A 121,363-nucleotide genomic window follows, 5' to 3' on the forward strand; every position below is an offset into this window, starting at 1 on the left:
AGCCCTAGCATCGGGCACAACATCTTGATCAGGTCCAATGGGGGAGTTTTCAGCAGAAAGCTCCTCTTCATCTGTGACATCCTAAAAAACAGGGACATTTGAGGGAGCCTCATCACGAGCCTGAGACTGATACATCTTTCTTGCAAGGGTCTTGGTCTTCTTCTTCACAAAACTCTTCTTTGAATCTGATGAACCACTCTTTCAACCTTGGCCTTGACAGAATCTTTCTTCCCTGATGCTTCAGACATGATGATTTGAGAGAAACAGCAATTTGAGCACAGAAAATTGAAGAATAATTGAGAATGAAAGAAGTTGGAAATTGCAGAGATAAGAAATACAAGAGGTTGAGTATAGACAATTTGCCCGTTGGAGGTGGTTATATAGCAGTTGGGCAAAGAAAAAACCTTCTCTCTGCTGATGTCACAACGATAGTTAATGATGAGTAAAATAAAACTAGCCGTTAACACCTTTAGGAGCGTTGATTGCTATGCTCCTTCAAAGAGGCAAATCCCAAGATTTCCTCTTAGTTTGTCAAAAGTACTCGCATCAAGGGGCTTTGTAAATATGTCAGCCAATTGCTTCTCAGTTGTAACATGCTCCAAAGTGACAGTTTTATCCTCCGCTAATTCCCTAATAAAATGATGTCTTATGTCAATGTGCTTGGTCCTGCTATGCTGGATTGGATTCTTGGAAATATTGATTGCACTGAGATTGTCACAATACAATGTCATGACATCCTGTTCAACATCATACTCTTTGAGCATTTGCTTCATCCACATGAGTTGTGTGCAACTACTTCTAGCAGCAATGTACTCTGCTTCTGTAGTTGATAAAGATACACAGTTCTGCTTCTTACTAAACGAAGAAATTAAGTTATTTCCTAAGAAGAAACAACCTCCTGATGTGCTTTTTCTATCATCTGCACTACCTGCCCAATCTACATCACAATATCCAACTAAAGAAGAGTTTGTATCATGAGTATAGAGAATACCATAGTCACTTGTAGCATTGATGTATTTGATGATTCTATTTACTTGCAGTAGATGACTTGTTTTAGGAGCAGCTTGGTATCTAGCACAAACACCAACAACAAAGGTGATATCAGGTCTACTAGCAGTGAGATACAATAAGCTTCCTATCATGCTTCTGTAGAGACTTTGATCAATATCTTCTCTCTGCTCATCCTTGGTTAATTTAACATGAGTTGCAGCTGGAGTTCTTTTGTGACCTGACTTCTCTAAACCAAACTTCTTGACTAAGCCCTTGGCATACTTGCTTTGTGAGATAAACATGGAATCCTCCATTTGCTTGACTTGCAAACCTAGGAAATAACTCAACTCACCAACTAAGCTCATCTCAAACTCAGATTTCATTTGTTGAACGAAATGTTCCACCATCGTGTTCGACATTCCTCCGAAGACTATATCATCCACATAGATTTGTGCTATCATGAGCTTCCCTTTATCATTCTTAACAAATAAGGTCTTTTCAATTCCTCCCTTGCAGTAGTCATTGCTAACAAGAAACTCAGTAAGCCTCTCATACCAAGCTCTGGAAGCTTGCTTCAAGCCATACAGTGCTTTCCTTAGTCTGTACACATGATCTGGATGATGAGGATCTATGAACCCTGTAAGTTGCTCTACATAAACTTCTTCATTCAAGTAGCAATTCAGAAATGCACTCTTAACATCCATCTGGTAGAGTCTGAACCTCAAAAGACATGCAACTCCCAACAACAATCTTATAGATTCCAGTCTAGCTACTGGTGAAAAAGTTTCATCAAAGTCAATTCCCTCTATCTGTTTATACCCTTGAGCAACCAGTCTTGCTTTGTTTCTGGTGACAATTCCATTTTCATCAGACTTGTTTCTGAAGATCCCTTTGTGCCAATGATGTTTACTCCTTCAGGTCTTGGTACCAGATCCCAAACCTCATTCCTTGTGAACTGATCAAGTTCTTCTTACATTGCATTTATGCAGTATTCATCAGTGAGAACTTCCTTGACATTGCTAGGTTCTATCTTTAAGATGTAGCATTCATGAAACCTTCTGGACCTGGTTGTTACTCCCTCCTGAAGCTCACCAATAATGTTTTCTTGAGGATGGATCTTTTGAATCCTGATGGATGGGGCTTTATTCTGCGTAGGCTGCTTGTCTTCTTGTTCATCTGCACTTGTATCAGACTCATTGTCGAGGTTGATTGCTGAAGCATCGGCTAGAACATCTGCACTATCTTCATCTTCACTGAGATTGGATTCCTTTCTTGCACTAGGCTCATCTTCAACACTCACATTTACTGACTCCATCATGGTTTTTGTGCGAGAGTTAAATACTCTGTAGGCTTTGCTATTAGTTGAGTATCCGATGAATATCCCTTCATCACTCTTTGGATCCAACTTCTTCCTTGGTTCACGATCAGTAAGAATATAGCATTTGCTTCCAAATATGTGAAAGTTCTTTACTGTGGATTTTTTCCTTTCCATATTTCATACTGAGTAGAGGAAGTTCCCACTCTAATGGTGACTCTGTTGTGAATGTAACATGCAGTATTCATAGCCTCAGCCCAGAACTTAAGTGGAATCTTCTTGACATGCAACATGACCCTGGCTGACTCCTGAAGCGTTCTATTCTTTCTCTCAACAACTCCATTTTGTTGTGGTGTGATGGGTGCTGAAAATTCATGATTGATTCCTTCTGATTCACAAAACTCAGAGAATTTTGAATTCTCAAACTCTCTTCCATGGTCACTTCTGATCCTTACAATCACAGAACTCTTCTCATTCTGAAGCCTCAGACAAAGGTTCATGAAGATATCAAAGGTTTCTGATTTTTCTCTCAAGAATTCTATCCAAGTGTACCTAGAAAAATCATCAACACAAACAAACACATACCTTTTACCTCCCAAGCTTTCAACCTGCATTGGTCCCATGAGGTTCATGTGTAACAGTTCCAGTACCTTTGTTGTGGTCTGATGCTGGAGCTTTGCGTGGGACATCTTGGTTTATTTTCCAATCTTGCATTCTCCACACAGCTTTCCTTCTCTTATCTTTAGCCTAGGCAGATCTCTTATGGCTTCTTCAGTAACTATCTTTTGCATACTCTTCAAATTGAGATGTCCTAGCTTTTGGTGCCATACATTTAACTCATATTCCTTTGTCAGCAAGCATCTGGAGACTTGAGCTTTCTCTTGAGGTGTCCACATATAGCAGTTATCTTTTGATCTGACTCCTCTCATAAAGACTTTGTCATCTTCTGTAGTTACAATACAACCTGCTTTGTTGAACTTTACTTCAAGCCCTTGATCACATAGTTGGCTTATGCTAATTAGATTAGCAGTTAAGCCATTAACCAGAAGCACATTACTCAAATCTGGGGATCCAGTACTAACCAGTTTTCCTACTCCCTTGATTTTTCCTTTTGCTCCATCTCCAAATGTGACATAGTTGCTAGAGTGACTTCTGAGATCTTTCAAATATCCTTTATTTCCTATCATATGCTTTGAGCAACCACTATCAAAGTACTAGTCTTCTCTTGCAGAGGCTCTGAATGATGTGTAGGCAGCCAGACAAGTAACTTCACCCTTGGGCTTCCATTCCTTCTTCATCTGTGTGACCTTCGAGTTGTTTGACCTATCATAAGTCTGAGGGTAGCCATACAGCTTGAAACAGTAGGGTTTTATATGTCCATTCCTTCCACAGTAGTTTCTTGAATACTCTTTAACTTGAGAAACCACATGTCGAAGCACATGTCGAGGCGTCGGTCTTGACATCTGATAATTAGCAGGTTTCTTGGATTCAAATTGTTTTGCTGCAGCAACAAAATTCTTTGACCCCTTCTGATCTTTCTTGTTTGTAGTTCCATAGTCAAAACCAATTCCCTTCAAGCTCCTTCCTTGCTTACTTGTTTCTTTCCGAATCTCATCTAGCATGCCAGAACGACTATTCAACATTCGGAGTGATTTGTGAGTAGCTTCAAGCTTACTTTTCAGAGTAACTACTTCCTCTTGTAGTTCTGTATTGACCAACATCAATTTTGCCTTTTCCACAGTGTCAACATTTTCCAGCTTAGATTTCCACTTATCACAATATTCTTTTAGCTTAGCACTGAGCTCTTTCAATCTTTCATTCTGAGAGGAGAGTTGTTCTATCTCACTTTCCTGTTCTCTCACAAGTTTACAGGCTTCCTCCCATTTGATATGCAGCAGCTTATAAGTCTCAGCAAGTTCCTCATCTGAAATATCTTTATCACTTGTATATGTATATCATAAACAGTTCCAGAGAAGGCATTGAATTTGTTGGCAGAAATCTCCTCCTCATCTTCAGTGTCTTCATCTGACCAAGTTACCACCATCCCTTTCTTCTGCTTCTTCAGATAGGTAGCACATTTAGATCTAATGTGACCATAACCTTCACACTCATGACACTGCACTCATTTACTTTGGCTAGATTTTTCTTCTTCTTTATTCCTTCTCTGAGAATTAGAAAATTTGGGTTTGTCGAACTTCATGTCCTGGACATTAGACTTGGTTCTTCTATCAATCTTCCTTAAGGCTCTATTAAATTTTCTAGCAAGCATGGCCAATGCCTCAGAAAGATTTTCACCTTCAGAGTCTTCATCATCACCCTCATCTGTGTTAGATACAAAAGCAATACTCTTGTTTTTCTTTTCAGACTTGTCACCAAGTTTCAACTCAAAAGTCTGCAAAGATCCAATTAGCTCATCAACCTTCATGCTTTCAATGTCTTGAGCCTCCTCAATTGCAGTGACTTTCATAGCAAATTTCTTTGGTAGAGACCTCAAGATTTTCCTCACAAGCTTTTCATCTGACATAGGTTCTCCCAGAGCAAAAGAAGCATTGGACAAGTCACGAACACGCATGTGGAATTCAGAGATAGTCTCTCTCTGTAAGATCAAGTTTTGATCGAGTAGTACAACTCTATGTTTTGATGATTACAAGTTAACATTTTAGTATGAACAATTATGGTACTCTAGCGTGTTTTTCTGAGTGTGCTATTTACAGGCTCTGACCTTAATATTATCTCACACAAATCAGAAGCAGAGGAATCCAGTGTATACTCTATGTTGCCGAGCTTGATGCTCAGCTCATTCTTCTCCAGACTATCCTCTATCGTCTTGAGTCTCTTTTCCACTGTTTCTTTCTCCTTCAGCAGATTCAGCTCAAGCTGGCACAGCTCCTGAATCTCCTCCACGAAGCAGAGGAATTCCTTCAGATCTTTCTCCAACTCTGGACCAAGATCCTCTTCTAGCAGTGTCTTCGTCAGCTCATATATGGTTCTTGTACCATCAGGGTGCCTAATATTGAGGAACATATCTTCCTCGAAAGCTTTCCTTCTAAGCTCTTCTAATGCAATCATGTATGATGCCATTTTCTTATACTTGGAATTGATCGAGTTGTGAAGCCTACTTTGTTCTTAATCGCTTTATATAAGCTTCATTCTCTCTCTGGAAGTTATTGCTCCTACAGTTTCTCGAGGTTAAGTCCTTGGTAACTGAAGCTTCTCTTTACTCCCGTGGCCGGTGGTAAACGTTCTACATTCGCATTAATTCCTTTCTTTAATTCGCTTAATTTCTCTTTCATGCATCTTTTATTTCTCCATCTTTTTGAAACTTAGACCTTCTCTAAGGGGGAGTACCTTGTTTTTCTTTTCAGACTTGTCACCAAGTTTCAACTCAAAAGTCTGCAAAGATCCAATTAGCTCATCAACCTTCATGCTTTCAATGTCTTGAGCCTCCTCAATTGCAGTGACTTTCATAGAAAATTTCTTTGGTAGAGACCTCAAGATTTTCCTCACAAGCTTTTCATCTGACATAGGTTCTCCCAGAGCAAAAGAAGCATTGGACAAGTCACGAACACGCATGTGGAATTCAGAGATAGTCTCTCTCTGTAAGATCAAGTTTTGATCGAGTAGTACAACTCTATGTTTTGATGATTACAAGTTAACATTTTAGTATGAACAATTATGGTACTCTAACGTGTTTTTCTGAGTGTGCTATTTACAGGCTCTGACCTTAATATTATCTCACACAAATCAGAAGCACTGTGCTTAAAGAGTGACCCAAGCAACGCTTTCGCAAACTCTATGTTCAATCTGAACAGTAGAAAAGCTTCAGAAGATCTGAAGTCAAACAAGCTCTGACGTGGACTTAACTCACTTGAAGTTCTGAAGATCCAGACGTTCTGACAACCCAGACACTCTGAAGGTTCAGATGTTCTGATGGTGTAGAAGACTCTGAAGATCCAGAAGCTGAAAAGTGGAGACTCTGAAGTCCAGAAGCAAAATGGCTCTGAAGACCAAGTACTTCCCTCTGAGTTCAGAATCAGAAGGTACAACACTCAGAGGATCCATGCTTCCCTCTGACTCTGATCAACGAGCTTCACAAGTTCCAACACGAAGCATTCCTCTGATCAGAAGTCTACTAGGTTAAAGGTCAAGTCACTATCCAAAGTACAAAAGCAAATGTACTATCCTGATGACCTACCTAACATTCTCAGCCACAGCAGAAGCTGGAAATTCCAGACCTGCCCTCCAATGGTAGCATTCCCATGCAGCGTTCAAACCCTAATCCTTGGAGTATAAATAGAGGCTGAAGATTGAAAGATGCGGTTGGAAGAATCTCACACGCGCAAGCTATATTCAAACTTTCTAAGCATTCTTTCATCTTGAATTCATTGTGTTTACTACAAGCTTTTTAGAAGCAATCTCTTTGTAAACAATCTTTCTTAAACAGTTGTTTAGTTTACCTTTAGGAGATCAAGGTTGATCGGATCCTAGAGAAGACTAAGAGAGTGAATCTTAGTGTGAGCTAAGTCAGTGTATTGTTAGTCACTTGTAGGTTTCAAGTGCAGTTGTAACAGTTACCTGATTAGTGGATTGCCTTCATTCTAAGAAGGAAGAAATCACCTTAACGGGTGGACTGGACTAGCTTCAGTAATTCATCAAGTGAACCAGGATAAAATCCTTGTGTGCTTTTCTATCTCTTATCTTAACCACTTTATTTGTTCTCGAAAGATTTGCTAAAATCTTTAAGGTGGAAGTTTTATTCTGAAAACGTTATTCAAACCCCCCCTTTCTACCGTTTTTCATACCTTCAATTGGTATCAGAGCGCAAGTTCTGATTACCACACCTAACAGTGTTCAGTGATCCGGGCCGGTGTGAAAAACAAATGGCTACCACCAGTGAGATGCAAAAAGATGGTTACAATGCAAAGCCTCCCATGTTCGATGGTCAAAGATTCGAATATTGGAAAGACAGAATAGAAAGTTTCTTTCTGGGCTTCGATGCAGATCTCTGGGATATCATTGTGGATGGCTATGAGCGTCCTGTTGATGCAGATGGCAAGAAGATCTCCAGATCAGAGATGACTGCTGAGCAAAAGAAGCTCTACTCACAGCACCACAAAGCTAGAGCTATTCTTCTTAGTGCTATTTCCTATGAAGAGTACCAGAAGATTACAGATCGTGAGTTTGCCAAGGGCATCTTTGAATCTTTGAAGATGTCTCATGAAGGAAACAAGAAAGTGAAAGAATCAAAGGCGCTGTCTTTGATCCAGAAGTATGAATCCTTCATTATGGAGCCAAATGAGTCCATTGAGGATATGTTTTCCAGATTTCAGTTGTTGGTAGCTGGAATAAGACCTCTCAACAAAAGCTACACTACAAAAGATAATGTCATAAGGGTCATCAGAAGTCTTCCTGAAAGCTGGATGCCTTTAGTGACCTCAATAGAGCTTACAAGAGATGTTGAGCGTATGAGTTTAGAAGAACTCATCAGCATACTGAAATGTCATGAGCTGAAGCGCTCAGAGATGCAGGATCTGAGGAAGAAATCTATAGCCTTGAAATCCAAATCTGAGAAGGCTAAATCTGAGAAGTCAAAAGCTCTCCAAGCTGAAGTAGAAGAATCTGACGAAGCATCAGAAGATTCTGATGAAGATGAGCTGACTCTGATCTCCAAAAGACTCAACCGCATCTGGAAGCACAGGCAGAGCAAGTACAAAGGCTCTGGAAAGGCCAAAGGAAAGTCTGAATCCTCATCAGGCCAGAAGAAGTCCTCAATCAAGGAAGTCACATGTTTCGAGTGCAAAGAATCAGGGCACTACAAGAGTGACTGTCCAAAGCTGAAAAAGGACAAGAAGCTAAAGAAGCACTTCAAGACAAAGAAAAGTCTGATGGTGACTTTTGACGAATCAGAGTCAGAGGATGTTGACTCTGATGGTGAAGTTCAAGGACTCATGGCTATTGTCAAAGACAAAGGAGCAGAGTCAAAGGATGCAACGGACTCTGACTCAGCATCAGAAGAAGATCCTAACTCAGACGATGAAAATGAGGTATTCGCTTCTGTGGTCTCTCTATTAGCTTCAGTGGTCTTCAAGCTTTAGGTCTTCATCCTTTTTATACACTTCAGCAACGGTAGCATAGGAACTAGGGTTTACTTGGGCTGAAGTAACAGATTGCAACAACAGATCAAAACAGAATCTTCAAGATATTGTTGCGTTTTTCAAAAGCAAAGATAGAAACCAATCTTTTAACAAAGATTGTTTCAACAAATAACAACCCACAAATCAAACCCTTATAGTACAGCTACTTGACCTTCAAGTAACTACAAAAACTTATCTTTATAAAATCTTTAAGGGCCCACAATCACGTTTCAAGCAGAGGACGGATGTCCTAGCAACACAGAATCAGATGCCACGGCATCGGCTTCGACATCCGGTTGTTTTTTACAAAATGCAAGATAACAAAGTAACAACAAGTATGACTTTTCGTAAACCGTTTAGTGCAGCGGAAATATAAGCTAGTAAAGCAGAACGATCAGCACACAGATATTTATACTTGTTCACCCTAAACGATTGGGCTACGTCCAGTACTTTGCCACCACCAAGATTTTCACTAGCAAGTATCAAGGACTTCTCCAGTACAAGTATTCACCAGGACTTCTCCCACAAGTATTAGCACGGACTTCTCCAAGTATTCTACAGGACTCCTCCTACAAGTATTGTTCAGGACTTCTCCAACAATCTTAAAAGATTATATCACTCTAGAGGGTTTCTCTTCATTCAAGAGTAATGGAAGAGAATTTATGGCACTAGAACTCTAAGTGTTTGGGTTCAGATCTGACTTATGAGAACTTAAGAGTTCTGAATCTAAGTGAGAAGAGAATAAAGAGATTTGACTCTTTTAAGGTACGAGGTTCTCTCTTTCACTTGCAGAAGTAAAGGCTTGTGTTTGACTCTTAGAAACTTTCTGCTTGAGCTTTGAATGCTTTTGAGAAGATAGAAATGAATGCTTGAGTTCTTGTTCTTTCAGAATTAATTCTCTTAGTCTTCAATCTTCAAGAGTGCCTTATATACTCGCTTGCTAGTGTTGTAGCCGTTGTGAGCTTTAATATGATCGTTGCTCTTAGCCATTGTGAAATGAGATCAAACTGTTGATTCAAAAGGCTTTGGTTGGCAGGCTTCATTAAATGTGAGCTCAGAAGCAAGTCTATCCTTTAGCCGGAAAGGTGATGTTTGTCAGCTAGTAGGTGGCGATAGACTTAGGCTACTTTTCAGATATGAGACAATTGGGAAATATGATGTTGATGGCTTGTACTTTTCCCTTGTTGGTCAGCGTGCCTTTAGCTGAAGTAAACTAGTCTTCACGTGGTCTGATTTGAATATAAGTCAATTGGTTGCCTTTTGATTTGAATGTAGGGAAACTAGTTGCAATCTAACTTTAACTTTGGCGCTCAAAATTTGTCTTCAATAAATCTGACTGATGATGTGGCATTGGACGGTCATAGACTTGAGTCTTGACTGGGAATCAGTTTCCTTGCCAAACATTCTTGTAACTTCTGAAGCTTTTCTTTTTGTGATGATTGAACGTTGAAGCATATAACATAGATTCAGTTTCTCCTGAAATTCAAATGTTATAATAAGTTTAATTTTCAATGAAACTTCTTCTATAAAATTGTTATGATCAAAACAAGATTTTAAAAACGTTATGATGTGTTTGAACTTAACAACACATAGCTCTCATGCTTCGAGCTCGGTGTCTTGTGGACTTGTGGACTGGGCGAGGGGCCTCGCCAAGGGCTGCCCGCCTCGTGGCGGTCACGTAAGTTCAGAGTAGGGCCTCCCCCGCTAGGCCCAACTGGCCCAATAGGAGTAGTTAAACTCACAAGGCCCAGCCCCTAGCCTATAAATAGGGAGTGGTTACCACATGTAAGGGACTTTTGGCTCATTTGATCAATAACAAACTTCAATTCAGTTATTTTCTCTCTCTAAGCGGTTACATTCTCTCTCTAGGCAGTTATGCATCCTTCTCTCTAGATTCTCTCTCTTGTGCAATCCCTTCACTCTAGGTACTATACCCTATCTCTATGTTCTTGGCTGGAACAGATATGATAATTACATGCTATGATAAGACCTATTGAACCTAAGTATCTATTCTTATATACTTTATCTGTTGTCTGTATTATCTACATTATTTTGTCAGTTGACCCTCGCGTCTTGCCTTGTTTGTATTGTTTGTGTTTGGGCGGTCGGCAAATTGCCAGACGATCAACAACTGGTTCGAGATGATTCATCGCTTGGGGAGATCCAGAGCGGGAAGACTACTACTAAGCCTTACGATGAGGACCCGGACTACACATGTGATTAGATGAGGGGCGATGATAGTGGTGTAGGGTAAGGGCGTTTAGAGTCTGCTGATTTTGGGTGTCGTTGTCATAGCTCTGACTAGTCGTGTCTGTACTTTTGGGGTAGGGTAGGTTCCCGACATTTTGCTTTTTGTGTGGTTCGTTGTATGGGAATCACAGGGAGTAGTCGGACGTTAGGAGGTTTGGAGGAGGCCATTTTGGGCTGACTCTCTCACACATACCTTGTATTTATAACTGCACTTGTTTCACTTCACCTTGGTTATTGAACTTGTACCTTTTGCCTTCTGATGACCGGGATTTTGTCTTGTTTTTAAGGTCTTTTCGTTGTAAGTTTTGAGTCTTTTTCTTGTGTCTCATGTAGTGTTCCATGCATTCTCATGCATTTTTACCTTTAATTGTATTTTCATTGTATTTTTACTTTGTTTTGGTAATTTTGTAGTTTTATAGGGACCTTTCTTGCATTTTAAGTAGGTTTAGGAGTTGCATGACTTTTCTACTTGAATTGAGGGTCCATTGTGCTAATAGACTCTTGAGTTCCTTGATATTTTCCCAAGCTTTGTTCCCAAGCAACCAGGTCTGAAATTGATGAAATAAGAAGGTCAAAAGGCTTGGAGAATTGAAGGGAGGCTTAAAGAGGAGTTAAGAAGAAGATCAAGAGGCTTTCCAGTGTGTGTTGGGCGCCTGAGCATGCTTGATGGGCGCCTGAGCATCAATTGAAGCTGAAGTTTCTGTTTTCTTAATTGAATTGGCGCCTGAGCATGCTCAGGGAGCGCCTGAGCATGCTTAAAGGGTGCCTGAGTGCCCGACACAGCAGAAACTTGCCCAATTTTCCTATAAATAGGTTTTTAGTTGTTTTGTTTCATATCTTTTGTAATCATTCCATACTTTACATAAGTTTAGAGGGAGAGGAGCTTCTAGGAGAGTGAGAGAGGGCTTCCAATCTTGTAATCCAGGTTCTTAGCCAAGCAAGCCCAAGCATGGCTTGCTTGGCTAATCTCTCTTCTATTCCTTTGGTGTTCTTTGTAAAACTTTTCATATTTGAGTTATAATCTTAAGTTCTTTCCCACATGCTCTTATTCTTTCCTTGAGTCCCATTTTCTGAATTTCAATCTAAGCTTGAATGCATGCTTGCTTTATGCTTTTCTATAATCAGAATGGAAGTTTGTTTTAGATTAGGGAACTGATTTGGGATTACCCCTTCTATGCTTGCTACTAGGAATTGAAGAAGGGTTAGGGTTTGTTGGCCTGAACATTGAATGCTTTATGCTTCAAACAAATGTTTAAGTATACAAGGAATTGGGCTTATCTTTTGGTTTGAAAGAATTATCTATGCGAGACATCGATAGGTAGTTGCCTAGGCTATAACATCAAAGAGGAATTCATAAGTCCATGTGCATAGGATGATGTGCTTAAAATTGATTAGTTGAGCAAGAACCCAGAGTAATTCAATCTTTGTTTCCTTTCTGAATTTATGTTTACGTTTTCCTTATTACTACTTCGATGTATCATTTTCTCAATAAAACAAATCTTTCAAACTCAAGGCTTAAACTGAGCTTTCACTCACAATCCCTGTGGTTCGATATATAAAACCGAGTGAATTCCGTACACTTGCAGATTTCCCAACACCTTCGGGCTTACTTTAGCACTGTGAGGGTTGGTTATATATTATGTTATGTCATGCAGGTATTGCGTGCTTTGTTTTAAAAAGGAAAAGAAAAAGAAAAAATTACTTGCACTTTTCGCATATAGTTTGTGGACAGGTTACTATTGTGGCACCCGAAAGTCGGGATGTTACAGAAAAGGAGAAATTCAAAAGGAACAATACCAGTTTGCCAGGAGAAACCCAAACGAAACCCACACTCCCTCATCTCCTTTCTCTTCTTTTCAACAGATCTGCCATGCAATTCTCACAGCCAAAAGACCACCGCTCAACAACTCCATCACCCTCCCCATGAACCTTTCTGCAATGAGTGTGTTAGCAATTGGGGCACTCGAACCCAAGTACCCTAAAGCCTCAAGAACAACCTCGAGACTGTGAATTAGTGGACCTGATTCATGGTGGAGGAGCAGAGGTCAATGGGTATCGATTTCGGTTTGTGAAGATCCAGCAGTGGTAAAGTTTGGGGTTTAGCTTGAAGAGGGAACCTTCTACTTTTTCTCTCTGACCCATAAATCCCAATTATCTCCCTCTTTTCCTCTCTAATTATAGGTTCTTTACTATGGATGCTAGGGGCGGATCTGATGGTCTGGGTGAGGATAGGGCTAGGTGGTGGTTGAAAGTTGGGATTTTAAGATATGGGTTGAATCTCTTGGTTGTAAGAAGAAGAAAGTGTAACAGAGGAGGAAGAGCTGAAGATGAACGATGGGGAGAGGAGATAAGATGGAGATGAACGACGAAGGATGAGGAGAGGAGTTGAGATGAACCCAGATTTAATTAGGGATTAATCATTTAGTTTCTTATACTATTTGTTTTATTTATTTAATATTTTGTTTTATTCTGTCAGAACCACGTTATTAGTAGACAACACATCAGCGAATTCCGTATGAAATTGGACCGTAAATTGACGGAGTGATTCAATTTTCACAAATTAAAACTTGAGGGACCAAAATCGCTTGTTTTAAACATGAGGGAGACAAATTGCACAATGGTGAAAAATGAGGGAGTAAATGTGCAATTAAGCATTTTCCAAAATCTAAGATTTTCAAAAGATTCCCTTCCCCCTAAGGTAATCTTTCTCAGAAAGTCTCGATCCTCAATAGCAACAGTAGCTCAGACCTCATGTCAGATCCTACTTGCTAACACTCCTAAACACTTTCGATAGAATAATCAATTCTCATCATAATTGAACAAATATGACAAGCAATATACATGCATATTATTCAACTAATCAATCATCAATATCAATAAACATCTTAATAGCATTCTTCAACAACATCAACAATTCAATCAAGCATGTGTCATTATCATTTCATATCATCATCACAAGCAATCATCGACACTTCAGTATTTAGCATATAGCTAGTAATGGTAAAGTTGCCCTTACCTTAGGCGTTTTCCTTCCTAAGCTGCTACTCCGACCCGATCACATATTTGTTTTCTGTGTCGGCTTGCTACCTTCCATTATGTAGCTCCGATGAAAAGTGCTTCATTTCTTCGTATGCTTCACAAGTACATTTAACGCAATCACTAACTGAGTTAACCCACTAACTCAAAGTATGCAACTATGACTTCAGGAAATTGACTCGATTAACCATGCAAACACAAGTTAAAACAATTCCAATTCTAATTCTACAATCTTTCATCTCATAGATCAATTCACTAATCGTCATCAACCAAGAACTATCCAAAGTCATAGTTTGATCATCGCCTATCCATCTAGGGTCTAACTAGTAATAGCTCATCAAGTCTAGATCCAATGTTCAAATAGCAAGCAACACATCAATCCTATGGTTCCACACCGTTGAAAAGGATTATTAAGATTCTCTAACATTGAATCTATTGACTTAGTCTATCTTTACTTTGAGTAATCATGTGGATCAACTAATTAATGGCCTCACAAATATAGGTACCATTCCATAATCGTCGACTTCCATACTCATGTACTATTATCATGGACGGTCAAAGTCAACACCTGAAACAATAAATGGTAACTTCTAGATTCTCTTAAGTCACACGCCGAAGATTCTACACCAAGACTTCAACACAAACAAAAGATATTCAAATATTCACTTTCCATATTCAATCTTCAAGAAATTAAGTTCTCATCCCCGATTAATCACTTAACCACAACAAGGTCATCGAACTTCAAAGGATTCAAATCTTAATTCTCTACAATCGTGTAACAAAACTTTAGACTTCTCCAAACTCAAGGTTTTCCCATCTCTTTCCAAAAACAACCTTTGCACTCAAAGGACAGATTTTGTTAAAACGATCATCAAGTGCACAACAACTTTGGTGAATTTTTAAATACATCAAATACACTCAGAAAATCTAATATTTTTAAAATCTAATATTTTTATCATGTGATCATCTACATGTTTTGTAAATCCCTGTAAATATTCACTTAGAAATTCAAAGTAAAAAATTCATGAAAAATCCAGGAATAGCAGCAGATCGGGCTTACTGGCAGCCGGACCGTCGCTTGCCAAAAGTCCATATCTCGAGCTACAGGACTCGGAATGACCTGAAACCGGAGGGAAACTTCCGATAATTGAAAGAGCTACAATATAGCTCAGGCCAAACAAACCCAAAATCACTTTTCTTCACGGTAACTACAACAACAAATCTCGGCCAAATGGTCATTATTTGCAAAGTTTATTTTTTCTTCCAAAACACTTATCAAAGAGCTAGATCTAGCAAAACTACTTAGAAAGGCAACACTTGGTTCCACCCAAAATCACTCCTAGAAAAGTTGTTTTCCAAAACTTCAACTTTTCAAAAAACAAACTGGATGGTCAGAAAGAGTAAAATGCCAAGAAGAACTTCAACAAAAGCAACCATGGCAAAAGCTCATTTCAAAATCACTTTTCAAACCAAATCTTCAACCAAATCAAAAATATATTATATCACAAGATGGATCTAAGCAAGGTTTACTCTCACTCAAAACCTCTTTTCATGCACAAACCAACAAAACAATATAGATCTAAGCTTTCAAAGGTAAATAAACCATCAAAATATACTTTCAAGCCCATCAACTCAAAGCTTGGGGCCAAAACTCACCTTAGATCTCAAAAACTTCAACAGAAAAGGAATGAAGATGAAGAGAGAGTGAAGTCTTCAACCGTCTCCAAAACCTTTAACAGAAAATGGTTGAATAGTAAAGAAGCATGGAGCCTTCTTACCCACATGTCTTGGACATGTGTCCCTCCACAAGAGGTTGACATATCTCCATGTGGGTCCCTCTTCCGATGGAAATAACTTTAGAGCCCACAAATATCTTGGAGCAACCTGCTCCAAGACCGATCAATACGTTTTTTACCCGAAATTTTTCCCTAGCGGAGGAATTTTTTATTTTATAAATGCATTTGTTTTCTTAATTGGAATCGTTTGGTGATTCCCGGATTCTCAAACCGGGGTCCTGAACTTTCCGGATCGTGCCCGGAAGTCATCTTTGGGCATTTTTAGTTGACGAGAAAAACCTTCATCGTGTTTCTAAAGCTAAACCCTATCAATATTTGTCAAAAGTTCCAGAATCGAGCATACATTCACAATCAAAACCCCACTGAGTCTTATTCCCGCTCCGATTAAGAATCAGAGCCTAATTAGTATTTTTACGGCGAGAAATCGCCTTTTGAATAATCCAAATTGTGATCAGGTTGTGAATATGATTCAGACTTGGCATTTGAAGTGGCTAAAAACTTTGTATGTATAGATATATAAGGTTCTTACATCGTCTTGCTTGCAAGCTATAACACAATTCTTACAAACACCCTTACGCCAACATTGAAACTCAGGAATAAGTCTGAAATTTATAATTATATGATTTTTGAATATCCAGGTCTTACAGTATCACTTCCTAAATCACATAGTCATCAACTGATACGGTCATCCCCACCTGAGTTAGAAGCAAAGTCATAAAACACGATTAGGAAAGTCAAACATAAAACAGAAGTCATAAGCCCCGTCACTACATTCAAGTTGTCGTCAATACTCTCTCTCTATCTCAATAAAGCCTATTCCTCCTCTATCTCACTAGGCGTGCGCTCCCAGGTCACAAGGACCTCTCGCGCGAAAGTCTCATATGGGTTAAACTTTGCCTAATAAACTCGAGCATCACCACCGGTCCTACGTGGTTTGGGAACTTCCTTCCGAACTGGCATTCTAAGATGAGGACCTCTAATCATTGGGACATCCATTGAAATCTTTGGCTCTATGGTGAGGTCAGCTACAAATACATCAATAGGAGGTGTAGGGGAGTTGTGAGTTCCGCATTAGCATAGTAGTGGTGTACTAGATAACGGGGTGTCATGTAGAAAGTAAAGCTCTAGGAAATGATACAGGGTAACCAAGGTCTGAAGAATCTGGACGACGATACCAAAAAGAGAACAAACCGGCTTATGTGCATATGCAAGTGGTTGGGTCAATCATCAAGCCCTCATGAGTGATAAAGTCAGCAAGTATACTCTCCATGGGATAATTCGCCATCGCTCTTCTACCTGTCAATGTCTAAAAACAAGGGTGCAAGGATGAGCCAAAGAATAAGTAGAGCCTACACAACCATATAAATCATCAAGACATAAATCATGCGAACTCCTTACATTCAATCAATACTCATGTCTCATACCTCAAATCCTGCAAAACATCAGACACATCAAGTAAACATATAAGAATATGTAAGATGCAATGCATGCCCCACTTTCACAATGTTGTTATTCTTCTGCTCAAAAGATGTAAACGACACCCATTCATACATGTGAATGTTGGGCCTATTGGCTATAATTAGCCACTTTTCTTCATAACGCTGCTCGGGAATTTAGGTACCAACTTTGGCCACTTTCTTTACCGAGCAATGATTACCCTATTGGTTTTTAGTCAAGACGACGCAACCGCTCATGACCTTCCAACTATGGTTAACCCTCTCCGGGCGGCATCATTATAAAATCATTGTCACTTAAAATTTATGTTTTTTATATGTAAAATTAATTTTATTCTCTTCATATACGTAAAAAATTATATAGATTTAAAAAAAAATCATGTGTGCAATAAACAAATATGAACGGATCCCTCATGCATCGCACGGGTAAAAATACTAGTTGGATAATAAAATAACATTCAAATTCTTATTCAGAATAACGATAGCGTATGGAGTATCAAAATTTTATAAGAACTTCATTTGTGAAGTTTTAAACTAAACCAACCCGATTTTAATCGAATCAGTTGGTTCAAATTTGCCGAATTTTTTAAAATAACTGAATCAAATCAAACCGGTTAAGATTCTATTTTACCCAGAGCCAGTATCAACTCAATCATGAACACTCATAGCGTTAGTATCCAAAGTAAAGTTGATCCCTTTTCCAGGGTAAAACAACAAAGTAAAATGTTCTCGTAAGATTCAACACTATACTGTACATAAACTTCAAAAGTCGGACATCGCAATACCAATTATTCAGTTCATCCAATACAAATGCAAAGTACTGAACTCCTGTGATCAACTGAAAATGAAATAAAATAAAATAAACCTCACATTTCAGAAATATGGCTGTATTACCAACTATCGTGGAATGTACATCTGAAAATCCTGGAAAACTGCTCTATTTCCCCCAAAAGAAATATAAGACAAGACATCCTAAACAATAATCACAAAAATTTAATGACACATTCTAATTTTACAGAATTCCTAGGGCTGGCTCTCAAAATGGAAAACCAAATCACTAATGTCATGTACAAACATCCTACTCCAAATTACTTATGTTGCCCAATCTTGGGCCGAGATTTCATGCTAGCTCTTCTTGCAACGTCCCAAGCCTTTGGTGGTGCATATACTCCAAGCTGTGCAGCGAAAAATGACTCGTACCCAGGTGAATCAAAAGCAAACCCGGTGTGCTTTGATATCTCACGAGGGAGTTGAGATATAGCATAGCTCCTTGCCTCAGCTGGCGTAAGCTGACTCTCCAGCAGTTGTGCCCGGCCAGTGTTATCAAGCTCATGCCTATGAATTTCTTGAATAATCTGATAATCATAGGGGAAAAACCATCTTTGAACCCTGTAAACAGATGCAATAAATACAGAGATCACCAATCTATGATATAATGTAGTTGAGAAATATTAGCTACTTTAGAAACTACAAAGCTGCTATCTGTTGCAGCCACACAAGCAAATAACGCAAGATTCTAGCTTAAATTCAGGATGTTCACCAGTTGATTTATAAAAATGTTACATGACCAATACATGCTGAGGCCCATGAGAGACCATGTATTACGCTCCAGAATATGACTCAACTTTAATATTTCAATAAAATCAGTTTCAGGTGAATGTGAGCATAAAATTTCCAAGACAATTTTGTTATTTGTGTATCTTCATCTTTAGGTTCTATAATCAACTAATGCAGCACATCAGCATATACTATTTTCTCCATCAATATCACAGATAGTTTAAAATAATACAAGAGTTATATTATTAATCTGAACCTTACCCTTGGTAAACAAAGTCACAGAAAAGTGCAGAAACAGGAACTAGTAGCAGTGTGAGGTAGAAATAGAGGGTACTCATCAAGACATATATGACAAAATAAATATTCTCCTGCAGACAAATGAAAAAGAAATTAACAGTATTCTAGGAGTCATAAGGGAAGTGTCAGTTTATTTTTCAGCACACAACACCCACACAGAGAATGACGGAATTCACCTGTCGATCATAAGGAGTGGAAATCCCTGAATATATAAAAATAAAAAGAAACCAAGCTAATATACTTCCACCAACACTAATATAGTGCCATCTTGTGATTGAATTACAAATCAAAAGTAGACGCAAGTTGACGGTTACTACGACGCATGTGAAGGCCATTGTACTGACATCCCAGAGTCCAAATATCTTTCCTGCTGAGTTTTTCGCACTTAAATTTGACGTACTCACATAATAGTAGAATATGAGAGACTGGTACACAGAAAAAAAGGCCCATATAGCCACAACTTTCCATTTGAAGAAAACATTTTTTATTCCCTCCATGTATAGCTCAGGATACTTCTTGGATAGAGATGCACTGACATCCTGGCAAAGGCACAACTAACAAATCAAAGGATGCCATCCATAAAGGAAAAATGTATTATAACTGTGTAGCATAAGTCAAGGATACAAGCAAATAGAACGTATTCCCATAGATAAAATAGTCCCTTCAAAAAGAAAATGCAATCTCAAGTTGTTGGAGAGGATACGGTACCTTGTCAAATAGTCCAACAATGATCACAGGAAGTGCCGTGAAAATAACATTATATAATGACTGAAACCAATCATCATAAAATCTTTGACCAGAGAACCCAGTTTGAAAAGTAAACCAAAACTGAGTAAGAGTAAATGTGAGATTCTTGTAAAAGAAGTATATCACCACCTGCCATAACCAATTTTCAAGTGTCAACAAATAAAAAGCTACTCAAGTGAAAATACTGAATAGTTTGCATAATCATGAAACCTTGCATATTCGCAGATATGACCACCGGCCATGAACAAGAAGCAAATCTGCAAGGTAACGGAACTGTGCAATGGCAAAATCACTAGCCATCACAGCTTGCATTCCCTCCATTCCACTTATGCCAACACCAACATGAGCTGCTTGAATCATGCTTACATCATTGGCTCCATCACCAATACTAAGAGTTATTTTTTTTGCACCTTTCTTAACCATACTTGTGACCTGTAAGTAAGCACAGTGATAAGTGAATGGATATAGGAAAAATTTCATAAGCCAAATAGCACCAAATTCCACTACGCACCCAAACTAATCAGACCATAAATTGAATCAAGAGATTTCTTGAAACATAAACTCTAAAGATATACATGAAGAATGCAAAACAACCAATTATCCGAAAAGTATAAGTTGTTAGGTAAAGGCCACATGTATGGTTTTATATTATATTTCCAACATGTCCCCCCCTCACACAAGAGTCCACTTGGGCTAAAAGTGTGGACAATGCACAGCCCAATCTACAATGTGCTGAAATTAAACTTCTTTTTATTAGAAGAATTGGGGGCAGCAAGGATCGAACTCTAGACCGCTTGGTCATAGAGGCTCTGATACCATGTCAAACAACCAATTATCCCAAAAGCTTAAGCTGTTAATTAAAGGCCACATGAATGGTTTTAAATTATATTTCCAACAAAGAACAAGTCTACACAAAAATAAGTCAATAGCATGTCACTGAAACTGAGTTTTACCTGCGCTTTCTGTAAAGGAGAAACTCGGCAGCAAACAACAGCATGACAATTCAAACTAAAATTCAGCAGCATCACTCTTAAACTTGGATCCAATGCATACATTAGACACTTTCCATCAATTACAAGTGCCAGTTTTGGTCCAGATAAGGAGTGAAAATAGCTCTGTGCTTCCTCAAGGCACCTTTTCAGTTCTTTTTTCACTTCTTCCTTAATAAATCGTGCAATCTCCACTTGGTCACCCTAAAGAAATTTCAAAATGATGTAACTATTATCGCTCGAAACATAAGAGTAAAACATGGAAGGAAAAAGGTGAAGCTTACCCTGTCTTCAACTTCTCTAATTGCATCAGTTTCTGAACTGATAACAAATTGCTTCATCTCATTGTTTATTAAATTGCATGCTGTAGTACGAGGGTGGAAACAAGATATAAATAGTAATTAAACTATTAGGTTAAAAAAGATCAGAATATAAAAAAAACAGCTATAATTCAAAACAAACTCACCATAGGCTATGTTAATTGCTGTTTCAACCTTGTCCCCTGTTAGAACCCAAATTTTAATACCAGCTCTTTGAAGAGTTTCAATGCAAGCAGGCACTCCTTCTTGAAGCTTGTCTTCTATTGCAGTGCTACCAATTAAAACGAGATCTTTTTCTATGAGTTCTGCCACCTGTATTGTATCTAAAGGCATCAATAAGAATCAAATTATTCATATTAGTATCTTTGCAGTAAATCTGGACCTAACCTTGACTTGATCAGGGACAAGATTGCATCACAACTATTTCCTAAAAGAACTGCTTGTCATCATTTTTTTCTACAAATAACTACCATCCAGCAGTTACTCTTGATGTTTCCTATGCTTGCTAGTGCACACCTTCAGAAAAGGGTGCCATAACTGGCTTACGGGGCAAAAGATCTTACCAGTTCCGAGGTTCTCCTCATGTAATCTCTCTGGAGGATTTTCCTCTCACCAGTCACCATCCATAGATGGTTATCCTATCCTTGCTAAGCTACAACAACTAGTGAGATTGTTTGATATACATCATGTGTCCTGCCCATTGGAGAAATATATTGATATTTCTCCCAATAAAGTCAACCATTTACCTACATCTTTGTTTGCTTTAATTTATATCATCACCAAAACAATAGTTACTCGTAAAACCTAGCTACTTATTGACACAAGCTATTCCAAAAAGATAAATCATTTAATGCTAAATTTGTATAGAGAGCTACCACGGCCCACGCTATGATAAATTGTACCTCATCTAATTTCTTTTCACGATCATGTAGAGAAGACTTGGCCTGGATAAACTTCTCATTCCAGCTTTCATAAACATCAGGATGCAATTCTCTGTAGGCCAGGCATAATGTACGTAGTCCAGAGGATCCAAATTGTTCTAGATGCTCCCTAGTGATTTTCTTGATATCATTACTACCATCAGCTAGTCTCTCGTAGATTACATTATCAGCACCCTGTGAAAAGCAAGAACCTTTGAAGCTGTCATCTTAGCCAAATATGTCAAGTAACCAATTATCCCAAAAGCTTAAGCTGTTGGGTAAAGGCACATGAATGGTTTTATATTATTATTTCCAACACGCTCCCACACACGAGCCGTTTGGGCTTGAAGCGTGGAGAAAGCACGGACCCACCTACCATGTGCTTTAATTCATTTTTTATTAGAAGAATTGGGGGCGGCAAGGATCAAACTCTAGACCACTTGGTCATAGAGGCTATGATATTATGTCAAGTAATCAATTATACCAAAAGCTTAAAGGCCACGTGAGTGGTTTTATATTATTATTTCTAACAAAACCCATGCAACTTGTTTAATTGTAGGGAGAACCCACAAGAAATTATTACCTTACAGTATAGTACAAGCCTTCCATCTGGATAACGACAAACAACAGACTGACGCTTCCTTGTACTATTAGGGGAACAAAGATTATAAGTATGGTTACTTAAGAAAATATTAAAACCTCAAAACCACGCACATAGGAGGATGGTTACCTATTAAACTCGAGCACATTTAAAATCTCATAAGATACATCTTGAACTTTACCCATCTTCTCTACATGAGATTCACGAACATATATCATGGTTGGTGTGCGCCTAGCAAAGAATCAAACAGATTAGCATCAACTCAAACTGAAATAACCCCAATATCAAGCAGTTCCATTGAAAACCCGGCAGCCTACATTAACCAGATTTGGGTAATGTACCAGATAAGGATATGAGTATGAGATATGGGATTTTGGAATAAATAAATAAATAAAACAAAGGTACAAATAAGTCATTATGAACTAGTCACGCGCACGAAGAGAGAGAGAGAGAGAGAGAGAGAGAGAGAGAGAGAGAGAGAGAGAGAGAGAGAGAGAGAGTTGTATGATCAAGTGAGCAGTAATACAAATATAGTTATGAAGAGATTTTTAATTCAAATTACACAGTTGTAGGCAGTAATATGTAAGGAATCACTTGCATACAGAACACTTGCACCGCTAGCTTCCTGCCATTATGTCACTTAGAAGTAGTGTGATTGCGAATACTAATTTTTAGACGGAATATTTGTATTCATTTTTTCGTTTTTTTCTTCATGTGGTAAACCATGTTGATATTGTAAGATTATTAGGATGAATGTATTTCCTATTTTAAATTCTTGTTGCTCTATAAATTAGTGCTTGTAACTGAATACAGCAATATACATTTGATAGACTATTTTTGGTTCTTCCAAGTTGGTAACAGAGCTCCCAATCGTGGGGTCTCTGCTTCCTTTCATTGCAGACCTTTTCTCCTTCATTATGGATGACCATGGGTAGCCTTCATTGCACCTTTTCTCCAAGATTCAGCATTTTTATAAACACACACACAAACACATATACATGGGTTTCTTATAATACTTCCACTACATTTTGTGAGGGAGTACAATAGCAATTAACACCTTTTCTTTTGGACGAAAAGTATTTGTTTTGTTCTTAAAAATAATATCTCCTACTGGTTAATAAGTAATTAAACTCCCTCCCTCCCTCCTTCCCCCCCCCCCCTCTCTCTCTCTCCCCTATCTCGGAACCGTGTCTACAATTGCAGCTCCAATATATCTACCTCCAATCCAGTCTAACACCCATCAACTGATGTTGATTTCATTTGTTCGGTCACATGTATATTTAGTGTTTTTATTTTTTATAGATTGGTTTCTAACATATCTAACTCCAACAGTACCCACCAACTGTAATTCTTGTACCAATCAACCTGGAGATTTGAAAAAAGCTTCAGAGTGGAGATTTCAGAAAAGTTTACGAATTTACTAATTTAGTTACTACATGATAAACTGAAAGCAATGTATGTCTAAGGTGATTAACAGGGGGACGATCTTGAAGAGGGAAATCCTCCTGATATTGTGTTTTTATTTCACAGGGCTATGATCTTGAAAGGGGAAAGTTTCTATTCCTCCTACACAGGCTTCGAATTTGGCAAAGAAAATCAAGTACGAGCTTTGAAACTGGTTTGATGTGGATGATGGATTCAGTTTGTGTATACAGATGAAAGACATGAGACAGACAAATTTTAGCGTGAAAAGTGAGACAGACAAATTTTATATCTCACTAACTAATTTATTTGTGATGGATTCATTTTATTATAACAAATTTAGATGAAAGACATGAGACAGACAAATTTTAGCGTGAAAATCTAGATGACAGACATTTCTTCAAAAATGAATCCATCACAAATTTGTAGATTTCAAATATCTATCATAAATGATTCTCCATGTGTATAGATGAAATACATGAGACAGAGACATAATATAAATGAATCCATCACAACATGCCTTATAACAAATTTAGATGAAAGACATGAGACAGGCAAATTTTACTGTGAAAATATATTATGCATAGATCAGGCTGAACTGAAATTTTGGACAGGATCTCCATTCTCATTAAAAGAAAAAATGAGTTTGTACTCTGTAACACAACTGGCCCCAGCCCAAGTCATTCACAGTTCAATTCTTAACCATGCTAAAGTTATAACATAAGTTTGAATTTTGAACCTGTAGAAGAAGAAACCAAAGTGCTTCGCAGCAATAACCAAAGCAGACTCATCAGGTGATGCAGCTTGATACCTGATCTTCTCAGGGGACTCATCGCCCTCAGGAAGTACAGTATGACATATAGCAAGGCATCTGAAGAATTCCTAAAAATAACAAGAAAAAACGAATATTAATTTGTCTTATATAACATACTAAACAAAGGTAAAAATGCACCATCTGCATTCATGGGATGACAAAACAGCAACTTTACGCTTATTGACAACCTTGACCAAAAGAGACACATGATTGAACAATGTGATTCAACGTCTTCTCAAAAATGGAGGATCTAGATTGTTCCAAATGTATTTTAAAATTAGGCACATAAATCCTGTTTATTACATAATATATAGGAAGTGTACGTACAGCTAGGAACAGTGAACATGCATATGATGTAAAAAAGGCACAAGGATACAAGGTTTTAATGTTATAGGGTATGACCCGCTATAGTATAACAAATAAAATTAGAATGAACACATATATTTCTAACTTCTAAGAAAGTAAAAAACTTCTAAGTACCCAACTCATTCATACAAGGTGCTTTTTGGAACTCATAAGTTCATAACAGATGGTTATAGTTGAGAATCTTGTAGTTTCTAGGATACATATGAACCATGTTAAGAGTTAGGGTTGTGAGTTAGACGTACTGAGAGTGTATTGGTCTAGCCTATTATTAGAAATTGGGAGGCCTATACTCAACCACAAAAGCTAGCTCAAGAGTTGAGGTTTGCACTACCTTTATAAAGACTATCTATGCTCTATCTCTAACCAATCTGGGACTTCTAACACACCCCCTCACGTCCAGGACTGAACAACCTGGAACGTGGGATCAACAACAACGGGTGCCCCGAATATGGGAAGTCTCCACAACAAACAACAAATGTATCTAGGATAGGCTCTGATACCATATTAGAACTTGAATTTGATAAAATAATACTTGTATTTCATTGATCATATGTGACTGAAAACTACAATATATATAGACTAACAAATAGATAAAAAGAAACTAAATCTATCTAAACCTATCTCTCTTTAAATAGATATTATCTCTATTTAAATAGATACTGAACTAGAATAGATAAACAAATCTTAACTATATCTCTATGAGATAAGACTAATAATAAACCAATCTTAACAGATATTCAACACTCCCCCTCAAGCTAAAGTTTACTTAAGCTTGTAACAAATCTAACCCAAGAAGAAAATTATCTTAATAGATATCCCTTAATCATGACGGTCTTGACGAATCTCTGAATTGAATAACCTTTCAAACTTCTAGTAAATCCATGGCGGCAAAAGACAACTTCTCATACTTCAAATTGAATAATCTTTCGAACTTCTGCTAAATTCATGGGCAGGCAAGAGACAACTTCACATACTTGATCTGGCTGAAATTGATGCAAGACAAAAACCAACTCTTCTGAAGTGTCGTAGGGTAGCTGAGCCAGCAAACAAGGGCGAAAAACCAGCAACAATACGCCCGAAAACAAAACAAGGCTGAAGCAACAACTCACCAACAACAACCACACAGAAATAAAACATACTTGAGGTCGATCGATTGATGGCTTCTAAGACAAACAATGGTGTCAACTTTGACACAGACAACTCTCAAACATTAGAGAGTGGGCCAGCGCAACTCGCAACTGAAGCCCTAAAACCAAAACCAAACCAAACAGGGCCATTGCAACTCGCAGCTGAAGCCCTGAATCCAGAAAACCAAACAATCGAGACAAAACAAACGAAGGTGACACTGTCACCTTCAAAACCAAATTGCATAAAGCCAGCCAAGATCAATATAATAAGAGCATCTCGAACCATGAGACGCAAACTAAGAACTCAAACAGCAAGAAACATCGCAGATGAGAAAACACAGCAGACCCACGAACCAAACTGGAAGAGGAAGACCAGACGACCATTAACGGTGGCGCCACAACACGCGTCAAATAGAGGACCTTAAAAACCAAACCTGGCTGATACACAAAGAGGACCAGCGAGAACAATGCAGCGCAATACAATTAGATCCAACCAAACACTTCTTGAATACAACCTCCACCAAACCAGCAACAAGGATAACGATTGTCGGCGGTGGTTGACTGTGGTCTCTATTAGGATATTTAGCAATATCCAACACTTCCCCTCAAGCTATAGCATATAGTCATATGCATAGCTTGTAACAAATATAATTTCACACAAACGGAGAACACAATGTAAGGTCAATTCTCCACTTCAAGATAGAAAATATTTTCCTTTATCCTCACTTTGCAAATGAGATTCTGTTGAGGACTTCACGGTTTGCAATCTTGGAGTAACTTGGATACATGAACATTAACGGCATTCATCTACCGCAAAACATTGATAAAATCTCAGCCAACAACAATCACTCACTCCTATAAGTTCAATACTGTACTAGGATTTTGAAAATTCTCAAACAAATATTACTCCCAATGTCCTAGACTTGATGTCACAGAAACAACAAACTGACTAGAACCATCGAAAGGCATACTGTATAATCATGCAGGGATATGGACCAATAAAATCTATCTGATTCCAGAACCCAAAACGAAAGGAGAATTGTAGAACTCACAGGAGACACGTGGACAAGGTGCTACAGTCATGTGAATTCCACACAACTTGTCTCGTGATGAATCAATAATGCATGAAACCCACAGCATATATGAATTGATGAATCATGCAAGGCACCATTGGCATCCTACAATTATTTAATTAATGCTCACGCTTGCAGTGAAGAATTATTAAATCACTCCAATCAACAAGTCTTGAATCAATTCTCAAGATTCATTCCAATCACAAGACCACATTACTGAATCAGTACAATCACGAATTATTGACCACGCCGCAGGCCACACTAACAATTTGTATTCCAATCCTTATGCCGCAACAGATAAGTATGAACAGGAGGTACCGTGGCGTGGGAGAGAGAAAGATATTCATACCACAGATTCTCACCGAAACTCACCCACTCAAGGACCAACCTTGCTCAAGATACAGCGGCGGTGCTTCAGGGAAAAAGTGTAATTATAGATTACAGTGATAACCTCATCAATGTCAAATTTCCTCATCACAATCGAGAAACTGACATTTGAACAGAACCAGGAGAGCAGAATGAACCTTTTTGTGGAAGCGGCATCAGGAACGACGGCTGGGAAGGCGGCGTGTGGAAGGACGTTGACAGTGGCTGAACATTACTAGGGTTACTAGGGTTCCAAGACAAAGGGGACCATAATCAGAAAGAAACGAGGCCGTAAGAAACGGCTAAAACTAACAAGCGGAAGCAAAGTACAAAAAATAAATCCAAAGAGATTTGGAAAGTCACCATGAGGGGGCTCACAGGGGAGGAGCCCCCTCACAGCGGAGGGATCAAAACTAGCTCTGATACCAACTTGAATTTGATAAAATAATACTTGTATTTCATTGATCATATGTGACTGAAAACTACAATATATATAGACTAACAAATAGATAAAAAGAAACTAAATCTATCTAAACCTATCTCTCTTTAAATAGATATTATCTCTATTTAAATAGATACTGAACTAGAATAGATAAACAAATCTTAACTATATCTCTATGAGATAAGACTAATAATAAACCAATCTTAACAGATATTCAACACCTATATATACTTGTATCCCTTACTTTGTACTCGAAATTGTACTTCACTCTTAACATGGTATTACATATATCAGGGAGACTGCAATACCTATTAGAGCTTCCCAATCTCTCTCTCTCTCTCTCTCTCTCTCTCTCTCTCTCTCTCTCTCTCACTCTCACCTTTTAATTCTTTTCCAACTTTACGAACCAATAACTTTCATTTAGCACGCGGCAAGAAAGGATTTAAACAAACTGATTTGCCATTATAACGAACCTTTTTATGCAGCAAGGATCAAACTTATTAACCAAGTAACTCAAGACTTAGTTGGAAGAACAAACAGACTGCTATGGTTGACCCAAAGTAGAGAAAAATTATTTACCCTGCAGACATCAGGATTAGGCTCATTCCTCCAAGCTCCTCTCATAAGCCTAGCATCATCAAAATTAAAACCCCTCTCATGCGCAGCAGTGGGAGAGCTATTTTCCTGTTAAGAAATAATAAGACATCATAACTGATCTTTTGTTAGAGGATAAATCCTTTCTTACGATGCAAAAGTGTATTACCTCAATTTTCATGCCATTGCGCTCTGCTATTCCCCTCTCAATTTCAGTCACACCATTCCCATAGATTTCGCCTCCAATTGAACACTTGAAGAACTCCATTAAGTTTCTTGTTAGAGTCCCAGTTTTGTCAGAGAAAATGTACTCCACCTAACAAAATTAGCAAGTAATACTGTACACGTCAGAAATTTGAAAAGAAATATACAGAAATTCTTGACAAGTTATCGATATTTTAATCACAAATCTAAAAGAAGTACAAGACTCTATAAGTAACACCTTTATAAGAGACACTGCTTCTTATTCTTTTACAAACCTGTCTTTATATTAATTTCTTTTTCTTTTCACCCCCCCTCCCCCCTCAATCATTTGGAGCATAGCTTGTACCCAATTAGAAATTAAACAAGAAATATACAGAAATTCTTAAACATCACACATATGTTACTCACAAATCTATAAGAAGTATAAGTTACACCTTTAATAAGACAATGCTTCAAATATTTACATATTTCACAGTACAAAGCCGGCTTTTTTAGAAGGTCATTCTTATTATTTTACAAGCCTTTTTTTATATTGATTTCTTTTTCTTTTCAACCCCCCCCCCCCCCCACACACACACACATCATTTGAAGCATAGCTTGTACCCTGTCAATCAAATATGTGACAACAACTTACCTGCCCAAGTTCTTCATTCAGATTTGAAGTTCGAGCTAATGCAGGGGTATTGGTTTCACTATGGTACATGCACAAATCCTTGTTGATAAATTGAGTTGACTGAATAAATTTGATCATCTGATACAAAATACAAAATAAGTAACATTTCCTCTATACAGAGTTAAAAACATCAGATCATTTGTAGAGCAAACAAATGACTGTGACACAAACCTCTATGGAAACATAAAGTGAAATGGGGATGATTGTTGAGTATAGGGTGATAAGGGTAAACATAGTCAGAAGAAAAACCTGACAAAAGAAGACAGAATTAACAAATACTAAGAGGAAAACAAAGAATGGATGCGCTATTCATCTTTATGGAGTTTGTACACGGTACCAAAAATCTGTTTCTTGGATTGAATTGTGCTGAGCCTTCCTCTGATGAATCAAGATGTAAGTAAAAATATTTTTTGTTTACGAAGATAGCACTGCAATTTACACAAGTCCAATAATATCATTCAGAAATTATCTGGTCAGAATTTCATTTCTTTCCAATGCGGTACATAACTATATAAATAAAAACTAAATGAAAAATACGCCAACTTCCCACCATAACTATTACAATTATTACTTTCCACTCTATTATTACAATTATTACTTTATATTTACCATGGATTAATCATTACTAATTAAATTCTTAATAAAAAAATTGTAGATTCAGAAGCAAATACAAACATTAATAACAGTAATAATTAATCTTTTAATTATAATTAAAAATAAAAATTGTAGATTCAGGAGTAAACATTCACATTAATAATAACAGTAACAAAAATAATAAGGGTGTTTTGGGTAAACAACTTAAGCACTCATGGCAATATGCGCTTATCCCATAAGCGCTTATTCATAACCTAATTTGAGAATCTTATTGAAGTACACTGAAAATAGGTTATAGATAAGCATAAGCTCTTATTCATAAGCTCATAAGCTAATATGAAGAACTTATGAAAATAAGCTCAAAATAGCTTATAAGTAGGCCTTAAGCTATTTACATAAGCTCTCTCAAACACTTGAATAAGCGCTTATGCTATAAGATAAGAGGCCTAAATCTAATGCAGCCTTTAAACATAAACAACCCCAGCCCTCTCTTAACAGTGTGCTAAAACATAAACCCAGAAACATTTGCAACAGAATAGAAGCCGAACAGGATAACTTATTTTAATTAACACACCTGCCTATAGCTCCAATAAAACACATCATAAAGAGAGTAGCAAATAGAGCTAGTATGAGCTTATCAAGCTTCCTCTCCAATGTACTTCTTTTGGAAGGAACATTCATTGAATTCATCATCACCTGCAACGTTGTTCCAAATATCTGTTAAACACATGAACAATTACAAATGGAAAACATGCCAAAACAAGAAAGTGAAACAACAACAACAAAGTATCTTCAAAAAGAAAATGCAGACCAAGTTATTTTGAAACCTAAGTTAATCTACATTTAGAAAACAACTCAAACATCATGCCAGCAAGCATCACATTTAACATCAACAGATTAGTAACAAACTGAAGTGAAATAAATGGTAGTGACATATATAAAGTATGCTTCGCTTGTTCTCAGTTTTAATGTTCAGTGCTATGTTTTCAATAATAAATAACACTTGCTTTTATTCAGTTTCCTGTTCTCAACTTTGTCTAGTTCATTATGAAAGGTCCATGAAAAATCACAGAAGAAATACCTGTTCCAACCGAGGGTGAAAAAACTAAATACCCAGAAAAAGCAAATACAGACTGATCCTAAGCTAAATTTAACATCAAAAGATTAATAAGGAACTGAAGTGAAATAAAACCTGAGTCATAGTGACAATTTTAGAGGAGGGTGTTCAGTTAGTTTAGTATTTCATTTGCAATTGATAAGTTTTCATTTATTATTACAAAACAGTGACATTTTTTTTCTTTTATCAATATTTTGTGAGGGAAAGCAAGAAAAAAAAAGGGAACTCAGATTTATATTCAATTTTGAAAACAGGAAATTGAATGAAACTACGTGGTTTTTCATATTTACTAGTGAGAGCATATGCACTGAATATGAGAACAGAAAGCAAACCAAACACCCCCTGATTGGCCTGCAGGATCTAGCAGGGATCAATTACTTGATCCATGCCAAACTAGACCGCTGAGTGGAAAGCCTGCCCTAGAAGGAAGGAAGAGACTCTTTATGCCAGCATGGCAGTCAAGTAATTAGTAAAATAGAATAATTCTTTTAGGAGTAAACCAGGTTTACACGGAGAGGAAGGGAGGGCAGAGAGGAAGCCATGTTAGTCATGAAATTTGGACAGTGGACAGTGTTTTCTTCTCGATATAACTACTGTAATAGGAGGCTCTGGTGAGGTAAATTCAGCAGACTACTGACTGCAACTCTCTAATCTTAGTAAGAAAAATATTTGTTTTAATATATAGTGTTCTGTCACCTAACAAAATCAAATACTTAATCCATGATTCTAACCTAAGAAGGGTACTCCTACTTATAATTAAATAACCCGAATAAGATAACTTAACCTCTAAGAAATAAAGAAGATATCCTAACCAAAATAAAAGATAACATCCTAAAATACAATATTAGTTCCTAAAACAAAACATAGAATCCTAAATTAAAATAAACTAAATCCTAATATAATTAATCGTAACACCATCTGTGCTATACTATAATAACATTTCAAACAAGAGCAAAATAATAACAGTATGTCACTAGTACATTTGAAAAACCAATGCATTATTATACCACTACATGTTTATAGCTATTTTTTGATCAAATGTAGACAAAAGAAAACAAAATTAATAGAAGTATCAACATTAGTCATCAATTTATAACAGCAAACCTTTGTTTCAGGTCCTGTAAAAATAACAACCCCAACAATATACTCTGTATTCCTGAGACTGCACCCCTGAAAGGACAGGAGATTCAATAAGGCACTGCTAATCCACTTTCATAAACTGAGCAAACAAATTTCAGCATCAATAGATGGCGAAAAGCAATTTTATGTTTAAGCAAATCCAACTAAGTCAAAGAACTTAATCACCCACTCAAAATGCAACAATCATAGAAACTTTATGAATAAAGCCACAGTTTACAACGACAAAATATTCCAAATAGCATTAGGAGAAAAAAGCATAACATACTCGCAACAAAATTTGGTTTGGACTGAGGGGAAGCGTTTGCTTTTGAATTAAAAGGTTTCCAGTAAAGGTATACAATGAATTGTTTGGTTGCTCACATTGAATTTCACCTGCAAATAGTTACAAAACAACTTGTCAGAACTCAAAATAATTACATTTATCATTGAAATTGACAAGTCAATACCTAAGAATAAATGAGCGTTCCAGACTCGGAATAAATCCTTGAAAATTTTAAAATGAAAGACAATTATCTTTAAGAGTCATACATAAGTTCCAACAAGGACAATTTTAAGTAAGAAATTTCTATCAAAAAATAAGGAAAAGTTAACAGGACACATCAATATGTTATGACTTATGAGCATAAATTTACTACTGTCCTCGTAGATTCGCCTGCTTAAATCTAGTGGAGAACCATAAATTGAACATTTCCATCCACCATGATCCATAACACTTCTCGGCAGCCTAAATACACAACTGACCTGATGCTGGAGAATGATGGACATGAACATTTGAAACACAAATTGGAAAATTGTTAGTAAAAAGAAAATTGGAGAATATTGACTCTTTGGGTTAGGCCTAATTCTACCCCAAAAGCTAGCTTAGGAGTGTGGGTTTCTCTACCCTTTATAAGGACTATTTTAGCCAGATCTCTAATCAATATGAGACTTCAAAAGAGGAAGAAGCCTAGAGTGTGGAAATTGCAGGAATGAACGTGTGGTCCATATGGGTAGTCCCCATTAAACAGATCAAGGATAGGGTTTGATACCATCTTAGAATCTGGGTAGTCCCCATGAATGAGGAAGAAGCCTTCAAATACAACAGATCTTCGGAGAGGGGCAAGCGACATCTGAAGCCGCCATTTTCCGGAGCGGGTTCCATGGCTGTAATCGTGCGACTATTGGAAAAAAGAATGGCGGAAGAAACAGAGAGTCAGAGACGAGTCTTCTTCATAGTTGTAATGGGTGGCGAGCCCACTTCCACCGCCGGAACCTTCAGACCAAGGCATGTCCGCCAAGGCCAGACCAACTGGGGCCAAGTTTACGCTGACTGCACTGCATCGACCAAGATCTTCCGAGTTGAACCACTGGAATTGGGGGTGTGCATGGTCCCCAACACATCTAAAATGGCGAGGTTTAGAGAGTAGTGGTATCGAAATTCCACCACAGCAACGTTTATGAAATGGGAAAAAGGTATGCACATATTTTTTTTTGGTAGATTGGGCCAAGTGCAACATAGGACAAAAAAATGGGGTGTAGTTTTTATTGCTAAACTGCTTACTATCCAACTTAGTACAGCAATGAGGGATATTGCTGAAGACAAATTTCTGGGAGTATTGGGCCTCCAATTAAATTGGGACATCAAGAACCAGGAATTGTTTTCGCTAATAGCTTGGAGGTTTACCAAGTTTCAAATCTTACATTGTCCCAGGCTGCTGTTCCTAGTGGATTGGAATTCAGATTCTGGGACTTCAAAAGTACTGAGATCAACTGGCTGAGGTGGTGACTTGAACAGATTTGGAGGCTTTGCCTTGATAGGTTCACATGCTGGGAGATTTTTCAGTTACAACCTTATGAACCAATGTTATTTGAAAAGACATCCAATCAGTAGATTACTCCTCATTTGCATTGTCCTTTTAAGGTGATAAAAAGCTTGGGTTGGAAGGAGTGTGAAAAGGGTACTGGGTATGAAACTCGTTCTGCATATAAAAATGGTTTTGGGAATATTAGATTGGGGAGGCTTGTTTGTGAAGATTCTTCATTTTAATGAGTCATCTCCCATAATTAATGAACACCCATTACCTCCGAACTACCCAGTCATAAATTGATGGCTTTCCCCATAAACGATTCAACCCTGCAAGAAGAGTGTGTTTCATGTCCTTCATTCCCAATTCCAAACGAACAAATTCAGCCTCCATATCTATTTGGCCCATAGCTCCTATCCGGCATGTCGACCAAATGATAGGTCACTGAAGGTAACATAATATACAGAAAAGTATTACTGCATTCAAGGTGACCAGAGCAAAGCTCCTTCTGAGAGACTTCTCTCAGAAAGGGAGTTATAATCAGAAAAAAGCTACCCACAGTTATATGTAAACCAATGGACCAGCCTCTGGGTTAGATGTATCAAGGGATGTAAGCAGACCATAGTAACATAAAGAGTGCAGTGATTAAATGTGAATCTCTGAACTCACTACTCAGATCGATGACCTAAAATTGACATAACACTACTGAAAAGAAAAGAAAAACATTTACTATAAATGATTTGGAGAAAAAAAAGAGTGCTGAAAGGTTGGCACCATGTATCTGAGAACATAAACAATAAATGCACGAATGCAAGATCATTATAGAAAATTTAAGATAGGTTAGTTATTGTAGATTGTATAAATATGGGTTAGTTATAAACCTTTAAACTCAGACGCCTTCTCTGGAGTCAGGTAATCCCAAGTCTTTTCCAGTGCTTTCCTAATCTTCAAATTGGTTTCTCCGTCCAAATTAGCAGTCTGTCACCCAAACCCAAGACTATTAAACTAAAGACACTGCTAAAGAACATCAAGAAAGCATTCATACCATATTGAAAAATATAAAAAAACCTCAATGTAGCAGACACCATCTGCATTTGTACTGGCCAAGAAAAGCAGATCTGCAGGAAAGAATCCATCCTGCTTCACCTGCGACATAGAAAAGATTTAACTTAAGTAAATATTCTAAGTAAATAGCAACAACACCTGCAGGGTCACCATCAGATACAGCTCAGCAGCGCAAATCCAAAGGGTCTGTAGTTATTGGAGTAACCTAATTGGTCACTTGAATTCACATTTGTAACATCGCAATATAGCTGATCTGTTCGTTTGTAAATTCAGTATCAATTTTCCAGAACTAGTTATAGAACTCCGTTAACTGATAAGTGATAACCCACTCTATAACTAGATCAATGTAACTGAGAATTAGTGAAATGAAAACAGAAGCAACATTTTCAGATAGACCACTCTCAGTTCTCTTCTGTTACTTTTGATACTTATGATTCTGATAGTATATTAGAGTATTACACACATGCAAACCAAATAGCATTAACAATTAAAACCTTGGTTGTCAAAGGAAAACAGAACCATGAACAAAATTGGTGATTTGTCAACTCACACTTCCTAAAAAGGCCATTAAAAAAGAAATCAAAAAAATATTAATCAGCTCAGAATCCCAAAAAAAACATATAACATACTGCATATCAACAAGATTGACAACCATGTTGCTCTATGAACTCGTCCACGCTGCAGCCCCTGCACACAGTTAACTAGTAACCAAAGAATAGGTGGGGACTAAAGATGACAACTATATTCAAACCCAATGGGTACCCATAAAAATTACCCACAGAGGGTAGGTACTAGCCTACTAGGTATATACTCATCAAATGGGTTTGAGCCGGGTATGGGTAATTTACCCACAAAGTTTTGCGGAACCTGCATTATATTTATTTACTATATAATTAGGATTAACAATATATGATATACTTCTAATCAATACTTGTACTTTTATTGATTTTTTAATATTAATGTTAAAATTTTAAATAACATTAGTGCTTTTCTAGTCTGTCGAACAAACACATCCCATGAGACCACACTAGTTAATTAATTGCGGAAAAAAGGTTCAGATCCAGGTATATAGTTACCCTGCAGGTAAGGGTATGGGCACTAAAATTGCTACGCAGGTGGGTGTGGGGGCTTATGGGTATTTTGTCAGAATGCAGAGGGTATGGGTACCATAGTACCCCTACCCATTGCCATACATAGGTGGGAACTATCTCTGTTTGGGTAGAAAATGGGAGAAGGAAGATGGATTTAGAGAGAATGAGAATAATATTGCATTTTTTTTTGTTTTGTATAGAAAACAAGAAGGAAGAAAAGGATAATGATTTAGGACCAACATCAAAGGTGTCTTTTCTCAAGTGAAGAGGAAACACAAATTTCAAAGAAACAATTTCACCCTAATTTTAGCCATCTATTAGTCTGTCATCTGATGTGGTCTACTTGATACTTCTCACTTAATATTATAAATGGTGAAAAAAAACTCAATCAAGTTGTCAATTACGAGCGATCACGAGGTTGTCCTCACGACTGAAGCAATGCCCATTTCGCAGAGGGAAGTGTGTGATCGCGGCACGATAGAGATGCAAGGTTAGGGATGACACGGGAAATCTCAGAAAGGTGACTCATGAAACGTTTTAAAAAGATGACTCATGAAATCTCAAAAATATCCTCATTTATTAAATGTTTTAAGGGTGTATTGGGGATTTCAAAATAAAAAAATAGGTCAAGAAATTTTGACACCCATCCCACATAACGAAAACACCTCCCTGTTTAGTCTCCAAAGTCCACCCCTACGCCATCTCTGCCGAACATCCTTATTGCCAGATTGTTTTGCTCTTTTACCCCTCTTTCTCTTTGTTTTTTCATCTTCACATTCCTAAGTTATTCAAAATGAAATTTGAGTTCTATGTTGATGTCAGGAATATGTCTTGTTGTTGATGTTATAAGAATGGAACCAATTACCAATATATACATTATTCCATGCAATTACTAGTTCAAAGCATACACATGCCAAAATTAAATAGCACACAAACTCACTCTGCATTCATACCTTGATAATGTCTCCAACCTGTAACTTTTTCCATGGTATAGACTCCCACTTCTGATCTTGCAAAACATCTACCACATTATTGTTTATGGTCATGTCATTTTGAAAACGCTTCTGTTATACACAATTTAAGGAGGGAACATAAATTAATAAGAATACAGATATGAACCTTCTTGCCATAAACCAATTTATGAGAAAGTGGAGACAAATTCAAATCAGGATGCCATAGGAAAAATTAAATAAATGAGGTCATAACCGCAAAATTGGAAACAAAACAAGCAAAATCTTTTACAAACTTTTTAGCACATCTAGGATTAATCATAAAATATTTCTACACACGTATCTATTCATCATTGCCCTATAGCATCCATAGTCGATATTCCCTCTAAAAGTTCTTTCTGAAAATTTCATCGGAATCCCACCCACATAACTTACGAAAAACATATCACAAAAGAAAAGAATGTGCAAGGAGAATAAATAATATTCTTACCCAGTCCTCAAAAGCTTCCTTGATAAGAGAAACGAGAAGCACAAGAGATAGTGGAAGCACATTAGTTATCGGAGACACAGGACTACAACATCAGAAAATATGTAATTAGACTCATTATAACTTTTTTGTGAAATTAGTTAGAAAGTATGTTGGAAATTGGAAAAGCATTCAACATATGAAGTGTATATAATTGATATTGTCCTTTGCAATAATGAAAGCATGGCAAAAAACATAATGTAAGATCCAAGAAAAACAGGATATATGAAACCATAGCAGTGTGATTAGAAGTTCATTGCAATGATAACAACAATTAGGTAGCAACCTAACTTAGGAAGTAGTTAGAATACTGTTAGAGTAGGACTCTATTAATAGAAGGCAAGACCATAAAGTCAATTAATAGGAATTTAGTTAGTTAATTCCGTTTGAAGGTTTGCTTCTCCTTGAAAGAAGAATTCTGAAACTAAGAGATGTACATGTTGATCTCCGAATGTTTCCAACATTTCATTAAATTCCAGATTTTCTTTCCACCCAAATACCATTCTTTCCCTTCCTTTTTCTGGTTTGATTCTGTTTAAGGTTTATCAATAAAGTAACAAATAGAAATAAGAAAACCATAATATAAGGTGCCATGTAAAGAAAGTGAGCTTCATATCGAAAGAATTTTAGTGAATACAACTTCAACTGACGTACTGCTTTGTTTTTCATCAACCAATATACTCGAGAATACATGCCATGAAATTTTGACCAATAAAAAAAGAGACCAAATCACAACCACGACCTCCATTCCTATTGTTTCTGCCTTTACTAGAATCACCATTATTGTCCTGTCTATAACCACCAGAATACTGTAATTCTCTGAAGAATACTCTGGTTTTGCAGACTCTGTTGACTGCTGAGTCTGTGCTGGTGCAGTATGTGAGATTTACTGAGAAATCAGAAGAAAACTTTTTAGTCTTCTCAACCCTAGCTTCATGTGCCAGTAATAAGGTTCAATTTCATCAAGATCCATGAGTTGAAACCTACTGTTCATGTTAACCAAAGTAACAAAGACTCATACTCTGAAGGAAGTCCTTCCAGAATCACATCCAATTGTTCTTTTGCACTGACTGGATCACCAACAGAACAGAGAGAGTCTGAAATTTACTTGATTTGAGCGAGAAACTCAGCTACTGTGTGGAGTGAAGTTTCGCAATTGTCGCGATTTTGCTTGAACCTGAGAATGATTGTTGGAGTGAAGTTCGCAATTGTCGCGATTTTGCTTGAACCTGAGAATGATTGTTGGAGTGAAGTTTCTCCCAAAGCTGATACAAATGATGACAACCAATCTTCATGAGAGTCGGTGCTGACAACGTGGATTGAAGCCACGAACGAAGAAAGGCATCATGTTGCTCACACTTGCGATAGGTTTCGCTCACAGTAGCAGAGATTCGATCTTCCTCAAGAACGCATGCAATCGATGCGCAACAAGCACTGGATCGACTTGCTGCTTCCATAACAAAAAATTCTTGTCGGTCAGCTTTTCAGGGATTGAATGCGATAGAGAACTGTGCGGATTCGAAAACGGAAGCGAAAAACGATGACGCAATGTTGAGCGGTTGAGCGTGCACTGGTTGCGGTGGTGAGGGCGGCGGAGTCGGAGGACGCGGTGGAGTCGACGGTGTGGCATCAGCCATGGCACCGACAGAAGATCAAGCTCTGATACCATCGAAGAAAGAGAGAGGAGAGAGAGAGAAAGAAACTGAATAACTGTTTCTCTTATTGAATGGAAAGTTAGTTACAGATCACACATCATGTGTGTATTTATAGTACTCAATGTACTTGAACATACAAGTGTATATATGTACTGACTATATACTATCTCTATGACTATATACTCTATTAGTTGGCCACTCCGTGTTAGGCACATGCAGTATCTTAAACAATAAAATAAGAATTTTATTAATTGCTTGAATGAGTACGGTAATGTCTTCGGTAATGTTTTATCGATCAGACTCCTCGTATATACATACAATAACAGATAACTTCATCATATGTGAGGATGGGTTACATTTGGTTAGATTTTGACGTAAGCTCATAAAAAACTTCACATAATAATCTTAAAAACATTCATCTATTTTAAGGAAAAAAAAATTCCTAAATATTTAAATGCAAATTAATTCAAATTGTTTACTTAAAATTACATAATAAATATTTAAATAAACTTTTTTAGACTCTAAATATATAAACAAGAAAAGGAAATGTGACCCAATACTTTGATAGTGGAAGACATAGATTAAAGAGTTTGTTCGGGAGAGATAACGATATAAGAAATTTACATATTTAAATAAGTTTGTATGCTAAAAGTTATGTGATTGTAATGATATTGTTACATGACATTTTCATATTATAAAATTATAAATGAAATTAGTGTAGCATCATTAATAATATTTTTTAAAACTTTCTGAATTTGGGTTAGGCCTGACTCAATCTCAAAACGCTTGTGAGGCAAGGAATGTTATAAACCACTACTTTAGTCATAACTCATCAACCTCTACTTTAGTCATATCTCTACTCAATGTGAGATTTCAACATACCCCTTCACGCCAGGACTGGGCATCAAAAGTAAAGGTATTAGAAGACTGATTTTTTTAGTGCAGTAAAATTAACCTGGCCAGGTAAATTGCACTGAAAAAGTCGCAGGGCCAGGTTATCTTTTTGGACAACAGTGGGTGATGCCAATTGATAAGAACCTTAGGAGAACCATAGCAACAAAGTTAACCGTTGTAGTTGTAGAGCCCAAGGCCTTATAACCCCACATTAGAGTCACACACTTCAAATGTGGAACTTACTCACATAGCTTGCAGTTGGATCCTAACAAATACTCAATATAATAAAAATTAAGAAATGTTTGATTACTTGACATCTACTATCACCCACACCTGGAAGATAGCAGTCAATTGAAGACCCAAAAAGTGGTGAAGAATATAGATGATGTGCCCCTCTAGTTACTACTCTCTTTGCTCATAAATCACAGTTAAGCTTGAAAGTTACGAGATAATCTTCTACTAACTGAATTTGACAAGCATTTACATACCTAATTGGGGTGGTTGACAAAATTGAGATTGTAAGAAAGTAGAGATTAGCCACCCGCCTGAACTGCAGGACAAAAGGAATTTCTATCTTCTGAGAAACATTAAAAACACTGAAAATATGGCAAATGAAAGACCCCATCTTTAACAAACATTTACCATCAACCAATAATAAATAATAAAAAATTTGTCAAAAATAAATCTCAAATTCATTTGAATACATATTGTTTTAACTTCATAGTTCATATGTTGTATAGCAAGACATGAGACATTTGCTTTGTACAAAAAAACTGAACCAATTGACTTCCAGACCATAATTTTGTATCAGTACAGATGATGGGAATAATGCTAGTTTAAAAGGAAAATGAATGGTATAAAGATATGGAAAACACCGTAATGTACAGAATGCCTCAAATAATCACATAACAAGAAAGAATACATTACTCCTTGACTAGGTTGAGACCCTCAAGACACATCAATCGGAAAAACCAACCAGGGGTGTTTAATACTTATTTTAAAGAACGAAAAAACAAATTGAAGGTTAAGAAAAATCAAATTTAAAAAGAGCTTGAAACTAAAAAATCATAGACCACTACAACACTTTCAAAAATTGCTGAAGTAGCAAAGCTCCCATTTTTGAAAACTGAATAACAAATGCAGAACGAGCTCTCCAAAATCAAAAGCTTAGAGTAACTTACCTGTTCAAATAATCCTTTTGGCAGAAAGGTGAGAAAGTTGTATTTTGTAGTTGATATTGAATTTCCCTGACATACATAACAGATGTTAACTAATCAAAATCAAATCTCCAGGTATGCGAAATACACTATAATATCTCACATGAAAGTAAAATTACAATCTCTTGAAGCTAGCAAGGAAAAAATTAATAAATTCATCTCAATTGTACAGATAACAGCCGGAATATTAGAAAGATGATACGGTTGCTGATTTTAGGGCAGATTTGATAAGTTAGGTTAATTTAGGATATATCTATAATAGTAAACTCTAACTGTATAACAGAATTGTAATATTGAATTATGAAAAGGTTGATATTACAGAAAGAGATCCAAGCTATATATAGAGAGAGAAGAGGCTTGCGCAGCAAGCTATCATAAGGAAAAGCTTAGCTAACTAACTACTCTAACTGATTCTGTTATAGCTTGCCATGTCAGCAAGGCCACTAACTGATTCTGTTATGGCTTGCCATGTCAGCAAGGCCATGTTGATACATATACTCTAATATCCTCCCTCAAACTCAAGGTAGGTGAGAAACAAGTTTCTCACGCACATTGAGTTTGCTTCTAAGGTCTTCAAAACGAGTAGGAGAGAGAGCCTTTGTAAAGATGTCAGCAATCTGATCAACAGAAGGGACATGATGAACAAAAAGAGACTGATTTTGACGAACAAAAAAGATATCAAGTTCCATATGCTTTGTCCTAGTACGGAGAACAGGATTGTGAGTCAAAGCAACAGCCCCCATATTATCACAGAAAACCTTAGGTACTGTAAATGGAACTTGCAATTCCTGTAATAAGGATTGTATCCATAATAACTCAGCAGAAGTATTAGCCAAACTTCTATACTCTGCCTCAGTACTGGATCTGGCTACCAAGGTCTGCTTCTTAGAAGTCCATGTGACCAAGTTTGGACCAAAAAAGACACAAGAGCCAGAGGTTGACCGTCTATCATCAGGGTCTGACCCCCAATCAGCATCACAGTAAGCCACCAAAGAGACTGGAGAGTGCAGAGAACAAGGCCTGATGTGTAAACCATGATGAATAGTACCTTTGAGATACCTAAGTATGCGCTTGACAGCCTTCCAATGCTCCTCCAAAGGTTGGCTGAGAAATTGACACACTTTGTTCACTGAAAAACTAATCTCAGGCCTGGTCAATGTTGCATATTGCAAGGCACCAACAATGGATCTATAGAGTGTAGGATCTGAAAAATAATCTGCCCCATGTTTACTAAGTCTAGCACCACTAACCATAGGTGTAGAGATGCCTTTAGCTTCAGCCATGTCAGCCCTTTCAAGGAGATCACCTATGTATTTAGTTTGAGTTAGGAGAAGAGATCTATCTTGCAAGTGATGAACTTGAACACCAAGAAAATAATCCAGCTGGCCTAATTGCTTCAAAGCAAATTCTGAATTCAGTTTTTGAACCACTTCTTGAATAAAGGGCAAGAAATTGCCAGTGATGATAATATCATCCACATAGACTAGTATGTAGATGACATTAGACTTGTTGTGAAAAGTAAAGAGAGAGGGATCACAACAACTTGCTTTGAACCCATACTTGACTAGAGCTGCCTTCAACCTGTCAAACCAAGCCCTAGGAGCTTGTTTAAGCCCATATAAGGCTTTATTGAGCTTGCACACAAGAGTTTTGTCAGAATTCTGAAATCCAGATGGTTGTTGCATGTAAACCTCTTCTTGGAGAGCCCCATGAAAAAAGGCATTATTCACATCCAGTTGGTGAATATGCCACCTTTTGGAAACAGCCAAAGTGAGAATTAAACGAATGGTGATTGGCTTGACTACTGGAGAAAAGGTTTCTGCATAGTCAAAACCTTTCACTTGATGATATCCCTTGGCAACTAGCCTGGCTTTATATCTATTTACTGACCCATCTGCATTCTCTTTGATTCTAAAAACCCATTTACACCCTATTGGATGCCTGCCCTGGGGAAGAGTGACCAAAGTCCATGTATTGTTGGACATGAGTGCACCATACTCTGACTTCATTGCAGCCATCCACTTTGGATCCTTAAGAGCATGTTTTGTTGTAACTGGTTCTGCTTGGGCCAGAAGCAAAGTGGGAAGGAGTCTAGGCTTAACAATACCAGACTTTGCTCTAGTTTGCATAGGATGCACATTGGTCACTTGTTGAGGCTGAGAAGAGCTTGTTGTAGTATCTGGGATGGAAGAAGCAGAAGCAAAATGATCTGAAGAAGATGTGCTGGAAACTGCATTGGGAGAGACAGTTCCAGAGGCTGCAGGAGGGTCTGAGACAGGGGCAGCACTATGAACTGGTGAATTTGGCAGTGACTGCAGGGAATCAACTGAATTAGGAGATGAGATGCCAGTGGGATGAGAATGATGAGGTGAGGGGATTGGTTGCTGCAAAGAAGGCACATAAGAAATAACAGGAATAACAGAAGACACAGAAGAAGGATTGGAAGCTAGAAATTCTGAGGAAAATAAAGTAGAATAAGGAAACTTGAATTCATTGAATTGTACATCTTTAGAGATGTAAATTCGACCATCACTAGCAAGACACTTGTACCCTTTGTGTGAAGAAGAATATCCAAGGAACACACATTCCTGAGATCTAAAAGAGAGCTTGGAAGAATTGTAAGGTCTGAGATGAGGATAGCATGCACTTCCAAACACTGGCTTGGATCAGACCAGCTCTGATACCATGTTAGAAATCCTTAGTTAGAACCACACAACACCACAAAACCTTAGGCTTAAGGCAATGGGTGTGTGTGTTCTTTATTATGTATGCACTTGTGCACTTGCTAATCTTGGCAATGTGGGACTTCTTTGAGTTACCACTTCATTATCTCTATTACTCCCCCTCAATTGGGACTCCATTTTTTTTTTTTTTTGCCTGTGCCTTGCACTCCAGCGGGAACATCAGTGGTCGTCGGACTTGTGCTCCTTCGTCTGAGTCTGCCTTTCGACTTTCTTTGTCTGGGCTAGTACTCTAGCGGGAGCATCGGAGTTCCTTGGACTTGTGCTCCTTCGTCTGAGTCTGAGGCCTTGGCTTGCGCAAATGGGACTGCCATTTTTGCTTTTTTTTTCAGATTTTTTTTTTACTTTTCTTTTTCGGTTTTTTTTTTTTTTTGGAAGCGGAAGTCATGGCTTGGATCAGACCAGCTCTGATACCATGTTAGAAATCCTTAGTTAGAACCACACAACACCACAAAACCTTAGGCTTAAGGCAATGGGTGTGTGTGTTCTTTATTATATATGCACTTGTGCACTTGCTAATCTTGGCAATGTGGGACTTCTTTGAGTTACCACTTCATTATCTCTATTAATCTACTTTATAATATATCTTTACTAGTTAGGAATTATTATATCTTAATTAGTTATGATTATATTGTTTTCCTTTATTAGATAAGATTTGGTTGTTTCTTATTTTATTAGAAATAGGTTAATTTAGATTACTTCTCTTGTACTCAACCCTTATTATAAAAGGGGATTTCAGTATTGAATAAAATCAAGCAAGTATTTTCTTAAGAAACCTAAAGTTTGAAGATGCTCTGTCAAAGACGAGCCGCTTCTTCTTTATTCAGTCTGGGTTGCAAGAAGAATACTCTTGCATCTAGACCCATGAACAGATCCTACGCGAAGGTTCATAACAAAAACATAAAAAAGAATCAATTCAATTACATATTGATCAATTAAAATTAAGGAAAATTAAATGTTGACTCCCTTGACTGCAGCAAACTACACTTTAGGGAGTGGGCCAGCGCTCAACGGCGGCTGGAACTTTAAACAAAACAGGCGCCAAACTTTATAGATGCGTATGTCGCAAGTGGAAGCTCTGGTGGCCGTGAAAACGGGTCAGTGCTCGATGAAAGTTGGAACCCTAAACAAAACAGCTGCAAAATTTTATGGAGGTGTGCCGTGTGTGGCGACGAATGGAAGCTTTGGTGGACATGAAAACGAGTCAGCACTCAACAGTAGTTGGAAACCAAAACAAAACAAAATAGATCAGCGCTCTACGGCAGCTGGAACCCTAAACAAGTGTGAGGAACTCATAATAGTGTGTATGAAGCAGTGATGAACAATGTCAACGAACAAGATGAACAGTGTTTGGACATGAACAGTGGAAGCAATTAACAATACCGTAAAAGGGATGAATTGCACGCTACAGAACAATATCATGGTGAACAGCACCACAAATGCGGTAAACAATACCACAGTGAAAAGTCTAGTGATGAATAGTGAGGTGGTGAACATCATTGCCCATGAACAAACAGCTATAGGTTCAATGAAGCAGATGTGGTTTGTTACAGCTACAGCTCTGATACCATAATAGAAATTGGGAGGCCTATACTCAACCACAAAAGCTAGATCAAGAGTTGAGGTTTGCACTACCCTTATAAAGGCTATCTATGCTCTATCTCTAGCCAATGTGGGACTTATAACACACCCCCACACGTCCAGGACTGAACAACCTGGAACATGGGATCAACAACAACGGGTGCCCCATATATGGGAGGTCTCCACAACAAACAACAAATGGATCTAGGATAGGCTCTGATACCATGTTGAAAACTCTATTCTATGAATCTCATTCTCATTGATTTGAAAAGTTACTGAATACAAGAGTGAATACAGTTTATATAGTGAACACTCTAGCTTGTCAATCAAGCTAACCAACATTAACAAACTCTAACAAATTCAGTTATAACAACTCAGCATGACAGCTATGCAAAACTAAATTTAACAGCTAGCATAACTAACTCTAAAGCTGACTGTATACACAGTCAGCAGCTACTTAATAGTAGCTTCTACTACACGGTATGTGATGTACTCTAATATGGTTAAGAAGCAGAAGCAGGACACCTAAGATCGTTAGCTATTACAATAGTGTTCCAAATATTGAGGAACTCAACTGCGGAATAGTGATGGAAAGGGTCACAGAGCATGATAGCGCTCTGATACCATCTTGAATTTGGAAGAATATTGAACAATTGATTTATGCATCATTAATTATTGATTCAAAAATACAATATGTATAGACTAGATTTCTGGAGGTTTCCTAATCAACTGCAAAGTCTAAGCAATAAAATCTAAACAATTAAATCTTATCTTATCCTTATATATCATAACAGAATCTTAACAAAATAAAATCTAACCCTAACAAACCATATCCTAACAAGTCGTCTCAACACTAATAGATATCTCAACAATATACAACTCTTCTCTCCTTCTATGATGAAAATATTCACTTCTTATACAGATCAAATGATGTAAAAAGACTCTAAATGCTGCCATTTTTGCAATTCTAACCCTTGTTCAATCTTATAAAAGCAGATGAGCATATCCATTTGGTGTCCCCTTCTTCTATCATGAAAACAAACACATTGTATTGATAAAAGTATGCAACAAATAGCTCCAAAATGTTGTCAAATGTTATTCCTACCTTTCGAAATTATAGGAATTTAGGTACAATGGAGGAAAGGTGAGTAGAAAATCTGAGAGAATATAATACTGAAATGGCATGTGTTAAGGGCCCAATTGGCTAGAGATATTGCTAAATAAGTCCTTCTACAAGGTAGAGAAATCCACACCATCAAGCTAGCTTTTAGGGTAGAGTTAGACTTAAACCAATTATTTTATGGTAGCATAGTCTATCCTAGATCCGTTTATGGGAGACCCCATATATGGGCCACCCGCATATGTCAATTCCTGCAATTTTCACGCTCCAAATATCCAATCTTGGTCGTGAGGAGTGTGCGCTACAGTCTCACATTGACTAGAAATATCCCTATATAGGCTAGAGAAATCCTCACTCCCAAGCTAGCTTTTGGGGTAGAATTAAGCCTAACCCCGAATCCCAATAGTGTTTGATAGTGTGCTGCAAAGTACAAAGCACCAACTCCTATTTATTCTAAAACTGAACTTCTAATCCTAATTAAATACGGAAAAAAAAATCAAGAAATATAATAAAATATGAAAATGACTAAGGGATCATCAAGATAATTTAAAATATTCTTTATACAATAATATTATGAGATAATTTCTAGATATTCCAACAGTACCCTACAAGCTAATTTAAAGCTTGATATATTTATAAACACGAGTGGCAAACAATGGGGCAGTATCTAGGACTAGAATACGGTCAAAAGGCATTTGAAATTGAAGATGAAAGTGAAACTCAACCAGTGTTGTTAATTGCGGATCGCAGAAAGCCAAAAATCCACTATTTCAAGGCCTCATAGAAGAAAATAGCGGGCAATAGCAGCAAATAGCGGAATAGCAGTGAGCCCTCAGAGCACTACACTATAGCGCCACTTTAACCGCTAATTGACAACACTGAACTCAACTAGGACAAAAATGAGGCCAAATCGCATTTGGAACAAAGATAGAGCCAAACTACACCGTGGACATAGAAAGTGGTCAGATAACATCTGGTGGAGAGAAGTGGAAATGAAACAACGAAAAATCATAGCGCAAGGGAGCCAAACAGCAACTAAAGGTGGCGTATAAGATCAAAGTGGCCAGATCTGAGAAAAAACAACTAGAGAAGACCATCAGTGACAGCAGTAACAAAAATGTGGAAGCATGAAATCCCATGCCATAAGAAAGGCTAAATATGCACAGAACCCAGAAATCAGTGTATGAATACATATCCATCCATCGACAATGACAGGGGCAGCGAGACTCCAACCATTGACTAAGTTAAAACCTACATGGTGGGTTTGGTTGAATAGAGGATGGACCACAGAAGCAAATATCTAAGATGGCAGCAATAGAAGGAGGTAGAAAGGACAGTGGAAGAAAATCTAGGGTTTCACGACGGCTAACGGGAAATATCATGAACATTATAGATTGTAACAGCAAAGTTCCAAACAGCTATCGATCACTACGCACTTGGCTTAATTCACATACATATCTAGAACTAACAATCGATCTTATTGCTTTCCCATTAGATCAAACCATAGTTTATATGAAAAATTAGGGCAATAACATCAATCAATGAAGCGCAAAACACAGATTGAAGAAAAACTGTTTAAGGTGAAGTTGAAGAAAATCAAGGAAGGAATAGAACCTTGAAGCGGACGGGGAGATTGGCTTCGCGATCGTTGCAGAAGATGGTGCGGTGAGTTGGGGCTTGGGGTTGAACTCGGCCGAGTCGAACCGTTTGAGACGTTGCTCGATGGCTCATGGTGGTGGTGGAACTCGATCTAGAAGTAGAAGAGAAAGAAGATTGAATCCCATCCCATGCTTTCATCCTTCCTCCTCCTATTTCATGCAATCGCCGGAGCTTCAAAAAACCAATCAAATTCAAAATCGTTTTTCGAATATTATGATTATGATATGAACGAAACGCAGACTCGCGAGTTGGGGTTGGTCTTCGTTCGTTCCTACGCTAAAACCAAGAGATTCAACCACCCCATTTCCTGTTTGCCAATTTTGCCCTCGTCTTTCTATTTTCCGAATTTTTTTTGTTTTTATTCCCTTTACAAAACAAAAACCCGCGTTCGCGTTTCTAGTACTGCTATATTCCCTCTCTGCTGCACCAAATTCCCTCGTTAGCGTGTCGCGTGCATCGTATTCGGCAGACTTTTCTTTTTGGTAAATGAAGGTAAGATTGGGGGAAAAAACAGAAAAGATTTTTATCTGAATTTAATTGGGATGTGATCATAAAGGGTGAACTAAAAAAAATTAAGGAAGAAATAAAATTCAATGTGAATAAAAAAATTTGAGATTGTTACAACTGCACTAGCACACCTTGCTCAGTGACTAGGTGACCTCTTGGCTATTGTCTCATTTGAGACACTTTCAAAACAGTCTCAAATGCAACCAATAAAGGCATGACATGTGTTAATTATATTTTTTATTTTTTATTTTTTATTTTTAGTAGTAACTAGATATTCAATCTTTTAACACCAATATTTTACTAAACTAAATTTTAGTCCCAACTAATCTACATTATTATACTTTCTTCTCAAGATATCATAAATTATGATTTAACCCATAACATTTATCAAATTATATTTTAAATCTTCAATAATCAATATTTTATGTTGTATTTCAAAAATTATCACAAATCTTGACTTTGTAACCGTTAGTTCAAAAAAAAACTTAATAACCGTAAAAATCAATTCAACCACGTTAAAAAAAAAAAGAAACTTCATCCTTAAAATCTTTTACCGCCACCTCTCGCCATCGCCGCTTGCCGCAGATGCCGCCGGTGACGTTAGTCTTTCGCCTACAAATCCTCTCGCCATACGCGCCGCTCGACTTGTTGCCGCCGTCATTATTAGGTCTTGGATGCGGTGAGCGGTGATCTTCGGCGAATGACGAGCGTCAGCCGTCTGCGGCGAGCGGCACTCTACGGGGCGTACAGCGGCGGACTGAGGAAGAAGATGATGTTCACGATGAAAATACGTTTTTTTCACGGTCGAGATTATAATTTATTACATCTTGAGAAAAAAGTATAATAATGTAAATTAGTTGGGACTAAAATTTAATTTAGTAAAATGTTGGGGTTCAAAGATTGAATATCTTGTGACTATTAAAAATAAATAAATAGAAATAACACGTGTCATGCCTTTATTTGTTGATTTGGGACTGTTTTGAAACTGTCTCATGTGAGACAATACCAAAAAATTACCCCAGTGACTAATAATACTAAGAACTAGCAGCACTAAGACAACCTTGTCTTAGTCTTCTTCAGAATACTGACCTCACCGGTCTCTCAAGGAACTACAAACAAAGTTTGTGAAAGAGTTTAGTTTACAATGAGGGTGCCCACTAGGGTGGACACTTTTATTATTGGTCAACCGGTGGACCACTATCATATACCATTTGATATGAGAATCTTAGTTTTGGCCCAAAAGATTTGGCTCAAAACTCGTCAACATAAGCTTGTCGAAATATAGGTCCAGGAGAATCAGGAAAAGTATAAGTTAAGCTGATGGCAAAATTCGATGAGTGTAACGTTGAAAATCGTTGCTATTAAAACAGGCAAATTCGGCACATGCGTTTAATTGGCGAGTGTGCCATAACAGAATCAGTTAGGGAATTGTGAGTTTCTCCCCACGATGGCTACCCATGTGGCAAGCAAGCGGTTAGGAAGCAACACTCTCCCCACTACGCATGAAGTTTCCGGTACAAGCAATAGATCGTGGGGGAACCAAGCCCACTAACTCATCCAGCAAGAGGAAAAAACCGCCAATGACATGCGATGGACATGCGAGACATTGGAGTACTATAAATAGGAGAAAATTATGCAGAAGAAGGGGTTCTCAACTCAACTCCAAAAAACTCACTAAAAGGCTCATACGTTCGCATCAAAGAGACTCAAAGAGCCTAACGTGATCATGAAGGAGTACGTTGCAGAACCAGCCATTTAAGATTCCTGCATTTAGCGTTTTCAAGCTTGTTGTTATGTTCATTTGATTTCCTGTCGATATTTTCCCGTTGGATGTAACTTTCAGTTTTCGACTTGCTTTATGTAATTTCCCTTTTGTTTAATGCAATTCGATTCCCACTACTTTTAATTGTTTGTTTTAGATCGCAAAACCAGCCATTGACATTCGGTTGTCGAAAAGTTCAATTTCACACACAGCACTTTGGCAAGACATTTTCCCAAAAGAACCCTTATTCTTAGAACTCTTAAACTTTTTCCAGTCGAAGTTGGAGAATGTTTGTTTACCAAATATCACCGTAAACAAATTGGCACGCCCGGTGGGACCATTTTTGTGAAAACTAAGTTTTACAGAAGTGTTTTCTGTGTTGTGTTTATTGCATGTTACTTGTTACCTGTTCTTTGCTTGCGTGAGTTATTTTTATGCACTTGAGAAGTGGTAGAACTATAAGTATGGCAAGCAATCGAGGCAGAACCTCCCCCCAGGGATCCAATGTGGTTAATCAGAGCAGTCCTGGTGGAAGCAATGGTAACAACAATGAGGAATTGTCCTCCGGTATGAGTTCTGGCACCACTATGCCAACTCAAAGTATAGCGGTTTCCGCAATGGCAGAAATGCCCATTTCATGCGACGGTTTAGGCAGTGGCACCCCCAACGGTAACAAGAGGAGTGGCCAACGTGCCCCAAACCTTGTTTATGCCAAATGTCTCTCTGCCTACGAGAGACATGCCTTTTGGCATGCCCACATCTTTGATGCAGGGCTTGCAAAGTAATTATTCGACGTTTTCTGAGCATGTCCTCCCCTTTGGGGTACCCCCTTTTGAGGCAAACGGGACAATGATGAACTTGGGAAGTCGATTAAGCCCTCCTGGCTTCACTATAGGACAAAGTTCACAGGGTTTACTTGCCCACGGGCATGAACTCAGGGTCACTTCAGGCCATCAGACAACAAGTCGACAATAGTAACCACGAAATGGTTAACATGCTATCTCGACAGATAGATGTGAGAGATTATCAACTCTTTGATCCAAAACACCAATGCCAATAACCAGCAATTAGCCCATCAAATGGGGCGCTTGGCCACAGTGTTAGGGGCTCAAGTCGAAGTTGCACCTCTGCCAGGGATCGAACAAATCCGCCTGTCGCAATTCCCGTGCATAGACCTGTGCCAGCGTATCCAAACGTGGGGGAAAACCCTTTGTTCGAGGGGAATGGGGGAATACATCAACCACCTCATAACCTTTATGTGGTGAACAGGAATGAACATGCTGATGGAGTGTTGGAAAGAATTCGACACCAGAATGCTGGGGGCAGCAGAATGTTGCTGTCGTTGTCGAACAATTGCTAAACCAACATGGTTTCAATGTGGGCTTTGCGAATAGGCCCCATTTTGTCTCAGCCTTTACTGAAGAAGTTCTCGAAGTAGAGCTTCCTCGAGGCTGGAAAGTCCCTAAGTTTACTAAGTTTTCAAGAGACTCAGGAGAGTCCACGGTTGAGCATGTGGCTAGATACCAGATTGAGGCTGGAGACTTAGCCATTAATGAAAACCTGAAAATGAAGTATTTTCCTAGTTCTTTAACTAAGAACGCGTTCACATGGTTCACGACCCTCGCCCCAAGGTCAGTTCACACTTGGGCTCAATTGGAAAGGATCTTCCATGAACAATTCTTTAGGGGAGAATGCAAGGTGAGCCTGAAGGATCTGGCTAGTGTCAAGAGGAAGAATGCTGAATCCATTGATGACTATTTGAATAGGTTCAGAATGTTGAAATCTCGATGTTTCACTCATGTCCCAGAACATGAGTTGGTCATCCTGGCTGCAGGTGGTTTAGAATATTCGATCAGAAAGAAACTCGACACGCAGTACATTCGAGATATGTCACAACTTGCAGATAGAGTGAGACATGTCGAGTTATTGAAAGCGGAGAAGACTGACGAAAAGGCTAAAACTACCCACAAATGGCCCAAGAAGGAGAAAGTAGCTTACATAGATATTGAATCTATTTATCAAAGCTCGTGTGTGTATCATGAACTTTCCCCTAATGTCGATATTAATGACATCAATCTGGCTGAGTTGTAGCCAGGAGATCCTTATGTTTGCAAAGCTTTAAAGCCTTATGAAAATAAGGTTGGGGAAGAATCCCCTAAGGATAGCATGCCTATTGTTAAAACTTATACGTTTGATGTGACCAAATGTGATGCATTTTATGATATACTTATATCCGATTGTTTGATTGTGGTCCCTAAGGACCAAAAATTGCCTTCCCCTAAACAAAAAAGGGAAAAAATATTGTAAGAATCACAACTTTTTTGGTCACTGGACCTCACAGTGTGTTCGTTTTAGGGACCTCGTTTAGGGAGCTCTGGATTCAGGAAGGCTCAAGTATGGCGAAAAGGCCAAAGGTCAGATGAAAATCGACGCAGACCCACTGTAGAAAGCTGAAGCCAACTATGTGGAACCTCTCCACATCTACGTGGTAGACATTGCTGAGAAACTAGACCTGGATTTGACCCTCGGGGAATCGGAGGCCAAGGATGTGGCAGTCGAGGAACCAACTGAAGACATAATCCTGGAGGAAGTCTACCCTCAAGCTGGAGAGACTCTCGTCGAATTCCTATCTCGAAGCAAAGATGGAGAGAAAGAAGTCATGTTGTGCCCTAGATGCAGCGCCGTTTTCGACAAGTCAGCAACAAAGGCCTACCAGGATTCTGAAATGAAGAGGCACTATCAACAGAAGGTGCCTGTAGCCAGAAGGCTCACTTACCCTCATGAAGAGCTGGCTGAAACTACCCAGGAGCACCGTGGCCAAAGAGGCCAAGATCCAAAAGGGAAAGCCAAGACCTACCTCCCCAATGCTGATGTGCCCAAGAACCAGTGGTTTAGGTCAGCACCCCCTAAACCAAAGCCACGACAGAAATGGCAGAGAATTGACTTAGGCCAAGGATCCTCTTATGTTAAAAACTCTCAGGTGTCGAGGAACTACTCTTATGGCTCAAGGAACTATTATGGGCCAGAACAGATGACAAGGACCCAATTTCGACGCTTTCTGAGAAAGAGGAAGGCTGAGAGGGAAAGAGGTGGAAAATTTCGATCGCTATGGGACATAAAGCCAGCAGATGCTCCAGAAGACAAGCCAAGTGTGGCTTCAATCATTAACCATCTTGACCAGGCTATCAAGCAAGGAATGACTCTGCCAGACTCTGCCAAGGAAAAAGTGAAGATGGTAACTGAAGATGAAGATGAAGATATGCTAGAGGACTTCGATGACAGTGATGGAGAAGACCTCAACATCATTTGCATAGTGTCGCCAGCAGACTTCGACAGAATATCAGAAGTCACCGAGGGTGACGAGGATTATTATGTCGAGGAAGAGGCTGATGACAATCATTTATGCTACTATGTCATGCAGAGGGGAGCTGTAGAGGATGAGAGGGCTATTTTCCACAGGCCTTCAGAGCACATGAAGTGTCACTTGAAGCCTCTATTTGTATGGGCCAAAGTGGAAGACAAAGGAGTCAACAAGGTTCTTGTCGACGGTGGAGCGGCCATCAACTTAATGCCTAGATTCATGCTGAAGAAGTTGGGCAAAACAGAAGCGGATCTAATCCCTCATGACATGGTCTTGTCAGATTATGAAGGCAAGACAAGCACCTCCATGGGTACAATTATGCTTAACATAACTGTGGGAACGGTAAGCCGATCCACTTTTTTCATCGTCGTGCCCTCGAAGGCTAACTACAACCTGCTGTTGGGCAGAGAATGGATCCATGGAGTAGGGGCAGTGCCCTCCACCTTGCATCAAAGGATTTCCATTTGGAAAGCAGATGGAGTGGTCGAGAATGTACAAGCGGATCAAAGTTATTAGCTAGCAGAAGCAGGCTATGTCGACAAGAAGAACTTCGAGAAGAACTTGGCTACAATTGCTCCCTTGGACACGGTAGCCAACCAGTATTTCAATCCTTACTCAGAATATTTCGTAACCTTAGACCCAATTCAAGGTCTGCACCTCAATGAATCTTGCAAGGTGGATGCCATGAGTGGATAGCGGAGTGAGGAAGACGAGGATGCCACGAAAGAAGTGGTAAAAGATGAAAATGCCACAACAGGAGTGGCAACACCACCTAATGATGATTAATTCGAGCATAGCTCGAATTTCGGCTTATGCAGCTGAAAACAAGGTGAAAACGGCTCTCGAGGCCGACAGAATGGCTGAAAATCCAGCCATCAAAGGAGAAATTGATGCTTCAATTTTGCCTGTCGAAATGATGACTCGAAACGAGAAGGACGACTTGTGCTTGGAAGACAAACCAGGTGGCGAAGGCATGGAGGATCTACGCAACCTAAGGCTAGATTGCATCTATGACGATGGCCCCCTGGGATTCGAGAAACCTCTAGTAGATGTCACAAAAATGGAGGCTCAAGATCCCCAAGAGGAAATAGACCTGGGTGATGGGTCGAAGAAAAAGCCAACCTACATAAGTGTCCTTATTGATCTAGAACTCAAAGGCAGGATGGTGGATTTGCTAAAAGAGTTCAAAGATTGCTTTGTCTGGGATTATGATGAAATGCCTGGACTCAGTCGAGAATTGGTGGAATTACAACTACCAATCAAAGAAGACAAGAAGCCAGTGAAACAGTTGCCCAGGAGGTTCCATCCAAATGTCTTAGTAAAAATCAAAGAAGAAATCGAGAGACTCTTGAAGGGCAAGTTCATTAGAACAGCCAGATATGTCGACTGGCTCGCTAACGTGGTCCCAGTAATTAAGAAAAATGGCCAGATGAGAGTTTGCATTGATTTTCGAGATTTGAATGCTGCCACACCCAAAGATGAGTATCACATGCCTATTGCCGAAATTATGGTAGATTCAGCAGCTGGCCATGAATACCTGAGTCTGTTAGATGGCTATTCTGGATACAACCAGATTTTTATTGCCAAAGAAGATGTGTCGAAGACGGCTTTTCGATGTCCTGGTGCCTTGGAGACATATGAGTGGGTGGTCATGCCATTTGGGTTGAAAAACGCTGGCGCGACCTACCAAAGGGTAATGAATACCATCTTCTATGATTTTATTGAAACTTTCATGCATAAACATATTGATGACATAGTGGTAGAATCTCCATCAAGGGATGACCACCTGTTACATCTAAGAAGATCATTCGAAAGAATGAGGAAGCATGGTATGAAAATGAACCCCCTCAAATGTGCCTTTGGTGTAATTGCAGGTGATTTTTTGGGCTTTGTGGTGCACAAGAAGGGCATCGAAATCAACAAGAATAAGGCCAAGGCTATTCTCGACACGAGCCCACCAACCAGCAAGAAGCAGTTGCAATCGCTGCTAGGGAAGATCAACTTTCTTAGAAGATTCATAGCAAATCTCAGTGAGAAGACCAAGCCCTTTTCATCACTTCTTCGACTCAAGAAGGAAGAAACATTTCGCTGGGAAGCAGATCACCAGAAAAGCCTTCGACGAGCTCAAGGAATACTTGTCAAGCCCTCCAATGATGATCCCACCCATAAAAGGAAAGCCAATGAGGTTGTATATTTCAGCAACGGATGAAACCATCGGAAGCATGTTGGCTCAGGAAGATGAAAATGGCATCGAGAGAGCCATATTTTATTTAAGTCGTATCTTGAACGATGCAGAAACTCGATATACGATGGTCGATTCGAGCCTAGCTCGAATTTCGGCTTATGCAGCTGAAAACAAGGTGAAAACGGCTCTCGAGGCCGACAGAATGGCTGAAAATCCAGCCATCAAAGGAGAAATTGATGCTTCAATTTTGCCTGTCGAAATGATGACTCGAAACGAGAAGGACGACTTGTGCTTGGAAGACAAACCAGGTGGCGAAGGCATGGAGGATCTACGCAACCTAAGGCTAGATTGCATCTATGACGATGGCCCCCTGGGATTCGAGAAACCTCTAGTAGATGTCACAAAAATGGAGGCTCAAGATCCCCTAGAGGAAATAGACCTGGGTGATGGGTCGAAGAAAAGGACAACCTACATAAGTGTCCTTATTGATCTAGAACTCAAAGGCAGGATGGTGGATTTGCTAAAAGAGTTCAAAGATTGCTTTGTCTGGGATTATGATGAAATGCCTGGACTCAGTCGAGAATTGGTGGAATTACAACTACCAATCAAAGAAGACAAGAAGCCAGTGAAACAGTTGCCCAGGAGGTTCCATCCAAATGTCTTAGTAAAAATCAAAGAAGAAATCGAGAGACTCTTGAAGGGCAAGTTCATTAGAACAGCCAGATATGTCGACTGGCTCGCTAACGTGGTCCCAGTAATTAAGAAAAATGGCCAGATGAGAGTTTGCATTGATTTTCGAGATTTGAATGCTGCCACACCCAAAGATGAGTATCACATGCCTATTGCCGAAATTATGGTAGATTCAGCAGCTGGCCATGAATACCTGAGTCTGTTAGATGGCTATTCTGGATACAACCAGATTTTTATTGCCAAAGAAGATGTGTCGAAGACGGCTTTTCGATGTCCTGGTGCCTTGGAGACATATGAGTGGGTGGTCATGTCATTTGGGTTGAAAAACGCTGGCGCGACCTACCAAAGGGTAATGAATACCATCTTCCATGATTTTATTGAAACTTTCATGCATGTTTATATTGATGACATAGTGGTAGAATCTCCATCAAGGGATGACCACCTGTTACATCTAAGAAGATCATTCGAAAGAATGAGGAAGCATGGTATGAAAATGAACCCCCTCAAATGTGCCTTTGGTGTAATTGCAGGTGATTTTTTGGGCTTTGTGGTGCACAAGAAGGGCATCGAAATCAACAAGAATAAGGCCAAGGCTATTCTCGACACGAGCCCACCAACCAGCAAGAAGCAGTTGCAATCGCTGCTAGGGAAGATCAACTTTCTTAGAAGATTCATAGCAAATCTCAGTGAGAAGACCAAGCCCTTTTCATCACTTCTTCGACTCAAGAAAGAAGAAACATTTCGCTGGGAAGCAGATCACCAGAAAAGCCTTCGACGAGCTCAAGGAATACTTGTCAAGCCCTCCAATGATGATCCCACCCATAAAAGGAAAGCCAATGAGGTTGTATATTTCAGCAACGGATGAAACCATCGGAAGCATGTTGGCTCAGGAAGATGAAAATGGCATCGAGAGAGCCATATTTTATTTAAGTCGTATCTTGAACGATGCAGAAACTCGATATACGATTGTCGATTCGAGCCTAGCTCGAATTTCGGCTTATGCAGCTGAAAACAAGGTGAAAACGGCTCTCGAGGCCGACAGAATGGCTGAAAATCCAGCCATCAAAGGAGAAATTGATGCTTCAATTTTGCCTGTCGAAATGATGACTCGAAACAAGAAGGACGACTTGTGCTTGGAAGACAAACCAGGTGGCGAAGGCATGGAGGATCTACGCAACCTAAGGCTAGATTTCATCTATGACGATGGCCCCCTGGGATTCGAGAAACCTCTAGTAGATGTCACAAAAATGGAGGCTCAAGATCCCCTAGAGGAAATAGACCTGGGTGATGGGTCGAAGAAAAGGCCAACCTACATAAGTGTCCTTATTGATCTAGAACTCAAAGGCAGGATGGTGGATTTGCTAAAATAGTTCAAAGATTGCTTTGTCTGGGATTATGATGAAATGCCTGGACTCAGTCGAGAATTGGTGGAATTACAACTACCAATCAAAGAAGACAAGAAGCCAGTGAAACAGTTGCCCAGGAGGTTCCATCCAAATGTCTTAGTAAAAATCAAAGAAGAAATTGAGAGACTCTTGAAGGGCAAGTTCATTAGAACAGCCAGATATGTCGACTGGCTCGCTAACGTGGTCCCAGTAATTAAGAAAAATGGCCAGATGAGAGTTTGCATTGATTTTCGAGATTTGAATGCTGCCACACCCAAAGATGAGTATCACATGCCTATTGCCGAAATTATGGTAGATTCAGCAGCTGGCCATGAATACCTGAGTCTGTTAGATGGCTATTCTGGATACAACCAGATTTTTATTGCCAAAGAAGATGTGTCGAAGACGGCTTTTCGATGTCCTGGTGCCTTGGAGACATATGAGTGGGTGGTCATGCCATTTGGGTTGAAAAACGCTGGCGCGACCTACCAAAGGGTAATGAATACCATCTTCCATGATTTTATTGAAACTTTCATGCATGTTTATATTGATGACATAGTGGTAGAATCTCCATCAAGGGATGACCACCTGTTACATCTAAGATGATCATTCGAAAGAATGAGGAAGCATGGTATGAAAATGAACCCCCTCAAATGTGCCTTTGGTGTAATTGCAGGTGATTTTTTGGGCTTTGTGGTGCACAAGAAGGGCATCGAAATCAACAAGAATAAGGCCAAGGCTATTCTCGACACGAGCCCACCAACCAGCAAGAAGCAGTTGCAATCGCTGCTAGGGAAGATCTACTTTTTTAGAAGATTCATAGCAAATCTCAGTGAGAAGACCAAGCCCTTTTCATCACTTCTTCGACTCAAGAAAGAAGAAACATTTCGCTGGGAAGCAGATCACCAGAAAAGCCTTCGACGAGCTCAAGGAATACTTGTCAAGCCCTCCAATGATGATCCCACCCATAAAAGGAAAGCCAATGAGGTTGTATATTTCAGCAACGGATGAAACCATCGGAAGCATGTTGGCTCAGGAAGATGAAAATGGCATCGAGAGAGCCATATTTTATTTAAGTCGTATCTTGAACGATGCAGAAACTCGATATACGATGGTCGAGAAACTGTGTTTATGTTTATATTTCTCTTGTACGAAGCTGAAATATTATATAAAGTCAATTGATGTAATGGTTTTTTCCCACTATGACATAATAAAGCACATGTTGTCTAAACCTATTTTGCATAGTCGAATTGGTAAATGGGCTTTAGCCTTAACCAAATATTCACTTACATATGTCCCTTTAAAAGCGATTAAGGAACAAGCAGTTGCAGACTTCTTGGCAGACCACACGTTCCCCAAAGGAGCCATAACCTACGTAGGAATTCAGCCCTGGAAGCTGTTTTTCGACGGCTCAAGCCATAGAGAGGGAGCGGGGATTGGAATGCTTATCATTTCTCCACAAGGCATCCCTACTAAGTTCATGTTTCGAATTCGAGAGAATTGTTCTAAAAACGAAACTGAATATGAGGCCTTAATCTCTGGCCTCGAAATCTTGTTGGCGTTAGGAGCGAAAAACGTCGTTATAAAAGGTGATTCTGAGTTGGTAATAAAACAACTCACCAAGGAATACAAATGCGTTAGTGAAAACTTGGCATGGTATTACGTAAAAGCTATAGGTTTACTAGCCAATTTCGACCAAGCATGAATCGACCACATACCTAGGATAAGCAATCAAGAAGCCAATGAGTTGCCACAAATCGCTTCTGGGTATATGGTAGACAAAAATAGGTTGAGGGAATTGGTCAAAATTAAAGAAAAGTTAAACCCACTAGATCTCGACGTTATGGTTATCGACAATCTAACGACTAATGATTGGAGAAAGCCAATTGTCGATTATTTGCAAAACCCTGTGGGAACCACGGACAGGAAAATCAAGTATAGGGCTCTAAGTTACACCATCTTGGGCAATGAGTTGTTCAAAAAGAATGTCGATGGAACTTTGCTAAAATGTTTGAGCGAAGATGACGCCTTCATAGCAATTTCAGCAGTGCATGATGGCTTATGTGGAGCTCATCAAGCTGGAGCCAAAGTGAAATGGATCTTATTTCGACAAGGGGTGTACTGGCCAACCATTATGAAGGATTGCATCGAATATGCAAAGGGTTTCCAGGATTGCCAAAAGCACGCAGGGATCCAGCATGTGCCAGCCAGTGAGTTGCATTCCATCATCAAACCATGGTCGTTCAGAGGTTGGGCTTTAGACTTAATTGGCGAGATTAACCCATCTTCATCAAGACAACACAAATACATAATTGTGGCAATAAATTATTTTACTAAGTGGGTGGAGGCCATTCCATTACAAAATGTTACTCAGGATACAGTGATCGACTTTATACAAAATCACATTGTATATCGTTTTGGTTTGCCTGAGTCACTCACAACAGATCAAGGCACGATGTTTGTAGGTCGAAAAGTAGCAGCTTTCGCAGAGTCTTGGGGCATCAAACTCCTAACTTCGACCCCCTACTATGCCCAAGAAAATGGTCAGGTGGAAGCTGCCAACAAAACCTTGATCAGTTTGATCAAGAAGCATGTGGGTCGAAAACCTAAAGGCTGGCATGAAACCCTAGGCCAGATTTAATGGGCTTACCGAAATTCACCAAGGGAGGCCACAGGGGCAACACCTTTTCGACTAGCATATGGTCAGGAAGCAGTGTTACCAGCGGAAGTTTACTTGCAATCTTGTAGGATTCAAAGACAAGAAGAAATCCCTAGTGAGGACTACTGGAATATGATGCTCGATGAATTGGTAAATCTCGACGAAGATAGACTATTGGCTTTAGACATTCTAACCAGACAAAAGAATCGCATCGCAAAGGCATACAACAAAAAGGTTAGAAATCGATCCTTTAACGTTGGTGATTATGTTTGGAAAGTTATCTTGCCAGTAGATAAAAAAGATAGAGCTTATGGCAAGTGGGCCCCAAATTGGGAAGGTCCATTTAAGGTCGAGAAGATACTTTCTAACAATGCTTATTCGATTAAAGAGTTAAATGGTCAAAGTCGACGTGTGACAATAAATGGTAAATACTTGAAATCGTATAAGCCAATGTTGCACGAAGTTTGGATCAAATAAAAAAGAAAAAAAGAACAAGTATGGCCAAATAGAAGTGTTTTATTAATAAATAGGACATTATAAGCATTGCAAAAAACCTAAAAAGGAGGGTTAACCCTATAGGCATTATACCTAGCCCTCAAAGGTTCTATGCGTCCTACTACTACTTCCATCTGGCCTTCTAGTCGAGCCTTCTCCTGTCGAGTATTTAGCTTGTCGAGAGCAACCGCGAAAATCTCGACGGCCAGTCTTTTGAGCCCCTCAGGATCTTGCTGGCCCAGAGAGGCTTGGAGCCGATCAAACTTCTCCATTATCTCGTCGATTTGGTGTTCTTGAAAGAACGAACACCATCACAGAAAGCTGACTGTACTCATCGTACAGAGGCTTTGCCTCGGTAAGTAACTCCAAAAACTCCTGGAGTGGAGCTCTAACGTGAGCCATGATCTGCCTCTGAAGCAGCTGCTGAATGAGCCCCAAGAGTTCCTCAATCCCAGAAAAAGAAGAGTACATGGCCTGAAATAGATCCCTTTGAAAGGCCAAGGTGCGAATACGACGGAGGATAATACGACTATCCATGGCTAAAAGATCAAAATGTAGAAAAGAAGTTACTGATGAAGAAGAGTAAAAACAGCATCATCATTTATAGTAGGGCGTAACAGACAGTTACATTAATGAATGGTAATCAGTTGCCAATCGTCACCCAATCACCACCAGCCACGTAGGCCACCACCGCAAGTGGAGGAAGTCGTTCAGTCGTCAACTAAAGGCGTGGTAAAAGAATGCCATTAAATTACCCTTTTCCCAAGGAGTCAAGTAAAGACTTAGAAGAGGGAAAGCTAAATTGCGTTGGACGGTGCCGGTTCAAATAAGGTTGGAATTAAAAGTAGCGTAAAAGGCACAATCGGAATTATTTGGCAACATATGTTAATTCGACAATAAAGACATAAATGGACATTACTTGACAACACATGTCGAATTCCATGCAAATTCAAATACGAAGCCATAGTCGAAAAAAGCATTTAAAATCAACATTACAGAAATCGGCAACAAAGGCCATTCAGAGTCACAGTCATTAGAAGTCGGGAAACAAAAGGAAGAAGGGTGAAAAACCTAAATCTTCGACTTGAAGGCAGCAAGTTGGCCACTGGCAGCAGCAATTTTGACCTCCAAACTCTGTTTAGCAAGAGTGTCAACTTCAACTTCCTTGGAGAGTTTGGATGTCGACAACATCAACTTCTTGCACTCATCCGCAAGGGCAACCAAGCGGGTGTTCACAGCAGGGCCTTCTTCAACCAAGGTCGCCCTCTCCTTCTCCAACTTAGCCATCTCCCTTCGAAGCTCATCGAGCCGATTGTCGATACTTGCCAAATCAGTGGCTATCAAGGTCTTCCTGACAGTCAGCTTAAAAACTTCATCTTTCATTGTCGAGATCTGGCTTGTGCCAGAAGCAACTTGCGCCTCCTTAGTCTTGATGATTTGGCCCACGCTCTTGGCTTGATCAAAGACAGCTAAGAGGTCAACCAGGAAGGTTTGAAACTTGACAAGGGCAACAACCTGAGTATGGTCAAGACATTGGCCAATGAGGAAAGTGAGTAGCTCCTTGACATCATGGCTAGCCTGAGGGTCAGCCTGAATTCGACCAAGAAAACCTTCAGCAAATATCAGACTCTTAAGCTTGGCCAAGTTCTCGTTAATCTGATCAGCACTGGCCACCCCACGGGACTCAGCAGTCTCAGCAACGTCGGCCTGGTGTGATGGAGAATCAAGGTCCAAAGTACCATCGAGGAAACCTTGGATGGCAGCAAGAGGGTCCTTAGCAAAAAGAGCATCTAGCTTCTCACTAGAAGCATGAGATAAGGCTGCAGTCCTCGTGGAAGCCGAACCTCCTTTGGCTTGCGGAGAAAGCAGAGCTATTCTAGAGTCTTGTTGAACCTTGGGAGGAGGGGAAGCCTGAGTCGAAGTTTGGGCCTCAGCACCAGCAGCAACATGAGACTTGGGAGGAGGCATTACCCCAACCACTCGATCAGACTGAGTGACTGGGGGCACTTCATCTCCGTCACGTCGAACTTCGACATGAGGCACACTTTGTTCGCGAACAGGTGAGGCAATGCCTGGAGCATCCTGTGGAGGAAAATTAGAAAAATTATCTCGGCATTCTTTGGTATAATAAGGTTCACAGCCAGGATGTTGCCAAGCAATTGGCTTTGAATTAAAATAAAACGTCAACTTGTCCCACACAGGGTCTAGTTCGCTAGAGTCTAAACTCGAGCTCGAGGAATCCAAACTGCTCAAGGGACTCGACAGAACAACTGGTGGAGATTTAGGAGGTAATAAATTGGCTCGGGGCACAGCCATTTTAGACATGCCAACCCTCTGAAGAAGGAAAGTAAAAGTCCTTGAGGAGGCATAAATAAAAAATAAAAAATAGTAAAATAGACTATGACCAACGAATGGGTAACTTGCTAGCAGACCTCTTAAGAGGACTGGAATCAGCTGAACTCTTGGAAGGCGGGGAAGATCGACTACCAGACTTGCGACCAGATTTGGTTCTGGATGTCTTCTTCGAAGTTTTCTCGACCGGCGTCGTCTCGCCACGTTGGCGTTTGGACTGGGTAGAATCGAAGACAGGAAGGTCCTCATGAGGCGGGGGACTGGAGGCAGAATGTTCTTGAATCTCTACCTAGGTGAAGAGCAAAGTTTCAGTAGGAAATTCAATAATCAAGACAGGCACAAAGGTTATCGACATGAGCAACTCAAACCTTGTCAACGGCCAAACTATCACCCCTTCAACCGCCTCAGGATGGCTAGCAGATTTGGCTGGAGAAGGTTTGCTCACAGCTGAGCCACCGGCCCCCTTGGCCCTTTTCTGACTCGCAAAAGTAGCAGGAGTGGCTCCCCCTTTTTCGACTCTGAAACAAGGTAAAAGATTAGTACGGTAAACGTGCCTAGAAAGGAAAGAAGATTTCAGCTAAAAGGTACCTTGGTCACAACAAGCTTTTCAGCCAGACCAACCCCATCATCATCATCGTCATCATCAATCTCGATGGTAGCATGCGGAACTTGAGGCACTTGGGGAGAAGCCTGGGGAGGCGGTCGAGGAATGGCCTCAGCTGTAACATTAGGAAGAAAAGTTAAAAGACAAATGGCGTAACATAGGCCAAGTCGAAATGTTTACCTTGACCAATACGCGTGTATAGCGATATGTGGTTGAAGATTTCGACCGGCACGTGTAAAGGAAAATTCCACATGTATTATTTGGTCCAAGTCACTCGCTTCCAAGGAGGCAATGCCTCATTATATATGTTCTTGATACTGACGTGATCAACCCACTTAGGGAGAACCAGTGGGAATGCCAGAGCATACTTACAGGTAGGCAAAGGTGGGAATTTAAAGTCAGTTTTTCGAATAACAAAGGAAAGACCATCTTCCTCAGGAGGAATGATCAGTCGAGATTTCTTGGCTTTAGATTCCCACTTCTGCCTAAGAACCTGGGCTGCTTTAGCAACAGTTTCTCGAAGGCGAGGACCTGGAAAATATACTACACCGAAGAATTTATGAAAAGCGTCGATTTCGGCCATGTGCATACCTCTGGTTTTCTTGGGAGCCGGGTCCTGCACAGGAAAAGCATTTGTCATGCATTGAAGGCAATCCACAAGCGACATTGAAATTTCAGTCCACTATGCAGACCACCATGTTTTGAATGATTTGGTGACATAGTATGAAGGAATGAAAGAGAAGGGACTAAGATCAAGCAGCTTTTTGTTGTAATGATGAACGGTGGTGTCGAAAGCACTGGTCTTAGTAATGGTACCAGGATATAGGACAAGAGTGTTGTCAAACAAAGTATTAGGCAAGTCTTGGCTTAGCCCAAATTGTCGAGAAACCAACTGAGGGTTATAGCCGCATAACGTATGATCACTGCTGGCAAAACCTATAGTCAAAACTCGAGGAGACAGGATGGTTTGCTAGAGCTCAAGCTGGTGGGGCGAGAGTGCCTCTGAATTAGGAAGGTTAGGATATGAATTTCTCAGCCATCAAGGGCCATAGGTTGCCTTGCTGTATGGGGCAAAGCTAGATCGGTAGTGCTTTAGTTCAAGAAACATGACAAAGTACTTCCTAAAATCCGCTTCAAAGTGAGAGGCGTCGTAAGGCGGAGTCAACGTCTCAAGTCGATGGGCATCAATCCTCGTATTGGAAACTGCAGGAGGAGTCTTCTTAGTTGGGAGAAAAGATTCGAAAACAACATTTAACCAGAGTTGGAGCAACCATAAGGGGCCAGCTGCGTTTAAAGAGGAAACTTTGGGATTTCGAATGTCCGCCACAGCTTCATTGATCATTTGGTAGAGGTTGCCAAGAACAAGCCTGGCCATAGCGATCTTACGACCCTCATGAAGCAGGTTGGCCAAGGGAAGGAGTTTGGCCGGAATTCTCGAAGACTTGGTGCAAAAGACATAGGCAGAAAGCCAATACAGAAGGAAATCAACATGTTTTGCGTCAGACACCTCACCTTCTTCGACATAGTGGTCTTCGATAAATCGGCTAAAGGACACATTTTCTGCTGAAATCGCAATTGGTGCAGTTGGGACAGCAGTAGAGTGATAATCATCTCCCATGGGCTAGAGGCCAGCAATCGCAGCAACGTCGAGAAGGGTTGGGGTGATCATGCCAAAGGGAACATGGAAGCAATTGGTAGATCTCTCCCAGAAATAGAACGAACTCAAAAGCATAGCTGGGTTGTACGAAATAGGCGATCTCGACAACTGGATTAAGTAAAAAATCCCAGTGTCTTTCCAATGTTGAGCTTTGCAAGCCTCTACCCTATCAAGCCATTTGAGATAAGCTCCCTTGTTGGCAGTTGGATTGGGAGGGGCAGATCGAAAAGCTCTCTTAGGGTCACTCAGAAAGGGCATGCGGTAGGAGGATCGAAATGCTAGGGTGAAATGTCTCATACTTATCAGGAAGACTATTAGGTCTATCTCCCTTTACCTTTTTCAAAGGTCCTAAAATGGCGCGTAAAGTACCATTAACAGAGAAAGGAATGAGTACCTGAGATTTCCAGATAGCTATTTTCTCTGCTTCATTTGGTGGGTCTGGAATGGGTACACGCTTGGCCTCACTCATCTTGAGTTCAGTCGCCATCGGAACAACGTTGCCGGAGTCAGAAGCCATGGAAAATGGTTGAAAGGTTCACTGGAGGAAATGAAGAAGCAGAAGTTGCAGAAGATTTCAAAAGAATTTTGAAGATTTGGGAGCGTAAAGCTTGCAAGAAGCGTTAATGTCGTATTTATAGACGCAAAGAAGGAACAGATTTGAAGCTGCATTAAGCCATACCGTATGAAATTTGGAGTCCCAACAGTTATTTTATTATTAAAACTGTTGCCCCCTAGTTTGTAGGCAAAAAGGGTGGTCATAACTCTAGTGAAAAAGGCTAAAGCCGTCAGCAAAAAAGTCAGACGCTATGACTTTTGATTGGACCTGAAAATGAGCGGCTAGGATTACAAGATGTTTGGCTTTCCGTAAAGGTTAAGTTTATCCAAAGTTTCAGACTCAAAAAATGCTTGACTTCTCCAAGGTATGGTAGTCGAAGACCAACATTTTTGGGGGGCATCTGTTGGCCCAAAAGATTTGGCCCAAAACTCGTCAACATAAGCTTGTCGAAATATAGGTCCAGGAGAATCAGGAAAAGTATAAGTTAAGCTGATGGCAAAATTCGACGAGTGTAACGTTGAAAACCGTTGCTATTAAAACGGGCAAAGTCGGCACGTGCGTTTAATTGGCGAGTGTGCCATAACAGAATCAGTTAGGGAATTGTGAGTTTCTCCCCACGATGGCTACCCACGTGGCAAGCAAGCAGTTAGGAAGCACTACTCTCCCCACTACGCATGAAGTTTCCGGTACAAGCAATAGATCGTGGGGGAACCAAGCCCACTAACTCATCCAGCAAGAGAAACAAACCGCCAAGGACATGCGAGGGACATGCGAGACATTGGAGTATTATAAATAGGAGAAAATTATGCTGAAGAAAGGGTTCCTAACTCAACTCCCAAAAACTCACTAAAAAGCTCATATGTCCGCATCAAAGAGACTCAAAGAGCCTAACATGATCATGAAGGAGTACGTTGCAGAACCAACCATTTAAGATTCCTGCATTTAGCGTTTTCAAGCTTGTTGTTATGTTCATTTGATTTCCTGTCGATATTTTCCCGTTGGATGTAACTTTCAGTTTTCGACTTGCTTTATGTAATTTCCCTTTTGTTTAATGCAATTTGATTCCCAGTACTTTTAATTGTTTGTTTTAGATCGTAAAACCAGCTGTTGACATTCGGTTGTCGAAAAGTTCAATTTCACACACAGCACTTTGGCAAGATGTTTTCCCAAAAGAACCCTTATTCTTAAAACTCTTAAACTTTTCCAATTGAATTTGGAGAATGTTTGTTTACCAAATATCACCGTAAACACTTAGAATATTCTTTTATTGAATGGTTAGGATTAAATGATGATAAAAAGGATAAAAAGGTAAATTTATAGCCCATCTTCATCTTCCCCAACCCACCATGCTCTTCATCTTCTCCAACTAAATAAAGCCATAAGAAATCTCCACAGCCCACATGTTTTTGAATCATTCAACGAGATCTCCGCACAAGAATAGCTTCTCTGGATCTAAACTAGCATTCTACATGCAAAAATCATCCATTCAGTTTCTGCATTTGATGTACGGCTCTTCAAAACTATTTTTTAGAAAATCAAAAAAAGAGCTATCCCAATAAGAACAGGAAGAATCTCAAACAATGTCACTTGGAACACTTCTTGGTTCGATTCATGGCTAAAAAAATCACCGTTATATGAAAGAGTCAAAACTTATGGGTTCGATTCATGGCTATAAAAATCACCGTTATACCATAATCTCATGTTCACATCATTTCAAAACTCTTATTTCCAACCATCAGCTATCTCCATGGCTATAAAATGTAAAAAGAAAAAAAAACTTTAAGCCACAAAAATTCAAAAAGAATACAAGTTCTAACTTTACAGCTCTTCAAAACATATTTACAAACATTTTACTTCAGTGATTAATGTCCAGCATCATCGGAACCAGAGACACAAAGAATCCGAAACATGAGGGACCTTAGAACACTGAGATGGTCATTCATCTGGCGTCTCCGGTTGGGTTCAACAGCAAGATCAAAACATACATGGTGGTTTCAGATCTGGCTTCCATGGTAACAAATATCGTCCTGCACCTTCAAAAACTGAACTTGTTCAAGGAGAAGTAACTGCATCTGTGGTTTCAGATCTAGGTTTAATTCATTCTTCCATTTAGATCTGGGTTCGACTCACGACCCACTCCCACCGCGCCGCCGATCTAGCACAGAGGTACTGGTTCGCTTCACTCACAAAGTAAGTCAGCATGTTGGGTTTGGCTTCCTTTGATGCTATGGCAATGGAGGAGGACGAAGACACCTGAGATGAGAGGGGAGCGCAGGTTTGAGATGAGAGATAAACCAGAGGGAGAAACTAGAGATGATTCATTTTGGAATTTTTTAAATATATTTTTATCTAATGTAAATTACTAATAGAACCCTTGGTCCACCGGTGGACCAATAATAAAAGTGTCCACCCTAGTGGGCACCTACAATGAGATTCTTCTAAAACAAGCAGAAGTAAACACAATAAGAAGAAGGCTTAAATAAGTTTTTGGTCTCTAACCTTTACCAAATGCTTGATTTTCGTCTCTCGCCTGAGCAAAGGTGAGTTTTAGTCCCTAACCTTTGCCACAAGATTTGGTTCTGGTCCCTCCGGAGCTCTGGGTCAACGCCGGAGCTCCGATGGCCCATGTGGCATGGCCACGTAAGTTTAATGAGCTGACGTGGAATTTATTTTTATTTAAAAAACTAAAAACAAAACTGTAACTAATTAATTTCATCTTCTTCATCTTTAAGGTCACCAAAGGAGGGAGAGGGGCTTTGCAATTCCAGATCACTCTGCTCCCTCGCTTCTCGTTCTCCTTCTTCTTCTAGTTAACTCCCACTGTAACCCTAGATCTGCAATGAAACCAAGAAGACCTAGATCTAAAACCCAGATCCAGAAATCTCTCTCCTCGTGTTCTTTGGCATTTCAGAGATAGAATTGATTTGATTTGTGCTTGAAATTTGTTTGAACACGATCATATACAATTGGTTTGGCAGATAGTTAGTGTGTCCTTCAAATTTTCTCTGTCCTTTTTTATAAGTAGTATGTAACGCCCCAATTTCTCAACTGAGGAATCACATTAGTAACCTAACAAAGTCTATGGACTATTTCGCAATCCTAAAGAAAACATGATATATATTTTTTTTAAAAAAAGCACAAACTAAACATGTCAACCAGAGTTTGAAACATAATGTAGCCTTAATTAAACATCTCGTTCCCGACATATAATAATAGTGACTTACAATAACATAAGCAGGGTTCCAAAATAAGTACGCAAACTTAAACAGTGGCGAAAACATGGTTTTAGTAATAGAGTTTCAGAAGATGAAGAAGACTCAAAGCATAACCTACTAAGGGAAAACTAAACAACTTCTTCCATTTCTACTTCGTCGCTTACTATCTCTCCTCCATCTCGTACATGACTAAGTATCGCCGGAAGGCTCCTCACCGCCTAATAGCGTTAAGCGCCCAAACAACAAGTAGCAAACAGAAAGGGTTAACTCCATGCAATTACCACATATAAAAGAGAAAAGCATGCTATTGAAATTCAATTACAAAACATGGTAATTAAAATCACAGTTTAATTCAACAACATAGGGTCAGATGTTAGTTCCCTATAATACAACTATATGCCTCTACAAAAAATGGATCGATCAAAACGTCTCGCAAGACGGGACAATGATAGGACCACACCTCTTCATCGCCACTTATAGCTTCATACATGACGGGACAATCATAGGACCACACCTCCTGATCGCCACTTAAGCGTCACACAAGACGGGACAATCATAGGACCACACCTCCTGATCGCCACTTAAGCGTCACGCAAGACGGGACAATCATAGGATCACACATCCTGAACGCCACTGAATTTAAGCTCTATATGCCAAGTCAGTCAATAACAATTCCCGAACCAAGGGTCAAGTCAGAGTAACCACATGTTATTCATAATTTCAACAAGCATACTACATCAGATCGATAACAACATAGAAAGCAGTAATGACAGAAACCAGTAAACGGCCGAAGCCTCTTAGAAAACGGAGACACACGTCTCAATAAGTTCACTCGGCCGAAGCCTCCAGAAAACATTTTCCCAGTTCAGCACAATAATCCAAATCAAATGTCAATCAATATAAACGTCTTCATCTCAAACGCAGGCAGTGCGATAGAAGCAGACAAGACTCAAAGACACTCTATACTGAGTTACCCTTACCTTAGCTACTTCCTTTCTAAGTTGCGATTTTGATCCAATCACATTATCGCTCCTCGTAACGGCTCGCTTTCCTTCCATTCTTCAACTCCAACACGAACACATTCTCATACTTCGTATCCTTAGAAAATTAATCGCTTTAAAAAAATACTAAGCTTCAAGATCCTAACTTCCGCTCCAAAACTCAAGAATCTTCTCACACTCAAAGTAAACACTTATAAATTTTCACCAAAACATAAATCACACAAAACAAGTGTGTGTTTGTATCCTCTCGTGTGTACTTTCAATTGCTTCTGTCCTTCTCTTTCAAAGCTATTCAGGTTGATATATATATAGGCTTCCATCAAAACTTAAGTGTGAAGGAAATGAGCCAAAGAGTGCCACGTCCAATTACGGCAAGGAGGAGGTGTAATGCATGCAAATCTAGCATGAGGTGGGAAGCATGCAGCATGCAAGAGTTGGAATGATCTTAATGATCATGCAACAAATTAAGCATGAGGTGCCATGCTTAGATACTTCTTACTATCCTTAGTCATAAAGCTAGCTGGTGGTGGAAAGTAAGTTGGACACATATTTTTTTCTTTTGATCCTTGTCATACTAGCTTAATTACACCTCCTGCTTCACGTACAATTTCCGTTCAAAAGACTCCTCCAACTTCCATTTGTTTTGTAATTCTTTTTCCCTTCTTACTGATATCCATTAGAGAAGTATACATATAGACATAGGTATTTAAGTATAGAATGGTCTTAGTAGTGTAGGATTTAACTCAAAGGCGGAACTACCACCTGGCGTGCTCGGGCCTGTGCCTGGGCTCCATTATAAAAAAAAAAAAATTTCTTTGGACCAGGTAGGCTTTTGGGCAAAAAAAAAAGAGTAATTAGGCAAAATTTGAAAGGTAGGAGCAAAATTCAGGGACCTAATCATAAAACTATACTCTTCAGAAATAGAAAGGGGAAAAAGTAACCCTAAATCCCTAATCAATCGATGCTTACTGCTCCTTCACTCTCCATTGATTGCTTCATTGCTTGCTTCCTTCACCTCTGTCTGTGGACTGCTGTGGACTGCTGTTGATCGATTGGTGGCTTGCTCCCTTCTCTGTGGCAAGTCTCTTTCTCTTTGAGAGGTAAAACCTCTTTGACTCTGTCTATGAATCTGTGATTTGTGACTTGTAAGTGAAGAGGGTTGTGTTTGTGTGTGTCGCTGAAGCTGTGAGTGAGGCCGTGACTCGTGAGGGAGGGGTGAGGCGGTGGGACGGTGGGTCATGGGTGGCCGTGTGGGTGAGGTGAGGGAGTGAGGCGGTGGGTGGGTGGCTGTGTGAGAGAGGGTTGTGAGTGAAGAGTAGATGAGACAGAGAGTGAGTGAGGCCGTGAGGGTTGCTGTTGTGTTTACTTGAGAAGATTGAGAGAAATTGGGAATGGATCAGTAGAAGAGAATTGTCAATTGGGAAAAGGAAAATTGTTTGGAGATTGGGAAAAGGGAATTGGGAATGGATCAGTAGATGGAGAGAAATTATTTTGGAAAAGGTGGGTGGCTGTTTTGACTACTTTAAATTGCTTTTAAGTGAATGGAGAAGCATTGAATTGTGCTGTTTGAAGCTTCTAGATTGCAGTATTTTACAATAGTACTAATAGCTTTGAAGCTTGTGTTGTTTTATTTTAGTGGAAAACACAACCTTCTTTATTCAAGGTTGGTGGAATTATTGACTAGGAGAACCCACCACGTGGGAATCTTTAAAGACAAGTCTATTTCATGTAATAGTGGTCCACTAATTTTTGTCTTGGTCGGCTGCTTCTCCCTTTCCCATGAGCTATGTTACTGCAATGTTTTTTTTTAATTTCTCTAGCTTAATTGTGTCTTTTGGTTAGGCCATGTACTTCCTCCATTAGTGGGCTCACGCTTTCAAGCCTTTTTCATCTATGAAACTTGAAACATTTGACCAAAAAAGACTATGTTCATCTAGATGAAAACCCTTATGCTTTCTATGTTCATTGCTATGCTCACCGTTTGCAATTGGTGGTTGTGTCTGTTGCTAGTAGTTGTTCAGCTATTCATGATTTCTTTGAGTACATTTCCTTGATTGTGAACACAACAAGTGCATCTTGTAAGAGAAGGGATGAATTGAGGGAGTCACAACACCAAGATATTTTGACTCGTCTTGAGAAAGGTGACATATCTACAGGAAGGGGCTTGCACCAATCATCTAATCTCGCTAGACCCGGCGATACTAGATGGGGTTCACATCATATTACCTTGGTTCGTTTGGATCAAATGTGGTCTTCTGTGTTAACGGTGCTTAATATGGTTGATGAAGATGCACGTGGACCATCTCAAGCAGCAGGTTTGATATTAAAAATGGAGAGCTTTGAATTTGCTTTCATTTTGAAGCTTATGTTAAAGTTGTTTGGTATCACAAATGAGCTTTCAAAAATCTTGCAACAAAAAGATCTTAATATTGTGCTTGCCATAGAATTAGTTCATGATGTCAAAGCTAGGTTGAAGACATTGAGAGATAGTGGTTGGGATGATTTATTTGGTGATGTCCAAGAATTTTGTGGTGATCAATGTATTCCGGTGCCAAATATGGATGAAGAAATACCGGTTCGGGGTTGTTCAAGGAAAGAAGGGAGGACTATCACTAATCTTCACTATTACCGTGCAGAGATTTTTTATGTTGCTATTGACAAAATATGTGTGGAGATGGATCACCGTTTTAGTGAAGGAACTAATATTGTGCTTGATTGCTTCTCATGTCTTGACCCCAATAACTCTTTCTCCAAGTTTAATGTTGATAAGCTTGCTCGTCTTGCTACTATTTATCATGCTGACTTTTCTGATGATGATCGTGGAACAATAAAGGAGCAACTTGCCACTTATATACTTCAAGTGAAAAGGCATGCTTCCTTTTCTACTTGTGATGATATTGCAAGTTTGGCTATGAAGATGGTTCAAACTGAGAAACATTTGCTATTTCCATTGGTCTACAAACTTATTGAGTTGGCTTTGATATTGCCGGTGTCGACAGCATCTGTTGAAAGAGCTTTTTCAGCAATGAAGATTATCAAGTCTAAATTGCGCAACAAGATCAACAATGAGTGGTTCAATGACTTGATGATATGTTACACCGAGCGGGAGATATTCAAGTCAGTTAGTGATCTTGATATTCTTCGAACTTTTGCCGCAAAGAAGACTCGAAGAGAGCATTTGCCTCATAGTTTTCTAAAAACTTAGCACACTATTGGTATGTTCTATTTTTTCTTGTATTGTTTTCTTGGACGTGTCTTTTTCTTATCTTGTATTGTCTAACGAAATGGAACCAAAATTAGCTATATTTTTGTTGGTAAAATGACGAGTCTTTTTTATTTGGGTTTATAACTATTTATATATTGTGGTGTGTGTGAATTTGCGGTTTAAAAATTTGCATAGGCTTCCTAAAGTTTCTGGTTCCGCCACTGATTTAACTCATAGAGTTGTAGAAAAATATTAGAAAGATAAATCATTATCCTAAAAGTTATGAGGGGCTCTATAATATAATCTAAGATCACTTTGAGCAAGTTTAAGTGATCAAAAAACAAGTGTTAATAAAATGTTTTCACTTACATATATTTATATATATATGCCAAATCACAAACTTCTTCTTTCTTTAATTTTATTACTTTCTTCTTCTTCATTTTAAGTCACTTACGTGACTTGTTTTTCTTTCTCAAACCACCTGAAGTTTTCTTTTCTTTTTAATTTGTTTTCTTCTATTTTCTTTTTTTTAAGGAAGAAAATAATAATAATATTAATAATACACTAATTTATATAAACACACAATGCACTATAAACACATCAACTTAAGTTTAACAGTGTTTATCACCCTTAAGCCGATAAACAACTATTTAATTAAATGCTTAATCTACCTGGGTCTTACATAGTATATTAAAAACAGTTCTTTATTCTAGCTCTTGTTATCTAAATTTAGCACTTTGTTAACTTAACAAGAAATCGCATTTGACAGCAACAATAGCAACATACGACAGAATCAAATTTACAATTTTCATGAACGGTAACAGTATGCAACATGATGCAGTTACGGTAGTTGTCAATGACTGCTACTAATGGCTGGAAAGATGAAGTTCTTAATTCCTGGCATTTACTCTCACATCTGTATTTTTTTTGGGAAAAAAATGGGATCTTTCATTTGGCTTTTTGATCTTCCACTGGTTATGGGGCACTCATCTAGAAGAGAGGGTTAGGGAGGGTGAGGCTTTTTGATCTTCCATTAATTATGGGATTTCTTTTTGGTGCAATGAATATGAATTTCTGGATTTGGGAATCGGTTGTTGCCCACTGGTTGGGATTAGCTTTGAACAAGAGATTTTGATCATGGGGTGTTAATTCCATTGTCACCCCCGCCCCTTATGCTGGGGAGTGGCCCTTACCAGATTAGGAATGGAACTTCATTTAAATTTATTTTGAGATTGAGATTTTTTTTTTGAGATGAGATTGAGATTTAAATCAGGTAAATTTTGTTTGTTGACATATTCAGGTAAACTTTATCGTTTGGATTTCGTAATCATTAGTTTCAGTTTTTTAAATGATTAATAATTTAATTAATAATTAAAAAATAAAATAAAATCAACCTCTATTTATTAAATTTAAATGTGGGCTTTAATTTAAAATACAAATAAATTCCACGTCAGCTCGTTAAACTGACGTGACCACTGCAAATGGGCAACCGGAGCTCCGGCGTTGACCTAGAGCTCCGAAGGGACCAAAACCAAATCTTGTGGCAAAGGTTAGGGACTAAAACCCACCTTTATCGGGTGAGGGACGAAAACCAAGCATTTGGTAAATGTTAGGGACCAAAAACTTATTTAAGCCTAAGAACAATGAAGAAATATTGCTAAGGTATTCGCTCAAAGTATTTCACATGTATGCACAATAGTTTCTTAGCTGATTTCTTCTGTCTTCAGCCTTTAAATACTCCAAGGTGTTGAGGTTGTTTCCTTTGAAAGAATCTATCCGTTGGAGGGCAGTGCTGGAATTTCCAGAGCCTGCTGTGGCTGAACGTCGTAGGTAAGGCGGTCAGAATAGTACATTTGCTTTTGTACGAATGACAATGACATTGCCTTAACCTAGTTGACTCTTGATCTTGGGCGACGCTTCATGTTGGAACTTGTGAAGCTGTGTGATCAGAGTCAGAAGGAAGCTTGGATCCTCTGACCTTCAGAACTCCTGCTTCTGGACCGTTCATCAGAACATCTGGTCTTCAGAGCATGACGTGCTTTTGGTCTTGAGAGCCAGCTTACTCTTGGACTTCAGAGCTTCCAAGTCTTCAGCTTCTGGACCGTTCCTCAGAACATCTGGTCTTCAGAATTTCAGAGCTTGAATCTTTTAGAGTCCACATCAGAGCTTTAATCTTCAGAGCATCTGAAGCGTTTTCTACCGTTCAGAAGAACGTAGTGAATGCAGAAGCGCAACGTTGACTACTCTTGTGTCTTCAACTTCTGATAAATGTTGAGTCTTTGAATCAGAGTAAAAGCTTGGTTGCCACAACTTAAAAGACAAACGTTAGAGTACCATAATTGTTCATACATAATGATAAACTTGTTATCATCAAAACATAGAGTTGTACCACCTGACCAAAACTTGGTCTTACAATCTCCCCCTTTTTGATGATGACAAAACCAAGTATTTTGATGAGTAATTCTTAAACAATAAACTGAATACACTCAGAGTTTAAGGTATCAAAGTTAAACTTATCCTCATATGTATAGTTTATATAGCTTTTTCTGAATCCAAGTAATGAGCTTGATTCTGAGCTAAGCTCCCCCTGAATCTATGACTTAATGAAAACGTTAGAATAGTCTAGATTCTGAGATAAAATAGATAAATGATCAGAGTGATATATCAATCAGAGTCAGTCATTTAATATAACATAATAGACATTCAGTATATCAGAGCATTAAGGGAATCAGAGCATATGATCACTTCAGAAGAAGTGAAATGTATTCCTTGCTAGTGCCTCATGAAAGATCTATAGTCATAACGATTTGAACTTCAAATTCTCCAAAAGAAAAAATAACACATCAAAAACTGAGGTGATGAAAACTGACGCGGAGTGTGAAAAACTTAGTTTTGAAGTACAAGGTACTCCCCCTGAGAAAATGACTAAGTTCACAAAAAGAAAGGAGAATAAGATAGATAATAAAAACACATATAATCAGAGCAAAAAAAAAAATGTAAAAAAAGAGAGAGGAAGAGAAATGGAGCGAAGAACACCGGCCAAAGATTGGGAAATGTTGAACTGACGTTTACCACCGGCCAACTGAATTTAAGACATTCAATGGTGATCTTGGTAACAGCTTCTTGGAAAAGTGTTTCAGCAATAAAGTCTGATAGCCGTTCCTGGAGTATAAATAGAAAGGATTCCTGGTAGAACTTGCATACTCACTTTTACTTTGAAAGTAATCCTCAAACAACTCACGTAGAGCCAGCATGTTAACTTTTGAACGGGATATGAAGGAGTTGAGGGCGCGTGCCTTGGAGCAGAATCTCTACTCAACAATGAACTTCAAAACAACCTTAGAGAGCAGTATGCGAGAGCTGATCAGCCATCTACTGGGGATGGGACTGGATCCCATTCTGGACGCCAATCTTCGATTTTTCCTGGAATTCGTTGAGGAGCTTGGAGGGCTCTTTCGAGCAGAGCTTGGGAAACGGAGCTGGAGCTCCGAGCAGAAGAGACGGAGGAGCGGAGAGAGGAGTGTAGGCAGGAGTGGGCACTACTTCATACACAAATCCAGCCGATTGAGAGGCAGTTGGACGCCATGCGCCAACGATATCATGTAATGAGGAGAAATCCTCCGTTTTAAATGTAACCAAAATTTTAAGGAATAAAAAGATGTTATGATTTTTAAAGCGTTTTGTGTATGTTTGAGATGTGTTAGAAGATGATGAGAAAAGAAAAAAATAAATAAAAAAAAGTAACACAGAGAAGAAAATGAAAAGCAACAAGATATAAAAGATACTAAGTTAAAAGTCAAAAAGAAAAGAAAAACAGAAGGAAATCATAGAGGACTAGGGTTTAGGATCATGAAGCCTCTTCATAATATCTGCAAACATTGCTTGCATGCTCTTGTTGAAAGTAGTTTGTTCGTCAATTTGCTCTGAATGCTGTCAAGCCTTTGCACTATTGCAGTAAGATCAAGTTGAGCAGACACAGGCGGATCAGCTTGAATTGATGAAGTAGTAGGAGCAGATATAACAATTAAGGCAGAGCTGACATCCATAGCAGAAGGTGCGAGCGGATCTGGAGCAGATGTAGAAGCAGATGCAGAAGCAAGAGCTTTGGCCTTCAGGGCAGCAACTTCAGCTTCTAACTTAGCAGCTTGTTCCAGAGCTTCTAGGCGAGCAGCCTCTTTCTGAGCAGCTTCAACTCTGGCAGCTTCTAGTCTTGTACCAGCGGCCATGGCCATTTCTTCAGCCTTAGCAACTAGTCTTTCCAATTCAGCTTCTTTGGCTTCAGCTTCAGCTCTCTTAGCCTTGGCTGCCTCTGAATGTTCTTCCTGATTCTTTGTATTCTGAATTGCTTCTCTCAGCTTGATGAACATTTTAGATTCTCGATGAGCTCGTCTTCGTTCAGTCAGAGATTCGTGCTTTACCCTTGCAGCCTCAACTGATCAAAACGTTCTTGATCTGCGAACGCATGCATCTCCTCAATGCATCCTTGCATCCAGCTACAGAATCTCTCCCACATGGAATTAACCAGAAGGGTGGTAGGCTCTGCAGAATTTTCAGTCTTGTTGATGCCTTATCATTAAAAAATTTAATGCATTCCTGAAGGGTGGTAGGCTCTGGATATGTATAGGTTATGATAGGAAGGTTTGGTTGAGGAGTGGGTTGAGGAGCGACAGCTTGGTTAACTGGTTGCCTCTTGAGCAGAAGTTTATGCTTCAGGAGTTGGGGGTAGAGTCTGAGTCACCTGATCAGAAGTAGTCTTCTGATCTGGAGTGGGAATAATTTATGCGTCTGGGTTAGCGAACACAAAGTCTTTTGAAATAACTGGGGAATAGTTAGACAAAGAGACTTGTGAGGAATCAGGTGAAGAGAAAGGAGGAAACACCATGTTCAGAGGTGTAGGATTGTAGAGATAAGAGGATGGTGGAATTGGATTAAAGATATCTTCTGGGGGTCCAGAGATCCTCTTTTCTAAGACTTGTTGAAATTCTTTTTCTATGGACGAAGTGTTTATGGGAGAGGATGGTTGTGGTAGTTCTGGGTTGTTTGGAAATGGAAGATGGATAATTGGAGGAGTTGGAGCAGAAGATGCTTGACGAATCTGATCTAAAAGATCTGGTTTGGGAGGTGGAGGAGAGTTTTGTTCTGGAGTGGTGGTGACTGCAATTGCAAATGTGGAGATGGCAGAGGTTGAGGGAAGAGGGGTTGTGAGAGATTGATATCTTGAGATAATTGGGGCAGAAGAAGGAGGAAGTGTTTGGGATGAAGAGGAGGAAGGAATGATATTAACAATAATAACAGGAGCAGAAGAAACAACAGCTTGAGACTTACTTGTCTCCTTGGCAGAGGATCTGGTGATCCTTGGAACTCTACTGTGAGTTGATTGAGGCTTAGTAGCCTTTGATTCCGTCTTGATCTTCTTTACCTTCTTCTTCTTTTGTTTCTTCTCAGTGTCTGAGTCTGAGTCTGACTCCTGAGGCCTTTTCCTGGAAGGTTTGGACATATATGGCGGACAATCTGGAAGAGAGTTGAAAAAGTCTTCAAATTCCACATCAACTCCTTTTTCCTTCAGAAGATTGACATACTCCTGAATTGCATCTGGAGAGTCCAGCTTTGTCCAAACAGGGAAGTCATCAATGACAATCCTCTTCTGGATTATCTCTTCCTGAAGCTCCTCAGGTGGAGGAACAACAATCTCTTCAATAATTTTCATCCTCTTCAGATTCTTTACATTGAAAGCTTCTCCAGAAGCTGTAGTCAAATCCTCTGTACAGCCCGTGGCAATCAGGTCTTCAACCAGCTTACTCTCCACAAAAATGTCAGAGAGAATTTTTCCAAAGGGAATGTAATAAATTGCAGTCTTCTTGTCACCGGCTGTGGTTCTTGATTTCTTGATGCACTCCTTGAGATATGTGAATATGAAGAAGGGAAGGCACAACTTCTTTTTCTTCTTGATTAAGAAGATCATCAACTTCTGAGTAGCGTTGATGTAGTCAGATGAACTGGACAGAGTCCTAGGGTTGATGCAAGAGAGGATGATTTTGTGCCAAACCCTCAGTTCAGGATGAAGATCAATGGATTTGTACTCTATCTTCTTTGGCTCCCAGTTGACAAAGAGTTCCTTGTTGACTGTAACATCCCGCATTTCCACCTACTTAGATCTATGCACGTCAAGTGCGCACTTAGGTAATCGACGAGCGAACGAGTCCAACCGATAGTTAACGAACTTGATATCAACGAAATAATTTATTCTTCGATCGCTTAAATTGATCTTAAGTGATCCAATATCCTCTCCAACTATCTCATCGACCTTAAGTTAGTCCATACGACGATATTGTTTCCTCATAGCAATTTTGGTGTCGATCGAACGAGTGGAATTCTATATCGTCGAAACTAGCGTCTATATCGACTTTTACCTTGACTTCTCACTTAGTGCAGCCCATGCACGAAATTCTCCCTCCATAATTCACTATTTTAGACTCATTCTACCTTAGACTTCAATAAAAAAAAACCCTTGGCCACTTGTCCTTATGCATGGATCTTGCTTGACACTTGTATTCATGCATGCCCTCCTTTGGCCACTTGTCTGCTTGCATGCACTCCCATTGACACTTGTCACCAATGCATGTGACCAGCTATTTATTTACCATTTTGCCATGCAAATAAGGCCAAAAGACCATGACATCATCATCCAACTTCATTTGTACACTCTTGAAACTTGGTATCACATGTGTGTACTTTAATATCCAAAAATACTCATTCAAGCCTTCTTCCAAGCCTTGTCACGTACAGCCCCTCTTCCTCACCATAAACATCAACTAATCATTTAATTCTCCAACATCATTACTTTCACAAAACAACGAAATAGTCATCATGACAAATAGTAAAATTACTATTCACCATCATCATTATGCCCAAGTAAAACCAAAACATTTCTGCAGCTTAATTATTACATAGTCAGCTCATAAATGAGTTTCAGAACATCCAAGAAGCTGAATGCTAATTACCATGCATGAAACTCCATTGGTGAGGCAACATGCTTAAGGAGATAATCTTGATTTCTTCCCTAATCACTCAAGCTCTATAAATTCGTGCCTTCTGAAGCCCCTGAGGTCCTAGGACACTAAACTTAGACTCAGAAACGTGAGAGACAGAATGAGAAGCTCTCAGCCACTCTCTAATTCAATATTTAAGCTCCAAAACTTCATATATTCGAATCTCCCTTTCCTCTCATCCAAATCACTCAAAACCTGTCCCATTCTGTTTCTGGAAGTCCCTACATTAATTCTGGGCAACATTTGGCAAGTTTTGGTCAAGAAATCGTGAAGAAGAAGAAGTCTGAACTTCTCCGGCGAAGCTGCCCAGTTTCCGACGAGAAAAGTCGACCTGCAATTGGCTTTTTCTCCCTCCTCCGATCGACCTACACCACGAAACCACCGCCATTCTCTTCCTGGAAGCAAGACGCACCTGTCCCTGGTCTCTGACTCTTCAACCGACATGAATTTTGCAGCTCCGGTCATCTTCTCCGGCGAGCTCTCTCGCCGGAAAAATCGTGAAACTTAATTCTGGTTCGTTTTAGCCTCTCCAAACGTTCTCTTAAGCTCTTTTTAGATATTTAGGACATGAAACACATAGTTTTAGGCCCTGGGCATATCATTTTTGAATTGAACAAAGTAATGAACATACAAGCCAAGTTTATTGAGTTCTGCAACTTTCTGGACAGCTAGGAATAACTTGCAAAGTTTCTCTGATCATTAGAAATTATATTAGGAAGTTTTCAGGGTTTGATAGTGGAAGAGAAGGCATGGAAAGAAAAGTCTTGATTTTCTCTTCTATGGCTTTCATGGAAATGGCCCTTAAGGTGCTGAACAACACGTATTTGGCCCTGTACTTGCTGGATTAGGCTTCATGAAAGGAAATCAGACCTGAAAGTAAGAAGGAATAAATTAGGCCTAAGCTTTTGTCATGAAATTTGCATTCTTAAGCCATAAGAAACACTAGTAATGGTAGATTAATTGAGGAAATGGTTAGTTAATAGATTAGAATAATTTTAATGTTCCTAAGGCCATAATCAGATTTATAATGAAAAAGAAAAGTGTTAATTGTTGCTGATTATAACTTGTTAGGGTTAATATGGCTAATTAGTGACTAATTAGACTTAAATAAGGTAATGGCAGTAATTAGTGATAGAACATGATTAAGTGAGGCTAAACTAGATTAATGTGAGGTAATTAGATGACGATAGCATTTGGTAGAAAATAATTAAGTGGAGATTAGTAATATGCTTAATTAGGATTATTAGAGGATTAATTAAGGAAAATGACTAATGTTAAGTGTAGCTAATCTTGATTAATTAGGACTAATATGGTTAATTAGTGGCTAATTAGACTTAATTAAGTTAATGGTGATAATTAGTGGATGACCATAATCAAGTAAGGTTAAATCAGATTAGTATTAAATAATTAGATGATAGTAGAAAAAGAATTAAGTAAGGAATTAGATAAGGTGAATGACTGATGTTAGTGTGAGATTAATTGTTTAAGCTAAGTGTTAATGACGTTGTGATTAGATAATGAAGTAAATAAGAAAATAATTTAGGAAATGGTAACTTAAGTAAGTCATAATCAGTAATGGAAATAGAATGGTTCACTACAAGTCAACTGAATTAGGATATAACAAATAGTTTGTCTAAATGGCTAATGCAAACTAAATGTAGTTAACTATGCTAATCGGAAGTTTACTAAAGTCTTTAAGAACATAATTCAACCTAGATGACTAAGAATAATAAGTGGACTTAATAAGGTGTCTATATGAAGAAGTTAAAGGAACCTAAGGATAATCAAGTAAAGTAGATGATTAACGAGAAGTCACTTAATAAGTGCATATGCAACAAGTAAGAGCAATAGTCAAGGACATTAACATATGTGACACTCTAGGAGTAGCGCTATAACATCATAAATCGTTGTAGAATAAATGGTTGTACGAGAACTTAATCAAAGAGATCGTCAATAGGCATCATGAAGGAAATGACCCCAAAACAAGGGATCTTCGAACTTCTATTCAATTGCATTGAATATCCAGGTCAGCGGAGGACTGAGTTTACCTTCATTATAAGGGCTTGAGTGTGGCTTTCGTGCTTGCCTTCGTTATATGTTTGGTTGGATTATATGCTGATTGAATTGATTGTCTAATATATGCATGACTTGAATGAATGATTGCTATGCTTGTTTGAATAACATGCTTATTGAACGTGGACTGGGCGAGACCCCAGGGTCCCTCGCCAAGGACCGCCAGCTTAGGGCGACGAGCGGACCAGGGACTTGGGCCTCCTCCCAGAGGCCCAATCGGCCCATTAGGAAGGGTTAAAGGCGCCAAGCCCAACTCCACATCTATAAATAGGGGATGAATACCAATTGTAAAGGACTCTTAGCTCATTGGAGAAATAACAAGATTGAAATTCAGTTACTTTCTCTCTCTAAAGCGGTTACGCTCTCATTCTCTCTAGGAATCTCACATCACGTTCCTTACACTCTAGGTACTATACCTCATCTCAATGTTCATGGATAGAACATTTGGTGCCGTCTGTGGGGATCGGTAGATTTCGATTCCCGGACTACGTGGATTGTGATTTGGCTGAGAGAAGTTCGATTTTCCATGCCATTCCTTTTTGGTTTCTTGATTTTCGGTTAAATTCTTGATTCGCTAGCGACACTTGATGGAAGAGCAACGTCGGCGAAGTAAAAGAAGGATGAGACACTTGCGTGATTCGCGCCGCGCGTATGGAAGGCGGCGCGGTGAAGAAGTAGAGTCCTCAGTCTCCTTGATGGAACCCTTCAGGAGAAGGGCCGCCATCATCTCAGTCGGTGGACGCTCGCAAGGATTGGAGGTGGCTGATTCGTGACGTCCATAGTCGCCTGAAGCAGTAGGACATGAAGGTCCAAAAGGCGAATGCAGCAGCGGAGCCTTGGACACTGCAAAGGAAAAGCTATTGGAAGTCCTCGAAGGAGTGGACGAATTCGTCTCCAAAAGGAAAGCTGGCGTGCTTGGACAAATCGTACGAAGCAGAGAGTCTCCGGGAACCGCGAGTGACGCGAATGAGCGGCAAACCGGAAGGTGAATGGTGCGCTTATCACCAGGCAATAGGCCACGTCACGGAGGAATGCCGCACGTTGCAGCGCGAGGTGAGAAAGCTGATAGCGGCAGGAAAACCTATTAGAACACAGGGCGGTAATGCTTTGATACCTAAAGGAGTAAATACGATCGCTGGAGGGTTTGGAGGAGGAGGAGTCACTAGTGCAGCTCGAAAGCGCCACGCCAAGGCGGTGAACGCAGTCTCAGAGGTTCCTTTCGGCTTTTCACACCCAGACATTACCTTTTCATCCGACGACTTCTTTGGAGTAAAGACGCATTTGGACGATCTGATTGTAATCCTCCTTCGCGTCAACCAACTCAATGTACAACGAGTACTTTTGGATCAGGGGAGTTCAGCAGACATCATTTATGGCGGAGCGTTTGATAAGCTCGGTTTGAATGAGGGAGACTTCACTCCTTATGCAGGGACTCTGGTGGGATTTGTGGGCGAGCAAGTATAGATGAGAGGCGTCCTTGACCTTGACACCACATTTGGCGAGCGAGAGAACGCTAGGACGCTGAAGGTGAGATACTTAATCCTGGGAGCGGAGGGATCTTACAACATGATAATTGGCAGGAACACCTTAAACCGACTGTGCGCCGTGATCTTGACGACACATTTGGCGGTTAAATACCCTTTACCAAATGGACGAATTGGGAGAGTTGCTGTGGACCAGAAGACTGCAAGGGAGTGCTACTGCCACGCAGTAGATCGGTATGGGAAAAGGAGCGCCTCGGTAGGACACCGATGCAACGAGGTCGAGGCGCCGAAAGAAAACCTAGATCCAAGGGGCGAAGGGCGAGTCAACAAGCCCACGCTAATTGAGGAAACCAAGGAACTGAAATTTGGCGAGAAAGTGCTCAAAATAGGGACCAGACTGACTAAGGTCCAGGAATAGATTATCAAAGCTGCTGGGCGAGAATTTGGATCTTTTTGCTTGGAGTCACAAGGACATGCCAGGAATAGACCCGGACCTCATTTGCCACAGGCTGGCGTTGAATCCCAAAATTAAACCAGTGACCCAGACACGCCGACGAATGGCGATGAAAATGAGAAAGCAATCCAACAAGAGGTAAACAAATTACTGGCGGCAGACTTTATCCGGGAAATTAAATATCCTACCTGGCTGGCGAATGTGGTGATGGTAAAGAAGGCGAATGGGAAATGGTGAATGTGTGTGGACTACACAGACCTGAACAAGGCATGTCCAAAAGATTCTTACCCATTACCAAGCATAGACAAGTTAGTGGATGGGGCGTCCGGAAATGAGCTGCTGAGTCTGATGGATGCCTATTCGGGATATCACCAAATCAAGATGCACCCGTCGGATGAGGATAAAACGACCTTTATGACCACCAGGGTAAACTACTATTATCAGACTATGCCTTTCGGACTGAAGAATGCGGGGGCGACATACCAGCGGTTGATAGATAGGGTATTTGAGAGCCAAGTAGTGCAGAACATGGAGGTCTACGTTGATGATATGATCGTACAGTCAGTTTTGGGATCAAGCCATTACGAGGATTTAACAGAAGCTTTCGGCAGGCTCCGAAAGCATAACATGAGGCTCAATCCGGAGAAGTGTTCTTTTGGCATACAAGGCGGGAAGTTCCTAGGCTTCATGATTACGTCGAGAGGAATTGAGATCAATCTAGATAAGTGTAAGGCGATCCAGGAAATGAAAAGCCCAAGTAGAGTGAAGGAGGTGCAGCGCCTGACGGGGCGGATTGCGGCCCTATCCAAGTTTGTCCCTCATTCGGGCGACAAATCAGCTTCGTTCTTCAAATGCCTCAAGAAGAACGCGGCGTTTGAATGGAGTTCAGAGTGCGAAGAAGCCTTTAACCGCCTTAATTGTCCGCACCGCCCGTTCTATCGAAGCCAATCCAAGGTTTTCCTTTGCACTTGTATTTTTCCGTCAGCGATCGTGCGATCAGCTCGGTAATCCTCCAGGAGGTAGACGGAGAACAAAAGATACTTTACTTTGTAAGTCATACACTCCAAGGGGTGGAAATCAGGTATCAGAAGATAGAGAAGGTGGCGCTCGCCGTCCTCGTTACCGCCAGACGCTTAAGACCTTACTTTCAAAGCTTTCAGGTAAAAATAAGGACTGATCTTCCTCTGAGACAGGTGTTGCAGAAGCCATATTTGTCAGGACGACTTGTCACATGGTCGGTTGGGTTATCGGAATACGGTTTGCAATATGACAAAAGGGGGAAGGTCGGTGCGCAGACTTTAGCTGATTTTGTGGTGGAGTTAACGCCCTAAGACGATGAGAAAGTAAGCACGCAATGGACATTGTTTGTTGATGGGTCATCGAACGACAACGGAAGTGGAGCAGGAGTCACGCTACAAGGGCCTGGGGAGTTAGTATTAGAGCAATTCCTCAGATTCTAGTTTAAAGCCAGCAATAATCAGGCAGAGTATGAGGCTCTGATCGCAGGTCTGAAGCTACCAATCCTAGCATAGAAGGAGAGTTGGTAGCCTCAGTTGACCGCCAAGAAACTTGGATGGACCCCATCGTAGACATCTTGGCGGGAGAACCAAGTGAGGTAGTGAAATACTCAAAGGAACAAAGGTGAGAGGCGGAACACTACACATTACTCGATGGGATACTCTTTCGACGAGGATTTAGTTCGCCCCTCCTGAGGTGTCTTCCACCTGGGAAATATAAGGCTTTTATGGCAGAGGTTCACGGGGGGTTTGCGCTAGTCACATCGGAGGAAGGTCTCTGGCAAGCAAAGTCCTCAGGGCAGGTTTTTATTGACCCACGATAAGAAAAGACTGTGCAGAATTCGTGAAGAAATGTGAAAAGTGTCAAGTATTTGCAGACTTGGCCAGGGCCCCGCCGGAACAATTGGCCACGATTAGCTCCCCATGGCCCTTCGCCATGTGGGGAGTTGACCTCGTCGGGCCTTTCCCCACCGCCAGGTCACAAATGAAGTTCATCCTCGTAGCGGTGGATTACTTCACCAAATGGGTGGAAGCCGAGCCCCTCGCAAGCATTATTGTAGCCAAGATCGTAAGTTTTGACTGGAAAAGAATCGTATGCCGATTCGGGGTACCAAGGGCGATCGTTTCAGATAATGGGACGCAGTTTGCAAGTAACCAAACAAGAGAATTCTGCGAAGAGATGGGTATTCAGAGAAGGTTCTCTTCAGTGGAACATCCTCAAACTAACGGGCAAGCAGAGTCGGCGAATAAGGTAATCCTGCGGGGTTTGAAGCGCCGGCTCTCGGAGGCGAAGGGAGCCTGGTTGGACGAGCTGCCGGTTGTAATCTGGTCCTACAACACAACACAACGCAACACTCAACCACTGGGGAAACTCCATTCAGGATGGCCTATGGGGCGGACGCTATGTTGCCCGTAGAAATAGACAACAGTTCTTGGCGAACGGCGCCGCGGTTTGAGGGCGAGAATTCTTCCAACATGGCGGTGGAGTTGGACTTGTTGTCGGAAACACACGATAAGGCTCGCATCAGAGAGGCTGCGATGAAGCAGCGAGCTGCAGCGAAGTATGACTCGAAAGTGCGACCGAGGGCGATGCAGGAGGGGGACCTGGTGCTTAAGAAACGAACCGGGAACACTGGGAATAAGTTGAGTCCAATTTGGGAAGGCCCTTACAGAATTTTGAAGGCCTTAGGGAAGGGGGCCTATCACCTGGAGAGCTTAGACGGAAGGCAAGTGCCACGTTCCTGGAACGCGACGAGCCTGAAATACTATTACAGCTAAAGGATTGACAGGGAGCTGGTTTCGGCGCGAGGATGATCAGCTAGGCGCGTCTCGCAAAGATTGAAGGTTTAAAAACGAAGAAGCATATTCTTGTTCTCCATTTCAAGAGTTTGTTGGCCAAAGCGCCTAAATGGTAAAAATAAAGACACGTTCTTGTTCTCCATCTCGGGAGTTTGTTAACTATCACGTCTGATTGAAAATACAAAAATTGTATCCAGCAATTTCAATCACACTGAATTGCGGCAAGAGCTAGGTGGGAAAAATTCCCTGAAGGTGGCGATCCCAACACGACCTTGATGTTTGGGGATCGCTACGGAAAAGCCGACGCAGCTCGCCGTCACTCGTTGGCGATGTGTGCGGATAAGCTTCTTATCCTAAAATGCTCCCCGAAATATGGGTGAGCGAACCTAACTAGGCATAAGTCTGGGTAAACCTACATGGCCATTGGGTCCCTAGCAGCAATAAGTCCTCGACAGGACAAAAATGGCGAGGCCGCACCTGCTCATACGGGAAATATGGTGTGGACAAAGCCTCGGTTCAAAAACTGAGCAAAAGTCCTAGTTAAACAAGGCATACCATTAATGTCGTCAGACGTAATTCAGGAAGAAGGGAACTATGGGCGTGCGAGAGAGAAAAACTCTAAAAAGCGCTAAAACAAGCATAAAACATAAAGAAGTAAAGCCGAATCGAATAACTTGAAAAAACAAAAAGTTTAAACGAAGAAAAGAAGTACTAAGCGTTACAATAACTCGAAATAGGTTAACATTATATCTTCTTCTCTTGTTCCACAGCATCCCCGAGATCGACTTCATCAACTTCCAGGGGTTCTTCCGGATCCTCTAACCCAGCAGGAGTAACCCTTTTAAAAACACCCAGGGAGTTGAGATTGATAGTAGGATGGAGGTGCTTGACTTGAGCTTTGGCGATCAGGAAGCCGCGAACACGCTCCTTGGCGGCTGCATGGGTGGCTTCACTCCTCATCTTCTCTTCCAGGGTGGCAGCTTGGGCCTCGTGGCCAGCCAAAAGTTTACACTTGGATTCCAGATCCGATTGGGCCACAACAAGTATCTTACCTTTGTCCGCTAGTTTTTTGCGCAAATCAGCAATCTCCTTGTCCTTAGCAGCAAGGTTTTCCTCCTGAGAAAAAATGAAGGCCTCCTTGGTGCCAAGGTCCTTACGGAGCTCCTTGACCTGGACTTCAAGCTTCCTCTCTTTCTTGTCCGTCGTTATCTGAGCAAGCTTCGCTTCTGCGAGTTTCTTCTGCATCTTCTTTGTCTTATCCATCTCAGACGCCAACTGGTTGGACAAACTGGAGCAGGTCTTGCTGGCCTGAAGGTTGATAGCATGCAGTTTTTCCACCTCCTGGCGAAGCTATGCAATTCCGGTAAGGGGCCGAGCTTGTCAAGCCACTTGGGCGAACAGACAGCCGGCGCAGAGAAGATTTTACACGGCTTCTTGGGCAACGTCCTGCGGGTTTTGGCTGGGCACTTCCCTCAATTTTTCAAGATAAGGGTTCAAGCAAGAAAGAAAAATGGTCGGTAGAAGAGCTGCTGGAAGGGTCCTTGGGGCGGTTCGAGGAAAGATTTTCCCCCCCGCCACCAACCCTAGGAGAGTTAGGGACTGATGAACCATGAGTAGTCTGGACGGGCGGAGGAGACGGTGGCTGTTGGCCCGCCGTTGAGGTCAGGGGGCGAGAGGTACCCACGGCTGGGGAAGCGTTCACCTCGCCGTGCTGATCGGGCTCCAAGGAATCGTGTGCGCTAACCGGAACAATGGAGTCAGGCGCGATGGACCCATCGCCCGAGACGGTCAAAGGTGCAACTGGGGAGCTTGGCTCACCTAGCTTCCTCTTCTTGGGAGAACCATTGCCCACCGGTGAGCTTCGCCTTTTCTCTCCAACCTGGACCGGAGAGGGTGCCTTAACGTTCCCGGAGAGGAAGGCTTCCAACAGATCGGCAGTAGAGAATTTCATATTTCCTGAAAAGGAAAAAGGGAAAATCATCAGAAACGAAGAAATCCGGAGGAAGGTGTGAAGAAGACGGACGGTAAAAGGGAAAACCTAATCGGGGGAACAGCTTGGAGCCCGGAGGAGCGCCAAGTAGTTCAGTGCAACTAAAAAGGGGAAGCCGGGATAAGACCCCAATGGCGAAACTTTCTCTAGAGGAGGAAGACATTTTGGGAGAATCGGATATGGGTTTGGGACACTGTGTCCAATAAAACGGGAAAAGGGCTCTCCCTTCCCTCTGTGTGAATGACGAGGGGTAAGCAGGGTGGACAACGACCCGGAAGTACCGGCGGGCCAAGTAAGATTCAGAACCAACCTGATAAGGAGCAAACCGTTCTCGACCCGGCCGAGGCACCAGAACGACCCAACCGTGGGTCCTCAGGGATCGAGAATCTGTTTCAAAGAAAAAGTAAAAGAGGGCAGGGGAAGGCGCCACATCAACACTACGGCAGAGAATCTCAAAGCACCTCAGATAGGTCCAGGAGCGGGGGTGAAGTTGGCAAGGAGAAACGCTGATATCGCACAACACTTGGGTAAGAAAGGGTGAGAAGGGGAGTTTAACGCCAAGATCAAGAAACAAGTGTTCATATACGAAGAAGAAGTGGGAGTACTTGGGGTCATTAAACACGCGGTGTTGCCAAGGGCGGTCTTGCCCTCGGCATCCGGTGGTACGAAGAAGGTCCTCTAATGACGGGGAACAACAAAGCCCACCAACTCTACGAGCAAGGTCAGAAATAGAGCCGCTGGTAGAAAGCTCTGATGGTTGATCAAGGATCCCCTGTTCAGGAGCTTCTGAGATGGGGGAAGGGAGAGTGGCAAAGGTTGCCAAGCGATGAGCTTTGATTTCCTCCGTAGAGGAAAGGGCCCCAACAGTGGGCATCATAAAAATGGAAGAAGAAAGAGGGGATGAAAAAACTAACCAGGAAGGGACTGTGAGAAGAGGAGCAAGAAGGGCCTGAGCTTGGAGTTTGCAAGATCGGCGAAAGGAACTAGTATGAGAGCCAGGGACGAATATGAGAACAGTTGACAGCAAGTGATGAATGATGGAAAGAGGAAGAATTTAAAGGCTAAGGAGAATAGCGGTTGGGAAATCGAGCCTCGACGTGGCAAGATAAAATGATTACTCGAGGGAGTGTGACGCGGATTTCGAGAAGTGGAAACAACGCGTTAAGCGGAGGGTTACAACGGTTGAAGCTCATTGGTTCGAAATCAAATCGACAGGTTCAATTGAGATTTGAAGGGGCATTTCGGGAATAACAGTTGAGGTTCTGCAGATTCATTGACCTTTGCATTGTTTCAGCACATTACATGTGGTGTACACGCGTCAAGGCATTGTGGACTCTAGCGGCCACAACGAAAATCAAGGCGAGGGAACCAAGCGTCATCGCCGCAAGCCCGCTTGTGGACTTGGGCCGCCAAGGGAACGTGGCAAGACGTTCAAAATGTTAATTTTAAAGCTTTAATTATCAGGCCATGTTGGCCATTATTCTTTGTTGTTAGACCTCAAGTTTTAGCGTTAATTTGCTTCTCATGGCCGTCGCCTTAGTTTTTCTACTTAAAGACACACTTATCTCTCATGCTTCGAGCTCGGTGTCTTGTGGACTGGGCGAGACCCCAGGGTCCCTCGCCCAGGACCGCTAGCTTAGGGCGACGAGCGGACCAGGGACTTGGGCCTCCTCCCAGAGGCCCAACCAGCCCATTAGGAAGGGTTAAAGGCGCCAAGCCCAACTCCACATCTATAAATAGGGGATGAATACCAATTGTAAAGGACTCTTAGCTCATTGGAGAAATAACAAGATTGAAATCCAGTTACTTTCTCTCTCTAAAGCGGTTACGCTCTCATTCTCTCTAGGAATCTCACATCACGTTCCTTACACTCTAGGTACTATACCTCATCTCAATGTTCATGGATAGAACAGAATGTATGCCTAATATGCCATATGATAATACCGATTGTGATGAAGAAATGTCTGACTTGTTTGGACTGGATGTGCATGATTGTAATGTTGCACTGTTTAGAAAGGGATTTAAGTACACTATGGGGTATAGTGGTACTTTAGGTCATAAAGCCTTTGGCTCTGACCTTGGAAGAGTGTGGCATAGTGATAACCTGAGCTGGGGGAATTATTATAGTTTGATCTCCCAAGAATGGACGCATATGCAATCCGAAAAGGTTTCTTTCGAAATATTAGTTGTGATCTTCAGGACATTCTCATTTGAAAAATTAGGTAGATTTAATAAAACCCTGAAGAATAGATTTACTCCTTTTAGTTATCGTTTTGGTTTGAAGAAGGTTTCAATAAAGGTAAAAGTGGATCCATAGATGGACCCCCGAGGATAGTGCTCAAGTTACCACGTACCAGGGACTAGTTGTCGACGTGAGTGAGGCGTGATGTGGAATGGGACGCATCATGGGTCACAATAGAGCCGAGGACTAGCACCAAAAGGTGTGCCTTGTGGAATTCATCATAGTTATGAATATCCTTGAATGATAAAGAAGAAATAAGGGGGCGTAAGTATGGCATATGAAAACACAAGAAGCAATAAGGAGTAGGAAGGTGCTGTCACTACCACTAGAGAGAGTGGGAAAACATAGACGCCAATGGTGGCCTTGTTCAGAGATGAATAGGCCCGCGACTTACATGGCGGCACACCTCTGTTGTCATTTTACGACATGGATCCCTGAGGTCGGGCTGGCAAGAAGTTTAAGGCAAGAGTTGAGCGTGTATGTCTGTCGGAAAAGCTACTGAGCGATCATTGTCCGGTAAAGAGTGGACTGTAAGGAGTGTCCATGTTCCCGAGGCGACCTTCCGAAGAGGGTGAAGCTAAAAGCTTCGGGCCCTAAAACACACATATGCAACCTAAATAATTTAAAAAGGTCAGGCGAGGGACCCTCTTAACCCATGACGCAATGGGGGAGAAGTCTGACTGAAGGAAAGGAGTGACAAGGTGGTGAATACTCACGCTGCATCATATTGTATGTGTTTGTTGATATGCTATGATGATATTATGATATAATAATATTGATATATCTAGAATATGAATTGTGTTTGGCCGACCGGCATGTGACTCGAGTCGGTGCTACTAACACATTCATGTTCTTATATTGTTGGTAGCTCACTCCCTTCAGTGGTTAACATTTTCAGGTGAAAGATTCAGTTGAGCGTAGATCGAGTTGGTTGCTGTTTGCCGAAGTTATTAAGCCATGGTAGGTTTCGGTGGTTAGGAGAATAGGACTCAGTGAAGAATCATAGTTAAATGTAAGGATGTAGATTAGGTTTCAGATTGTTTAGGGATAGACATTGTCTACCTTGATTTGAAAGTTTGATGTACCTAAGGAAGTTAGTAAAAAAGAGTTGACAAAAAGAAAAAGAAAAAAAAATTGTGTCTTTGTTCTATCCAAGAACATAGAGATGAGGTATAGTACCTAGAGTGTAAGGATCGTGATGCGAGATTCCTTGAGAGAATGAGAGCGTAATCGCTTTAGAGAGAGAAAGTAACTGAATTTCAATCTTGTTATTTCTCAAATGAGCTAAGAGTCCCTTACAATTGGTATTCATTCCCTATTTATAGATGTGGAGTTGGGCCTGGCGCCTTTGGCCCTTCCTAATGGGCCGGTTGGGCCTCTTGGAGGAGGCCCAAGTCCTTGACCGCTCGTCGCCTTGAGCTGGCGTTCCTGGGCGAGGGACCTTGGGGTCTCGCCCAGTCCACAAGACACCGAGCTCGAAGCATAAGAGCTAAGTGTGTCTTTAAGCAGAAAGACTAAGGCGACGGTTAAGCAGAAAGACTAAGGCGACGGTTAAGCAGAAACTAATTAATGCTAAAACTTAGAGTCTAATAACGGAGAACAATGGCCAACATGGCTCAATAATTAAAACTTCAAAAATTAACATTTTGAACTTCTTGCTATGTTCCCCTGGCGAATCAAGTCCACTTGTGGACTTATGGCGATGGCGCTTGGTTCGCTTGCCTTGTCCCGGTTGCGCACGTGCTCTGAATCGTTATATTTGGACGTGCATTGAGCCTGTGCCACGCGTAGCGCCCCGGAGTGTCGCAAAGGTCAGCAAATCTGCGGAATCTCAACTGCTATCCTTGAAACGTCTCTTCAAATCATAGTAAAACCTGCCAATTTGAATTTGAACCAATAAGCTTCAGCCGTTGTAACTTTTCATTTAATGCGTTGCCCCTGTTTCCCGAAATCTGCGCCACACTCCTTTGAGTAATCATTTCACCTTTGCCATGATGGGGCACGATTTCCAAACCGCTGCTCATCCACCCTTTAAATTCTCCCTCACCCCCTCATTCACCACTTATGGAATCCTTACAATATGCTAAAGTTGACAACCTTGCGCCCTTTCCTCTTTTCATCCCTATTCTTCCCTTTAGCAGAAATGACTTCCCAACGCCGCACCAAAGGATCCTCCCGATCCCGCAGTGCCGCTACCGCATCTCCTCCTTTGGCTAACCCTCCTCCCCCCGAAGGACTTCCCCTTATTGACAGTGAAATCAACGCCTTCTGGCACCGGATTTTCGCCACTCTGCCTCAGTCCACAGACAAAACCCCCACCCAAGGAGCCATCTGTCAACCCTCTGAGCAGTCTTCTGACGAGTCCGTTACTGAGACAGCCCGCCAGGCAGGTGGGCTTTGCCACGAGAAGTCTCTCGAAGATGTTTTCGTCACCAGGCGATGCATAAGCCTCTGCCGGCCCTGGCAACATCACACTGTTGATCAAGGCGTGGAAAAACCCCACTTCTTCTACGTCTACGAGTACTTTTTCCTTGACCTGGGGATCAAACTACCCTTCTCCCCCTTCCTTCGCCAAGTGATGAGGGAAATTAACGTGGCTCCAAGCCAGCTCCACCAGAACGCTTGGGCCTTCATTCGGTGTTTCGAGATTCTTTGCAACGCCGTTGGTCTTGAAGCGAAGACTGCCCACTTCTTCTATTTCTACGCTGTTGAGCCAAAATCTTTGAAGACCTCGACCCCTGGGTGGATCTCTTTGAAGTCTCGTACGGGCCGACAACACCTCTTTTCTTACAAGAGCAACGTTAAGAAGGGATCTGGGCGCCGGTACTTCCGCATAATCGTGCATCCCACTTACCCTGAAGCTTTCACCCTCCGGGACGGGACTGTTCTGTTCCCTTTCTACTGGACCAAGAGCCCTCGCGACGTTCTGTTGCCGTCAGATGCGTCGCTGAGTGATGACGATAAAATCATTCTTGGCTTTTTCGTTGGGCTCCCCATCCTCGAGTGCTCACAGTTGCTTGAAGCCGCTCGCAAAAACACCATCCACTCATTCCTAGGAGGAATGAACTTTACTGAAGCCGCACTGAAGCGCGCCCTTGCTGCTAAAGCGTTTGAGTTCCCTCCCGTTTTTAACACTAACGAGATCAAGAGGAAACACGCTGTCGCGGATGTTGATGCCGAGACCGCCGCTTTCCCTTCAAAGAAGCGGACCAAAGGATCCACCTCGGTTGATCCTACGCTTGGATCTTCGATCGATGTTGTTCCTTCCGAAACTGTCGGGACAGCCCCAAATGTTGCTGCTCCTGGGTCTAGCGAGTTAGTACCAGACACCGTCCTTCCGCTGGAGATCGACGAGCTGGCACCGAGGCCTACCGATGACGCCGCTCAACCCTCCCCCACAAGAAAATCCCAAAAATTCAAAGGGGGCGACCCTGGCACAGACGGAAAGTCTATGGTCGTGATTCCTTCGCCCCAAAAGTTGAAAAAGAAAAAGGTCAAGAGAGCCAAGGCCGCCAAAATCGGTGAAACATCTGCTCCTCGCCAAGGCATGGTGGGCGAGGATGAGCCCAACCCCAAGGGCGAGGAGGGATCCTCGCCGGGATCCTCGCCCCTTCCCAAGGAGACTCTTGTTGGTCAAAGTGCTCCTGAGGGCGCTGCTTCTGATTTCCCTCAAACAATCCTCCCTTCTGACCATCGATCCCAACAAGCTGGGGTAAGCTCACCCAGGGCCTCCCCAGTCCACATAGCGAGTCGCAGGGATGAGGATCAAGCTCCTGACGTCTCACCTTCCCCTCGCCCTTCTACCCCCGCCGTCGTGGATCTGAACGCTGACGAGAAGGAAAGCTCTCCTTTAAACCAGCAACCCACTCCTGTCGACTTCATGCTGACTGATCCTTTCTTCAATAATATGAAGGGAGCTGAAAATCCTGACCTTGATGGTGTGGCACAAGAAGCTATTTCGAGCCTTTTGCGCACGGGGTGCCTCTTTGCCAAGTTATCCCAGGATTCAGCCTCAGCCGCTGAAGTTGAAGAGCTCCCCCAGAAGGCTGAGAGTTATCGTCTCGCCACACTGGAGGCGTATGAAGAGCATGACAGGTTGCTGATTCAGGTGGTGGCCCAGACTACAAAGCTGAACAATTTGGGAATCAAGATGAACGGTCGCGAGACCGATTTATCCGCCTGTGAAGAGAGAATGGAGGACTTAAAGGACGAGCGAGATGATCTGCAGAAGGAGTTGGAGGCGTAGAACGAGTCAATTGCTGCGAGTAGGGCCGCCTGCATTGTTAAGGACATGGAAATCGCGTTCCTGCGCAGTGAGCTGGGGTCGGCGAACGAGTCTCTCGCCGAGGTGAAGTCTCAACTAGAGACAAAGGCCAAAGCTGTTGTTGATGTAGAAAACCGTGCGGATTCCGAGATCAGAACTCTCCGAGCAAGGTTAGTGGCCGGGGCTGCTGCTGAGGCTGTGGAAGAGCATGGCCGTGGTTTTTTCCTCGCCAAGGCCCAAGTCCAGTATCTTTATGAAGGAATCAACCTCAGCGGAATGGGAGCCTTTAAGAGGGTTACCCCCCACGGATTGGTCGGCCCTGATGACCCCTCAGGCTTCACTGTTGAATATTTGCGGCTGCTGAAATCGCAAGGGAAACAGAAAACGTTAATGCAGTTTGAGTATCTTGTATTGATTTTCTCTTACCCTTTGTAATTAACGTTGCTCCATGTTATTTAATGGAAGTTTGTCGCGATTTCACTTATCTATCCTTTGAGTGTTTTTTTTTTTCGTGTTCGCCCTTATGCCTTTGAGACTTGTATTTTGTGCTCGTGTAGCGATTTTGAATGTGTGCCGGTGGAAACTAGGACTTCTGCTCAGTCTGGGACTGAGGCTTTTCTTCACACCGATATTTCCCGTAAGACCAGGTGTGGCCTTGCCGGTTTTATCCCGGCGAGGACTTACCGTTGCTACGGACCCAATGGCCATATAGGTTTACCCAGACTTATGCCTAGTTTTATTCTCGTCCATATTTCGGGGAGGTCTCGTTTGCCCATATTTCGGGGAGACTTTTGGGATAAGCAGCTTATCCTGAGATAAGTAGTTTATCCGCACACATCGCCAACGAGAGGTCAGCGGTTCGCGCCGGAATTTTCTGGAGCGATCCCCAGACATCAAGGTCGTGTTGGGATCGCCACCTTCAGGGAATTTTTTCCACCGGGCGACCGTCATATCATAGTCGAGCTAGGAGTATTGCTTGAGAATATCCTTTTGTATTTGATTTGCGAAAGATTTTACATTGAGGGATGCCTCGTTAAAAAACTCCCGTGTCGGCGAGGACCCTGGAGTCTCGCCCAGTCCAGTCTTCTTCTTTCCACTCTCTGAGTTGACGTCATTCATGAAGGGGGAAGGGGGTGTCACATTGACTATTGACTTCATCTCGCGAATCCCGTTGCATCCGCTTTCCAACACCGAACTCCATTCCAAGAAGTTGAGAAATTGATTTCTCAGAAATGACAATCTTCCTTCCCAGAACATGTGAAACAACATAGTAGTTGTCGCACTCAACATGTTTCCTGAATTCCTTGACTAGCTTGGTGTAGATAGGCCCAGTTAGCCTTTCGAAGTAGTTACTCCAACCTTTTGCTTCCATCTCCGGTCGGATGTCGATGCCGTTATCAGCCAAATTCTCAAAATTAACCCTAAGTTCTTTGAGAACCTTGAGTTCTCTAACTGAGAAGTTGCAGTGAATAGCAGCAGTCCTCTGGCTAATTGAGATGAATCTTGCTCGGTCAGCCGATTCAATTTCCTCTTGCTGTTGAGGTTCTTCATTTCTGGATTGAGAGACTTCTATAGACGCAGATTGCCTAGTGGGAAGACCCACAACCATAGTAGGAAACCTAGAGGGTCTTTCACCTGCAGCCTTTTCTGCTTGCTCTTTAGCCATGTGCTCAGCAAAATATTCAAGTGTGGCTTGCTCTTGAGGATCGGAAGAGTTGAATTGAGACATGATGAAGGCTTGGGTTTCGAGGGATTATGAACAAGAGAGAGAACGGAGAGAATAGAAATTCACTTAGCAGTTTAAAAAAAAATGTAAGTGAGTGAAGTGATGGAAACATGCGTGAGAACGTGGGTAGATAGTGATTTTAAAAAGTAACCGCTGAGTGGTTGAGAATACAAAGGAAAAAGTGAAAATCAACGGTTGGAAATTTATGTGGTAATAATAATCAATAAGTACTATTAACAAGCGGTGGAGAATCAAGTAGATATGAATCATTACAACAGAAATTCCCGAGAGGCACAAGGAACAAGGTATCAGAATAAATCTGACACGCGTTTAATGTCTTATCTCAGAAGGAATACCAATGAGTACCCATCTTCTGATTAAGTGACCTTCTGAACTAGACAACTTCTGATAGAGAAGCATCATAGTCAGAGGTTCTGATCTATCTTCATGCTGGACAGAGGTCCATATTCAGATTTTTCAGAATAAACTTTTGCTAAGGGTTTTATAAAGATATCTGCCCATTGATGGTCAGTATCCACAAACTTCAGAAGAAGTACGCCCTTCTGAACATAATCTCTAATGAAGTGATACTTTACCTCAATGTGCTTGACCCTTGAGTGTAAGCTAGGATTCTTACTTAGAGACATAGCAACCGTGTTGTCACAATAAATAGGGATATTGCTTTCAAAGATTTGATAATCTTGCAGCTTATGTTTCATCCAGAGCATCTGAGTGCTGCAAATAACAGCTGATATATATTCTGCATTTGCAGTAGATAGAGCAATTGTAGATTGCCTCTTGCTTGCCCATGAGACTAAGCTGCTTCCCAGAAATTGACAATTTCCAGAAGTGCTTTTCCTTTCAGTTCTATCTCCAGCATAGTCAGCGTCACAGTAACCTGAAAGCTTATACTCTGATGTCTTTTTATACATCAAACCTAGGTTAGTAGAGCCTTTTAGATATTTGAGAATTCTCTTAACAGCAGTTAAGTGAGTTTCTCTAGGATCTGATTGGAACCGAGCACATAAATGAACGCTGAAAAGAATATCTGGCCTGGATGCAGTCAGAAAGAGAAGAGAGCCTATCATACCACGATAGAGCTTCTAACAAACCTTTGAGCTTGTGTCTTCTACCTCCATAATGCATGTAAGATGCATTGGTGTTTTAGTAGGGGTACATTCTGACATATTGTACTTCTTCAGAAGTTCTTTGGTATATTTACTTTGATGAATGTACGTTGCCTCTGGTTGTTGATCTACTTGAATTCCCAGAAAGTATTTGAGTTCTCCCATCATACTCATTTCAAATTCAGCCTGCATTAACTTAGAAAATTCTTTGCAAAGAGAGGGATTAGCAGAACCAAATATAATATCGTCAACATAGATTTGCACAATCATAATATCATTATTGTAAGATTTGCATAAAAGAGTTGTATCTACTTTACCCCTTACGAACCCATTTTCCAAAAGGAAGGTACTGAGTCTCTCATACCATGCTCTTGGAGCTTGCTTGAGGCCATAAAGAGATTTCTTTAATTTGAAGACATGATCAGGATGTTGAACATCTTCAAACCCAGGGGGTTGATGAACATACACTTCTTCTTAAATGTATCCGTTGAGGAATGCGCTCTTGACATCCATTTGATGAATGACAATGTTGTGATTCACAGAGAATGAAATCAACAACCTTATAGCTTCTAACCTTGCTACTGGAGCAAAGGTTTCAGTGTAATCTATGCCTTCTTGTTGATTGTAGCCCTGTGCAGCAAGCCTTGCCTTGTTTCTGACAACTTCTCCCTTCTCATTGAGTTTGTTTCTGAATACCCACTTGGTTCCAATGATATGAGTATCCTTGGGTTTCTTCACAAGGTTCCAAACGTCATTTTAGTGAATTGATTCAGTTCTTCTTCCATAGCTATAATCAAGTAAAGATCTTGAAGATTTTGATCAATGGAAGTTGGTTCGATCAGAGAGAATAAACCCTTTAGGCTTAAGAGAGTCTCTTTAGAAGGTTTGAAAGCAGATCTGGTTCTGACTGGTTCATCTTTGTTTCCCAGAATCAATTCTTCAGGGTGAGAAGCTATCACTCGACTCTTCTTCTGACGTGGTGGATCAGAAGTTGTAGCAGCATCTTCTGATGTTTTTGCTTCTGGATTAGAACCCTCTGAATCAATGCCTTGATCTGAAATTGTTATGCTCATATCTGCAAACTTTCCAACTAGCTTTGACTTGTTAGAGTCAAGCTTGTCATCAAATCTGACATGAATATATTCTTCAATAGTTATTATAGATTCAATGTTATAAACTCTAAAATCTTTAGAACGTTCAAAATATCCTAGCAGATAGCATTTCAAAGACTTAGAATCAAACTTATGCAATCTATCCTTAGTATTTAACATATTACAAATGCAACCAAAATGATGAAAGTAAGAAATGTTGGGCTTTGTATTCTTCCACAGTTCATAAGGAGTCTTATTCAGAATTGGTCTTATTGAGATTCTGTTATGAATATAACATGTTGTGTTTACTGCCTCAGCCCAGAAGTGCTTTGCCATGTCAGTTTCTTGGATCATGGTTCTTGCCATCTCTTGGAGAGTTCTGTTCTTCCTTTCCACAACGTCATTCTGCTGAGGAGTTCTAGGACAAGAGAAATCATGTGATATTCCATAGGTATCAAAGATGTTCTCAAACTCCTCATTCTCAAAATCTCCACCATGATCACTCCTGACACGGACAATCCTGCAACCCTTCTCGTTTTGCACTTGGGCGACAAAGTTAGAGAACACAGAATGCGACTCATCCTTGTGTCTTAAGAATTTTACCCATGTCCAGCGGCTAAAGTCGTCAACGATGACCATCCCATATTTCTTGCCACCTATAGACTCAGTTTTCACCGGCCCAAATAGGTCAATATGCAGAAGTTCCAACGGCCTTGAGGTGGAAACAACATTTTTTTCCCTGAAAGGGACTTTTGTAAATTTGCCTTTCTGACATGCTTCACAAAGAGCATCTGAAGAATACTTCAGAGTAGGTAAGCCTCTGACAAGGTCAAGCTTACTTAGCTGAGAAATCTTTCTCATGCTAGCATGCCCTAACTGTCTATGCCATACCCATTTCTCCTCGTTAACAGAAAGAAGACACTTTACTTTATGAGTTTCCAACTCAGATAATCTGATCTTATAGATGTTGTTCCGCCTCTTGCTGTTAAACAGAATAGAGCCATCAATCTGACTTACAGCCCTGCAAGACTTTTGATTGAAAATAATGTCATAACCTCAGCTAATTGACTTATTGACAATAAATTAAGCATTAAACCGTCAACTAATAAAACATTATCAATGCATGGAACCTTACCAATACCTATGGTTCTAGAACCAACAATCTTACCATTCTCGTTGCCTCCAAAACCAACTTCACCTCCAGGCTTAAGTTTTAGGTCTTGGAACATACGCTTTTCTCCCGTTATGTGACGCGATCATCCACTGTCCAGATACCATGATTGGAGTCTCAGTGGAGCTATCAAGGATATCTGCAACATATATAATCTTTTCCTTAGGTACCCACTTTCTGGGTCATTTCTTGTTAGTTACCTTAGAATTTTTGACAACTTTGGGTCTTTCAACAGGATACTACAAAAGAATCTGAGTATGATATTTTGACATAGAAAATGTTCCTTTCTTAATAGGTAAAGACACTTCAGAAGATAAGGGTTCAGGTATTACGGTGCCAGAAGGAACAAAATGTTCATAAAGAGATTTAGGTTTAGGCATAGGAGGCTCACTTCTACTGGGTCTAGAATAGCCAATACCATTCATTCCATTTCTGCTAACGCCATAGATCATTGAAGCCATTAAGCTTCTATCTACACTTTTAGCTAGGAACCTCTGAAAAGATTTTTCATATTTGGTTTCATTTTTATCATCAGAGGTACTAGATGCAATAACTTTTTCTAACTTGGAAATTTGATTTTTAAGAACAAAGTTAGAGTTAACCAGAGAGAAGTTGTTTTCATTTAATTCAGAAAAGGTTTTCTTATATCTAGCAGAGACTTCAGAAGCATCAAAAAAATTCTTTTTCAACTTTTTATGCTTAGTCAGAAGAGAATCATGTTTACTCATAATGTCAGCTAAAGCAGATTTAAGTTCAGACAATGAGAAAGATGTGAATACCTCATTTTCATCTTCAGAGTCTGACTCAGCTTCTGATGTTGGATCAGCGTCTGATTCGGCTTTTGACTCTGCTTTCTTGTCTTTGACAATAGCCATGAGTCCTTCAACAACTTCACCCTCAGAGACCACTTCTTCTGAGTCTGAATCATCAAGAGTTACCATGAGACCTTTCCTAGCCTTGAAGTGTTTCTTAGGCTTCTTCTCTTTCTTCAGCTTAGGACAATCACTCTTGTAATGTCCTGGCTCCTTGCATTCAAAGCATTTAACCTCTTTAGGTGATGATTTGAGTTGACCAGATGAAGACTCTTGTTTTCCTTTGGCTTTTGGTGATCCTCTGAATTTGCTTTTCCTGTGCTTCCAAAGGTGATTGATCCTTTTCGAAATCAATGAAAGCTCATCTTCATCAGAATCTTCAGAAGATTCTTCTGAAACTTGTTCATCTTGAAGCGCCTTGGCCTTCTCAGAGTTTGACTTTAGAGCTATGTATTTCTGCTTCTTCTGGATGACGTGGTCAGCACGATCTATCTCATGACTCTTCAGAATGCTGATGAGTTCTTCCAAACTCATCTTGTTGATGTCTCTGGACAACTTCAAGGAAGTTACCAAGGGTATCCACTTCTCAGGAATACCCCTGAGAATCCTCTTTACGTGGTCAGCAGTGGTGTAGCCTTTGTCAAGCACTTTAATTCCAGCAATGATCATCTGGAATCTGGAAAACATAACACTTACTGATTCTTCAGGTTCCATCATGAAGGCTTCATACTTTTTGATCAAAGATAACGCCTTTGTTTCCTTGACTTCTTCATTTCCTTCATGAGACATCTTTAAGGAATCAAAGATGGCCTTTGCAGAATCACGGTCAGTGATCTTCTCATATTCTTCATATGAGATAACATTCAGCAAAATGGTTCTTGCTCTATGATGATCTTTGTACATCTTCTTTTGACTCTCGTTCATCTTATCCCTTGGAATATTCACTCCATCTTCATCAACTGGACGAGTGTAGCCATCAACAACATGATCCTAGAGATCAGCATCAAAGCCAAGAAAGAAACTTTCGATTCTGTCTTTCCAGTAATCAAACTTTTCTCCATCGAAGATAGGTGTTTTAGCACTGTAGTGGTATTTTTGAGCATCGCTGGTGGTGGTCGTCATTTGAGTTTTTCACACCGGTCCAGATCTCTGAACACTGTTAAGTGTGGTAATCAGAACTTATGCTCTGATACTAATTGAAGGTATGAAAACACTAGAAAGGGGGGGGGGGTTGAATAGGGTTTTGAAGATTAACCGCTTTCTCTCGAAGATAAAAACAATCTTTTTCGTGAAAGAATATAGAGTGCTAAAGAAGAGAGATAAAGAAAAGCACACAAGGATTTTATCCTGGTTCACTTGATGAATCACTCAAGCTAATCTAGTCCACCCGTTAAGGTGATTTCTTCCTTCTTAGAACGAAGGCAATCCACTATTCAAAGATTATTACAACTGCACTAGCACACCTTGCTCAGTGACTAACAATACTAAGAACTAGCAGCACTAAGACAACCTTGCCTTAGTCTTCTCAAGAATACTGACCTCACCGGTCTCTCAAGGAACTACAAACAAAGTTTGTGAAAGAATTTGGTTTACAATGAGATGCTTCTAAAACAAGCAGAAGTAAACACAATAAGAACAATGAAGAAATATTGCTAAGGTATTCGCTCAAAGTATTTCACGTGTATGCACAATAGTTTCTTAGCTGATTTTTTCTGTCTTCAGCCTTTAAATACTCCAAGGTGTTGAGGTTGTTTCCTTTGAAAGAATCTATCCGTTGGAGGGCAGTGCTGGAATTTCCAGAGCCTGCTGTGGCTGAACATCGTAGGTAAGGCGGTCAGAATAGTACATTTGCTTTTGTACGAATGACAATGACATTGCCTTAGCCTAGTTGACTCTTGATCTTGGGTGATGCTTCATGTTGGAACTTGTGAAGTTGTGTGATCAGAGTCAGAAGGAAGCTTGGATCCTCTGACCTTCAGAACTTCTGCTTCTGGACCGTTCATCAGAACATCTGGTCTTCAGAGCATGAAGTGCTTCTGGTCTTGAGAGCCAGCTTACTCTTGGATTTCAGAGCTTCCAAGTCTTCAGCTTCTAGACCGTTCCTCAGAACATCTGGTCTTCAGAATTTCAGAACTTGAATCTTTCAGAGTCCACATCAAAGCTTTAATCATCAGAGCATCTCAAGCGTTTGCTACCGTTCAGAAGAACGTAGTGAATGCAGAAGCGTAACGTTGGCTACTCTTGTGCCTTCAACTTCTGATAAATGTTGAGTCTTTGAATCATAGTCAGGGCCTGTTTGCCACAACTTAAAAGACAAACGTTAGAGTACCATAATTGTTCATACATAATAATAAACTTGTTATCATCAAAACATAGAGTTGTACCACCTGACCAAAACTTGGTCTTACAATATATACTATTAATTGTTTTGCTATATAATAGCTGGAAAATCAATCAATTTAATTTACTTTTATGGTCTTTGACCCTAGTAGTAACTAGTAAATGGCTACTAACTTTGGGCAATTCTTTGATTCTCACCGAGAAATATAAAGCGGCAGTAGAAGCTTGAAAATGGGGTGTATATATTTTTATAGTACTCTTCAAGTTTATTGTCCAAGTTCATACATTCCTGTTCAATTATATTCTTTTGGGCAATATTTTGTGAAGGTTCCATCTCGATCTGTCTCGAGTGCACGGGTCATATCGTGATTGTGTTAACCTTGGAGGCAAAAAGACTGTTAGGTTTTGCACCGGAGTTCGCCAAAATTTTTGCTTCAGGGCAGTGGTTTGCCACGACACAGGAATGTCTCTCTTTTTGTAACAAAATTTACATTCACAAAGTATTTTTACTGTATTAAATTGTTCTTGCTATTTTGACTCAGGTGTAGTGAAGGTTAAATGTCTCTATAAGAATGCGGTTTAAAATGATTGAATACTCAATCTAAGGGTTCAAACAATAAGTTTTTACCATTGCAACCGACATATGTTTGTTATTAAATTCTATTTATATTTTTCTTTTTTTTTTCTTTTTTTTGATTCTTAATATTAAAGATTCTTTTAAGTTTTTTTTAATATTTAATCTTCATCGATTAGAATTAAATATAATGGTAATTTTTTAATTTTCATTGAAAAAATCATTGCTACATAAATAATTGATATTTAATGTAACACCCCGATTTCGGTGGCGTCACTTTAGTAACCAAAATAAACTTAATGCGAAAAAACGTGAATATTTTTTTTTTATAATAATAACTAAGACAAGACGGAATTAAATAAAACCCAACAATAACAAAATCAGAACTAAGATACAATATATAAACAGCCCCCGCTGTAGTAGCAACCTCGTCACGAGTAACCTCCAGTGACGGAAAGAAAAGTGCAACGCCCGTAGGCAATATGTACAAACCAAATAAAAAGGTGAAGTGTCCGCAACACCACCCCTCAAAACTGAGAATAAGTCAGCCCAGATGGCCTAAAACAAGACCTCCTAAGTCCAACCAACTCCCTGTGATTCCCGTAAAGAAACCACACAAAAAGCTATAGGTGGGAAACTACCCTGTTCCCAAAGGAACAAATGATGTTCAGAGCTAGGACTCTACTCCTACACTAATCTCATCTCGAGGAGCTCACACTAACACTCAATCCTACATGCTAGCATGATCGTCGTCCGAATTCGAAATCCAGAACGACCTAGTCTACATACACCATCCGTCCTCCTCTCGCAACCGCGATACGCTCCAGTTCCTGCATCTCAACTCTAGTTTCCCCCGAAGGGTGAACCGTCGTGAACTAGTCCGCCAAAGACATCTGACAAAGGGCGTTTGTCCGCCAAAGCACACACAGAAGACGCGAGGGTCAACTCCAAAGAATTACATAAATAATAGCACCAATAGATATAGATAAGAGAATAGCCACTTAGGCTTATAGCTAGGGATAACATCCTAGGGTTGCATATTCCATAACGAACTTAACAGCAATAATAACAATTAACATGTTCCAAATAGGATTAACAAATAACAATCACACTCGACAACTAAATCAGTATGCATGAATGCAGGATGATTAGTCAAACAACGTCTCCGACTCTCACTCGACACGTCGCCACGTGTTCTAGGTAAATTAAAGTCTCTAAAAGCTTACCCTAAGGTAAAGTCGATTCTGCGACAAAAGACACTTCTTCACATCAACATAGTAACTCATGATGATCTCCGGATCATCCGACTCATCTCAATCCGATGGTCACAACTGCTCAACAAGCAAAGAGTATCACATACTCGGAAACTACCGGTTTCCCGGACTTATCCCCAGGATAGCCCAACAATTAGGCATGTCAAGTCGATCCAACCCCTTGGGTTGAACATACGGACTCGCACACGCAACTCCCACAATTAGGCATGTCGAGTCGATCCAACCCATCGGGATGGACATACGGACTCGCACACGCAACAAATGACAACGCCAAGTCGGTTCACTCAAAGGAGTCGAACATACGGACGTTGCGCGTGTCCAATGACTATCGCCGAATCGATCCAATCCATCGGATTGAACATACGGATCCGCGCGTGTCGAAAAGTTGTCGCTGAATCGATCCAATCCCTCGGATTGAACATACGGATTCACGCGAGGTAAAATGGCAATCGCTGAATCGATCCAATCCATCGGATTGAACATACGGACTCACGCGTGCCTGAGTGACTACCGCCGAATCGATCCAATCCATCGGATTGAATATACGGATTCGCGCGTGTCAACAATTATTGCCGAATCGGCCCAACCCGTCGGGTTTGGACATACGGATTCGCGCCGCAAAGTCGAAGATACACCCAACAACATAGCTGCTCCAACAGCACAACCACAATAGCTGCTCCAACAGCACAACAACAAACGCTGCTCCAACAGCACCACAACATCTACATACTCGAAGCCCCTCAACTTTCTCAATGCTGGGATCCGACGACACTTCTCATTTTCCAAAACTATGATTTGCATCCAAAGCTTCCTTCCGAGATTATTACCATTACTTAAAGATTTAGAGGTTGTTTAATGTCTTATGAGTTTTCTTTACAAAATAATTATCCTTTTAGTCTTATCGCGAATCCTATAAGTTCTCGGGATCTCCTAATCCCCAAATGACTCCAGAGAATGTCTCGATCCATACAACACCACAACAAGGCCCGAATCTCATTCGTCCTTTCAAGCTTTCTCAAAACTCTCAAAATAAAATCGGCATGACCTGCCCGCTTTTCTCACCGTTCAGAAACTCAGATTATAGTGCAAAAGCAGAATTAACTCATCATAATCAATCAACATGTCATATGTCAATATCTTAAGCAATAACCACATAGCACCTAGCATATAAGGCATGCACCACACATCCTAAATTACCCAATTAGCACTTAGCATGTCATTCACTCATCAAAAACATTCAGTAGATGCATCATCTACATTGTCAGCCGAAGCCTCAGAAAACATTTTCCAATCACACACAATTCCAGTGCATAAACAGTAAACAATGTCGAAACATCGACCCTAAGCATTAACTAGAGATTCAGTGAGAAGCCCTCACCTGTAGATTCTCCAGGACGATCTCCTAACACTTGTTCACAATCAAAGGCTTGCTCCTCTGGGAATTCCTCAAAATCACCTTTAGAGCAAAACCACAGAAATACTATTAGAATCTATCGAAAACTAAGCTATCGACACTTACTAAGGTTACTCGAAGTAATCTATACTCTAAGGTACGATAATCTAGCGCGAAAAGACAAGTTTTCGGAAAAGGAAATTTTCCTCCTTCTCCCCCTATAGGCTCGGCCACTTTAGGTAATTAGGGGACTCGATTTTTCTTCGATCAAACTTGGTTCCTATGCTATCATTGGCCGTAACTAAGGGTATTCTGAACTCGGAAAAATTATCGGATCAAAAACTGTCGCAGGGGTATTTTGGTCATGATTTTTAACTTAGAAATTTCAAAACTGAAATCCCAAAAATAAAATTTTGCAGGGACGTCACCAACGACGTTTATGACAACTAATCCTACTAGCACTAAGCTAAGGCGATAGTTTTCAGCCTAAAGGTTGAAGCTTTACACCAAAAACTCCAAAAATGGGTATTTTAGGTTCAAATTGATTCCGGCGGAATTCCGGCGACATAACGGAAAATCTAACCCGGCAGAAGTGATCTTGGGCGCATAAGGAAGAGGTTTAGAATCAGAAATGAAAGATTCAGGATAGTTTTGCAAAAACCCATAAACTATCCACTCAGAAAACTCTACAGAAAAGCTATGGAAAAAGCGATCAGAGGTAAGGATTAGCGACTATACCTCGAAACCTTGAAGCAGTAACTAACGGATCAACGATCAAGCAAGTAATGAAGAAAACTCTTCTTCCTTCTTCCTTGTTGAAGCTCGCGGCCTTGGAGAGAAAAATGGAGGAAAATTTGAGTTTTTCTTCCTTTCTTTGCTATATATAAAGGTTGGAAATTCGCGGGAAAATGAAAGTTTCGCGAATCTGATTTTTCCGGCGTCATTCTCCGTGAATTAATAGATATGTTTTGGCAAAAGAATTCCAAAACTATAAAGAGGTCTCCTTGTATTTTTGGCAACTAATGCATAGTCGGTATAAAACTATTTTACCCGATAAGTTGCTTTTTGCATCGAATGTCAGAATAGAAAACTTCCTTCGGAAGAAAGATTGAAATCATCAAGAGAAATGGGTGTACGCGTGTAGAATATTCATTTGAAGCTCTGAATAGATAAAGTCTTCATTGTCGAGAAATTCTAGGGTTTTGAAATACCAGGGATTCGGTTTCGGCAAACTTCCGATGATTGGAATCGGACGTTCGTAGATCCTAGAGTTTCGCCTCGAAACGATTGTGATATATGGAAAAAGAGAAGTTCTAACATTTCTCTGAAGATTTTTGGAATTAACTGCCATCGTGCCTAAAAGTGAAAACTAGCTATATACTAGGGTTTCTGACCTAGTTTTAAGCGTAAAACGATCGCGCTATAACTTTTATCGATCACGATGCATTCTTTAAACTTTTCCTGAACTTTCTCCTTCATAAATATATTTCCTTTAATAAACTTTTGTTCAGGTTTCCCTTCTCAATACGTCAAACCTAATCGTGAATGGAAATCTCTTCCACTTATTCTAAGCTTAAAATCTTGGGTCTTACATTACTACCCCCCAAAAAGAAAGTTTCGTCCTCGAAACTTAAGGTCAGTAAAAGTTCTGGATATTGTTTCCATGATCTTTTCCTCTAACTCCCATATAGCACCGTCCGTGTCTTTGTTCCAAATAACTTACACTAAAGCACCCTGCTTTCCCTTCAATTGTTTCACTCTTCTAGCCCCAATGTTGACTGACGGCGTCTCAAAAGACATATCGTCTTCTAACTCTCTGTTGTCCGGTTTGACCACTTGCGTCGGGTCTCCGTTGGAAATAATATTTGTTGGCATTCGTGCAATCGCACAACCTTAACCACTTGCTCCTTTGCTTTTGTTCGTCCAAAATACTGATTAGAAACTCGGTACATCTCTATGCTCCGGAGTGAGTGCTCAACTTGAGTCTTAATACCTTGTGCATCACAAGACTCATTCCCTTTAACATTAACTTATCAACAACTTATAAGCTAACCTTCATCTTAATATCTAACAATTCATTATTATCGTCTTCGTCCTCAAAACCTCCTTCACTCAAACCAATTCAGACTTACTGATTTCCCTAACACTTCGCATAAATCGAGACTTATCCTCTAGAAGATCAATTCATAAATGTACCTCAAAGGTCTTAACTAATCGTTTTATCATCTGATCCTCCAACCTTCTGAGGTTTAACTACTATCACCACCACATCCCTTATTCATACATGATTTTCAACCCCCTAAGTCAATCTTAATCATAGGATTCTTATTCAACTGAGCAAAAATTCACTTGCTAACTCTAGCATGCATCACCGAAATCCATGACCAAGTTCCATTCACTATTAGACTCTGAGTAGCTTGTCCAAATGTGATGACTTCAAGTACTCATCTTAATGCTAACACTTTCCTTCTTGTAACTTGATTACCATCTCGTCGATAAACTTCTCAATCTCCAAATCAAATTATGACAAACTTCAAGTCCTACATACTTATGACAAGAATTAATATACTTAAGACCTAAACCCTTTCCAAGTTCTGGATCTCTGATGCTCGATAACTCTTCAACATTTCCTAAAAGAATATTCCTCTCTTCAAACTACAACTCCTTCGCAAGGAAGACAAATACTTAATGAGAACTTTTTCCTCCCAAACTCAACTAATCTTCGATCAACTCAAGTTAATCTTACCAATCCTTCTATCAAAGTCCATATCCAGCTGTGATTCCGAATATCACCCCCTCAATATTAAGTTGATCAGGCCTAATACATCGAAGGTGGGAATTTAGAAAAAGCCCACTGGAACAGTCAATGAGTTCCTATCATCCAGCAGTCGCAAATATCTTGATATTAAATCTTCAATGATGTCGCTACGGAACTACACACCCTCGACATCATACGTATACTATCCATGAGGAATCTCCCTGAGATTCATTCTTCAGCTTCTACCTTCCTTATAATCGCATCGGTGCAATACTACTTTCTAGGCTTAGTGGGTTATTCTAAACCTCGTATAACTTCTATAGCTAAAATACGAGTAACAGTAAAGTAAAGTCATAATAGGCGTAGTAACTATAAGGTCAAAGCGTAAACCATATACGTAAGATAGGTGTGTTTGCACACTCTACAAGAAAAATGGAACCTATTATACTAGAATGAGAAAGAATGGTTAGAAAGTTACCATCGTTCTTGCGCTCTCCTCTGACAAACCCCTCAGCTCTCTCACCGTCCATGGTGTAAACTCTTGCTTTAGCCGCAGGACGCTTTCCACGAGCAGTGTTCACGGTTGGCTCCGTCTTGGGTGCTCTGCACTGATCGGCAGTGTGCCCCATTCTGTTACAATTAAAGCATTTGGGCCTCTTGTCGGAACAAGCATTAGCATAATGCCCCGGCTCCCCACATCTGAAACAGGTCATCTCCTTCTTCAAAGTCTAATCTCCGGGACCTCTAGCAGTACCCGTCATGGGTATGTAAGATCCTGAAGTAAATCCTCTTCCAGCAGGACGCTGATATGGCCCCCTGCTCTGAAATTTCTCTCTGCCCTGAAAATTTTGAGAGCCCGACCTCATCGGCCCTCCAGTTCCAGTCCGGTTCATTCTCCGGTTCTTCATCAGTTCCACTTCCGTGGCTTTCTCAACCAACGACTGGAATCGCATGATTCCCAGCGGCCTCACTGAGTCCTCAATATCAGGCCTCAGTCCATTTACAAAGCGCTTGCACATGTAGCGCTCATTCACGTGATCATGAAAGAATTGGAAATGCTTCGCCAAGGACTCCAGCTTCGAAGCAAATTCCGGCACTGACATACCTCCCTGACGGAGTGTCAGAAATTGTGACTCCCGCTCATCCCGAGCACTTATTGGAAAATACTTTTCCAAGAATGCGGTCCGGAATGAGTTCCAGCTAATCTCCTCGTGATTGTCTTCCATAATTCCTCTGGTGCCCTTCCACCAGTACTCAGCATCCCCGAGTAGCAGATAAGTCGCCATGCCCACTTTGGCACCCTCAGCAGTTTGTAGTACGCCGAATATCTTCTCGATTTCCTGAATCCAGAGATCCGCTTTGTCTGGGTCAGTACCACCAGAGAACTTTGGTGGGTTTTGCCTCCTGAAGTCATTGAGGCCTTTGTTTTGGTCCAGAGTTACTTCCCTCTGGCGCTGATGCTGTTCACGTGCCTCCTCAGCAGCACGCCTCATAGCATTATCGTTCGCTTGTGCCGTCACCCCTTGGGCCATAGTAGCCATCATCTCCGCTAACTGGTTAGTGTTCACCATGTTCTGTAAGTTAGACAAACAGTTAGTACTCATCATAAGATAGCATTTCCATAACTATACAATATGATTAAGCAATAACTTCAATCAATTTTTTTAATCGAAAAATCGCTTGCAGACAATCAATTTTCACTCTTTGCAGAGTCACACAACCTAGCACAGAAGACCTATTCCCCAACAACTCCCGAAAGACTCGACCGTGCTCTGATACCACAATGTAACACCCCGATTTCGGTGGCGTCACTTTAGTAACCAAAATAAACTTAATGCGGAAAAACGTGAATATTTTTTTTTTTATAATAATAACTAAGACAAGACGGAATTAAATAAAACCCAACAATAACAAAATCAGAACTAAGATACAATATATAAACAGCCCCCGCTGTAGTAGCAACCTCGTCACGAGTAACCTCCAGTGACGGAAAGAAAAGTGCAACGCCCGTAGGCAATATGTACAAACCAAATAAAAAGGTGAAGTGTCCGCAACACCACCCCTCAAAACTGAGAATAAGTCAGCCCAGATGGCCTAAAACAAGACCTCCTATGTCCAACCAACTCCCTGTGATTCCCGTAAAGAAACCACACAAAAAGCTATAGGTGGGAAACTACCCTGTTCCCAAAGGAACAAATGATGTTCAGAGCTAGGACTCTACTCCTACACTAATCCCATCTCGAGGAGCTCACACTAACACTCAATCCTACATGCTAGCATGATCGTCGTCCGAATTCGAAATCCAGAACGACCTAGTCTACATACACCATCCGTCCTCCTCTCGCAACCGCGATACGCTCCAGTTCCTGCATCTCAACTCTAGTTTCCCCCGAAGGGTGAACCGTCGTGAACTAGTCCGTCGTGGAGGAAAATTTGAGTTTTTCTACCTTTCTTTGCTATATATAAAGGTTGGAAATTCGCGGGAAAATGAAAGTTTCGCGAATCTGATTTTTCCGGCGTCATTCTCCGTGAATTAATAGATATGTTTTGGCAAAAGAATTCCAAAACTATAAAGAGGTCTCCTTGTATTTTTGGCAACTAATGCATAGTCGGTATAAAACTATTTTACCCGATAAGTTGCTTTTTGCATCGAATGTCAGAATAGAAAACTTCCTTCGGAAGAAAGATTGAAATCATCAAGAGAAATGGGTGTACGCGTGTAGAATATTCATTTGAAGCTCTGAATAGATAAAGTCTTCATTGTCGAGAAATTCTAGGGTTTTGAAATACCAGGGATTCGGTTTCGGCAAACTTCCGATGATTGGAATCGGACGTTCGTAGATCCTAGAGTTTCGCCTCGAAACGATTGTGATATATGGAAAAAGAGAAGTTCTAACATTTCTCTGAAGATTTTTGGAATTAACTGCCATCGTGCCTAAAAGTGAAAACTAGCTATATACTAGGGTTTCTGACCTAGTTTTAAGCGTAAAACGATCGCGCTATAACTTTTATCGATCACGATGCATTCTTTAAACTTTTCCTGAACTTTCTCCTTCATAAATATATTTCCTTTAATAAACTTTTGTTCAGGTTTCCCTTCTCAATACGTCAAACCTAATCGTGAATGGAAATCTCTTCCACTTATTCTAAGCTTAAAATCTTGGGTCTTACATTTAATGTATTTAAAATAGTTAATGTACTATCAGTGTAAACTTCTTTTACGCGTGCATCCAATTGGTTCTGCCATATTAGGAATTCACGTTTCATCCAAAGTTTTTCTCTTCTCTCTTCATCCAAGGGGGTATTGAAGTCCAATCACCAAGGCTTGAGACAAGAGGAGCTCAACGGTCTGGAACTAAGAAAAAGAATGTAAAAGATGGAAAAGGAATATAGTGCTAAACTTTCGGATTTTGGACTTGGCAAAGATGGTCCCGAGAGGGAAAAACACACATAGTTATTTGCAGAAATGTTGCTGGAAATCAGTGAATAAATCAATGACAACGAAGGTGTTGATCAGTGTCTTGGTAAAGGAAGCACATAACAGTAGCTGATTAAGAAGTTGATGATTTGCCGCAAGACCCAAACAAGCTGGTTTGAACCAAGATTTTGAAGACAAAGCTTTGATCTCTTTTGCGTTCTATTTCATATGTGACCTATTTCAGACAAAGGATAGTAAGACAGAACTAATAGAGCAAATCACAAAAGCTTAAAAATTTGGAGGAGGTATCTTCTAAAATGCAAGCCTATATAAATTTCTAATAATCATGCAGAAAGACAAGCAATGAAATGAACTTTAAGGGAGCCACTAGAATAGTAGATGTAAGAGGAGTCAAGAGGATTTATGGTCACCCAATTGGAATGATTGACTCTGTCATGTGCGTGGGAGTAATAGCTCGTGATTATATCATTTCTTAACTTGCAGTATGTATCTCATTTAGCCTTTATTTTCTTCCACTTGTCTGCACTGTGACTTGTTTGGGAGCTTTGGTCCCATGTTTTTTATCAATATATTATTTCCTTTTAGGAAAAAAAATTAAAAAGAAATGTAAGTTAATTGTTGAAATGATTATTAATGAGTCTTCTGATTAAATAGTTCTAATCACTCTAATAATTTTTTGTGAACTTGAACTCTTTAAATAGTTATGTTATTGGTTTGTAAGGTTAGTCAAAGAGTTTATTTCATCTTTAAAATATCTTATAATTGATATTGAAAATTTAAACTGAGAAAGAGAAAGAGAAACTAATAACAAATATGTTTGTATGATAAGAAGTATTTGAATGGAAAAAGTATAATTCTTTTCTCTTAAGAGACAAGAATGTAGATTTTGAAATAAAATGAAAGGGGAGTGCAATTAAAGCTTCGCTTAGTGAAGCAACATGTATGTTTTAAAATAAGATAAAAGATATGGGTAGTTAAAGTTTTTCTCAACGGAGATAATAATAATTTACTTTTATATATAATTAATTTATCATTTCTCTCACTCTAGTTCATATTGAACTATATATAACAACTAGAGTTTTTTACCCGTGCGTTGCACGGCGAAATTTGTTATTTTATTTGAGATATTAATCAATACTTTGATTATGAAAAAGTTGACATACTGAAAACAATTATAATAAGAAATAAGATATTTTAAAAATATAAATTGTGAAACTTAATTATAGTGTTTTATACTCATACACCCCATTTTACAAATATTAAGTTCCAAATAATAAAGGATTTAATTGGTAAAAATCTTTATTTATTCACATTGAGGTACAAAAAAAATTGCTTACCAAGATGAAAATACAAATATTTGACTCTATTATGTTGCGGACCAACAAAATGAAACAAAACTATAAGTTTAACATTTAAATATTTTCATATAAAATACTCCTTGTTGTTGGAGCTTTTACCTTTAAATTTGAAATATTCTCTTATGACATGTTATCACATTAATATTTACTCTAAGAGTAAGAAATATATTAAAATTATATTAATATAATAATATTTATTTTTCTATTAGTTTCACAATAATTATTTTTTTTCATATAAAACGTTAATCACCGTAAGAGCTTTTTACCAATATTTTCCATTATTATGATGATGACACAATCATCCACCACATTAATGACTCGTCTGAACAAAAAAACAAATTAGAACAAAAAAAAGTACCATAAAACTATATTGTAAATAAATAAAATATTATTAATTTTTTTTTATGTTTTCTAATTCTCATACTACACATTTTCATTGTCAAATATTTATAGGTTTTCATATATTCTCTCTGTTTCTATATATAAGCACAAATACCTAAGTCTCTTAAATTAAGAAAAGTAGTTATTAGTAATAAATTTGTAAATGAAATGGTTAATTGTCCTAGATTACCCTTATTTAATTTTCTATGAATTTTTCTCTCCAAGTTAATATTCTAAAAGTTCATTATCTCTTTCATATGAAATATGAGGGTAAAATTGGAAAAAATATTTTTAATGCTTTCTAAATACTAAAAAGGGACTAATGTTTAGAAATAATTTTTTTTCATAAAAAGTGATTTATAATAAGAAACGGGGGAGTATCTACTCCTAAAATTATTTATAAAATTGTGAAAATATATGTTAATTAATAGTATAAATTATTTATATTATTAATTTTAACATTATATTTTCATGTATGGTGTGAGAGCTTTTTAACATTCTAGGATCTATTAAATATAGTACTAAAGATATTTCCACAATTCCGATTTTTTTTAAATCATATAATTTTAAAAGAAAATCAGTAAATCAGATTCTAACATTATATTTGCTGCCCAAAAATCAAAAGATCCTTAGAATGTTTTCAAAAGAAAAATGATGTGAAATCAATAGGTTTGGATTTGGAAGAAGATTAGAGCATCCAAAAGAATCAAAGTTGCGAACTTGCAATGTCAAGACACAATCTTCCAATGTGAATGGAAAACAAAATCACAAAAGTGGTTGAGGGTTTACTGAACTTCATAACTCAAGTTAGTGGAGATGATTTGTACACTCCTATCATACATTCTATTTACCTATCCAAATATGGAAACCTCACAATCAAATTGTTGTTTCTAAAAGGATTAAAACTTAAACAAAATATTAAAAGTTAATATGTTAATTAATACCATAAAAAATAACTTAAAACCTATAACTTGAAACACATCAAACATTCTCTTCTTATACATGCCTCATTCTCCATCCCATATTTGCCAGTCCCTCGCAGGAAGTGCCCCATTAACGCTCCAGTAGACTACGGAAAACTGCACACCAAATCAGCACAATCATCATTCTAGTATTGGACGCAGGGACCCATCAGGAAATCCTGGTTAAGTTTCCAACCGGTAAAGAGCCAAAAAGAATCCGTTTTAAAAACACATATAGGAAAAACTACAAAATGCCTTGATAGAAAAAAGCAAATAAGTCATGACTGTTCAAGTTATGTTCTTGATACCCATCTTGTAGAAAAAAAAGTAAATAACTTAAAAGGGACATGAGGAAAGATAAAAAGTCTTCTTCACTTATATGATAGACATCTAGTTCATATCCATGCCTTATCCAACTGGGCTGAAGATAGCGCTGCCTTGATAATGGTTATGAAAAAAAATTAAACCATGTAGTATAAGAACTTACCATGTTAAGTTCTCTGCAACATGATGGCGGCAGCCCCATTCTCTTCGGTGTACATACTCATAATAAATACGATAAATTTCCTGCAAACAAATCATCAACATTAGACATATGCTCGTAATGGAACAAATAGAGTGAAAGACTATCACTGCGATTCTGCAAGGAAGTTAAACAGATAAGATGAGATGCTTGAAATGAAATTAGGGATTGATGAGAACATAACAGTTAAAAGCACAAAACAATTTAATTCTTTTCACCAATGGTGGTTAGGGATTTAAAAATAGTTTCATTAAGAATAGTAAGCATTGCAGATAGGACATCATGAACCAAATAAGCTAACAGGACCCTAAGAAAGTTGCATAAAGAATAGTAAGCATTGCAGATAGGATATCATGAACCAAATAAGCTAACAGGACCATAAGATTTTGTTGTCTTTCTCATCATAAATCAATTGTTAAGGTTTGCTTAAGATTGAGGACATCCCTCTCAAGTAGATAGGATATCCATCAAAACCACTTTTATAAACAAAAACCCCAAAAAAAGCACTTGTAGAAAAATCTTTGCTAAACTATGAAAGTAACAAAATAACACCACAATTAAATTCATCAAGCTGTTGTTGATGGTAACTATACAAAAGCACTTTCAAAATCCAATCAACTCTAATCACATAACTTGATGATGCAAGATACAGAGACAATAGTCATCCAAAATAAGAAACTCATTTTAAAACAGTCTCATTGGTCTAAAATTCACCACATTATGATGAGAATCCTTAGAATAATATTCATGAGTGAAAAATACAGGCTATAATCTTCTATATTATACTACACATACATATCTCTTTATAGGAACCTTAAGATTAATTGGGAGCAAATCAATTTTCAAGGGCACTCCTAATCTGTATAGTAATTTTGTTAGGAAAATGAGTCTTACTGTAATTGCCAAAGAAGTACATAGAATACCCAGAAGTAACTCCTATAAATATTGCAATCATCAAAGTCAAAACATTATAACATATAATTACCTGGGTTCATAGGTTTCCTTCACAACTATTCTGCAGTCTGCACATAAATCCATTGACCTTTGTCATTCTCAGTCTCATGTTAAAATTTAAATAGCAAAAGAACTTGCTTTTGGTCCCAAAGCAACCTACAATATGAAAGGTAAGAGAATCAATTATAACATTGAGAACCAAGACTACAGGTAAAGGTATTTATCAATATCTTCCAAGTAAATATGGAAGCATTTAATTTAAATAAAGTAAACCCGAATATATATATATATATATATATATATATATCAGTATAAAAAAACAAAGAAAATCTGGATGCTAGACAACAACAGGGAGCAACAACCCAATCAAAATGGAGTGATTAATGAAGCAACAACACGTTCCAATAATGATTTATCAATCCTGAAGCCCTGCAACCAATTATCAACATCAAAAATTGTTATTATGAAAATGGAGTTTAGGGTATAGGACAATTTGCAATTTAAGTGGAGAACCCTATAGCATATAATTCTCGCAGCAGCCAGCACAATCATGGTTATTGCCTATTGGGTTGATGCACATGACTTAGAATGCATCAAAAACTGTTGATTGATGTAAGTATCAATAACCAATTCACCAGGAATATAAAAGAAAAAAACCAATAAGAATAAACTCACTACTATCATGGAAATCCTCACAAAAATCGCAGCCAAATCAGTATAAAGAGATCTTAAACTAAAACACAGCAGAAAAAAAGAAACAAAAATGCAGTCTATAATGGCAAAACAAAGAGAAACTAAACTCCAGTTTACATAATTGGCATTATTTAGAAGAAAAACACGTACCACATATAAACTGCAGTCTAAGAGGCGTAGTATCAAGAACATAAGAGCATAAATTAATTAACCTTATACTTTCTTTAGCCTTTTTTATTATATATCTCCTCTAACTATATAAACCAATCAAGTAATAAGGCATGTCAGGTTAACATTCTAAAAGAGAAAAATTAAACTAATATAGTTATTGGTATGATGTAGTTTCAGCAAAGCCAAATTAACAGAAATAAAAGTTCTGACTTCTTTTCAATGACCAAACACAACATGACCACAAAATAAATAACAAAAGAAATGTGAACGAAACAAAAGGAATACCGCTGCTTCTGAGAACTGAGATTAGTGTTTGAACCTGTGGAGATCAAAGCTTCCAAAACCTCTCATCGTCCCTGTGTCGCACCTCTACTACTAACACCTGTCCAAAGACATAATAGTTTCTTTTAACACAAAGATCACAAAATTACAGGTAAAACAAAATTAAATAAGACAAACCTGAGAATCAAGGGTTGCTATCCAAGTCAAATTTTGCATCTTGTAGGAACATTTAAGGACACTTGTTGCGTCTTTTCCTTCCCTGCTAATTTTACATATCAGAGACTGTTAGTCAATTAATTTAGAGGATTTAACCTTGAACTTTTGGCCACAACACAAAATGAACCAAAAATAAAATCTCAGATTTCAAAAATTGGAAAAGAGTTCAAGCTAAATAAGTTTATGATATGACTAAATGAAAGACAACAAACATAACACAACCTTGGAGAGAAATCCATTAAAATCAAGCTTGTAGTTAGTAGTCTTAGGCACGATCTTCTCATCCAAGCACAACATGCACTACTTAGACCATTGAAGAGAATTAACATAAGGAGGCTACAACCAGATCCTGGAATCACTGAACAAAACACATTTCATATCACACTGTGAGTGATTATCATTATTGGGCATAAAAAAGGAACTTTCTATGAAAGAAAAAAAAAACAGAAACTTGATCTTACCAGATAATGGAATTTATCAAAATCTCCTATGTAAATAACATTTTGTCAGAATTAAAGTGAAAATTTTAGATTTTTCTACTATACTTGATCTTACCAGAGCTGGAGAACAACCTTTAGTATCTGGATACAAATCAAGCACAAAATCCTTCAGCCACATGTCCTGGTCAAGTTTAGCAAGTGGCTTGAGATAAGAAATCAAAAACTAAAAATTCTGTCATTAAACAATAAAAGAAAATGAATCAAGAGGATGACATTTAAATATGTCCTTTATTTGAGGCCAGTCTCTACAAAAGCATAAGTTTTTCCAAAGTACAGTAAGATTTGAAGTCAAAGTTGCAGTTGATAGCACAACCTGAACATGAAAGTACACTTTCTCACTAAGGGTCTAAACAGTAAACACTAAAATGGGGGAAATGGCATCACTAAGGCCTGTCAAGAATTTAACATTCAACAAAGGCACCTAAAGCATCTCAAATACTGCATCTCCTTAAAGTAAAAAAAATAGAGAACCTGCATGAACATGATAATAAGAGAAATACCAAAGAGGGGTTAGCATAAGAAGCATCCATAATTGCCTTCCCCAAGACAGAGTTATGCTTTGGATTTGAGTTGAACTCAAGCTGCTAAAGATTTTCAACCGCCTCAGCCTCTGTGCCTTAGAAGTTAAGACATCATGATCAAAGAATATGCTGCAGATCAATAAGAAAACCAAAAGCTAGAACCTTTGCAGTTTTTCATCTAATTCAAGCTTCAAGCATCCTTAAGCAACAACAAAAAAAAAAACGTTAACATTATATATTAAAAAATCATCATATAAAGATGGAGAGACATGTAACTTACTCCAATTGCAACTCAGCAAGGGGAAAACCGAAAGTTAGTACCTTTGTGAGAGGGGATGGAAGGGTCCGGCGCAAAGGGATGGGTTTTCAAGGAAGATGAGGTCCAAGTATAGATCGGGGGAGGAGGTCGGAGAAGGAAGACGTGAGGATTGATGCTAGGCAAAGGAATGCTTATGGCTTGAGAAGCTTGT

At 39.9% G+C, this 121,363-nt stretch overlaps 2 protein-coding genes and 2 long non-coding RNA genes across 4 annotated transcripts; 1 reads left to right on the forward strand and 3 right to left on the reverse strand.

Annotated features, from left to right (window-relative positions):
- Positions 1 to 17,806: 17,806 nt before the first annotated feature.
- Positions 17,807 to 48,935, reverse strand: LOC130711947 (phospholipid-transporting ATPase 3-like). The gene is made up of 27 exons (XM_057561740.1): positions 48,577 to 48,935; positions 41,485 to 41,550; positions 40,792 to 40,853; positions 37,719 to 37,800; positions 37,232 to 37,342; positions 35,191 to 35,268; positions 35,004 to 35,100; positions 32,604 to 32,710; positions 32,303 to 32,368; positions 30,656 to 30,777; positions 29,825 to 29,915; positions 29,659 to 29,736; positions 29,449 to 29,565; positions 28,780 to 28,926; positions 28,596 to 28,700; positions 24,568 to 24,710; positions 22,536 to 22,637; positions 22,389 to 22,452; positions 21,788 to 22,000; positions 21,032 to 21,197; positions 20,850 to 20,929; positions 20,530 to 20,769; positions 19,787 to 20,008; positions 19,538 to 19,705; positions 19,006 to 19,368; positions 18,794 to 18,900; positions 17,807 to 18,364 (listed from the first exon to the last, which is right to left on the reverse strand). The coding sequence occupies exons 1-27, from the start codon at positions 48,757 to 48,759 to the stop codon at positions 18,064 to 18,066; spliced, it is 3,681 nt and encodes a 1,226-aa protein (XP_057417723.1). The 5' UTR covers positions 48,760 to 48,935; the 3' UTR covers positions 17,807 to 18,063.
- Positions 48,936 to 68,464: 19,529 nt separating this feature from the next.
- On the reverse strand, positions 68,465 to 72,662 carry LOC130710427 (uncharacterized). Its single transcript, XR_009010371.1, has 2 exons — positions 69,334 to 72,662; positions 68,465 to 69,087 (listed from the first exon to the last, which is right to left on the reverse strand). It is a non-coding gene; the product is annotated as an uncharacterized LOC130710427 (long non-coding RNA).
- A 285-nt stretch (positions 72,663 to 72,947) lies between these two features.
- LOC130712688 (uncharacterized) lies at positions 72,948 to 74,379 on the forward strand (the record flags this gene model as incomplete). Its single annotated transcript, XM_057562509.1, has 1 exon — positions 72,948 to 74,379. A coding segment is annotated over one exon (1,308 nt), but the record flags the coding sequence as incomplete, so codon positions are not given.
- Positions 74,380 to 119,459: 45,080 nt separating this feature from the next.
- Positions 119,460 to 120,524, reverse strand: LOC130715893 (uncharacterized). The gene is made up of 4 exons (XR_009011806.1): positions 120,428 to 120,524; positions 120,095 to 120,230; positions 119,834 to 119,915; positions 119,460 to 119,756 (listed from the first exon to the last, which is right to left on the reverse strand). It is a non-coding gene; the product is annotated as an uncharacterized LOC130715893 (long non-coding RNA).
- Between the last annotated feature and the right edge of the window lie 839 nt (positions 120,525 to 121,363).

Source organism: Lotus japonicus, chromosome 4 (genome assembly GCF_012489685.1).
Source record: "Lotus japonicus ecotype B-129 chromosome 4, LjGifu_v1.2".
NCBI classification, from domain to species: Eukaryota; Viridiplantae; Streptophyta; class Magnoliopsida; order Fabales; family Fabaceae; genus Lotus; species Lotus japonicus.

What these genes read in the sequence shown, in the direction of transcription:
- LOC130711947 (XM_057561740.1), bottom strand. Translation starts at nt 48,759, where the DNA reads ATGAAAGCATGGGATGGGATTCAATCTTCTTTCTCTTCTACTTCTAGA. An exon ending in CAAAAGGATTATTTGAACAG is followed by an intron (nt 40,854 to 41,484) that starts GTAAGTTACTCT and finishes TTTGTCCTGCAG; the next exon opens with TTCAGGCGGGTGGCTAATCT. An exon ending in TTGTCAACCACCCCAATTAG is followed by an intron (nt 37,801 to 40,791) that starts GTATGTAAATGC and finishes CTGATGTTGTAG; the next exon opens with TCCTGTGTCTCCGATAACTA.